Genomic DNA, 144,179 nt, shown 5'->3' with positions numbered 1-144,179 from the left:
GATCTGCCTCATCTCCCAGTGCCAATTAGGCTGTCATCAATGCTGTGTCACCACCCTTGTGACAAAGCTGAGGGTAAAACTGGTAAAACCCCTTTTTTATCCTTTCATGAAAATAATTTGTTTTATTGTATGAGCATGAGCTTTTACTGCTGTGGCTTCTGTATATAACTTCTGTGAGGGCAAAAGGGCTATTCAGCTGCTTGCTTGTTGTTTGCTACCAAACATATAGCAATGTAACTGAGACAGCACAAGTCACTCATTGGATTTAAGACCTAAACTGCAACATATTTTAATAATCCTTTCTACAAGCATTACTGTAGGTGAAATGTAGAACTATCAGACAATAAGAATAAAGTAATTACAGTATAAAGCAGCAAAGACACCTGCATGAAAACTCTGTTAAAAGTAAAAAGCCATAAAAGCGGGTGTGTATTTCTCATGCCCATTATATTTTTAGAGCTGCAGTTTGAATTTGAAACTTTTCATATTCACAACCATTTACATAAATTAACCAGTTAATTCTTGAAACAATGCTTTAGGAGGTGTTATTTCAAGCTGGGCATGAAAGGCTGGTGAGAAGAATTTTATATAGTGGAAAGGGGAACCAGACTTGTGTAACATTGTAGAAGAGAGCTGCAAACCCGTTCTAAACCAAACAGTTCCTCATTAACCTAGATTACATCTAGCAGCCTACTGACCTATGGCATAGGTTGTAGAGGATTGATTGGTTTCTATCAGATACAAATTCCCAAAGGTGCTAAAATTGCAGCAAAGTATTCACTTATCTTCAGCAGTTTCCAGAAAGCAAGTATAGCTTGTAGTGGGGGGTACAGGAGCAGGAAATGTCTTATAGAGATTAAATATACCATAGCTGTGGATCTGTGTCATAGGTTGGAAATTTTTTTTAAATATGCATGATTGTATCATTTTAGTTTAAAGATGTGTTAAATTTTTCAATAAAAATTGCTTGTGAATATATAAAATTAAGTTGCAAAGCAGCACCATTCAAGATCACTTGATATATATTGTATATGTATATGTATGTTTATTGTTCAAGTGAGCTGAGGGCCTAGATTAACGCAGAGAGGAAATAGTTTTTCTTTTAGAACATATACAGCTTAATAAAAAAATAATCACAATTTCAGGCTCAGAGCATCTTCATATGTGAATGGAGTGATTTTGCTCACAGCATGGGTCGTATATTATGCATTACCTTGAAAATGAAAAACTATTTTTAAAGCAATTTTTAGCAGTCTGCATACATGGCAGGTAGTTGTGAAGCAGCAGAATTGATCTTCCATCACACTATCGAAAATTTATGTTCCTGAAGAAAGAGAACATTAAGGCTTAAATAAAGATACAGAAGTATAATTATAAACTCAACATCCTAAATTACCTTTATAGTTACTACTTGTATATATGACACAAGATTTTCCTTACTGTGTCAAAATCAATATATCACATAGACAGAAAAAATAACTAGAATATCTGATTATTGTTGATAAAAAGATAAACACAGAAAATGAAAATTTGGCGCACAAAAAAAAATGAACTAGGTGTTTAAACATTAAAAACACTATGAAAAAGGTGAGACTGGGAAGCTGCAGCAACAAATGTTAAGTGCAGCTTTGAAGAAGAAAAGTCAGAAACTATTTGAAGGAGCAAAGAAAGTGAGAATGACTTTCAACAGTGAGAATAGGGTTCTGAACTTGGTAGTGAATATGAGAAGAAATAAATACAGGCATTCAGAGACATATAAAAAAAATCTCATAGACCCAAAATCAAAAAGACACAGTGCAAAAGTAAAATTTCTCTAGGTTGAGGCTGTAGAAGATGCAAGAAGCAGGAAAAATGTGAAAGCATATTAAATAATTAATTTAATATCCAGTTTTTTGCCTTGTGTGCAGAATCAGAACACATGGTGTGGCCAGTGCCAAGGTTTACAGAAGTGCGGTTAGAGTAAAACATACAGCAGGAAAGTGTCACTATACAATCAAGTGTGTGAGAAATTTGTGAGACAGCGTTCAAACAGGTGAAAAGCAATGGTTGAAAGACAAATGCATCAGATGAGATATTTATTCTTACCCCCTTCTACAGCATTTTCAGGGTGACCCCAAATTCTTCCAGCTTGTAAGGGGCATTTCAAATTTCCATGCTGAAATTAAACTAAATCATTTCAGGCTAAAATTTTAAATATATAGTTAAGAAGAGACAGGAAGTATAAAACTTAAACACAGCAAAACAACAGTAACTGATTTCAATAGCATAAGCAGATACACCTGAAGAAAACTGTGAAATAGAAAACTGGTTAATTTGTTTATTTAAGAACATGCCAGAGAGACTTGAGTATTTCATAATCACAAAGAACACATAATTGTTCAAAAGACAGCAACCTACTTAGTTCCAAGCTGTGTTTTCCAAAAGTCAAAACAGTGCAAATACAACCCAAGATGTATGAGTGTGTGACAGCTGCCGTGGTCATATATGCTTGACTTCCAAGAAGTTAGCTGGAAATCCCGGCATATTGATGTTACTGTACAATTACAGTAACAAGGTAGAGTTTTCCTCTGGCAGTGTATTATCTGATGGATGCAACCTTTTTCTTTTCAGTTTTATTATTTGTTCTTGGATTGTGTTTTTAATGAATGCATGCATTATTTGGACTTCTATGAGCAGTTTGTTAAAAAATGTTTCAAACAGTGAGCAGAGTATGAACTATCCCCTTTGACAAGTTTGTTATTCATTAGCCATTGTGTATAAATGGCCAGCTAAGTCACATGATATTTTTTTCCTGTCCTTATCAAGGTTTTGAAAATGTTTTAAGCAAGAGAATAGCACACAGTGAACAGCAAATGCCTCTCTCAACCCCCTATTTTTTAAAAAAAACCAGAAATATACCATAACTGGGGAAAAGTATGAGGAACAGAGTTCCCTTCCTGCAAGAAATGTGGGATACAGGGAAAAGCAGAGCGTGAAAGACAAATGAAGAAAACACATGAGCCACTTAGGGAGACTGTGGAGTGAGGTGTAATGATAAGCCTGAATGATCAGTAATTCAGCATCTATTGTGGCAAACTGAAGGAAACTTGAAGAATGTGAAAGACCCAAAGATGGGAGTTAAGCAAGAGGGCAAAAGGGGAAGGCCATAGAATAAGGCAGATAACTGCTGATCAATAGGAGGAATAAGAAAACAACAAATAAATCTGTAGAAACACAGCAGTAAACAACATTGCAGATAGTACTACAACAAGTAATATGGCAGCTGTCAATGTGGAATTTTAAAGGCAGATTTGCAGACAGACAAAAATTGAGCAATCAATATGGGAGCTCCGAGAAATTATTATAATGAATAATAAGACAGAAATCAACAAGAAAAATAAGGTGTGTAATCTGGTGGTTGATAAAGCACTAGACAACATGACAAATTAAAGCCATTGAAAGCTGTTCTTTTTGATCTTAATGGGATTTTGTCCCTTGCCTCATTTGCACCTGGCAAAACCTAATCCTGAATGCAGCTCTCTGCCTTCATGGTAACTAGGTCAAAGAGGTAGAAATGAAGCTGTTCTGTGAATTGCTAAGGTAAGAATTATATCAGAAGAACCACAAAAAACATTAGGCATCTTTAAAGATCAACACTTTATTGAGACAGCTTCTTTTTTAAGACGTATGATCAACTACAGAGTTAGTCAATAACAGTAATAAAGGTAGTAATCAAAAGATCCAAGGTACCGGATGTGACAAGGTGAAAGCAGAGACACATTAAAGAAAAGTAGATAATATTCATATAAAAATATCTGGCATTTAATTTCAGGATTTTCCATATAAGTTAATATTTTTTGTCTCTTATTATTAGAATTTCAATGGCTTGGAAAACTTTCTATTTTGCTTGGAAAAAAGAACAATCCCAAATGTTAGAATTCTCAGTTGTGCTCCGTGTTGATCACTTCTCACATATGTGCATACAGTTTTTGTTAAAGTCCAGGTTCGTAGGAAGCATGCTGATACTTGGCAGTAAATCAGTTAATTAGTGAGAAGTAGTTAGCTAATTCTTATTAGAGAAAAAAGAGAAAAGGTATATCTTGTGGGTGTGTATATGTGTGTGCGTGATTTCTTCGGGAGCTGCTTCTCATTGAAGTGTTTACCAAGACAAATCCTGCCTCCTGCTAAGCGAAGATTTACTGTCATGCAATCACAAATGTGGGCACAGGTGGATAGCAGCACGTTGTATCCACTTTATCATGCTCCATTTTGTATCACTTAAATAATCTCAAAATAATGTTCTGAGTTCCCTATAGACATGGCCTTATTGCCTTCCTGCATGTTTGAGCAGTGCTTAGAAACACGTTACATGCCTGTAGAATCTACTGTGTCAGAAACAATTAACATTAATGACTATAATGACTATACTTCTGGCTAAAAAAACCCTCAAAACAAACCACCAAACACAAAATCTCTACAAAAACCCCCAACAAACAAATCAGCCGCACAAAAAATCCTCAAGAAAATTGAGGCCTTTTTTCTGTCTGAATGAAGTGGATATTTTTTGTGGACAGAAAGCACTAGAACTCATAGGAGGGATATTCAAAAACAAAGAGCTTACAAAATAGGATTTTTTTGGGGGAGAAAAAAATCTTGTTAAATACAATGTTTTGTTTAATTTCTTTTTACAGTTATATTTTTATAGAAGTTTCTGCATGCTTTGGTGTTATTTTTGTTTTTATATGAAGTTAGGGATCTCATAATAAAGCGTAAATGCTGGGCTCATGCTGAAATGCTAGTTCCAGCTATGCTTATGCTGTACTTCCAGGTATTTGGTAGGTAAACATGAGAGAAAGCAAAATATAAAATATGCTGTCAATAAATCTCCTGTATCATCTTCCTTCATTCTGTTATAGAAGGGATCCTGTTATTCTCACATTTGACACCTACATAGACAGGAAAATACAATGCACTTTCTTACAAAAGGCACAAGAAAAACAGATTCAATCTTCTCACACATCTCTGACCTCTTTAATTCTCATGTCCAGTGGCTTGAATGGCTCATTGGCTTCTTCTTGCAAATGCTATTGCTTTCACATGTTTCACAGGTCAAAAGCGCAGGACTGCTAAGTCTCCTTATTCCATACTTCTTTTATCTAAATCTTTTCCATCTAACTGCATCTGCCATAACTGTGTTTGTGATGAATTTTGCTCAGGTGAAAACCTGCCCTGCGGTTGCCGAAGAAATACTTTAGATAGACTACTATTGGGCATTCTTAAATGGTGTCTCTGAGGTGCTATCTCTTCCTCACAGCTAGGGCTGCTTGAGCATAATCTTTATTCTATGATTTATTTTTCTTTGAGCATATAACCGAAAACATATAACAGAAAAATTTCAGTGAAACTTGAGCAGCTGAATATTTGAACTTATTCTTTTTCCAGGTCTCAGAGATACCTTATGAAGCCTTAAGTGCTGTTCCTAAGCATAGTTTTTGTTGTTGCTAATCTTATTGAACTGCCACACTGAAATAGAATTATAGAAATATAATATTTCTCTTAACTCTTGTAGTCCTTACATGATTTACTATAGTATTAATGGCCCTCTCTGGATGAACCAATTTTTGCCAACTATTTTCAAAGTTCCACTGTTCAAATAAATTGTGTTAACATCTCTAATGGTATTTTCATAACTTCTCTTTGATTTATTAATAATAAGAACTCTGTGCTGGAAAGAATTAATATAACCATCTGTTTTTCATCTGATTTATTTATGTAGCAACCACCATTTGCAAAAGCTGCATTTCCTTCAAGCATAACACCCTTGATAACATCTTCAGGAACATCTCTTGCATATTAAGTGCTTCTAGTTAGCTGAATAGATAGCATTCTGTTTCTTTCACTGATTTATTTGTTTTAGGAAGAAGAACTGATAATGGACAGGTACTAATTTGATGCTATCCTGTTTATTACAAAAGCTGTACACAGAGTCCTGTTTCCCTACATTCAGGCAAAATTATTTATAAAGGACAGCTTCCAATGTAAAAATCAAAATCTCTTTCTCCAGAGATAACTTTGTTCAAAGATAGCTGTTTCCTTGCATCATCCCAGGAGTACGGCTTGTTTGGCTTTTCTTGTGACTCTTACAGGCATACACAGCTGCAACACATCCATACTCTATCACCCTTTCTCCCCTCTCCCCCTTTCGCTCCTCCTCATATTATCAAGAATCAGTTACCAGGGAAACCCTTTTCCTCATATGGCTCAGCTACTCATCAGCTGTATCAGGTAGTCCATCCCTGTGACAATAGCCTTCACTTCTCAGCTATTAATGCACTAAGGTAGACTTAAATATTCCTTCTACTTAACCTGAAAGAACGATGCTTATATACCTTTTCACTTTAATCATGTCTATGACTGGCAGCAGGTAGTCTCCTAACAGCAGAACAATAACATCAGGACAGTGAATGCATGGTATCAATGACTTGAATGTGTTTTATACAGGTTCAGCTCCAAATATGGAGTATTTTGTGTGAAGGTAACTAGAAAAACAGCCTGGTCCATATAAGTCTGCAAATAGCATAAAATGTAAGATAATAATGACAGTGCTCTTGTGGTTCATAGAACCAAAAGAGGCGCAAAGAAAATGAATTTATTGCTCACAACAAACTAATTCTGCTTAGACTACTAAAAAGCAAAATTTAATTTATTCATATACTGAAGAGATCTATTTGTCTGTCACAAATCATTGTTAGATCTTTTATGCCTGTACATGTAGACTAGAAAAATATTTTTTCACTTGTAGCATGTTTAACAATTGTCCACATAGTAAACAAACATATCAACTTTCTGTATATTGACATAATACGACCAATTCTCACCTTACATTAAAAATATTAAGAGATAGAAATAAAAAATCAGGTTATTAATCTAATTTATTAACGTGATAGCTCCAAGTTGTATAACAGTGGACTCACTCAAGTGATTACTAATCTCTGTTCAGTGAATGAGGAGGAATAAGTAAGGCATAGTGAGCCTTTTTCAAGTTTTTAAGCACACGCAATACATTGTCTTTTCTTCTTGCAGTCAGTTATTTATAAGAAAATGAAAATAAAGTGTGTTCTAGTTAGAAGTTTGTCAAGTGTGAAAATAATAATTCTACAATTAACAACTGTTTGTATTCAGTTAAGTTCACTTTCACATTAGATTTCTAATACACATTTTCTATATTGGCCTACTAAATGTAAATGTAATGATTAATAAAGAAATATCCTTGCCATGCTGTTATTTCTTTCATTTCTTCCCCAGCATATGATCCAAAAGACCCAAAAGTGTGTTTTTCTTTTCCTGTTGTTTTGTTGGAATTTGTTTGCTTTTGTTTGTTTCCTTGTTTGTTTTCTAAATGGGAGGATGGGGGAAATCAAGCATTTTATTTATTCACTCGTGTTCTAAAGAGGCAGTTGATTTACAGTTCTTTAATGCCTTAAGCATACAGGTGACATGCTCATTCCAAGGGGTTTCTGAACAATCTGTATTCTACTGTACTTTCCTAATGAAGCAGTTAGTGAACCCTAATTTTAAAAGTCCTGGCAACTCTGCCTGTTGTAGAAAGAAAACCTCAGTCCACTGGTCATTCTGAATTTGCGTTCCTTCAACAGACCCCTTCCACAAGAATGTCTCCTTTGTTTTCTTTTTAATTTGATATTCAAAAACCTCAGAAATTTAAAGCAGATTTCTACTTTTTTGGTAAAACATGCATTCTTAAAGCAATTATAGCCTTATTTATTAGTATCATAATCACCTGAACTTGACATTTTAATGCCAAATAATTTATAATTTTACTCATGAACTTTCAGCTCCTTCTCTTTGTCCTAGATACTTTTTCCTACAGTACATGGACAGTTTGACCAAATGTACATAAAAAAAAAGTATACAGATCAAAAGTATATGAAAATTTTTTCAACAGTTCTTCTCAATTCTCAATTGAGTTTCCCTATACTGTTGTGGTTTGTTTCATAAATATTTGTCCTTTTCGTTATTTTTCTTCATTTAACCTGGACAAAGTGACAGATGCATTCTGTTTTTAAATCATTTGAGCAGCTTACTAAAATAAATATTTTTTTTTTCCAATTGTGATAAATCAGTTTAATATTGAGATTCAACTATTTGCTGAATTACTGACTAGATTTATTATATGTTTCAGTCTCTTTATCTCTTCTTGCTTAAGCAGAGACAGAATCAGAATGATAGGCCAGCAAGAAGTTTGAGTCAAAGAGTTTCAAAAGTAGTTTAAGATTAGTTTCAGCACGTTCTACTTTTATGCTTGTCAGACAGTTGTCTCGTCTATGGTTAATTCACAAATGTGTTCAAAAGAGGAATGGAATTTGTACTTTATCTGCAAGGCATTTTTGAATTTAATTGAGGATTATTTGCAGGTTTACAATCTTTTTTCCTAAGTATCAATCTATTCAGACTACTTAATCATTATTCAGGTTTAAGAAATTCTTCACAGGAGGTTTTTTTCTTAAAACTTAGAGTTAAAGTAAACAAACTAGGTCAGGAAACTTGATGGATTGCTATTTTAGAAACTTGTTTCAGATTTTATGAGTACACTGTATACAGGAAATCTTTTATGGTAGTTTTTAGATGTAGACTTGAAATTTTACATAAATTAATCAGCATTTTTAGATATTGAATACTGAAGTTTAACTTTCAAGTACTTTCTTTAATTCTTTGTTAATAGATTAAGTCCTTAAGATGGAATGGGATGATCAAGGAATTAGGCACAAGGAGTACAGTTTTGAAGTTCATATATGTCTGGCTTTGCTTTCAGGCAAAACAAATGAGTTTAAATTACTCATTTCTCCTTGGTTTTGCGCAGCTCCACAGATGATAATTTTTCTTTAGCAATAAATCAATAAGACTTCACCTTGTAATATGTTTGGGCATCTCTTAACTGGGAGTACACATTACACTAAATTTTTATTTTTTATCTGAGAAGGGACTGATATTTGAAGATTTGTGAATGTTAATTACTTTATGGGAGAAGAAAGTTATAATTTAATTGATTTAATATAAAACAAATGAAATAAAAATTAAACGATACTTCTATTTGTTTTCATACCTTATGGTACTTGCTTCTGTTAAGTCTGAAGCTGAGAATATCATTGGTAGTTTGCAGTAATACGTCACCTTTATAGCACACATTATTACCCTGGTACAGGTCTGGTGTCCGTTTTCTTTCAAAATCCACTGTCAGGAGGTGTTTTTGATTTCTGCTTTCACTTTGGAAAATCTAGGACAACCGCTAACTAATAAGAGTTCATTTGAGGAACTGTCATATTATGTTATTAGTGGAAGATTCAGATATAATATTTTCCACAAAATAGAACTTTTTTTTTTTTTTTTTTTTTTTTTAAACAGTCCTGTGCCTCTTTTGGCTGGGCAGTTAGAATAGAATGCAATAAAACAGAATAAAATAGAAAATTTCAGTTAGAAGGAACCTACAACTTGCTCTTTCATCTATTTTTTTTTAATAAAAGAAAAGAAATATGCTTTTATTATTGTGGTGAAAGTTTTGTCTAGATGCTTAACATGGCAATAGGACAAGATAAAACAAGAAGATGCAGCAACAAAGCAGCTTTTTTTTTTTTTTTTTTTTTTAATTCATGGAGGATTTATATGTTTGTTTGTGTGTTTTCCAACTGCAAGGACTTTCAGTTCCCAGATCTCTAGAATTCATAGACCAATAGAGAGAAAAAAATGTTAGATAAAATAAGAATACAAATGTTTCTTGGAGCCTAGTGAAAATAATTTGCTTCCTATCTTTGATTAAATTAGACATAAATATTTGCATACTATGATATTGTCAAAATGCAAACAGACTTTCAAATTCGAAAAATTTCAGTCTCCAACTGCATTACTTCTTTAGGCCACGAAACCACTCTGACACAGATAATATGATAATAGATTATCATCTTCACTGTTTTCTTTACTGGCAAAATAGAAACACTGATAATTAAATAACACTTCTTAAAGAACAAGGAAGAGTATAAATATGTTTGGAAACAGAAAACTGGTCATTTTGCTAGGTTATTATATACTCCTTTCTTTTACTTTTTTGAGTCATAACTGCACAAGCTCCAGCAAAGAGGTGGGACATCCAAATTGGAATATTTTGCTTGCCAAAGTGAAGTGAAAGGTAGGCTGTCAGCGTTGTTTCAGCAGACAAGTACACACATCTCAGACTCAGAATTGATTCTCCCTCTTTGGTGAGTGGTCAACAGAATGAAAAAAGATTATACGATATTTGTGAGTGAACTCTCTCTCTGTGACTATGTGGTGTATTCTGGATGCCATAACAGAATTTCTCCATGAACTTTACTTTAATGTAGCTTGCACTGCATGATTTTCAAAGAAACTGGACAAGAAAAAGACACAATTGATCTGAACATTTAGTTTTTTGGAGATGCCAACAAATATTTTAATTTCTAACATCCTTCCTCATCTCAAAGAGTAACAGAAAAAATCCTGATATTAGCTGAAACATATGAGACTTAGTAGCATCAGGAGAAATCATTATCAACATTATGAGACCAGGAAGACTCACTGCTGTTCTGCAAAATGCTCCTAAATTTGGGAGAACCGGCAGGATTTCTCATTCCAGAATACCTTCACACCAGTAGAGAGGTGCTAACTGATCTTGGAAAACCGGCTTACTGTTACAATACCTCTGGGTTTTGTTTGGTTTTTTGTTTTTTTTTTTTTCTTTCACACATCAATAAGAAGACCAAAAATAGTTTTGCAGTATTAAAGTGTCCTCTGTCAGTAGGCTTGATGAGTTTTGAGCTAAGCAAGTGAAAAATGCAGTATGTTAAGTGCATGAGAGACGTGTGAGAGGTCTTTAAAGAGCATCCTGTGTTTAAATAACTTCCTATTAAATGGAAAAGGTACAGGTTAATTGATTTAGGAAGGATTCCACTGAAGCTTAAGTCTCTTTCTGGTTGTTTGAAATAGGTTTATTATTTGGTTTTGAGAGGTGAAATATGAAATAGGATTTTGCACAAAATATTATGAAGATACTTTAAAGGAAAATTTTAATGTAAACAAATTAGCAAAGGATTTCATATTTGCAAATTGAGATGTTTCAGTGAAGTTTGCTGGACAAACACGAGCTATTTATGCCTATCATTTGGATATCAACTTACATTCCCCTGAGTTTCTGCAGTGCCTCATTGTAGTCGAAACTAGGAGGTAGGTAACTAAAAGAGAATGATGGTACATGTGTTAAATCTATCATAATACTGCAGGGATATTCAGCAGTATTGATATTCAATTGATTTGCCTTGAAATTAGATAACAAATTCAGTCTGCCTAATGGTTATTCACCTGAATATCATACAGAGGGGAATATACAGCCTCTGTGTGTCATAGCTCCAAGTAAGATAATTCATAAAGAAAATACCTTGTTCTGGGTTATCTACCTGTTCTGTAATGTTAAAAAGATTTCAACACTTCAGTTACAGGGATATCCATAAAAACAAAACTGAAAATCTGAATGTAGATTGGCATAGAAATTATATAAAGTAGTTTCTGTCTTCTGCTTATTTTGTATGTCACAAAAATTACTAGTAATATCTTACCTACAATTTTCTTTCAGATAGTAACCAAGTTTGATCAACATAGAAATGCTAAGTACCATTATTTTGCATAGAATTATTTCAGTGCAGAATTAAACATAAAGGGGATTGATATGCCTATGAACTTGTTAATGAAACCACATCCTGTCTTTGTGACAGTATAGATTTCAGGTAGCATCAATCACTTGACATTTTCCTGTAGTGTACTGCTCTTTCCAGTTAGCTCAGAAAAGAACATCTACACAGTATGTGAAATCTGCTGGGGGTCAGGAATGAAGAAGGGGACAAAGAAGTTCAGGGAATCAGGTATACCTGCATTAAGAATTGGTGGCAAAATTAAAGTTAAAAAATGATAGCTCTGGTTGTGGAGGTGAGGAGGTTTTCATCATTACTTTTTATGCTGTGGCTGCTCTGAGTAGTTAGATTTCAGTTTCTAAAAAACATCAGTTCACTCCCTGTTGTTTTAAATGGGAAAGTGATTGTGTGGTTATAGAAAATTACTTTTAGAGTTTTTCTCAGACTTCGGACACGGTAGATGACTTAAGAAAGAAAAAGACATGTAAGCAGTGCCTTTGGAAGTACATCTGAAGACTACTTATAATGTGGGCTTAAAATCACAAAGAAAGGATTTAAAAATTATTCTAACATGGTGTTAAATCTTTGAAATGCAATATGGGGACAGAACTTCTATATAGGATGAAGATGGATGCCTCCTGAGAATTTTTCAAAAGTTTATCTGTAAATAAGTTTCAGATATCAGGTGCTGCTGAAAACCCAGTAAAGTAACAATACAAATCTTTAAGCCCTCAAATTACTTTAAAGATCTGCGCTCCATGTGCATATCCTTCTAAAATCACTAAAAATGAGTCAAATGAGCAAAGACTGTTCCCTGAACAAATTGTTCAGTTACACTATTTCAATTCCTCAAGCCCATTACTCATGTGAGTAGCTCCCCTGAGTGCAGTAGGACAGTGTTTTGTACAGAGCAAGAGGCGTGTTGCAGGGGTAATGATGGCCAAAATGTTGCTTGGATGGAAAAGTGGCCAGGACCCCACAGTATACAGATGTACAAAAGTATAATATTTTTACAGATCTTATCGTAAGAAATGAAAAGGGGAAAAATGACATCAGCGGATTTGTGTCGTTCCAGAGACAACTTCCTTGCTATGCTGGTAATTCTCCATGATGCTTCATTACAGATTGCACATAGAATAACATGATGAAGTTGCTGTCTCTCCATTGCTGTTAGCACAGCTCAGAAAAGGTTAAATGGGCAACTGCCAGGCTATATGGTTCTGTCTCCCAAGAGAAAACTTTGGACATGGGAGCATGGAAAGTAGTTAATCTCCCTTTCTCCTTTTCTCTTTCTCTTCATACGCAGACTTCACATCTGTTCCAAAACATGCATGACAGCTGTATAGATATACTGTTCCCTAGCAATAATCTTCCACTTTCTCAGGACAAGCTCAAACATTTCATGTCACTCTGTAAACAGTGTTAAAAAAAATGTGAAAGCAACTACTGTTCTTTTAGCCTTCTTATCCACTTAAGTCCATCTCCTCCTCCCCCAACAAATCCTAACCTAAATCATATTGTACACAGCAAAGTGCAAGTTTTGCATAGACAATAATTAAAGAAAATCTGAACTAGTATATTTGAACTAGCATATTTTTGTACATTTGAAAACAAATGTGGGTAGCCTAAGATATTTTCTTTCATGCTTTATACAAAATGAAGACAAAATTAGAAACTACAGTAGAACTGAAAGCTCCTTCTAAGAGGTAGCATTAAGCATATGATAATACTGGTTATTTAAAGTTTGGATATCTCTTGTACAGCAATACAAAAAATACATAACAGTAGTACACCTGTACTCTTTAAGAGTAGTAGTAGTAAATAATAGACGCATTTACAAGCATTATTGCTTCTTGCATTAAAGGTCAATAGAGAAGCTCCCATGTGTTAGCTGCTGCATAAAGGAAATGATCTTGGTTTCCTAAGTAAACAAAGCTGATTCAAACCTTTTTCTTGTTTATCCTCAAAGAAATTCTCATCTCATAGGCCATTTTAAACTAAGATGAGAAAGTAAAGATAGCAAATCCTTGAAAATTTCATAAAGTGGTGAAGGGAAAATGAGAAGGAACTGGAGTGCAGCTTTTGATCCATAAGTGCTTGTACAGGTTTTTTGTTCAAAGAAAGCACAGCTGGTATACTATCTCATTCAGATAATGGTGTATGTATACACATACACATATGTGTATGGAAAACATACAGTCATAAAAACAAGGTAGTATTAGGCTCACTAAACCCAAGTAGTGAACTGTGGAATGTAGAGAGCAGGCCAATAACTGCACAAATCACTATAATCAAAGCTGAAATAGTGTTATTTGCAGGATATGGTGCTTTTGCTGTTCTTTTTGTCTGTACTGCAGAAGCTTTTTCTAGAAAAAAAACATCCTAAGAGTAAATAATAAGTAGAAACTGTGGCACAAGAAAGTAATAGTGCAATTCTTCAAGATACACTTAGGTGTTAGATGTCAGCTCTAAATGCTCCTTACATGACTGCAGGTCATCAGCAGTGCTTTAAACACTTTCTAAAAGACATATTTTTTTCATATTGCTACAAGTGCAACCTGGTAAACACTTCAGCAGCAAATCTGCAGTTGTTCATCATTTGTGGGGATGAAAGTTATAGGATTTGGCAGCAGCAGAGATAATAACATCACCCATTATGGCAATATCTTTCTTTCATCCTGATTGTAAAATCAAGTTTTTAATAAAAATAAAGGTTAAATGGGTTAACTTTTTTTTTTCGCAAGTTCTACCTGAAAAGCAAAGGCTAAATAATTCTTTTTCTTGTAAATTAAAAATATAAATAAAATATTGTCTCGCCAATAACTGTTGGCTGATGCTTAAAGCACTGTCAGATATTTTATCTTTGCTTTTTTCATTATTTCTTGATGACTAAATTCTGACCCATGAACCAAAGGACTTGCAGTATTCAGAGTTTCTGAATGCTAATCAAAGACTGATGGGGAATGAAAGTGTTACCATAAAAATAAAAATAAAATGTTCTCACATTCTCTCACTTTGGCAGAGCACGCTTTGACACATAGGATCAGTCCGGTTGAAAGAGATCTGTACATGAGAAGCTGGGAACAGAATGTTCAAGCAACTTTGGCCCAGTATGTAGAGAGGTATAAATAAGCTGAGTATCCCTTCTTTTAATTTCCTTCACCTTTGTCATATTCCTTTGCTAGTCCCTCTCCTTTCATTCTGCGTTTTGTGTTTATTTTTTCATAGTACTTATTCATGCAGTGCCATTTCAGAAATGTCAGTTTTAGACCTTGTTACATGTGACCTTAATTCTGATTCTGTCACTGAAAAGTACAGTGAATCTTCAGTTACAGTCTTAGAGTATTGCTTATATATTGTGATATTTTGTTGAAGTGCTAAATGGGTAAAGGTAGGCACATGTTTGCATCAAGAAGTCTGTTTAAAATGACCAAAAATGAAAGACACAAGTGAAAACTTTTGTGAGTTTTCTTTGTATAAGCAGCTACCAACTTTACCTCTATGACTATTTGGGCTTGAGTGAGATACAATAGGTCATTGTCCAAAACTAAAGATTGAGTAGAGATGGAGATAGGAAAGGCCAGCTGTTTTCCTGACTTTGTTGTGGGGATGGACAGGCTGTATTAGCCTTAGAGGGACAATATCTGAAAGTCACTCTAACAGTGTTGGACTTTCAGTGAGGAGAAACAGTATCACATGCAAAGAAAGAGAAAATTTTTCCTCTGTCATTGCATAAGGTAGTTACCCACTCAAACCCAACAGACTAGACATGTTGTCAGCTTGTGGAAAATCTCTTTACCATGTAGGAGAAATGGAAGATCAGAAACAGTCTTGCATTTCCTTAAGAAAGGTGATACAAGGAAGCTTCAAATACATGGAGAAGACATTTGAGGAAAGATAACACCCCGGGCTAAACCAAACCTTTTGGTAACTGGAACAAATGCCTTTATCCTGAGTTAGGTCTCACAGCATCATTGACCTTATATTTCATTAAGGCTCCTGAGCAGCAGAAGACATTGGACTGGAATATGAGTCTGTGCTACTGGAACATGGTGTTGGATCAGAAATTCTTAATGAGAACAGACAAGTGTGGTCTTTTGGTGATATGTACGTATTTGTGGATTTTTACATTTTTTCCCTGGGGGTCCAGGACCTAAAGGCTCAAGCATTGCTCTTTTGGCAAATGTGGTGTCTTAGCTTAAGTACAGAGTTCCTTAGATAGGGAACTGCTGTGACATGCAATATAATTCCCAGCATCACATAACTACAAGAAGTGATATATATTAAGAAAAAAAAAAAAAAAAGCCACCCCCGAAACTGAAAGAATGAGACATGTTAAGAGAGGTACATTTTTTTTCTGTACAGCTTGAATCCTTGGTGTTGAAACTCTTTTCTGCTTGAACATTACTTTCCTGTACCATTGCCATGTTAAGTTATTATAAGAGTTGCATTGCCAAACCACCTGAATATTCTAAATTGCATGGTATTGTAAGTAGAATTAATTTCCTTATTAGAGGACAACAAAAAAGCAGATATTTAACCAGACAGACTGAATTTTCACTTTAAGAAACTCTTGCTTTCAGTGTATTGTTGTGATAAACAGGTGGTAAAGAGGTTCTTCTCAACTACCTGCTTTCTGACGTCATTATATAACTCAGAATGCTTAAAAGTTTTTTTCTGTGCTGCATTATATTTTTCAGTCAATATATCAAATATGTTGGTTCACAAACAGTCCCTTAAAATACTTCTAAAAGTCTGATTTTATTTTTCATTTTTCTTTCTTTCATCATATCCTTTCTCCACACTAGAAAAATGCTGGGAATAAAGGTAAACTAGCATAAAAGTAAAATAAAAATGCTTTCTTGTGATTTTAATGATTTTCTAACAGAAAAGGTAAAATAAAAATATCAAAGTATTAAAATATATCTAATATCAAATTCTAGACTTTTTTTTTTCTCCAAAAGAAAGCATAAAAAATGAGCTTTTGCACATGGGGACCTAAAATGAGACCTAGCCACACTGGTTTTTTTTTTTATGTGGAACAACAAATAGCTGATACACTGAGTGTCCTTTTTTAAATTTTTTATTTTTTTTTTAAGTTTCAGTCTAGACTTCTCCATGGGTTTTTGCACCAAACATATTTTGAAACTGAATTTTCTCTGCTATAAACTTGGTTTGCCTCTTTCAAGCTAGGTTAGGCCAGCTACAGTTTTAGCTCAAATTTGATGTAATAAAAAACATTAAAAACTATTTCATCCTACTCTTTTTCTGAGACAAAAGGAGTACAAATGGCTCCTATGCAAAGTTTGCTCCAGTTTGGATCATTACATTCAGGCAAATGCCAATTCAGAATTGATCCCTTTCTAGTGATTTTAATGAGCTATGTAATATAATACTTTACTTGTTCTTTAGAATATCAAGCATAAAACAGAATTTTAAAAGAACATTAACAAAGCAGTTAACTGTTTTCTGTGAAAAGTAATCTAGTGAAGAGACTTTTTTCTTTATGGCTTGTGTTTATTTGTGTTAGTAAGTAGATTCAGATGCCTGTATACGCTCTAGTGATATTCCTTTCCCATGTGAAATGAAAAAAATCAGGTCATGACTTTGCTACTGTGCCTACACCTACATGGAAATTCCTTTGCTTTTGTTTGAATTAAAATATTACATTGCAGTTCACAGCCGAAAACTGTGCTTCTCATTGAAATTTATTTTTCTTACTGATATTTTTTCTTACTTTCTATTTTTCTTTTCAAAATGTCAAAAAAAACCCCTTAAGAATGTATTAAAAAATTTCATTTTATTTACTTATCAGAATAATGTATAATGTTTTTCAGACAAACAATGTAATAATCTTCACAAAGGCTGGAAAAGCAGCTTAACATGATTTCAGCATAACTTTTAGAAAAAACTGTTAGGATACTATAGATGCTTCCATAGCTTAAAGTACACAAGAAAAATAACTGTGTCTCTGGGAGAAAATGTTGAGGGCCAGTGGAATATCCAGCCAAATTCATGCTATTTTATTCATATAAAACCCAAAAGGAACTGCAAACTACAAGAATGGGAGGGGGGGACAGAAGTCTGTTGATCACACCAAAATACATCCAAATTAATATTAGGATCTGTAAATTCAAACTTCAGGCTTCATTTAAAAAGAAAATTAACTCATTTTTGTTACTTGAAATAAAAAAAACAATTTTATTTTTAAAGGTAAGGGTTTAATTTTTACCTCACTGCAGATAAAGGATACTACTGTTTCTATGCAACATTTCTTAACACACATAAATGGTAATGGGCAGGCTCACCTTGCAAGCACTATGCAGTCAATAGGAGCAGAGATTAAATTGAAGATAGACAAGACAGACTTAATAAGAAATTAGTATTGTCTTAGAAAGTGCAAATACCATTCCTGGTAGGGGAACAGGCTGGAAGAAAGTCAGGAAATATGTTTATGAGAGGACAAAACAAAGGAAGCAGGAGGACAAGCAGAGGTGACTTTTTCATTTTTTCCCATTGGTTTCCCTGGGAGAAGCATCTGGACTGAGCCCCCCCACGTAACTCTGTTTTTGTGTGGGTGATGATGGGTTTTTGTGCTTCCTGCAGATGCAGTCCAAGGAGGGTATGAAGCATCCTACTGCTCCAGGGCAACATCTGGGAAGCAGGAGAGACTGGGGTACGTGAAATAACATGCAGCTGGCCAGTAAATTTGGCTACAAAAGCCCTTCCACTTTCCCAGAAGAAACTTTTCTGCTTTGTAGGGTGAACCTCCAGCACCCTTACTGCTACTTGGATTGTAAAGGCACCCTCTTCCCATGCTCCTGACAGTCCACCAGGCTTATGGAAAAATGGCTTGCTTGTTAATCATACTCCTATCTCTGTTTTTTGTTCATTAGGGGCTCCAACTCAATAACAATGTAGAATAAACAGCATGATCTTTTTTACAACATTTACAAAAGCATATGATATGCCTATGCAAAGAAGGACATAAACTTGAATATTGAGAAGTATGTTATACATTGACAATAAAGGTAGGTTAGTAAAAATAAATTCTGCTTTCTATATTGTCAACCATCTTACCATCGTATCCAGACTCCAGAAGTAGGTGATTTCATATTTACTATAGTAATGCTTATATGAATTCATATTCTTATTAATTTCAGAGTTGAGGAGAGTCTTAAACTACCCTCTTAGCATTACAAAGCCATCCATTTTTGCAAATGCTTTTGAATTATGTGCAGAGGTAACATATGCTTCAAAAGGTTATTTGTCATATAAAGAATTACACCTGTAGGTTTCAAAACTACAGATTTTCTTGAGCCAATAACGATGAGATATATTGCCAGTAGCACAGTGCTGTTAGTACTTCTGAATGTTCTTGCACCAGTGCTGTCCAGGGTTGTTATGGGTTTTGAGATGATCTGATGTTTCTAAAGAGCACAAAGCAACCTTATTTCCTCAATTTCTGGTGTAAAAAGCTGTAGATGACAAGAACATATAACATAAAGCATAAGTTTCAAAGTGAAGGCAGATGGGAGGTGGTAGAAACAGGTGAAAAAAATTAAGGGCTGGAATATAATACTGAAGGCTGGTGTGGAGGAAATCAATTCAAGAGAATAAAAGAAACAGAAGGATTTGTGATACCAGTTGTGCATTGTGAGGGTGGTTGTAGGTAAAGAAGAAATCTATTGCTAGCCCTGTAATTCAGATTAACCCCTGTCTAGGCTGTAGGTGTCTGTGAATTACCCTGGTAATTTTTTCCCAGATACTCCTATAAAGTAAGGCTTTATATACTTCTCCAGTAACTCAAAGACAACACATCAGTGCTTTTAATGTTATAATTAATGTGTCAATAGTTCAGTTCTCAGCATGAACACCTATGCACAGCCAAACCACTATAGAAGGAAAATAATTGCTATGGGAATAGAGTCCAGGTTGTCTCCTTCTCTCTCCCTCTCTCTCCTTCTCTCTCTCTTTAAAAATCAGTATTATAAAAAAAAAATAATAAATCTATGAGCAGATAAATAACATAATGAAGAATACTTTTATGAGACCATTTTAATGATAGTGGAGCAATGAGACTCCTTTATGAGAGTGGCTTTAAAAGAAAACCAGTGATGTCAGGGTGACTTTGTATAAATATAGGAATGACCAAAATATTTAAGCTATTGTCTGTTTGGCTTCATGGGAATTAGCTTGTCATGTTCATCTGAAAGTGTTTTATATCACCTATTAACAAATCTTCTTCACAACTCAACTGTCTGATCAGTCTGTTATGCAGTGGAAAACAATTGTTTAAACAAACCTTTATGTTGACAATTCAAGAGAAAAAATATTTGGATAGTTTCCCTTACGCAAACTTGCTTTGGCCCAGTGTTTTTAAATCCACCTTCAAAGCAAACTATTTTTAATTCACATTTTTGGCAAGCCTGTTGCTGTTAATTAAAGACTAATTCTTCAAATATGCAAGTGTAAAGCTGTTAACTGTGTTGCCATGAATATTTCTTATTGCAGCAGAGAGTTGAGAGACTAAGGGAAAATGAAGAAAATTAAAAAAAAAAAAAAGTTACGAAAATCCAGAGTGAGTTCCGTGGAAATTTAAAAGGTTTCTGGGCTACTTATGTGCAAATGAAGGCATTTAATTGTAAGGTGTGTTCAGTGATAAATGGTAACAAAAATATGCTTGAATAAATTCCTCATTATAAAATGAGAAATTATGTCATGACTTTGCCTTTTTCATTGCTCCTTGAGAAAGGTGAACCTTTCTAAAAAATTTATACCACCAAAGCTTCAGGTCTTTTGCTAATGAACTGAGCAACTGAGAAAACAGCACCTCTGCAATTAATATAAATGCAAAAGCTTGGCTTTCTGGCCAAAAAAAAAAAAAGAGAGAACAATGAAGAAAACTTTCTAAGTAAGTTATTAATGCAATACCTAAATAAACTTCCTAAAAAAAAAAATAAATCCATATTATAAGTAATTCATTCCTGCAAAGAAGCAGTCATCACTACTATAAAGTATACCAAAAAAAAGAATGCAACTTTTTTCTCAGTAGATAGAAGACACGAAGCAGACACTTATAGTACATCTTACCATACATATGTGAGTACATTCAGTGTATGGCCTTCTTTAGTTCAGAGAAAAAAAAGAAAACCAACAGAAATACCCAGTCCCAGCTTGAAAAGGCAACCTATGACAAGTTTAGGATTTGTAAGCTCGAAGTACAAAAAGGTACAAGCTATGAGGTGCTACTAAGTGATGGCAAGGCAGCATGTTGCCAGTCTTATCTCTGCGCAATTACTGAAATGTTTGCCAGATGAAAATGCTCACATTCTTCTGCTAAGGTTATGCTTGCAACGGTGATGGTCTCTGAATACAAGAACAGCTGGGGCAAAGTTGGATGTTTCATTAGCCCACATGACACAATTGAAGAAGTTCTAGGTTCCTAGCTCTTTTCACATATTTGTAAAGATGATATCGTGGAAACAGAGCCATGCCCTAAACAGCAGGAAATAAAAGAACAAAAAAGCACAACAGTCTCTCACGGTCTGTTCAAGAGCAAGTCCTTGTTGTTTTCACACTAAGCAAGCCACCTAAGAATGCAGACTGTATCTCTGTGGCCAAAAGGTCTCTCTTGACATTTCTACCTCTAGCATCACAAGGCAATAATCTTGAAAAATTATTAGTTTAGAGAGCAAGTCCTTTGTATCATTTGCAACAACTTTCAACTTCTGTGAGTTTTCACTCAGTGGTGCAACTCACTCATGTGGTAAACAGCAGTCGGCCCAGATAAAAGAATATTTATCTGAAAATGTTGTAGTTGCACTGACTGCTTAAATGGAAGTGTAAAGAAAACGTCAGCCAACATTCCGTTGTTCAGAAAAATTACCATTAGTATTTATCTACCTATTGTGATGCTGGGAAATGGGAAACTAAGTACTGAGAATGCTGCCTGTTTATCCTTATTCCCATATGTTCTAATTTGCATTAATGTACATAGAAAGGTCACTGGAAAGATCATTTTTATTAGTAAGACTGGATTCAAGTGAAGATGTTTCCAGAAAAAGAGAAGTTTGATTCGGTACTATTTTCTGCAGTGTATGTGGAGTAGAATCTCAAATCTTAAAGTAATGTTTTATCAATGATTTACCCATTGTAAATTTTTTGCCTCCCTCAGTATATAAAATGCCACAATGGTCTCTCTAACCTGAGGATATTAAACTATAAGCTGCATCTACAGAAATAGTTTACAGAACTCATTGTATGACTGCAGCAGTTTTATTCCAAGAATATGTATTGCAGATAATCTTTAAATTTGCTGAAAGTGCTTGACTATGAAATATAATAAAATCAATTGTAAAAAAAGTAATCAACTGCAGTGTTGCATAAAAATTCTTGCTTTGGAAAGCCAAGATTTTATTGTCTTGCTGTAGGCAAGGAATAATGTTGGCAATGGTAAGTTCTGGGTTGCAGTAAGTTATATTCTTCTTTATAAACAGATCCAAAGAATGATGTCTCTGACTAGATGATATTAGTTTAGGTAAATCACAAAAAAACTCTTATAAAAAAGAGATTTGAATAGGTCATGCAAAATTAATATTAAATTTCCTGTCATCTACCTCATTACCTTGTTATATGACTTGTATTAAAAGCAGTGAAGCAAAGAATCAGTAACCTGGGCCTTCGCCATTTCTGCAGTGCTGCAGATACACATATCACACAATTTATACAGAAATTATGTATGTTGAGTATTCTTTCCTGGAGTATAAGAGCATCGGACTAGAAATTATGACTTTATGATGATACCTCAAGGTTCTGCTTTTTTAAATTAGCCCTGAAAACCAATGTTATTAAGATGCAGGGCTGGAGGATATCACAAAAAGTATTATTGTTTGTGCGTTATCATTAGATAAGACTGTATATCTACATTTATACTATATAGCCACATAAACTTGTGAATACATAAAGTGCTAGTTGCAAAGATATGGAAACTGTACATGATTGTATGTCAATAAATAGAAATATTAAAAATATTAAAAACTAGTCCACTAGAGTTTGCCCAGTTTAAAAAACCCAAAACATTATAAGGTAAGGTATTTTGATTACTGGGATTCTTAAAAAATATATTAATGGAACATGTAGTCTTTTGCTGAGATTATAATTCAAGTCCAGCTCTGGCAACAGATAGCCTTTCTGAGCAACCCCATTAGAATTAATGGAATAACTGGAAAAAGAAAGACTTGTACATCAGAGGAGGCACTAGTTTCAGTGGTGAAGCTGCTTTAATAATCCCAGGAACTACTCGAACTGTATCTGTGCAATCAACCCCATATGTATTTCTACTCAATTATTTGTGGGGCTACATCACAAAATATGTCGGTAGAAATAAAAAAGGCAAGAAAAGATAATCTAAGTAAGTGTTGGATTGTTCAACTTGCTTTGGCTGAGCTGTTTTTGTTGTTTCAGTCCCTCTGAGAACTATATTGCTATGGCAAAGAAAGGTATAAGACGGAGTCATGGAGGACCAGAAACTTCTGTATCTACCCTAAAGCCTCCAGACTCTTACAAATCAATATCCTGACAACAGAACATATACCTCTACTAAATTTGACTTTGAAGCTGGTATTTGCATTGTTATTCACACTCCCTCTTTTTCCAAAAGTGGAGAGAATTTCATAAAAACTTAAAACATAGTTGTCACAATATCACAGTTTGGAGGATGGGGAGAATTACTTCACTCTTCAAAAGCAAAAGAAAACCCCAAAATTACCTACAGGTTTGTTTGTTTCATTTTAGCAGAAAAAATGCATACTCTAGTGTGCAAGACCAGCAATTACAGATACAAAATATTCTTACTGTTGAGAAAAGCCCCTAAATAGCCAAGAGATTTTTAATGAGAATGAAAAGAAATTTCATGCTTTTCATATTGCTGTAGGTAATAAAGAAGACATGGGGAGAAGTTTCTTATTTCTGCTGGATAATTATTTTCACAGGGTATTTTCTTACTACAATTATCAATATACCTTATGAAAACCATGTACATATTTACTTAATCAACAGCATCTTCTGAGCTTATCTGCTCTAGTTATATATGCGTAATAGGGTAACAGTTTCTGAAGATTTGCACAAATACCTTGGCTGGTGACTGAAATTACTCAGAAGTGCCACTATTTGCTATCATTTAGTAGTTCCAGTTATCAGTTTTCCTGTTTCTAGAACCAGAAATCACATCACCCCTGCTAAACAATGCCACATGACAACTTCAAGAAAAGGTGCAAGAAGTGCCACTATTTGCTATCATTTAGTAGTTCCAGTTATCAGTTTTCCTGTTTCTAGAACCAGAAATCACATCACCCCTGCTAAACAATGCCACATGACAACTTCAAGAAAAGGTGCAAATACAGTGCACTCTATGTGATTTGTTGTTCATAAGAAAGTACATTTATTCATAAATATTGTCTTACTGTATTATTCGTCTTTATAAGTGAGCATGTGCAAAAGTAAAAACTAGTCTCAGGATACACTGAAAGTTTAATTGTGCTTTTAATCCCTCAGCTATTCAGTTGTGATATTTTGATGAATTTTCTTTTCCTTTTTTCACCACCTTGCTGCCTTCACCTTTTCCTTCCTTCATCTCTCCCTATTTGTCTTTTTTTTTTTTTTTGGGGGGGGGGGGGGGTGGGAGGTCAACTGAGTTTGTTCTTTGGAAATAAAAATGAAACACATTTTCTCATTTGCATTTTGAAAGCTGTGAAGTTTATGTTTAATCTCTTCTCTTATATCAAGTTCTCAGTTTACAAATATTTGTAAATAGACCAGGCACAGGTTAATTTGAAAAGAAAGGGAATATTACCTGACTCACACTGAAGATGGACAAGCAGTATGCTCCTGCAGCAAAGAGGAACTAACAGCCTCCTGGTCTGTATTGGGAAAGCACAGCCAGCAGGTCAAGAGAGGTGATCATTCCCCTTTACTCAGATGTCCCTTTCAAGTCCATGTTTTTGACATTTTAATATAAAAGAAAGAATTTAAAATCACATGCCAGTTTATGACTGACATTGAAAGCCAAGCACAGTTCCTTAGAAGTATTTGGCTACTCCCCTGGATATGTGCTTAAATTATACTATTTTTATGAAACGTTCTTAAAAAAAAATCTTTATTCCTAATGGAAACATCTCTTTTCAAAAGTCTTTGCCACATCAGACTTCCTGTTTTTCCCCTACATCTACCTGAAAAGAGGGTGGAGAGGGAAGGTAGCTCATCTGTTTTCACAAGTATCAAGTGACAGGACAAGACATAACGGCCTCGAGCTGCACCGGGGAGGTGTAGACTGGTAAATTCACCATGTTTTGACTGGATTTTGTTGTTTTGTTTTTTTTTTTTTTTCTCAAATATTAATTAATGTGACTGTCTTTTCCCATGATTTTGCAACATGATGATGGCTTTTGTAAAAAGACACGAAGTTTCTAATGGGACCTGACTAATACCTGCCTATTAACTTGACAATGTTCTGAGTTCTAGTGAGCAAAGGTATGAACAAAAACACTTCTCCTTTGGTGTAGTAAAATTATACCAGCACAACCCATAAGAATTCACTTTTAATGTTTTTATAAGGGAAACAGAGTTATATTTGAACATGTGCTTTAGAGTTCCAGCAGTTCCATTCAAGCCCTGTTTTGACAATGGGGCAACTTTAGTTTCCTTTTTAAATGAAGGGGAAAGTTACAGTTGATAAAATAAGTAAATATTATTCTAACTCAGTTTTAGTAAAATCTCTGTGCTTTCAGGAAGAAATCCTCAGTATGACTAATGAATATAATTTTCAGTGGTTTCCTCTTTTGTTTTTAGTGATAAATTGTCAAGACAGCCAATATATTGAAAGCTGGAGATTACATTGTTTCTGAGAACCCTGATATCCAGGATTTAATATCTTATCCTTTACAAATTGTATTATTCTATAATATAAGAGATTGAGGTGGAAAAGTCCTATTACAATTGACACTATCAAAGTCTTGACAGAAAATGTATGAAGTACTAAACTGTTACTGAACATGAGCTAAGTCAAGAAGGCAAAAAGTATTTCAAACAGGATTTGTTAGCAAAGGAGAAAATTGTGGCACATAAAATACGTTGAATGAAAATTTCACCTCTTGGAGCCAACAGCTAAAGTTTAAGAATTTGGTGAATGACACAAAGAATTTGGTTCTGCGTCAGGTTTTTTTTCCTGTTGTGTGCTGTGTGTGAGCTATTATTTCAGACATGCTCTTAAGGCAGGTGTTTTGTTTGACACATTTCCTCACTGCTTGATATCTTGTGCATTTATGGTATCACTTAACCAGGGAAATAATGTGATTATATATTTCAGTCATTTCTCAAGGGAGATTTACTCTCCATATTTTTTTAGGCAATATGTAAAAATTATTTGTAATAATAGCAAAAAAAGGTGTGCTAATTCCATCCTTTAAGTAATACAAAATACAGTTGCATGGCAATAATTCTGAGTCTGAAAAATTATCAAAGTGCAAAAATGTTATATGTTCAATACTTATGCTATGTTTTTCCTATCAGTATTTATTATTTGTGTAGTGGAGAGCTGCTCTGACTGGAAGTTCATTGCCCAGCAGTACCTTTGCTGACATTTTTATTCTAAAGTCCTACTCCAGAGTTTTCAGAAAGTTCAGAAGCTGATTGATGCCTCAGCTATCATTGCACTCCTCCTGTCTTTCTGCAGTGACTTGTAAGGAAATCATCTGAAGTCTGCTGAAGGCTTATCACTACAAGGACAATAAAAAGAGAGAATAAAAGAAGGATTAGGACCAACTCTTCACTTTCTGTCATTAAGTCTTGCATTTAAATTTTTAATGTGACTTGAAATGCCACAGGGAATAAAAAAAAATATATTTGGGAGCTATAAAGAAAAGGCATAATAAATGGACTAAATGGATTGCAGGCAGGATAGTTGTATCAAATCCGCGAATATGTGTTGGTCTTCTATTCATCAGAATGAGAAGTTAAGGTTTAGGTTGGATAAACCTAATCCTGCCTTTGATGTGGTTGTGCTGCAATATTTAGGGATATTAGCTAAGCCAACAGACAAAAGGAGTATATAGGTCAATGTTGTACTGAAATCAGTAAAAAAACCCCAAGCATATTTTGAAAAAGTGACCTTTTTGTTCAGAAGAAACATATCATTATATCAGCAGTAGCTAATAAATACATTACAAACAAGGAGTTAGAGAGTGTTTTCAACTTGACTGCAACATATATGAATGTTTTTATACAGTTCCTTTATGCAGGCTTTGCTGTTGACATTTTCATTCTCCGTTACTATTGCAGAATGGTTCTGGAACAAAGACAAGTCTATTGCCTATAAGATAAATAACAAATTAAACCCACAAAAATAAGCAGTTTCATGTAGAACATAATTCACGTGTGTGTCTGTAATAAAGAACTGTATGTAACTGGCAGAGAGACTGAAGTTTTTTGACGTGTCTAATGACAAAGCATGGTGTTTGTGGCAAAAAAAGCGGAAAAATGTTACCCCTATTCTGCTTTGAGGCTGAGGTGTTTCCTCCAATTCATTGGATTGCCTGCAACTTAGGGGAATCTGTTGGAGTTTTTGCATTGTTTGGTGTTACCTGTATATGCGATAGTTGTTTTCATCCAAATTAAAATAGTGCTTATTAACCTTATTCTTCATTGTTTCTAAGGCGCTGCCATAATTTCTTACTGACTTGTATAAGAAGTGACTATGCAAGGTTATGGTAAGATGCCTTTGTTGTATTAATTTCATCAGGAAAGGTTTACAGGGCTGATTTCAGGTTAGAAAGTGCTAAATTCTAATTCTAATTTGGCTCATGATAAATTTTAAAGCCTGCATTCGGTATTGAACATAGGAATATAACGCTTTTGCTACAATGAGACTTTATTTCATAGGCTGCTGTTCACCCACTTTGATGACATTACATATGGTATCATAAACTATAATCTAGTAGTTTATTGGATTCACATTTTTCTTCAGGCACATTCAATCCATTGCTGAATACATGAAATTCAATCCCTTTGGATGTTCAATAACAAACACTGACACAGATCATTTAATTTGTCTGACTTTATATAAAAGCTGATGCTAATCAAGGGAAGTAGGAAAAAGAACATTAGAAGACTCTTCCCTCTGCCTCTGGCAATTGAAAATTTCAGGGCTTATATTTGGATGTCGCACAAAATGTCATTTTGGCAGTCTTTTGTAACTGTATTCTGCATTATTCATAAGAACTTGTTAAAAGTGATACTCCTATAAGGTATAAATTTTAGTTTTTCACATAGAAGTGAACACCAATTTAGCTCATATGAGCAGTTATAGAATTGTCAAAACAATTAGGTTGGAAAAGACCTTTAAGATCATCAAGTCCAGCCTTTAACCCAGGACTGCCAAGGCCACCACTAAACTAAGTCACTGAGGGCCTCATCTACATGTTTTCTGAACACTTCCAGGGACAATGACACCACCACATCCCTGGGCAGCCTGTTCCAATGCCTGAGCATCCTCTCTGTGAAGAAATGCTTCCTAATATCCAATCTAAACCTCCACTCTTACAGCTTGAGGCTATTAACTCTTGTCCTATCGCTTGTTACTCGGGAAAAGAGATCAGCCACCTCCTCACTCCATCTTCCTTTCAGGTAGTTGTAGAGAGCAATAAGGCCACTCCTGAGCCTTCTCTTCTGCAGACTAAACACCCCCAGTTCCCTCAGCCATTCCTCATCAGACTTGTGCTCCAGGACGTTCACCAGATTTGTTGCCCTTCTCTGGACCCTCTGCAGCACCTCATTGTCTTTCTTGCAGTGAGGGGCCCAGAACTGAACACAGGACTCTAGGTGTAGCCTCACCAGTGCTGACACAGGGGGATGATCACTGCCCTGGCCCTGCACACCACGCTATTGCTGATACAGGCCAGGATGCTATTTGTCCATCTTGGCTGTCTGTACACAAGCTGGCTCATGGTCGTCTCAACAATCAGCGCCTCTGAGTCCTTTTCCACTGAGCAGCCTTCCAGCCACTCTTCCCCAAGCCTGTAGTGTTGCAAGGGTTTGTTGTGGCCCAAGGGCAGGACCTGGCACTCTGCCTTGTTGAACCTCGTACAATTGGCCAAGCCCATCAACCCAGCTTGTCTAGATCCCTCTGCAGAACCTTCCTATCCTCCAGCAGATCAACACTCTCACCCAGGTTGGTGGTGTCTGCAAATTTAATGAGGGTTCTACAAATCCCCCTATCCAGATGGTCAATAAAGATATTAAACACCACTGGCCTTAATACCGAGCCGTGAGGGACAACACTAGTGACTGAATGCCAACTAGGTATGATGCCATTTACCACCACTCTTTGGGCTCAGCCATCCAGCCAGTTTCCAGGCCAGAGAAGAATCCTCCTATCCAGGTCATGAGCAGAAAGTTTCCCCAGGAGAATGCTGTGGGAGACAGTGTCAAATGCTTTACTAAATTCCAAATAGTCCAATGCCCACAACCTCTCCCTCATCAACCAGGTGGGTCACATTGTCATAAACGGACATCAGACTGGTCAAGCAGGAACTGCACTTCATAAGCCCATGCTGTCTGTGCCTGATCCCTCTGTTTTCCCTCACATGCTGTATGAGCACACTCAGGATGACCTGCTCCACAGCCTTTCCCAGCACTGAGGTCAGGCTGACAGGCCTGTAGTTTCTGGGGTCCTCCTTCCTGTAAAAAGGGTGTCATGTTGGCCGTCCTCCATTTGTCTGGGACCTGTACACTGTACCAAGACTGCTGATAGATGATGGAGAGTGCCTTAGAGAGCTCCTTTGCCTGCTCCTTCAGCACTCCTGGGTGTAACCCATCAGGCCCCATAGACCTGTGTAAGTCTAAGTGGAGCAGGATGTCACTAGCCACTTCTTCTGGATTGTGGGGACTTCAATCAGCTCCCCATCTCTCCATCTAACATGGGGAACTGAGTACTCTGAGGATGGCTAGTGTGACTACTAAAGACTGAGGCAAAGGCAACATTGATATGTCAGCCTTTTCCTCATCCTCGGTCACTAAGTTTCCTCTAGTATCCAGTAGAGGATGGAGGTTTTCCTTGGTCTTCCTGTTATTGGTAATATATTTGTAAGAATATTTTTTATTATCTTTATAGCAGTGGCCATATTTAGTTCCAGCTGTGCGTTTGCCTTTCTAATTTACTCCTTGCATAACCTAACAACATCCTTGTACTCCTGATAGGGCAACAGTCCCTTCTTCCACTTCCAGGTCATAGATTTTCTCTCTTTTTTTTTTTTTCCTGAGTTCCAGTAATATCTCCCTTTAAAAATTCTTTTAAATTATTAGATTTTAATTAGAATCATAAGATCGTAAAATCACAGAATAGTTAGGGTTGGAAAGGACCTTAAGTTCATCAAGTTCCAACCCCCTTGCCATGGGCAGGGACACTTCACACTAAACCGTGTCACCCAAGACTACATACAACTTGCCCTTGAACACCACCAGTGATGGGGCATTCATAACTTCCTTGGGCAACCAGTACCTAAATTGGGCCTATAAGAAATCTGGAGAGGGACTTTTTACAAGGACATGTAGTGATAGGACAAGAGTCCTATCTTAAAGACTTAACAGCTTTAAGTTGAAAGATGATAGATTTTGATAAGATATAAGGAAGAAATTGTTCACTATAAGGGTGGTGAGACACTGACCCATCCGTGGCAGTGTTCAAGGCCAGGTTGGACAGAGTTTTGAGCAACCTGGTCTAGTGGAAGGTGTCCACCATGGGAGGGGGTTTGAAACTAGATGATCTTTAAAGTCCCTTCCAATCCAAAGCATTCTATGGTTTTATGATTCTATAAAACTCTTATATTAAGAGTTTAATGTTCTCCCTCTCTTTCTGTGCCTATTATCAGTAAAGGTCATGCATTTGTACACCAATGTATTGCTCTGTGTTCTTCTGTTCGTGATGATACTGTATCTTACGAGTAAGAAGGAGCTCACTTCTCTGTCAGGATGACCCTTTCCAATGCCTTTGCTTAAAGGAGTTTCTTGCTCAGCCACACCCTAGAAGAAAATGGAAAAAAAAAAATAAATCACTGTTTCTCTTTAATGTCCTTTTCCAGTATCTCAGCTATTGAGCAATTTCCATTTATTGTTTCAGTTAGTGACTTTCTGAGTTCAAGTCCATTTCCACTGGGACTGGCATGGGCTTTCTGCTTCCACCAGTGCTATCAACTCTTTGTCTAGGAAGGCAGACATTAAAAATTCACCTGTTTAGTAGTTAATTCAATGCCTAATTATTTAAAATGATGTATGAAACAGGTATTTCTCCAGAGTAAGTCAGGCAATAACTACAGTATGCAAATCTACCAGGGCAGATGGGAAGACAGAATACATTTTATCCTTGTCTTCAGTAAAAATGTCTAGTGCTTTAAGTATAGTAGTGACATAATTACATTATTACTTATTTGAGTTATAGGAGATAGAATCATAGAATCATAGAATAGTTAGGGTTGGAAAGGACCTTAAGATCATCAAGTTCCAACCCTACTGCCATGGGCAGGGACACCTCCAAAAACACCTTCAAAAAGGGCAAGAAGGAGGACCCGGGTAACTATAGACCGGTCAGCCTCACCTCCATCCCTGGGAAAGTGATGGAACACCTTATCCTTGGTGCCATCTTAAGGCATGTCAAGGATAAGAGGGTTATGAGGGGCAGTCAACATGGCTTTACCAAGGGAAAGTCATGCTTGACCAACCTCATAGCCTTTTATGAGGAAATAACACGGTGGATGGATGATGGCAGAGCGGTGGATGTGGTCTACCTTGACTTCAGCAAAGCATTTGACACAGTCTCCCACAGCATCCTCATAGCTAAATTGAGGAAGTGTGGTCTGAATGATCAGGTAGTGAGATGGACTGCGAACTGGCTGAAGGACAGAAGCCAGAGAGTTGTGGTCTATGGGGCGGAGTCTAGTTGGAGGCCTGTACCTAGTGGAGTGCCTCAAGGGTCAGTACTGGGACCAGTATTATTTAATATATTCATCAATGATTTAGATGAGGGAACTGAGTGTACTATCAGCAAGTTTGCTGATGACACTAAGCTGGGAGGAGTGGCTGACACGCCAGAAGGCTGTGCTGCCATCCAGCGAGACCTGGACAGGCTGGAGAGTTGGGCAGGGAGAAACTTGATGAAATATAACAAGGGAAAGTGTAGAGTCCTGCATCTGGGCAGGAACAACCCCAGGTTCCAATATAGGTTGGGGAACGACCTGTTAGAGAGTAGTGTAGGGGAGAGGGACCTGGGGGTCCTAGTGGACGGCAGGATGACCATGAGCCAACACTGTGCCCTTGTGGCCAAGAAGGCCAATGGCATCCTGGGGTGTATTAGAAGGGGGGTGGTCAGTAGGTCGAGAGAGGTCCTCCTTCCCCTCTACTCTGCCCTGGTGAGACCGCATCTGGAATATTGTGTCCAGTTCTGGGCCCCTCAGTTCAAGAAGGGCAGGGACCTGCTGGAGAGAGTCCAGCGCAGGGCAACTAAGATGATTAAGGGAGTGGAGCATCTCCCTTATGAGGAAAGGCTGAGGGAGCTGGGTCTCTATAGTTTGGAGAAGAGGAGACTGAGGGGTGACCTTATTAGTGTCTATAAATATATAAAGGGGGAGTGTCACGAGGATGGAACCAGGCTCTTCTCAATGGCTAACAATGATAAGACAAGGGGTAGTGGGCTCAAACTGGAACACAAGAGGTTCCACTTAAACTTGAGAAGAAGCTTCTTCTCAGTGAGGGTGACAGAACATTGGAACAGGCTGCCCAGGGAGGTTGTGGAGTCTCCTTCTCTGGAGACATTCAAAACCCGCCTGGACACATTCCTGTGTAACCTTATCTAGGTGTTCCTGCTCTGGCAGGGGGATTGGACTAGATGATCTTTTGAGGTCCCTTCCGATCTCTAACATACTGTGATACTGTGATACTGTGATACCTCCCACTAAGCCATGTCACCCAAGGGTCTGTCCAACCTGGCCTTGAACACCGCCAGATATAGAGCATTCACGTCTTCCTTCATTCATTCATTCATTCCAATGCCTCACCACCCTTACAATAAAGAACTTCCTCATTATATCCAATCTAAACTTCTCCTGTTTAAGTTTTAACCCATTACGCGATGTCCTGTCACTACAGTCCCTAATGAAGAGTCCCTCCCAAGCATCCTTATAGGTCCCTTTCAGATACTGGAAGGCTGCTATGAGGTCTCCATGCAGCCTTCTCTTATCCAGGCTGAACAGCCCCAACTTTCTTAGCCTATCTTCATACGGGAGGTACTCCAGTCCCCTGATCATCCTTTTGGCCCTCCCCTGGACTTGTTGCAACAGCTCCATGTCCTTTTAATGTTGAGGACACCAGAACACCAGATGACTTATATTCAGCATCATGCCAAGGCCCTGGACTTAGCTTTCATCCGCTTTATACTACCAATCAATCAATGACAATCAGTCTAAAATTCGCTCCCAGTAAACATTGATCAACCAGCCACAATTAGACGTAGTCAGTAAACTGACTTCTTACTGCCATATTAAACATAAAAAATTACCAAATGCATATGGGCAACAAGCGGCAAAGGTGCATTTAAGGACGTCTGCAATAGGGGAAGGGTTTGCTGTCTGCTCTTTGCTTTGTCCAGTCCTTCCACTGACAACCCAGATCACGATTTATTGAAATGACCTACAGGTCCCTCTTAGATCCTTGACAGCATGCAAATGTTACCTTCAAAAGGGAAACAGATGCAACAGGACCTGAACCTGATAACGGTGTATACCGAGGGCAGGCTTTCCAGCTGTCCCACAAGTGACTAACAGATTGGTAAAAGAAACAAGGAAATTCTGAATGATTGCCCTAGTTTCAGCAGTCATTTTTCTGCTTTTTGGTGGCTAGTTAAGTGCTGTGTTTTTGACTTTCAGCCTGGGAACCGCGCTGATAACTCCAATGTTTTTAGTTATTGCTAAGTAATGTTTACTCTGACCAAGGACTTTCTCAGTCTCATGCTCTGCTAGGGAGGACGGGAAGCCAGAAGGAAGCAGAGACAGGACACCTGACCCAAACTAGCCAAAGAGGTATTCCATACCACAGCACATCATGCTCAGTATATTAACTGGGGGCAGTCACCCAGAAGGGCTAGATAACTGCTCGGGTCGAGCTGGGCATTGGTCGGAGGGTGGTGAGCGATTGTGTTCTCTTCCCTTGTTATTTCCCTTATCATTATTACTATTGGTGGTAGCAGTAGTAGTTTTGTCTTATACCTTAGTTACTGGACTGTTCTTATCTCAACCTGTGGGATTCTTTCAATTCTCCTTCCCATCCCTCCGGGAGTAGGGGGAGGAAGGGGTGAGTGAGTGAATCGCTGCGTGGTTCTGGGTTGCTAGCTGGGCTTAAACCATGACAACGATGTAAAACACAAAGAAATTTAACAGTCTAGGCCAATGTCTTCTGACACACTGTATCAATTACCTGGAAGAAATGAGCTTTGCCTCTGGGCTTCATTCAGCTATTAAAACAAAGCCATTTAATTTCTTGGTGAAACTTAATGCTAACATTGATTTCAAATGACAGGCAAAGGCTCCTGCTAACTTCTTTTCTTTTCTTACTTTGCATTTCAATACTTCTGGCACTTCTGGCAACCCTAAAGAGCTGCCATTTATAGGACATGATAAATTATCTAATAACTTTTGAAGTCTTTTCTTTGTATCTAAATTTACAAGGGATTTAATTTTTAAAGCATTTACTTGGAAAAGGATGAAATACATTTTACAGTAAAATCATAATGAGTGAAAAATACATCTACTTATTATGACTGCTTACATTTCTACTCATTGTCCTGAAATAACATATGCAGATTTGGGAAAAGTATGAGAAAGATTTATTAGCCAATGCATTGAAAGCTGTATTATCAAGATGTCAGAGCTCATTTCCAGTTAGGTCACGTGGACAGAAGCTATGTATTGAGTCAACTGATGACCACAGCTCATATTAAGGTAAAAACTTCATGCAAGGCGGTAACCTCAGACATTCCACCCAATGAACTGAGACCAGAAATGCAGCACATGCTATGGAAGCAGTCTGATCCACAGTATAGACTTAGCACCTGCAGTTTTACCAAACTTTTGCCATCTCTACCCTATCAACATCTTCACATAGCTTTTCACTGTTTCTAGCTGCCTCATGTGTAAAATGGGGTACACGACATATAGGTCATGCACTAGTGTATTTCTTTTTATTTGTTGTGTACATAACATATTTGTCAGTGCTGAGCAAATAATAATATAAAATTATTTACTGTAAGTATTTATTAGGCATTGCAATATAATTTTTAGAGGCCTAGAAAGAAGTACAGGAAAGGAAAATCTTGATTCCCTTGTTAACTAGATTACAAAGATTTTCCCACATCTTCTGCACATATTGTGTGTTAGTGTCTTTTCCAAAGCAGCAGTCTCGCTCTCATTTTCTTGGCTGGGTTTTGTTCCTGAGGGTAGTTGGGGGTCAATTTTTGGACTTGTTTGAACAATTCAGTTGGTTTTGAACTCAAGGGGAAATTTGCCATTTTTTTAGTATTTATTTTTTCATTCCATTTAATGGACATTTTTCTCTTTCCCATTACAATGATTTTGCTGAAATTCCCTTGTTATTCTCTTCCATAAGGGGTAGGATATGAGGGGTCTTTCTGAAATAAGTCTTAGCTGACAAGACTTCCAGAAAGGGTCAGGAGGTGAACAGCAGTACTAGTGGAAAAGCAAAAGTAAAGAGTATTCCTATTTTATATATATATGTTCAAAGACATTGTAGTTGCGAGACTATGTTCCTTTTGGGATTGTGGAAATACAGTAGGATGGCTCCCATGACTGGAGTGTTGCAAAGGCGTGATACAGACACTTTAAGAAGGACAGGAAAGTGGCTAGAGCGCATGGAACTCTGCCTAGCAATGGATGAGGAGCCAATAGAGTGTTTGTGGGTTAGAATTAAGGAAAGGGCAGGCAAAGGCAACATTATAGTGTGTTTATGCTATAGGCCACCCGACCAAGAATAACAAGCAGATCAGACCCTTCACAAATAGATCAGAATAGCCACCGGTTTGAGGTCCTGGTTCTGGTCCTCATTTATGTCTTCAACTACTGCAATAACTACTAGAGGGACAACACAATGTGACATGAACAATCTGAGAGGTGTCTGGAGTGTATTGATGATAATTTCCTGTCCAAATGACAAAGAAGCCAACAAGGACATGTACCGTGCTAGACCTCATACACAACAACATTGAGTATGTAAAACCAAAAGCAGCCTTTGCCGCAGTGACAATGAAATGGTGCATCTCAGGAACCTGAGGGCAGGAAGTAGGGTGACAAACAAGTCATAAGTTTGCATTTCTTTGACCTTTTCAAATATCTGTTTGGAAGAGCCTTTTGGAATAAGGCCTTCGAGGGAAGGAAGTCCCAGGAAAGTTGTTTAGTATTTGAGGATAGTTTCCTCGAAACTCTAGTGCAGTCCACCCCAATGATCAGGAACACAGGCAAAACCAATAGGAGGCCTGTGTAGATGAGCAAAGTACCATCCAAACTCAGTGTCCAACCATCTGGAATGATGTTAAGAAAGCTTACTCAAATGGAATTGAATTTGGCCAGCAATGTTAAAGGCAAAAAGAAGGGCTTTTATAAGTACCAAAGTGACAAAAAGAAGACTATAGAAAAGGTGGACCCATGGCTCAGTGAGATGGGCGCCCTGGTTACAGAAAATATGGGGAAAGCTGAGATAATGAATGCCTTCTTTGCCTCAGTCTTCACTAGCGAGATGAGCCTGCAGGAATCCCATGTGCCAGAGACCAGAGGCAAAAGCAGGAGTAAGGAAGATATATTCCTGGTGGAAAAGGATCAGATCAGGAAGTACTTAAGCAAACTGAATATGCATAGGCTTATGGACCCTGGTGGTATGCAACCATGAGATCTGATGAAGCTGGAAGATGTTATTGCAAGGCTAATCTTGATAATCATTGATCATGGTGAATCCTGTCTTCAAGAAGGGCAAGGAAGATGACTCAAGGAACTACAGGCCACTCAGCCCCACCTCTACCACTGGAAAGCTGATGAAGCACCTAATCCTGGAAACCATTTCCAGGCATGTGAAGGACAAAGAAATCATTAGTAGTCAGCATGGCTTCAGCAAAGGGAAGTCATGCTTGACCAACTCGATAAACTGCTACCATGAAACTAGTGGTGTATCCAAAGGGTCAGTTGTGGTTCCAGTCCTGTTTAACATTTTCATTAATGATCTGTGTGATGGGGAAGAGGGTGGTCTCAGCAAGTTTGCAGATGACACGAAACTGGGAAGAGTGGATAATTTACCAATTGTTCATGCTGCCATCCAGAGGGACCTTAACAGGCTGAACAACTGTTTTTCGTCTGGATTCTGACAGTGATAATAAAGGCGTGTTCAAGATGCTTGTTGGAAAAGAGATTCAATTTGACAGATGGGAATTTACAATTTACCATATTGGAAGAACTATGGTGTCTCTAAGATGTTTATGCATGGATATAAGCTATCAAGAAATGACTGGAAAGAAACATGAGGGGGTTTTATATTTTATTTTGTCAACACACTTTTCTCTGAACTTCTTAAGAATACCACAACTATTCTTGTATTAGCATGATAAATCTTTTACATATATTTAAGCTAATATGTTATAGAGATAACTCCTTACCCAATCAGTTTGCTCTGTATAATTACCAGTGTTTACAAGCCTCATCAGAGAAAATATACTGAAGAATGATGTGTAATGGTTATGTACAGTCCATCATAAAACAAAGCCAATCTGAAAGCTGGATCAGAAAAAAGCTGATAAATGCAGACTTAATGATGATAGTGGTAACTATCCATTTTGGGTAGTTGCTGCGAGCAAATAATTTGTTGAAGCTTTGGTGATGAGTTTACACTGCATACCATAAAAGTGCGAACAATTGTTAATTTGGTTAATTTTTACAGCTGCAGTACTTTTAGATGAACAGGGAGAGAAATAAAGCCAATGTGGAAAAAAAAAAAAAGCATTTAAGAAAGTTTGTAAAGAAGCTACCTAACAACAGAGTTGGGGCTAACAGAAAGAGGTATCACACAGTATCACAGTATGTTAGAGATTGGAAGGGACCTCAAAAGATCATCTAGTCCAATCCCCCTGCCAGAGCAGGAACACCTAGATAAGGTTACACAGGAATGTGTCCAGGCGGGTTTTGAATGTCTCCAGAGAAGGAGACTCCACAACCTCCCTGGGCAGCCTGTTCCAGTGTTCTGTCACCCTCACTGAGAAGAAGTTTCTTCTCAAGTTTAAGTGGAACCTCTTGTGTTCCAGTTTGAACCCACTACCCCTTGTTCTACCATTGTTTGCCACTGAGAAGAGCCTGGTTCCATCCTCGTGACACTCCCCCTTTATATATTTATAGACACTAATAAGGTCACCCCTCAGTCTCCTCTTCTCCAAACTATAGAGACCCAGCTCCCTCAGCCTTTCCTCATAAGGGAGATGCTCCACTCCCTTAATCATCTTAGTTGCCCTGCGCTGGACTCTCTCCAGCAGGTCCCTGCCCTTCTTGAACTGAGGGGCCCAGAACTGGACACAATATTCCAGATGCGGTCTCACCAGGGCAGAGTAGAGGGGAAGGAGGACCTCTCTCGACCTACTGACCACCCCCCTTCTAATACACCCCAGGATGCCATTGGCCTTCTTGGCCACAAGGGCACAGTGTTGGCTCATGGTCATCCTGCCGTCCACTAGGACCCCCAGGTCCCTCTCCCCTACACTGCTCTCTAACAGGTCGTTCCCCAACCTATATTGGAACCTGGGGTTGTTCCTGCCCAGATGCAGGACTCTACACTTTCCCTTGTTATATTTCATCAAGTTACTCCCTGCCCAACTCTCCAGCCTGTCCAGGTCTCGCTGGATGGCAGCACAGCCTTCTGGCGTGTCAGCCACTCCTCCCAGCTTAGTGTCATCAGCAAACTTGCTGATAGTACACTCAATTCCCTCATCTAAATCATTGATGAATATATTAAATAATACTGGTCCCAATACTGACCCTTGAGGCACTCCACTAGATACAGGCCTCCAACTAGACTCCGCCCCATAGACTACAACTCTCTGGCTTCTGTCCTTCAGCCAGTTCGCGGTCCACCTCACCACCTGATCATTCAGACCACACTTCCTCAGTTTAGCTATGAGGATGCTGTGGGAGACTGTGTCAAATGCTTTGCTGAAGTCAAGGTAGACCACATCCACCGCTCTGCCATCATCCATCCACCGTGTTATTTCCTCATAAAAGGCTATGAGGTTGGTCAAGCATGACTTTCCCTTGGTAAAGCCATGTTGACTGCCCCTCATAACCCTCTTATCCTTGACATGCCTTAAGATGGCACCAAGGATAAGGTGTTCCATCACTTTCCCAGGGATGGAGGTGAGGCTGACCGGTCTATAGTTACCCGGGTCCTCCTTCTTGCCCTTTTTGAAGATTGGGGCAACCTTTGCTTTCCTCCAGTCCTCAGGCACCTCTCCCATTTCCCAAGACTTGGTAAAGATGATGGAGAGTGGTCCAGCAATGACTTCCGCCAGTTCCCTCAGCACCTGCAGGTGCATCCCATCTGGACCCATGGATTTATGGATGTCCAGATTGCTCAACTGGTCTCTAACCCATTCCTCATCGACTAAGGCAAACCGCTCCAGTGACACTCCCAGTGACTCTGCCTCCAGCAGAGTAGACAGAGACAAAGAAGGCATTCAATAACTCTGCCATCTCTGTATCTTCTGTCACCAGGGCACCCACCCCATTCACCAGTGAGCCTACCTTGCCTCTGGTGTTAGTTTTATCAGCTATGTATTTGAAAAAGCTCTTTCTGCTGTCCTTGACCCCTCTCGCCAGATTTAATTCTAAGGAGGCCTTAGCCATCCTAGCTGCCTTCCTACATCCTCTAGCAGCAGCCTTATATTCCTCCCAAGTGGCCAGCCCCTCCTTCCATGACCTGTAATCTCTCCTCTTCCACTTGCGCATACCCAGCAGTTCCTTATTTAGCCACGCAGGTCTCTTGGCCCTCTTCCTGGACTTCCTACATGTTGGGATGCTCTGATCTTGAGCTCGGAATAAGCAATTCTTGAATGTCAACCAACTATCTTGGGCCCCTTTACCTTCAAGCAGCCTTGCCCATGGGATTTCCTCTAACAATTGCTTGAAAAGGCGAAAGTTTGCCCTGCTGAAGTCCAGGGTTGCAATTCTACTTGCTATTGTACTGGCCCTACCACACAAGATCCTGAATTCCACCATCTTGTGGTCGCTGCAACCAAGGCAGCCCTCAACCTTTACTGCTTCTACCAGCCCCTCCTTGTTAGTGAGGATGAGATCCAGCAGGGCTCCTCTCCTGGTTGGCTCTTCCACCATTTGGATGAGGAAGTTATCATCCATACACTGGAGGAACCTCCTAGACTGTGGCTGGGTTGCTGAGTAGTCCTTCCAGCAAACATCAGGGAAGTTAAAATCCCCCACGACGACCACGTCCTGTGACTGTGAGGCCTCTCTCAGCTGCCCATAGAAGGCCTCGTCAACTTCCTCACCCTGATCTGGTGGCCTGTAACAGACACCCACAACAGTATCGCCCCTGACAGCCTGCCCCTTAATTCTCACCCACAGACTCTCAACTCGCTCGTCCTCTGTCCCTGGACAGAACTCAGTACATTGCAGCTGCTCTCAAAAATATAATAGCAGAAAATCTCGATAAACTAATTGATGGAAGCTCAAAGCTGAAGCTCCAGTAAAAATGTTTCTTCAGTCTTTCCATTTGTTCAAGTTGATCATTTCTGTATGCAACCTTTTGGCTCAGCTTTTGTGCCCCATAATGTTGAAAGTGGAGCACCAGCCTTCTGTGAAAGTTACGAGAAGATCCTTCTATTCTTCTTTCTGTTTCTCAGTAAGAAATAATGAATAGCTGAAGTAGATGCCATTACTAGGTTATCTACTGCTTAACATTGCTAATCCCCTTCTATCGATCTCACAGGAGATGTTTAAGACACAACTTACACAACATTCTTCAGATATCTTTCTTCCATTCACCATAAACGCAGGCTTAGACTGTGTGCCAGTAGATGGGAAATCAGTGATATGGATTTTTCCTATACCAGTCTTCATATGGCCAAAGTGCTATTGCTATTTCATAAGCCTTCTCCCCTTTCCAACAAACTGATGAAATATAAAGGTCATTTTCAGGCTATTTCAATTGTGATAAATTAACATCAAGCTAGTAAACCTTATTTGGTTGCCTTGCAATAAATATTAGGAGTTGAATATTGACAGCCTGCAATGGAGCCATGATGGATTCGCATATTTTCTGCATAATTTTTGTGTCTCTCTGCCAAGTCCTACTACAGGAATATTGAATTCTAAGGAGATTCTTTCCCACACCCCCAACCCAGTTAACCATGTCAAAAATAATTTGTTGAAATTCTAGATTCTTCATTTGACTGTTGATCAATACTGGAGATCTGAAGGACCTAAAATTGTTCATTATCTGGCAATTGCATTTCATACATTACAGAATTTTCTTTCAGGATTCTTCTTACTCTGAGTTTCTTTGGGAATGATAATGTGACAGAAGTTCACTGCTTATTGAAATGGTGGCCAGGGAGGTCACGGCAGCCTATGATTCCCTGCCTCTGCCTTTAGTTTTATTCTGTGATATTTTTGTGTTCCAAATATATCGTCTTTTTGATAATTTCCTGCTTTTGGAACTCTAACAGTAAAATATTGAAAGGATGATGTCACTGAGGTCTTAGCTTATGCACTAAGTTTTCTGCTTCATACCCAAGTCTAAATCTAAAGACTGTCAGGTGACATACATCTTCCAGGTTTTTTAATATAGTTATAAGACTTGCAAAACTATGCTTAACAGCCTGTAAGGACTAACAATGACAACTCTTTCTTCCCACTGTTCGTAATATTCCTTTGTGATTTGGTTCTTAACTGGATTTTAAACAGTAACCAGTACAAACAGAAATGTAACTGCTTTCTCACCATAAAAGTCTATATTTCTAAATTTCCCCTGTCTGTTTCAAGATATGTAAGTACATACAGATACAGATTCTCTCTGCTGAGCATTTTATTAAACCAAATGCTCCACATGACATGATCCTTAAATTTTCAGACTTTTTTTCCTTGTTATTCATGTTAAGAGTTTGGATTTTATTCATGTTTGTGCATCTTCCACATCTCAGTCAGACTTCATTAACTGTGTCAAAAGATGCTGTGACAAATCTGTAAATCACAAACTTGGAGCAAGCCTGGATGTGTGTCTGTATTCATTGCCAAATTCTTATGCTGTAAAACTCTCATGGTCAAGTACTACTGCATTTTTTGTGTAATCTTGATGTGGAGGAGATACTATAAGCCAACTGCTGTTTACCTTTGAACCCACTAAAAACCCTTGCCTTCTTAAATATAAGCTATGATTTATACAGTCTTGCATTTTATTTGACAATTTCTGTTCACTAATTGCATATCTTATTTTTTAAAATGAAATAGTATGTATCAATCTACTGATTACATGTGCACCAAAAAATAGTTTTTACTATAAAAAATCAAATTGACTGTCCTGGTTTAGCAGTAGCAGTCATTTTTTCTCCTTCTTAGTAGCTGGTGGAGCACTGTGTTTTTGATTTTTGGCCTGGGGATAGTGCTAATAAAACCGATGTTTTCAGTTGCTGGTCAGAATGTTTAGTCTAATCAAGGACTTTGTGAGCCTCATGCTCTGCCAGGGAGGAGGGGAAGCCGGGAGGAAGCAGAGACAGGACACCTGACCCAAACTAGCCAAAGAGGTATTCCATACCACAGCACATCATGCCCAGGATGGAACTGAGAGTTACCCGGAAGGGCATGCTCTGCTCGTTCGGGCTCTTTTTCCAACTGGTGGCATCATATTCTCTTCCTTTCATATTTCTCTTATCATTATTATTATTGGTGGCAGCAGTAGTGATTTGTGTTATACTTTAGTTACTGGACTGTTCTTATCTCAACCTCTGAGAGTTACATTCTCTCAATTCTCTTCCCCATCCCTCCAGGAGGAGGCAGGGAGGGGAGTAGAAGCTGTGTGGCTGACTTGATGAAAGGCTTAAACCACCTGGAAGGCATGCTAAGGCACATGAAAAACAAGGAGGTGGTTGGTGACAGCCAGCATGGCTTCACTAAGGGGAAATCCTGCCTGACCAATTTGGTGGCCTTCTATGATGGGGCTACAGAACTGATAGACAGGGGCAGAGCAGTTGACATCATCTACCTGGATTTGTGCAAAATGTTTGACACTGTCCCACATGACATCCTTGTCTCTAAATTGGAGAGACATCAATTTGATGGGTAGACCAGTCGATGGATAATGAACTGGCTGGATGGCCACACACAAAGAGTTGTGGTCAATGGCTTGATGTCCGGCTGGAGACCGGTAATGAGTGGTGTGACTCAGGGGTCAGTGTTGGGACTTGCCTAGCTCAACATCTTTATCGGTGACATGGACAGTGGGATTGAGTGCACTTTCAGCAAGTTTGCTGATGACACCAAGCTGTGTGGTTCGGTTGATACAACGGAGGGAAGGGATGCCATCCAGAGGGACCTTGACAAGCTTGTGAGGTGGGCTGATGCCAACCTTATGAAGTTTAACCATGCCAAGTGCAAGGTCCTACACCTGGGTTGGAGCAATCTGAGGCACAGCTACAGGTTGGGCAAAGAAGAGATTCAGAGCAGCTCTGCGAAGAAGGACTTGGGGGTGTTGGTCGATGAGAAAATGAACATGAACTGGCTTCAGTGTGCGCTCGCAGCCCAGAAAGCCAACAGTATCCTGGGCTGCATCAAGAGGGTCGTGACCAGCAGGTTGAAGGAGATGATCCTACCCCTCTACTCTGCTCTCGTGAGACCTCACTTGGAGTATTGTGTGCAGTTCTGGTGTCCTCAACATAAAAAGGACATGGAACTGTTGGAATAAGTCCAGAGGAGGCCCACGAGGGTGATAGGGGACTGGAGCACCTCCCGTATGAAGATAGGCTAAGAAAGTTGGGGCTGTTCAGCCTGGAGAAGAGAAGGCTGCGTGGAGACCTCATAGCAGCCTTCCAGTATCTGAAGGGGGACCTACAAGGATGCTGGGGATGGACTTTTCATTAGGGACTGTAGTGATAGGACAAGGGGTAACGGGTTCAAACTTAAACAAGGGAAGTTTAGATTGGGTATAAGGAAGAAATTCTTTACTGTGAGGGTGGTGAGGCACTGGAATGGGTTGCCCAGGGAGGTTGTGAATGCTCCATCCTTGGCGGTGTTCAAGGCCAGGTTGGATGAGGCCTTGGGTGGCATGGTTTGATGTGAGGTGTTCCTGCCCATGGCAGGGGGTTGGAACTAGATGATCTTGAGGTCCTTTCTAACCCTAACTATTCTATGATTCTATGATTCTAAGTGTGCCAAAAAAAAAATTATTACTATAAAAAATCAAATTGACACAAAGGACTTACATTATTTATTTGTTTATTTATATTCACATTTAATAGTCCTTTGATGAGTCACCGAAAATACGCCCTATAGCCTACCATACACACTTATATCTTGTTTGACAGTAAAAGGCATATTTATGAAAAATAATGCAAAAATGACACTATAGCACTCATAAGGATTTTTTTCTGTTCTCAAAATTCTTTCATTGTCCATGTTACTATAGTATTTAGGTATCTTTGAATAAAGGTAAATAATGTATTTACTTCTACATGTAGATACTACTAAATAACTGCTGTACTACAGAAGACAAGATCAGTAACCTGTGTCTCTTCTAGAGATATTCTATTTTTAAAGAGGTGTGGTTTTGATAGTGATGTGATGATATCTTGTTTCCATAATTTGAGCCTGGCTTCTGGGAAAGCTCTGTTTGACTGTTGCATGTACTTGCCATAGTTTTTCACTTACCTTAATTGGTAGTAATTGTGTCATTCCTACACTACATAGGCAATTGATGACTGTTTTATTCTACTCTAATCAAGTGTTTATTTACTAGAAATTAAGATCTTGCCTACAGCAAAACAGAGGATTTTGTTCTGCAAGCATCATTTTGAGCTGCCATAAGTACTCTGGGTTCATCTTTTTATTCTTTGGCTATACTTCAGCGAAGTAGGAGGACATTTATACCTCACTGACCATCAGTGTTTTAATGTGGATATGTGCTAAGAAAAGCAACGTTCTTCTCCACTTTTGAACAGATACAGTCTTTTATATGTATACATATATATATATAGAGAGAAATTAACTAACAAGGTAGCTCGTGTTGTGCTTAGCTTTGTTCTGCCAGATGAAGATTTAGAGAACTATTTTTTTAACGGATTCTATTATACATCCCAAATGATTATTTGCAAAAGTTGTTTGTAGAATTCATATTGAATACTGAGAGACTGGAAAAATACTTGTAATACAGCAAACTAGACATCTTTTTGAAGGGCTTATAGTATGCATTTAATTGCCAATACAGTTCTTTAGCAATTCTATCTGCTAAATAGCAATATTCAGGATTTTTGAGTTTTAAGCACATCATTTTCTGAACAGCTGGAAATGTTTTCTAGCTTATGGTGTATTTATATGTTTTTAAGCTGATTGCTGTGCAAAGTCAAATTCCTTTTAAACCTTTAGAGTGAAATAAGACACAAAATACAAGATCAGGAGTTTTAACCTACAGTCAGCTGAAAATTACATTTTAATAGAAAGAGAAGTTATTATGCATTTTTTCTGTTTTTTGGTGCCTGCATATTTTTAATGTCAGTGTTTTTTGCTGAAGATAGGAACTGCTAAGTTGTGCTTTCCATGTAGCTGAAAGTTTTCACTTGTGATTAGATTCTCTTCTGTTGTGCTGCATTCTCAAACTGCCAGTCCTCAGTGAGGATGGGCTCCATACCTTTATGGGTAATGCAACGTGGCTGAGAATCATAGTTCTCAGTCCCTAGACAATATTTCAAAAGAGGACACCAGAATTTCAGGTTTTGAGAAGCTTTGCTTTTCGTCATTGCCTGTTCACTGCACATGTGTGGTTCTGTGTCCAGGTAGCCAAGGAACAAATTTGCCAGGCTTGCTGGTCTTTTAACCCTCATAAATACATTTCATTATTTCACTTCCTGTAGGGAGAATTGTGTTCATTGTGTGTGCATTAATAGGAAACTGCAGAGAGATCAGTTTGACATTAGAAAAAATCAGTCAGATCACTCTCTACTTTCTGAGAAGCACTAAATGTCACCTAGCTAGCAAACACAAATTCTTGTACCACTGTTTCTTTCTTGCTGTTTTTCATTTATTCATAAAGGATCACAGACATCATTGAATCATTCTTTATGTATGAAGAATCTTTTCAGAATGTAACTTACAGTGTAAGATGTCAGCTTGTCTTCTGCAGTGCCCACTCATGGTTCTCTTACTTTCCCCAGGGATACCAAGTAAGGTTTAGTAGTGCCTGAGATCACAGGAACCTCTTAGAATTTTTGGTCCCTTTCCAGGACCCGAGCCTGTCAAAAGCAAATTGTGCCTAACAACTCATTAACAGATGCACACAATGAAAAGAAGATGAGACACATCCTTACTGGAAGGTACAACTGAGTTTCAGCCATCTTGTCAAAGTCAGTAATCCTTCGTCTGCATTTCTACTAATGTTTATTTCGTTGTTTCAAAAGTTGTTTCATGTTGTTTCAAAGTGGTTCCATGGTATGTCAAAGAGAAAACTTTTTCCACAGCATTTCGTGAGAAACATGGTCCTAATATACCATCACAGATATTGGTAGTCAAGGATATTTCGTTTAATTTTTTTTATCAATTATATATGTATAAAAATTTTAAAAAAGGAAGAAAAAAAATAAAACAAGAATAAAAGAAAAAATATGTTTATTATGAAATGCTGTGAGCAATGAAAGTAATTGAGCTAACACTGGAGAGTTTTAATCAAGGTTTGTGTTGACATCAAGCAGTTTTGTAACAAGGTAGACAGATTATAAAGTCAACAGAAGACATGAAGAAAGTTAAAAAAAAAAAAAATCTATCTCTACTATTTCAGTTTTCTTTGCTTTTTAGAGGCTGACCAGATGTTATAAATTGGTGATAAACAATTAGCATGCAACATCTTGTCTGAGAAATCTGTGCATGAACTGACTTTTGAGAGAACCACATAAGGCTCTACTTCCGTTGCCAGACTTGGCATTACTAGTATTGTATCTGAAGTTGAATGGAGAGAAATAACGTTTCCACCTTCTGTGAAAGATTTTTACTTTTATGTCTTTGAAACTATTTGTTATAAGGCTCCCAAGGTTAAAGCTAATTCAGAGTCTATACAGCCTTCATTGTAAAAATGTACTGAGATTCCAAAATAAAAGGATTTTTAACCCTACACAGACATATGGTTGTGTACACCTATATGTATTTATGCATATAAATATCAAATATGCTGTGAAAAGATTTAACAAATACATGTCTATAATGCAGATACCAGTTTTAGCATGTATTTAACATGTGTATTTCAGAATCATACTTGTCAAATACTTTCAGTGTTGAAATGTTTTTCTGGATGTACATAGTTAATAATTAATAATACATTACAGAACAGTGATAAATTTATTTTCCTATTTTATTATATCTTTTATTGTACAATAGAGGCTTTAACATTACAGACACTGTAAAGAATATGGATTTAATTATTAGATTTTTGTCTGATAGTAAGATCTGCAAATGTACTAACATCAAAGGGGGAAAAAAACTTGTTTAAGGCTTTGTTTGACACCCTTCTGCTTTGGTATGATATAAACCACAAATAAATACTCAAGTAAAGACTAAGCTTCTGTTGGCTGCAGAACCTGCCTTAACTTTATTAGTGTATAACTTAGATAAATGACTAATAAAATTTACATTCTTATAAAATATATGTTCCATGAATTATTTGCAAAATGTTTTAAAATATACAGAAAAATATGGAGGTATGCAAGAATACCTTTATAATAAAAATTCTGTTTTGCTTATAATGGGATCAATGTATGTTGCTTTTTTTTTTTTTTTTTTCCTGAAATCTTATCTGGAAGATAAGATTATATAAGATTAGCAGGTTGCTATCTTTTGAATTTTTAAACAGCTATTCTTTCAAGGTGCAGGGCTGAACATCCATTTGCCTGCTATCTACCATGATTTTTCCTCATTTGCATGGTCTGTGTGGAATGAGCTGTGTCAAAAACTGTCAGCTACAGTGTCATCTTTTCATGTGCTGTTTTATGCCAGTATTTTGGGCTAGGTATTTTATTCATCTTGTGATTTGTGAATGGCTAAGAACTAATATGAATATTGCATAACTTCATCCATGGAATCAGGGACGCTTGCTTTTGCTCCGAACATGAAGAAAGCGTTGGTCAAGTTCTTTATTAATATTACTAGAGAACTAATTCAACTTGATCCTGCCTTGTCTATATTACAACTGTCAGAGTTCCAATATAAATAACTGATGACTGGACTAAGCAACTTCACCTCTCATTGACCCCTATTTGTATAGGGAGAAAACTTTTCAGAAGATAAATATGGTACAGTGTGACAAGAGCCTATGTTATTTCCGTGGAGATAACCACATGGAAACCGTATGTCACTTTAATATATACAACCTGATTTTAAACATGGTGGATGGATCCCAGATAAGAACAACTTAAGAGTTTGTCATTTGGGTTTTGTTGTTTGGTGTTGTTTTTTTTTTTTATGGATTAATCTTTATGTTAAAAATGTTTTTCTAGGCAAGAAACATCATTAGAAAATCACGAACTGCAGAAATATTGCTTTGATTTTTATTAGTGTTTAATGATATTTTGTATTACAAAATTTCCTTTGCTGAAGTTTTTTCTTAGGGAGATGAGAAAAATCTTTATTCAGATGATGTTCTATTGGTATTCAGACATTCTTATACCTTGAGTCTGTATTTTGCATTCATAGAGCTTGTTATTCCTTAGGGTTAAACATATTGCACTTATTTGAGCTTGGATGGTGATGGGAAACGTATCTTTTTTAAACATGTGAAATCCTATAAATTTAAAGGAAAAAAAAAACCCTATATAGCCTGGATGTTGGAATCTATTCCAAGGAAGACATATTTTAAACTGTGGAAGGTTCTTCTGATAAAAACCCAAAAGGCCTATAAGCACAGAAAGTGAGTGGTTAGAAAACCACAGTATGAATGCAAACAACACTAACCATGTTTTTTTGGTCATAGCCTTCTGTTCATCTGTCACTGTCTTAACACTGAAAACATTTGCATGTGAAACAGTGATGTGATTAGGTTTTCAAAAAGAAAAAAATAATTTGCTAATAATCCTAAGAAAATTTGTTCTTATGACATGCATGAGGTAGAAAATGAGAACATATTGTCAATGCATTTCAATATGTGTGTTTAAGATGGCTTTCTTTATACCTTAAGAAATTAATAAAGTGTCCTGGGTTCAGCTGTAGCAGTAGTTTTTCTCCTTCTTAGTAGCTGCTGCAGTGCCATGTTTTTGACTTTATTCTAGGAACAGTGCTGATAACACTGACGTGTTTAGTTGTTGCTAAGTAATGTCTACTCCAGTCAAGGACTTTTTCAGTCTCGTGCTCGACCACTGAGGAGGGGCATGGGAAGCCGGGAGGAAACAGAAATGGGACACCTGACCCAAACTAGCCAAAGAGGTATTCCATACCACTGAACCTCATGCCTAGTATATAAACTGGGGAGAGCTACCCAGAAGGCCCAGATCACTGGTCGGGTCAGGCAGGATATTGGTTGGCAGGTGGGGAGCAATTGTATTGCGTAGCACTCGTGTTTATTGTTTTCTTTTCCTTTTCCCATTTCATATAGCTTAAACTACAACGTAAAGAAAAATAAAATTATTTTCTTTTTAAAGTTGCATAAATGAAATTGATTCCTGTAGCTCAACTGTTTTAAATGAACAGAAACAATATTATTGCGAAGTTGGCTGACTTCTTGCTTTTCTATTTCTGCTTCTGTGACCATGGTCTTTGCTCAGGAGCCATATTATTCCAGTCCTGCAAAATGCTTTCTTTTCCTGACAGGGATGGGAGAAGACATAATGGATCAGAAACATGCCTATGTTTTGCTCTATTGCACATGTAAACATAAATGAAGTGCATGCACTGATTTCTAATTATACTGTGGGAACAGGAGAGTCATTATCTGCCTAAATGTAAGCTTCACTCAAGACCACAAATACCTATTTCAATTCAGTAAATTTGGCAGAGAAATGCATGCAGGGAAACTGAAATGTTTACCTATATCTTGAACACTAGTAGTGCTATTTGAGTACTTATCACTTAAACCAGAGTAAATTTTCATGGCATCTTCTCTTCCTCCTTCCATTAAGGTCAAAGGTATAGTTTTCATGGAACAGTGAGAAGAGGGACCACCAAAATCATAGACGAAGATCTCCACAGAGAAACTCCTTGTGACTTCCTAAGTCTGTTGTTTTTTGTGGGTTTTTTTTGGTTGTTTATTTTGGGTTGGATTGAGGTTTTTTTGTGTCACCAGCTCTTGCTTTAGTCTAGCGTCAGAATTTCAGCAGCTCTTGCAACATATGTCTGCTACTAATTGTTGCCTGGGGATTACCGTGACTTATCACACCCTGGCTGTCTTTTTTCCAACTTTAATGTGATTTCTCCAAAAAGAGCTTTTCTAGGCTGGGAGTCCACCATGAATTGCAGACTACAATTGATAGGAGAGAATTTTTTCCTTTCACCGGAAAAAGCAGTTTCTCTGGTTTATTTGAGAAAGCAGTTGCCCATCTCAAAGAATAAAGATCGGTCAGAAAAAGAAGACAACAGTTTCTTCTGAGACTGAGATAGTATAGATGTAAAAAAACATACAAAGCATGTGCCAGTAAACAACCACCTGAAAAATAATCTTGCATCAATTAGCTTCTGAATATACCAGATTAATGGGGAGCTATAATTCACAGAAGCTTTGTACACTTTGTAAATGTGGCTTACACAGTGTATGAAAGTTTGTGTTTTCTTGAAAGAAAACCAGCCCAAATAAAAAATATTGTCAGAAATTTTTGAGTCTTGCCAGGTGCATTCTGCTGCAACTTTGGTGTTCCACCTCATTTTGGGTACATTTTTCTCTATCTATCTTACATGTTATCTAGGTTATTTGTGTTATATTTTTCAGCGGTTAGGAGGCCAAACTGAAAGAGTAAACCTACCATTTTAAGAAGCAGGAGGAAAGCAATCATAGGTGTAAATGCTGACTATGATAATAATAAAAAAAGAAAGATTAATTCAATTAAATCCTTCCTTTACAACCTTCAAAGTAGTGAAACTGCTTTAATAGCATGAAATAAGAGGACAATTTTGATGGAAGAATTTTGATCTGGTTCCCATGTATTTTTTTCTTATTGCTCAAGATCCTGTAAAAAAAACCCTTATTTGTATCTGTTTGACCAAAGCTAGTTTTGTCACTCAGATTTAAAAGCTTAGGCTGAAAAACAGAATCTGGCAGGGAAATAATGATTAATGACAAATGATGCATTGCACTGCTATGAGGAAGTTTGATTTGACTGAATTATTTAATTAAAAATCTACATTTTAAGTGGATACATGAGAATTTTCCTCCTGAGTTTTTAAGAAGTGTATAGCTGCATGATTAAATAGAAAAAAAACCTTGACGGTCTAAACTCTTTAAATATAAAGTAAGTACATGGAAAAACGCATAGGGTAAGCTGTTGAATTAATTAGTAGCATGGCTAAGAATATGCTATAAAATAATAAAGCATTGTGCTACAATTAGACTACCATTACAATATGAAAGCAGTAATTCCTGTAGTCTTTAAATACTAAATTTCTTTTTCTTTCTGGCTTTTGAAATGGTATCCTTACTGACATTTTTGACATCCTTGGGCTACTAAGACTCATTGTGAGAGGACTCACCTAGACAGAAAGGCATTTGTTAGCTTCCTATAGCTGAAATCATGGCTGATTTTCTTCTGAATACTCCTTGTTCTCACCAGGAGTGGTTAACATTCCTGCAAACACACCAAGTAATGTTCATTATTTCTGCCAAGCACAAGCGCTGAAACTGTGCCTTTCTTCTATTTGCTCCTTTTTGCATAATGCAGAGGCTTAAAACAAGTTGGCGTACACAAACCTAAGCATTTTTTGAAAACTTGGCAAAATTATGTGATCATAAGAACCCGGATTGTGAAAAGCAAGTGTTTGTCAACGTTAAGTTTTGTTTCTGCCATGACTGGGAGTCTCAGAAGCAACATTAAGAATATCTACACAGGAACTCCATTCTAAGTCTTCAAAGAACTTTTTTCTGCCACATGAAACTTCCCAAGGTCATCTTGTCACTTGCTAACAATGACATGACAGTCTTTAAAGAAAGGCAGTATTCTCAGTACAGTAAAACTAGCTGGAAAGTCTTTGAACTTGAAATGTGCTATAAGAACAGGGAGTCCTCAGTGATATGAAGTCTTTCGAGCAGTAGGTAGAAAATGACATCTAAAAAAAAAATTGAAGTCTCTACAAGATAAATAATAACACGAAAATTGTTCAAGGACAAAGATTTGGACCTAGGTTTTCCCTGAGAGAAAAGTCAGTTTGACCTGCTTCCAATATCACAAAAATTATAGGTTCAGAGCTCTAACTCAACAATGATTAAAGTATTTAGGAGATAGAACCATACCCTTTTAAGATTAGACCTTGCAGTACTCCTGCTTGATATGGTAAGAGCAGTGGGGGACCAAAGATATGCCCATATTTGTCCACCCATATACTGAGTGTCTAAAATTGAAGCTTGATTTTCTATGAAGAGTGAGGAAGAGGAAAATCTGCCGACATAAACGGACAAGAAACACAGAGTCAAGAAATTTTTGAGCCATGTTTTCCCTGATGCATTTTCTGGAGTGATGTTCTTAAACAGCTTATCTGTCTGATTCTAAAAGTCACAGTCTGGTCCCCTTAAATATGTTTGATTTATATCAAAACAGAACAGATAATCTTTCCTGTTCAAGCCTACAGGGTATATGCCAATGCTTTATCCTACCAGAGCTTTGTAGAATTGTCTATGTTCATGTTGTTTTGTATTTCTTTTTCTTTCCTTGTTTGTCTTGCTCCATAGCCTCAAGGCTAGGAGGCTTTGTACTAGGAATATATCCACTCTATATTATTATGTAGATTATAGCCCATATTGTGCAACATCTTTTCTGGATTTAAAATGTTATGTGCTAAGTATTTAAGAATTGCAGAGCATAAATGGTTCAGTCTAGTACAGCAAATACTATTTCAGATTCTTCTGCTTTTTAGTGCAAAAAGAAAAGTTTTATCTCAGAAAAAGCATGCATTCAAAATTTTTTATCCTTCACTTTTTCTTTTTTTTTTTTTTTTAACTAAATAAAATGCTGTACCTCACAGTGATAATGGAAAATTTACATTCCTACTCAGTCTAGATTTTTTTTCATATTCATTGCAGGTGAAATTTGCTTTTGTGCAGAGAACTGGCACAAAATCGAAGTACTCCTTAAATGCTTCCTGAAAGCATGAGTGCTCTTGCATGGTTATGGCCTACTAGAATCTACTGTGCCTTTAGCTCATCACAGAAAACAATAGTGATCCTAATGCCTTTCTTGTCCCAGGGTTCATATCAGATCAGGACTGGAGGTAGAGGAGCCCATGCAGCTGCTGTGCAGTGTAATGCTTCAGTCAAAATCAGCGCTCAGCTGCTTCAGGCGCCCTGCAGATTTCAGCAGCTGTGGCAAAGGGATCAGCATCCCTCAAGGGCTCTTAAGACCTACTGTAGTGAAATATTTCAGGAGCATGTTGTCTTTTGGTATGTTGGATAAAAAATAAAGGGGAAAGGCAGGTGGGAAGGCTTTTCCAGAAAAAGTAGGTGTTGGAGAGCTACAAGGCGGCATGAGACAGACTGGCTAGAAGGAACAAGTGGTGACACTGTATGGAACAGGGGCACATCACATTTTCTTTGCCTTTCACAATACCATCTTTGAAAACAATGAATCCACCTGCTCAAGTCACTGACACAACAGAAACTCTCTAAGCTCATCTGTAATCTCTGGTTCACAGTAAAAACATAAATTGCTTTTGAACATCCCAAGGCATTATTGTTTTAAATAGTTGTTTGAACATACTTTGCTGGTTTTGTGCAATCCTCAGTTCTCATTTAAGCCTCAGATATACTAAGATTTTGTATTGATTTTGAAGGGCATTATGCAGCAAAAAAGAAATATGGTCGAAAACATGACTATACAGAATACCGACTTTATAAGAATTTTATTCTAAATAACGAAATGTGACATATTAACACCAACTAAATCAGGAAATCATGCAAAACTAAGGGTCTTCCTGAAAATCAGTGGGCAGATATCTATAATATCAGTCTTTCCGAGGCTCAATGACTTGGGTATAACGGTTCTTTCTTTAAAAGTATTCAGGATTTCAGGACAATGTTGCTTGTGTGATTATAAAGAGCTTAAACTCTTTAAAATAAACAGAAACAATGTTTCTGGAGACAGTAGGATCTAAAACATCAATCTATTCTGACTTTCTCTTCTCCATCCCATCACCTTTTTTTCTTTCTTAGCTATTTAATTTCATGAATGGCCCATCAGCTTTTCCCGAGGTTCAGCTAGTGCTATTGTTTTCTGTGAAAAAGTGGATGGCTCAGTGTTTTTCTGGGTACTCAGGAGAGCTTTAGCTACTAGCTTTCTCTTTTCTCCAATCGTTTTCCAGCCAACTGGAAAGAACAGTGAATCCATAATTGCTCTAAATACTTGTCTTAAAGGGACATGTGCTCCATTGATTTTAGATGGACAATATATTTGTGTACACTACAGATGCACAGACTGAAACATATGAAAAACCACCTTTCTGCAAATTCATATATGAAGTCAGTACACAATCTCCCCAAATTAAATATGCAAACCATGTTATAGTATTTGAGTAGTGAATTTATCACGTCTGCTGTTCTGGATGCATATTATCTTCCAGATGTTATGTTAGAATAAAGAGTCTCTATTCACCATATGTATTTTACTGAAAGAAGTTACTTCAGCTGTGGAACAGAAGGAACTCTTCTCGCACCAATGCTTCAGCTCCATCTGAAAGGCACTCTAAGTGTTCACCATGATAAGTGCCTGACACAGGAACAGGTAACCATTACATGTACCCTCTTTTCTCCTGTATAATATGTTCCACAACCATGTTTTACTTGCAAAGTATACATAGATAAAAGTTCTTTCAAAACCAGCTAATTTTGGCTGTTAGCAAAGTAATGCTGCATTTAACCCTGGGTTAAATTCAGTTTCAGGCGTGATTATTTTCTCCTTTTTCCATCCTGACCTCATTATCTTTTATTGTGGGAAGTCCTGCTTTAAACTTGGCTACCAGGACCAAGTAGTTTTAGCCTGATATGATATTAGTTGGTCAAATACTTAATTGTTATGCCTGCTTTTGTTTCCTAACCCTTCCTTGACCTTGTCTTACCTAAATGTTTTACTCCACTGGTGGCCTCAGAAAGCTACATGTCTGGAATTTCCTTTTCCCAGTCTGAGCAACACAGCTTGACTTAATATAAAAAAACTGTTGCACAGCAGTGCTCTTATCCAGTGGTTTATTCAGCTGCATGTCCACTGTGTCACCTGTAGACTTGTATCATTTCTTCCAGAATTATGCTGATTCCTGCTTCAGTTGGTGCAGACCAAAGAAAACCACACCATCGAAACAAAATATACTGGTCTCATGGAGGTTTTCACATTGGTTTTTGTTTTTTTAGATTAAACTTTGCAATTTACTCATAAAAAAAGGTTTTACTTGCAAACATTTAATTTCTTGGGTTTAGCAATGTAATTTTCTTGTATTACTCCTTAACGATACCAATTTCACTTTTGACTGGAACACAGTGTTGTTCTTACTGAATTTATCTTAGCAAGGATTATTAAACAAAAGATAAATTAGGAATTAATTTATTTCCCTTCTTTCTCCCAGCACCTCTTTCAGTATTTTTTTCCCTGCATATATCTCTCTTCTGGCAGCCAAAGAAATGTAGGATGATAAACCAGCACTCTGACCTGCTTAAGCCACTCTGTCCCTTTTGTTCTCCTTGTTTTGTGGTGTCCCACTTTTGCAGAAAAATTTCTGGAGCACATAAACCAAAACTGCCAAGCTGATTGTTATCTTTTTTGTCTGGCTGTTATGGGTGGCACTCAAAATCTTTATACATCATTCATAGTCACTGGAGAATATTGAAGTAGAGCTGTCTGGCTTTTCTGGCAGATTATTAAATTCCCTCACAGTAATTAAAAAATTAGAAGTGAAGGTTACTCTTGCAACTACAGCTTTAAGTACAAGTGTCAGGTTGTTAAATTTTTTTTCTGTCAAACACTCCTTTGTATTGCGTGAAACCATAACATCTACCTGAAATTTATAAGACTAACACACTGAAGTACACTCTGATTTTAAAATATAAATTATTAGACAAATATTTCTGCCTTTGTTCAGTCTTGCCCTGCCCTGACTTGTGTTTCTTTGCATTAAGGGTTCTTGACAAGAAGAAATAGGCTTTAATGGAAATTAGAACTGACTAGTGCTTTTTATTCTATTTCGTTGCCATAAGTGTACCTTCTGTTCTTTCTTTTGAAAACTTTCTGCCTACATAGCAAATTATTTAGTTTGTAAACAAAGAACTATATCATTATAATTAAATCATAATGTAATATTAGAGCTTAATGATCATATGCAAATCTCTAATACAAATAGCAATACCTTGCATTAAAAGCTACATAATTGATCTAAGAAACATGTTTTATTCTGCTTGCAAAGCCATATTAAAAAAAGATTACTTAATCCAAACAATGAGTTGTATTGAAATAGAAAAAATACATGAGGCAGGACTGCCAAATTATTTATCTTTCATTAAGGAAGAAAATAACACATAATTATCTATGTTGTATGAGCACATTTGCTGCAAGTTGGCATGGAATTGAGCAGTGATAATCATAAAATACGCAACTCACAACTAAGCTGAATCTAACTTGCTATTATTAAGTAAATGCTAGAAAAAGCAATACTGAACAAGCAGAATATTCACTAAATAGTACTACATTCTCCATAGCCAGAAAGGACTACTCATCATTTTGAAGCATAGAAACAAAATTATATGCTTGGAACTTAATCAGTGAGTGGTTATAATGTTTGTCTTTGTAGCTTTCCATAAACAAATAACAATTGAGCTTCTTTTTAAATTAGGGTTTGATGCTTTGAAATTAAGCAGGGGCTGTGATATTTTGTGTTTTTTATCCAGACATTTTGGAAAGGTTAAATAGTAAGTATAGAATGAAAATACGAGATCTGAATTTACATTTCAAAATCCCTTTGTTTTTTGTTCAGTAGCTGATATGTCTGAGCAGCACAGGGTGACATCCAGTATCAGTTCTGAGTTTACAAATCTGTAATCAAGAAAATAGCCATCTTATCCATTACCTATGACTGGTATAAGAGTTTCGTTTTCTTCAACGTTACCTTTTCATTGGCAGCTATAAATGCATATATAATGCTTGATGTGCTTTGGACTCTTTCAGTAAAAGAGCAATTAAAGGATTTTATACCATTTCAGTAAAAGCATACGTTGTAGCATATAATAATAGGATAAAAACCTCAGTATGGACACTTCACAGATCAGAATACTCGTACTATTAGATTAATATTTTAATATGTCTCTGTGTTTCAAAGGGAGATTGCATAAATTATTTAAATCTGTTGAGATATCAAGTAATAACTCGAAAAGCATTCACTATTATAATCCTAATAAAAATTATAGTAAGTGCTTCAGGGGCTCTGAACCAGAATACCAGAAATTTAGAACCAGTTAGTTAAATGATTCATTTAGATCAAAACCAAAGAAACTTTAAGATCTTAGAAGTTTGAGAAAGCTGTAAAATGTGTTAGTGGAATAAAATTTTTTGTACAGTTCAATGTTGCCTCTTTCTTACAATCAAACAGGGTTTTATATAGGTATCCTAGGGTGGAATTTTCTTGGCCTAATATTCTGTTTTTATTTTCTTCATTGAGCAGATCCTTACTGAGGTAATGCATTTTACCTGTGGCTTCTTTGATGATGATGAACACCTAAGATGAGCATGAAAGAAAATTCTGTATTTTTATTTGCTTGTTCTTCTTCTTGTTCTACTGTCATTTTATTAAATGTGTTTAATTTTATATTAGAGTTCATTGGGTCTTGCATGCATAAAAATCAGTTTGCTTGAACCAAATCCTTTCTTCAAGCAAAACCTGGCAAAAATGTTTTAAATATATTGTATTAACATTTATAATGCCATGCTAATACAGTAAATTTTAATTATAAACCAAAACCTACTTCATATTTTTGAAAGTTCTTTGTAATATGAAAAAATCCTCTCAATGTACTCTGCATAATACTGTCCATATAATTAATCACTTCTGAAAAACAGCCTGTATCTGTGATCAAGCCCAAAAGAATAATGACTGGGCTATCTCAAATGTATTTTTTGGTGTCAGTAGTCTTTTTAGAAGTGATGTTTCTTATGTTCTAGTTACTTCATATATGTATATTAGCACAGAATGGAATAAATAAGAAATGAATTTTTTAAAAATATTTTCGAAGTATATGAGTCATACTGCAAAATCTGGAAGCTTTCAAGAGCATGAACCACTCCTAACAATTTTACACAGCTGCAAGTATTCGTGTCAACACTCCTGCAGGCAGAAAGGATTAAAAAAGATGGTTTGTAGAGAGGAGACAACCCCTGGGGAAAACAAAGAAAAAGGTGATTTTACACTGCTTTATTATGACTCAGATGATTATATGATTCACCGTTATATTCCTTTGACAAACACAGCATGTACAATGAGGGTATGAGTAGCTTGTGGCACAGCAGCTATGGTCTGAGATGACTTTTCAAGGGGCTATGTGCAGGGTTGTTGGTGGTGCCTTATTGGTACAGTTCGTGTTTTGGATTCCCCTAAGTCTTTGTGTCCTGGATCTGGATTATTCTGCAAATGAAATTTGCAGACCAAACCCACATATCACTGATTATGCTGGTGATCAGTGCATACGCATGAAATATGTGAATCCATGTAATAATTTGCAGCCTAGCTTCACAGTGATTTCTCTGAAGTTAGCTGGCGAGGGTGCAATTAATAGTGAAATCGTATTCTTCACAGCAGAATTGTTTCTGCAGTGCTGCCAACTTTTGCTTGTATTAGGGAACACTTGAATTTGTCTAACACTGAATCATGCATATAGCTGAAGAATACCAACTTTGTTTTTATTTACTTTGAAATATTACTGAATTTCTATTGAATGCATAGAACAACACAAGTCTTTATTAGAAAATAAAAAGAAAATCTGTTAATCTTGACCTCTGGCTATAAATAGGGAACTTCAAAGGCAATTTTTTACTGGCAGTCTATAGTAAGAGCCGTGAGTAGCCTTAAATATTTTACTCCATCTGTCTTCCACGGGCCAGATTTAAGGCACATTTTCCTTACTCAGTTGCACTTACATGCAGCTTCTACAAGTTCTGCTGCTTTTTTTCTAACAGCTTTATTTAGCTTGCAGTATGAATGATCTTGTGTCTTGATCAGAAGACAAGCTGTATTAGTTTAGCTGTGTTGCTGTGAAAGGAAAGACAATCTACATACTGTTTATGAGGTGCTTTGCACAGCAGGTTTCTTAGAGAATGCATACCTGCAGATTTTAAAATCTTTTACAGGTATATCTACATGTGAATTAAGGGCACGGTATGGGAAAAAAAGGGGAAGAAGTTGAGAGACAAACAGAAATGTCACATTTACAAGGTAAGTCTCATATATATGTCCTCCTACAGAACACAGCAAAGTGAGATTGCTTTTAAAGTTACCGCTATTGAGGCTCAGTCCTAGTTCTCTTATTCTCATTTGAGGATTGTTTACTTCTGAGGATACAGTGGAGGACCTCTGATACAAAACAGAGAAACAGATTCTTTCATGTCAGTGCCTGACTCCAAACCCACCACTAAAACTTTCGTCCAGTACTTGCAGTAAACATATTAACTTGGGCTTGCACAAATAAACACAAAAAGTTCAAGGAAGTTCAGGTGGTTAATATGAACCATTTGGTGAAGTTCTTATCAAAACAAAGCTGAATAGTATCTTTCCAGCAAATGCTGACTAAAGTAGAATTTTATCTTTTTGTAAAGATAGGTGATGGGATGGATTGCTGACAGTCAGACATTAATCTGAAGCTCTATTTTTCGGATCAGAATTTTATGCCTATTATACCACAGCCAGGTTTTAACATGGTTTGTGTTATTTAATTTATGTAATTATATATATATATGCATATATACTTTCAACAACTTAATTAAGCTAAAGAATACTAAAAAAATAATGGTTATTATGGTTTTAAAGTCTGTCCTGGGAATTAGCCGCAGAATGGTGTTTTATTCCCCACATTAAACATAAACCATGGAGCCCTTTTCTGATTCAGCATATAGGCTGTTATAGATATGACCAACCAATCCAAATAGGGCCGTTTGCATTCTTTCAAGGAAAGATGCAGTGATGTGTGTGGCACTGGTAATTATTACACGATATAATTTCAATAGAGTGTCTGACCTTGAATTTGGAGTATCCCTTCTTCATGCAGCACATACTGGAGGAACAGACAAATTCTTCTGGCTTTAATTAGTTAAGTAGTCAACTTGTTTTGAATACGTCATTGAAATGAATGGAACAATTTAATCTTCCCCCACTACCACCTTCCATCTGCAACATCGCTTTACTCAAAAACACATTCTAGAAAGAGTAAATCCCACTGTATTTTTACTTCCTTTTCCTGTGATGAACAAAGTTGTGAAGCAGGACTACTTTCTTACTCTCACATGTCCTAAGTTCTAAACACTGTGCTAGACCCTTGAGGTACCATATTACTTATTTTTTATTATGAAAATGGAACATATACAGAAAATTATTACTACAACAGTAATGAGAATTAATAACTTTAAAAATATGTATTTTGAAAAATAAAAAAATGCATAAGCATAGTAAAGTAAAAAATAACACAATATCACTAGTTATTTCAGGAAATAATGACAGTACCTTTGCATTACTGCTAGAAAGGATCCTCTAGCAACACTGTAAACATGAGACTTCAGCAATATTGATTTCTTGCAATAAGGAAGAGTCACGCTCACACTCTTCCAGACTACTCTTTCACTGGAGTTGACGAAGAGCAAGCTGATGATGAAAAAATTGCTGATGATAGTTTCTAACAGTGTTTGGAAGATTGAGGATGCATACAGTAGACAAGGTGAGTACAGTATAGTACAAAGTAAGTTAAGTACACAACAGAATAAAACGTGAAAAATTAGGTTTGCTGATGTTATCTTTCTGTCTTTAACATGCAGTTTAAACAGTAGGACCTACTTGCCTGCCACAAATCTTTGCAAAGACCCACCTGGTTTTTCTGACTCAGAAGAGGGTAAATTAACCATTTACTAAGGTTTTGTCAGGATTGAGATACCACATTTCAACTTAACATTTTTCAAATGGAAATAAGTTCTGAAGACAAAGGTGTTTAGGGCAAGAATACAAATTCAATTTTATATACATGTCACTAAAGAAAAGTGTATCTACCAGAGGTGCAATATTCTTATAATTTTTTACAAGATCTGGCTAAGGCAGAAGAATGATTAAAAGCTGTACATTGTCCCTATTTGTGCTCACTGTGTGTCCCTGTGTCACAGCTTATTTGTTTACTGCAAGGGGAAAAGAAAATCTCTCCACAGACCAAGAGAACAAGATCCATTCTTCTTAGTGAATACCAAAGTAAAGACTTGCATTTTCAGTCAACCAAAATATACTATAATCTTGGAAATAGTTGTGCTAAAGTAATCAAGTCTGCACTCAAATATTTCATAGCATAAAATATATAGATGTAGACTATTTAAGTAATTTCTCTTCAATACTAATTTTGCTGAGAACTATATTAAATGACGGTATACTTAGCCAGTCAATGCTATCCTTATGTTTGCACTGCCTATATCTCCCTTCCTCAAACATACAAGTCCCACCTCGCTTTTATCACAAAATTATAATGTAATGCACTGTTAAAAATAAAACTTAATTCTCCCAAGTCACTGCAGAGTGAAAGTTCTCCATCCTTTTTCTGACACACTTCTGGGAAACATGTCTACTGAAGGAAGCACTCAAATATTTTAAAGGTTAACTCCCTGTTTAAATGTTATTGAAGATTTATGAACACTAACAATGTAACTAGACATATGCATGAATATTAATGTTGGAAGGAAACACCTTCTTTGTCTACAATCACAGTGACCAAAGTCAGGATGCTGATTCAGCAGACATGAGCTGAGATTTTGAAGCAACCTGTAAGTTAAGAATTGGAGGACTCTGTGGTCCATTAAGCAAGCGCTTCCTGAGTTTAAGATTACACATGTAAATCAACCTTTTGGGCCCCAAAATGTTGTGGATATGATAAGGAAGCTCTCCCCATGGGATATCCTAGGAACCATGGTGGATTCACTTTGCAGGGAAGTTATCTACAATTTTTTCCTTTACTTCTTTATGTTCTCCAGTCAGCTTCCCTCAGCCGGTGCTGAAGCCTCAGTCTGTTTTTTAATATGTTTGAGAACAACAAAATCTTACCAAAAGACCAGTTTAAAAGATGCTTTATAGTGAGTCTGACATCAAAAGCTTTCTAGGCTTAATGAAATACAAACATGAACTTTATGACATAGCTCTTGTAGATTTACACTCAAGTCATTACAAAATTGAAGAGGGGAATTTCTATAATTTCTCAGTAATATTTAGACTTTTCTTCTGTCACAAGACCATCACTGAACTAGGAAGGTGTCCTGTTGACACTAATATAGTCTGTCACTACTCTGGCTTTACAAAGACGTAGTTTGAGTCTGTTGTGATGCTGTTCATTTCCATTAAACTGAGATGAAAATTGGAAATGCACAAGGCTAACTAAGGATATCTATAAATGCTCATAATACTAACTTTTTCCACTTATATATTTTAACTTCTTCAGATGGCAACATTTCAAAATGCCAAGGAGGAAAATTTCCAAGCTTAATGATCTTTTGTTTCTTTAGCCTTGAGCGTGCAAGAATTCTAAAATTATACTCTTTTGTAGGTTTTCCTTTTTTTAAATGAAAAAGCCCAACCTTTTCAAAACCTCTCCCAATCATTTCCCTTCAAAATAAATAAAAGAACCACCACACACTTCTACTGTGACATGCCAGATTTCAATTTAATGTCATTCAAATGGATATAAGTGCTAAAGACAGAAGTGTTTAGAACAAGAATACAATTCAGCTTTCCTAAATACATTCCACTTCTGTCTATAAAACCTGGAACATGTCACTTATTACAGCCCTTGATTATTCAGAATTAAGTGCCACCTTCACGAGAAAGAGATTTCACTTCACCGAGAATAAACATTTAGGAAATTAGAGACTAATTTAGATCTTGGCCTACCATCCTGTTTATACATTTATTTAAACTGACATTACAGTAGAAGCACTCTTATTCTTAATCAAGCAGGGGTTTACTGTGACATTATTTCTGGCATTTGCTAATACTTCAGCCTTTGATGGAGTGCTAAAGATTTTTAACAGAAAAAAAACCCCACACAGAACATTTGGTACAGAATTTCCTAACAAAAGTGTTAACACAGCTTAGTTTGACAACTTCAAAACAATCGTAATATGCTCAGGAAGACCAAAAACTTTCACGGCTTCAATGCTTTCCTTGAAAGTTTATGCGTTATAGCTGATAGGCCAGAGACCTTCTCTGAATGTCCTTCAGGGTTTTTGTAGAAAAGTGCTGAATGCAGACCTAATGCCTAGTTTCTTTCCATTTGGGCAATGAAAACTGTGTATGAAGAAGTTTTGTTTGGTCTGACCTACATGATTTTCTTCAGTTGTAGCTAATTATCAAACTCCTAGGTTTGTTGGAAAGAAACATGGTTGGAAATTTGCTAGACTCTATAATAACTGGCATCTTGTTTCCTCCCTTTTCTGTGATCAGTTTTGCTTATGATTCATAATAAAGGAGAACTACAAAATTCCAGGAGGTATTTGAACTCAAAGCTTTAGGTAGCTCTTCTTCCTGAAATGTACTGCAGGTTAACATAATGTAGTGTTACTTAGTATTACACTGTGCAGACACAGCCCTGGTTTTCCTTACTCATAGTCTGATTTAGGCATAGACTAGTACATGTGCACGTGTGTGTAAGAGAATAGTCTGTGAAAAACTCCGCCAGAATTTCAAGTTGGTGTTATGATACTAACATAAGTGTAAGGCTTTCTAGAAACAGACTTTTACCACAAATGGACATTTTAACTGTTATTTTAACTCTCAGCTCAGATCTGTTTCTTTGCAGAGCCTAAGAATGATTGATAGAATATGATTCAGATTTCTCATGTCAGTTTAACTGTAAGTGTAGGATTATCATTGGCAAACGATTGGTGTCTCAGAAAAAAAAGTAGTGTGTATCCAGAGATCACTGAAGCCAATGAGAGTTGGGTTTTTTTTTCCTTTACAGAATGAACTTTCCTACTTTGTTCCAGGTTTACAGCACAAAAATAAGTTAACTTAGGTCAAAACCACATTGGTATTCTGATTTAACAGATACAAGTGAGCTCCTGAATGCTAGCATCTGACTGAAACGCTGGGTTGGCACAACTGTTTAAACACTGCATCTCCTTATAGAGTCTGAAATGACTAAGTGAACCAGGATTTTGGAGGACACCTATGTGAAAAATAAAGTGTACAGAAAAATTTGGAAAAATACACTGCTACTTGATGTTTCCTGTGATTCACATTTGTTAAATATCCTCCATCAGCGTTTCATCTTTAAAGCATCTTCATCTGAGTCATCACAGAGAAAAGTCTTTTCTTTTTGACTCTTTTGCATTCTGCAAGGCATTAAACTATTTTTTTTTTTTTGGGGGGGGGAAGATGAAGTTGAGTTATTAAGATATCTTTGAGCATTTCAAGGAACAGTGCTGAAAGCTGCAATGGCAGCTCAGTCAAACCTCTGATATTTGCTGTTATCTCCATGCATGTTTACAGCAGCTGACATATGAAAAAGCTTGGAAATAATTTGAGTTTCCAGGCTATGAAACAAGCCTATTTCGGATCTAAATCTGGCTGTCAAGTCACTTCATTGGGTTAATCCGGCACAAAATGAAAGCACACAAATGACAGAAACTTTTGGCAAGCCCCAAAAGATGGGCAGACATCTGCAAGGCGAGTGATTAGCTCAGTGGTGTCCTTTCAAAAAATCACCCAGGAACCCCTATCCCCACCCATACAGAAACGAGTCCTTTTTGTTCTTCAAACATTTATTTATAGGATTATAATGGGGAAATGAAGGAGAGAGGGCTTGGGACTTTGATGATAGCGAAAGTCTGTACAGTCCAAAGGTGGTAAAGGAGATAAGCATTATAGGATTAGAAGGGTATGACATATTTGTGTTTCAATTGAGGACACAATTTCAGCCTGAGATTTCCCTTTGGTTGTCAAAGTAGATTTAACTAATATATTCTACAAATAAACAAAACAAAACAAAACAAAACAAAACACAAAGGTGGGAGGTTTTTCACTGACATGTGATTGATTGCTTTTGGAAAACAAGAGGGAATCCTGTGGTACAGATTAATACCACTCCTCTGCAAATGCCTCATGGTCTCATGCCTTACACTGTTACTTTTACACAGTACATCTCATGCAAGGGTGCACAGAATACATACCAAGGAGATAAAAATATATTTGAAGTTTTGGCACTAGGATCTGTACAAAACTGCTTGCTATCAGCAAAATGTACTTTCCCTTCAATATCTTGTTTACTGTTCAAACAGAGTAGAGAAAGGAGAAGAGGAAGAGAAATGACGGATGAAAACATATGATAGGGTATAAAGAAGACCAGGAAGTTAAAAACATGAGGGCTGAAAAGTTCATCATAGTAACATTGCTTATTCTGAAAGATTAGTCTTTTATTTCATGGTGACTATGAATGGCTACATGAGTAGTCAATGGTCTGTGTTTCTTTAGAAGCAAAACAACATCCTACTGCTTCATGCTACACCTATTGCAGCAAGAAGTTGCTGAGCTAGAGCAGAGTTTGTGAAGAAAACTTGTCACTGTTTGACAAGGTTAATTATTGCACATAAGCTGTGAACAGGTTTGAAAGAAACGGGGCACACAAGAAATAACCTGTATTCTATGTCCTCTATTTTCAATGCCTGCTAGGAATGTAGGCACATATCATGGGCTGGAGCAATTGTTAATGGGTTCAGTGGACAGTATACACCGAGTGGGGCCTTATCTCACCCACCTTACTGCTGACTTAAGCTTGGCTAGTTGACCTTCAGTATGACAAACAGAGACAGCTCGAATCATAGAATCACAGAATGGTTTGGGTTGGAAGGAACCTTAGAGATCATCTAGATCCAACCCTGCTATGGGAAGGGATATCTTCCACTAGACCAGGCTGCTCAAAACCCCATACTACCTGGCCTTGAGCACTGCCAGGGGTGGGACAGCCATAGTTTTTCTGAGCAGCTTGTGCCAGGGCCTCACCACCCTCATAGTGAAGATTTTTTTTCCTAATATCTAATATAAATCTATGCTTTTCATCTTAAAGCTGTTCTTCCTTGTTCTATCACTAAATGCCAAGCTCTGGTTTTACGGCAGGTGCAAGTGTTTTTTGCTGCTTACATGATTTATGCTGTTAGCCACAAGAAAAAGGGAAACTGATTATTGGAAAGGGCTTAAAAAAAATAAAAAACCACCTTGTTTGTTTTACTCAGAATAATGGCAAGCCAATGTACAAATTATGGTTACTTAAAAATGAAAAGTAGAAGCAAACCCTTGTGTCTTACTCTGAGATAAAAAATTATGTTTTGTTCCACGCTGAACAGAATTTTTCACATTAATATTAAATTCTACAATTTTATTTTTTTTTTTTAGACTTTCAGTTTATGGGGATAGTGGGAAAAGAAATAGGCTTAGTAGATTTTCTTGATAAGTCACCAATCCTACCTAAAAAAATAGGTTCATTTTTACTTGTACAGATGTAGTCATCAAGGTGCATTATCTCAGTACACTGCTACAGAATTGGTTGCAGAACTTCCTTCATTCTCTGGTTTATGTGGCACACCATTTTCTTGCAAGGACGTAATGCAGCTTCAGATTCACTTGAAGATGGATTTCTAGCCATTGGATATACTACAGCTGAAACTATGATCAGTAAAAGAAAATAACAATGTGTCCATTGTTGGAGTGGTTACAGCACAAAACCATACTCAAAACATTAAATACAAATGAATATACCTCCTTGAGCACACTAGATAGAAATAATTGGACAAAAGTTATTTCAGGAAAGGTATGTTATTTTTTTATCAGCCCTTCCTTCAGATGTTTTTCCACTTGCTTTTCTTTGTTCTCTGTACAGTGTATCTCGCTCTTTCTGCCTCCTGTTATATTTCACTTGCTTTTACTGGGTGAAATCGAGTTGAGAAAGATAGGAGGATAAAATTAGTAATTTCACTTTTCATAAACATTGCTTTGTATCTTAGCAGGGGAGTCTCACTATTTTTTGAAGAATTTTTAAGCTCTGTTTAATATTTTCCTTTAGAGAAGAAATTGTGTGCACGAACTATTATGAACAAAGAGGAAAAATGCGTTTTGAATCACTATGTCCTGATTGTGAATTTCACTTTGCCTAGGAGTTTTCTGTATGCAGCCTTCATAAGCAGATTTAATAGTGGTTGTTTCAGATTTCTGTGCTTTTGTAGAGTGAAATAAAATATCTGGAATGGGAGCACTAATACATGGCTGACATTTTCTAAAATTTCTATGCTTATGTGTCAATCAAGATTACTAAAGTTTTTGAGAGTTTTATTATTAACATAGAGGCTGTCAGAATAAATATCAGGCAGGGCTATGAACATATAACTGAAAGTGAAATGGAGACAAGTAATGGCTGGATAAGTCTATAACAAAAAGTGAGCTGGCCGCATGTAAGACTGCAAAAGAAAAACTGAATTTCCATTTTAGAGTTTTAAAATAGAACATGCTTTACACTACATTTTTAATAGAAAGATTGATATTCTGTGTTATGGTCAGTGATGATATGAAAATCTATGTATTTGAAATTCTGCTTTCTATGACATTTCTTTGAAAACTTGTTAGCTAGTTTTGCAAATATTTCATATAATTACCTATGCAGTTCATGAACTTTAAACACCATAGAGTCAGCTTGCTTTTTTTGTCAAAACAACTGTTTGAGGGTGTGCTCTGAAACTCCTTTTTGCAAGAAATGGGGTTTAATAAATGCTAAGCTGATTACTTTTGGAACAGAAATGTACAAGTTACCCAGGCACTATTCTGTACTTAGCAAGAGAGTTACTCAGAGACCCTCATCTGTAAGCCAAGTTGACATGGGTAGCTCCATGTCAAAATTCAGTAACTAACTGACTATAGTGTGCTTTCAGTTCTCAACCTGAGACAGCATCAAGAAGCTGTGTGCAGCTTTGCATGTGAATAGGATAAATAAATTAGTGCACTAAGGCATACTTGTCATCTCTTGAAAGCTGTACTGTAAACAGAAGCATTTGTCAAGAAAGAACACATTTTTAAATGCTCTTAGAAGCTGCTGGACTGGAAAGGACTCACAGAGTAAGAGAATGGGAGCCTTGAAGGGTTATAGCACAAACAGGTGTCACTTTCTTATGTCTTCAAATTCACACTTCAGTAACCTTGTTTATTTGATAAGCTTGTGACCCAGATTCTGCCAGCAGCATTTTGCCCTGGTGCAAAGGATTCTTGTAAGGTCTCTGTTCTCTGGGAAGTCTTTCCTGGATACTTGCAGATGCAAAACTTTACCTGCTCCTGGATGCCAGAGCAAAATGCAGCAGTAAAATAACGGAGCCTAGAGAAATGAGTATGGTCTTAGGGTTTAAAAGGACTGAGTGCAATGTGCAATTTGTGCAGGGCCCTGCATCTGCTACTACATTTCAAAGTCTTATACCAGCTATATCAGGACTGAAGGAAAAGCAGTAATACATGCTATAGGGTACATTTAGAAAGTCCAGAGAATGCAGATTTATGCTTTGGATACCCTCTAATCCACTGGCATAGAGTCAAAGCACTAAGGATTTCTATCTACAAGGGTAAGAGGAGGGAAAAAAATTACTTAATTACTTCAGATTCACAGTGTAGTCATTTTATTAAATGTCTCTTCTGATAAGGAATATATAAGCAAGGCTGAAATCAGAGCATTCGTACTATGAGAGAAAAGACAGTTTAGATTTCATGATCCCTGCAGAGACGGAACAGTCAAAAGCCAGTTACTGTTGTTTCAATGCTATTGTTCTCTTCCCAGACCTCCACTAGATGAACTAAAGCCTGTTAGAGCACTTAAATTTACACTTACTGTCTCTGCTGCTTCAGGGCTGAATCCCTCTTCTGATACACTTTTGTCTTCTTTTACCAAGAGAAACTTGGTAAAGTTTCAGCTAGCAAAGATGTGACACATGTTTGCAAGACATAGAACAGGTGACAAAATGTTTTAAATTTTAATAATATTTTTCATTCTGCAAGCAAAAGTTTCTAAGTGAAACTAATAAGTTAATGGCAAGCTTTGTTTTTTTTTTTTTTTTTTATGGGGCAGAGAAAGAATTCCAATATATAAGTACAGAACATATGCAAAGATTTTTCTATTGATTTTAACTTACCTGTTCATGTGAAATATGATGTAATACCCTTAAACAGCAAACATGAAATGACTAATGTAAGAAATCTGGTTTAAAGAGGGCAAAACATAACATTTCAGATTTTCTTCTTACTGTATATCTGATTTGTATTGAAGTTATTCTGAAATAATATTTGCTGATGCCAGACAAGTGAACATCATTTTATAAAAATCTAATACTACGTAATGTCGGTTAATAAGATAGGAACATTGCACTGTGTTAGATTTTCTCCCAGGGAAAGTCACATCACATCTTATTAATGTCTAAGTGGATGCTGCAGAACTATTCAGCTGCACACTCTCTTCTATGCCTGGGCCTCACTTTTCCTCTCTTCTAAGCCTTGGCCTCACTTTTCCTCCCACAAATACTTTCCTTCAGACCAACCTGCTTGCATAATGTGTGCTATTTAGCACCAATTCAACCACCACAGCAAGAAATTAGAAGTTCATGTAATTCTCTGAATGCAGACTCCAAATAAAAGGGTCAGCCAGATTACACAATAGGGAACTGAGGCAACTACTTCAGAGGAAATCTGTCCTGGGCAGCAGGAAATCTTTACCTACCATCAATTTTGTGTTCTCTGTACATTATTAAGACTTCTTTATTATACTTAATGTCAATTAAACACCGTCCTTTTCCATCAAGACTATCTCATAGGAGACATTGAGGCCTGGATAGTACTCCCTGACAGAGCAAAGTGTTTGGTATTGACTAGCTATGTTCATTGCAGATAGATAGAAAAACCATTAAAAGTGTAAAAGGCAGTGTTTGCAAAGCTAACATCCGCATTCTATGTTATGGTAAAAGCCAGAGACCTCTTTTTACTTAGGAAGTTTCTAAACGTATGTACACAAACACAAAATATAGCAAGATCTTCTAAATTTCCTATTCAGGGGAAGACTAATTTTCAAGCTGGAATTTTGGATTAGTAGATTGATAGATTTCCTTGTGGATTTTACTTGATGTGGCAAAAGCATGAGCTGGCTATCTGATCTTTGCATTATCCAGTTGAGGGATGTGCTGGAAAAATACTGACATCTGTCCTGTGATCCTGGGTCTGGAGACACCATGGAGGAGGAAGCGAGTAGGGTGGTGTAGGTCATATCTGAACTCAGAAATCTAGACACAGTGCTGCATGTAAATGTGGGATACTGTATTAGCGGCTGCATTTTTTGTCATGTTCCTGTCCAGTGTTCTTTTTCTCTTTCCTCTCTATTCTGGCTGTGATGTCCATTATTTAAAGTTTTCTCTTTTTGCACACATACATGTATGAACAGGAAGGAGGTTTTCAACCCCAATGCATTTTCTATAGCACAGTGAATTTTGGAGTTGTCAGCATGGAAATGTTGTGCATACATGGTGACAATTCCCATGTCTAGGTTATTCGGAAAGATCTGCTTCATTTATTGCAAGTTTAGGATTTTAATCTTTTTAACATTAAAAAAGAAAAATCTGCTTTGACTGACTCCTTTTCTGTAAGAAGAAAGTCCTTCCCAGAGGAAATCTTGAATGCAGACTTTTCTGGAGAAATTTGTATCTCATAATGGCAAGATTCTCAAAATAAAGCCTTGTAACAGTGAGTCTGACAGGCCTTTAACTATAGCACAGCAGTGCTGCCAAAAGCAACTAAGACACGTTGCTGCTTTCCTGCGGCAGTAAAATTGATGCTTTAAATAAGTCTTACAACAGGATTTCTCTGCTAATTGCAGAAATAGATAACATGTGCCTTGAGCAGCCATTATTCATTTGACAGTAATTTTTCTTAAATAGTAAATGGCATTCTGTTTCAATAGCTCTCAAGTGCCTGATATTCCCATAAGAAATGTTAAATTCTTCCATTAAGGAAATCACTGGCTTGTGGATTGTGGCTTTTAGAACTGAAATTACCTGAGGTGGTCTGTGTTTGGCTTCTTTTAATCAGCGGGTTTCATGCACAGAGGCAAATAACAGAACTTGCTTTCAGAGCTTTTCTCACTCTTTTCAGAGAGTTTCATATCCTATTAGCCTGGACAAAGTGTTCCAAATATAGTAAGTAAAATCATCTGTGTTAATTTTTAAAAATGTGAAATTTGTCTAAGAAAGAAAGATGATACCTTGGTGAAAAATGAACATAAATGCTACTCTGCAGATGGGATGTCTTTTATTGAGTTGTTGGATCCAAAAAGTAGCAAGGCCAGCTACCTTAGTTTCCCAAAGCTTCTTTAGTGGTAGAACCCTGTGTGGTGTGGGGTGGTTCCTAAGCCCTCAAGAAGTTCGGGTTTTCTACTGTTGATTCCCAGGCCTTTGAGTTCTCATTGCCTGGGAGAGACCTGCCAGACTAAAGTGATACAGATAACATTTTACTTCCCCCATCCTTGCAACTCCTTTTGCGCCATCATTTGTGTGACTTGAGTTATTACTTCATATATGTTACGAATATGAATATTCTTAGAATTGAATAGAATATTGCGTTCACTGTAGATTGCTTGCTCAGCTCATGAGAGCTTGAGTTTCTAAGCAATTAAGTGAGCAGATACAACATTAAAAGGTTTAATGAGCATTAAAATTCAGCTAAGAGAGAAGCTCTTTAGATTTTGTCTCCCCAGTAAGAAAGAATACTTAATTTAAGAGATGCATAGAGCTGAGTACAAACTGTCACTGATTTTGTGAAATACTGAACTTCTATCAAGAGCATGAGATCCATGTAATAAAATTAATTAAGGATTAATCATAAATGACAGTTCAGCATATTAGGAAAGCGAAAACTAGCATAAGAAAGCAGTACAAGGGAATTTAAAGTTACATAAAAGAAAATGAATTTGAGACAGTAGCCACTGTCTCTTCATGAAAAAATGCTTTATTGGTTGATCTGTTGGCCAATTTAAAATATATGCTTATATTAACTCTTGAAGCATTGCTTAAGATGTCAAAGTGAAAACCTCTTACTTACAATAATTAATATCATTAACATGAAGAATGATCAAATTGTCTTCAATGCAGCTCTACAGAGAAATTTAAACAATTTAGAGTTGTGAGTAGTGAATACTGAAATGCTGCATTTCAGGACTTCTGGAGAAAATGTTATTAATTGGAAATGTAACCATAAGATTTCATGTGGCAGCATTCCTTGTCTCAAATCAAGACTAATTAAATTATGATTACTTACAAAAACAACAGGTGATTAAAAATAGATTAAACTTTTTTTGCTACATCAAATCAAATCAAAGCTTCATGTTGGACTGGCTCTAGCAATGTCAGTTAATCTTTAGCATTAGAAGTTTGAAAAACAAACCTGGTATGAAATCTCTGAAGCAGGCTTTATCCTAAAAGGAGAAAACTAGCTCTCTAAAGTGAATAACAATTTCTTTGCCGGGTCAAAGTTGTCAAGATAAAATGCTGCAAACTAATGAATATGGGAAGAAAGAAATATTTATACTTTAGATTTAGAAGAGTACAAGTTGCTAAACTCATTTTTATAGATCCATGCAAAGAAAATGAAGAGAAAGATTGTCGTGGTTTAAGCCCAGGCCGTAAATCAGAAGCACGAAGTCCACTTCCCCCCCCCCACCTTTCTTCCCTCCGCTTCTGGAGGGACGGGGAGGAGAATCAAAAGAATGCAGCTCCCACGGGTTGAGATAAGAACAGTTTAATAACTAAGGTATAACACAAATCACTACTGCTACCACTAATAGTAATAATGATAAAGGAAATAACAAGGAAGAGAATACAACCGCTCACCAACTGGTACCTCGCCCCCACCCCGCCGTGTTCCAGCCCTTCCGGGCCACTCTCAGTTCTACCTCCTGGGCATGACGTGCTGTGGTATGGAATACCTCTTTGGCTAGTTTGGGTCAGGTGTCCTGTCCCTGCTTCCTCCCGGCTTCTCCTCCTCCCTGGCAGAGCATGAGACTCACAAAGTCCTTGGTCAGGGTAAACATTCTGACCCACAACTGAAAACATCAGCTTTATCATATTATTCTCAGGTCGAAAGTCAAAACACAGCACTGCACCAGTAGAAAAAATGACTGCTACTGCTAAACCAGGACAAAGATAAAGGCAGGAAAACCTGAAGAAAAAAGACTACTATCGTATGCTCTAAAGCCTAAGCTTTCGTCTATCTGATGAAAAATTTAGAATATGTATCTCAGAAATCTTGACACAAGTAAGAAATTATGGTAAATTGTGTTTTAAAGCCTGACTTGGCAGATGGGTGCCTAGATGTGTCCTGCATCTGTTTAATCTGCTTTTTACAGCGACATGTGGCAACTGAACATACAATCCTCTTGCAAGGTGTCATACAACATAAGCAGAAGGATGGTCCTTGTCCTAGAAAGCTCATAACTGGAGCATAAAAGGCGAGATGCTCCAGGTTAAACATTCAAGTGTACTGTGCTGGACTGACAAAAAGATTAGTGCTGATTTGGTGTGAAGTTTTACAGTGTTGGCCACCACAATGTCTGTTGGAATCAAGTAATGAAAAACAAGAATAGTTAGTATGGAAAAGGTTAAAAACCTAGAGTTAGGTCTCTTTGGCAATACATCAAGGAAATATTTAAAATTAGCACAGCATATGCTGAATGGAAATAAACAACTTTAAATTCATCCTCTTATGGAAGTCATGATCCTTCCTCTGCTTAACTTTTTGGAGACAAAATCCCCTTCTGCACTGTTCTTTGCCTCCAAGAGGAAAAGAAAAAGCCAACAGAAAAAGGCAAAGACAGGGAACATTCTCCCTTTAGAAGTGTTGTGGTTTAAGCCCAGCCAGTAGCTCAGAACCATACAGCCACTCACTCACTTCCTGCCTTTCTTCCTCTCTCCACTCCCGGAGGGATGCAGAGGAGAATCGAAAGAATGCAACATCCACTGGTTGAGATAAGAACAGTCCAGTAACTAAGGTATAACACAAACCACTACTGCTACCACCAATAATAATAATGATAAGAGAAATAACAAGGGAAGAGAATAAAACTGCTCACCACTAGCTGCCCTATATACACCCTGACCTTAGCAGCAATCTGGGCCTTCTGAGTAACTCCCCCTAGTTTGTATACTGGGCATGACGTGCTGTGATATGGAATACCCCTTTGGCTAGCTTGGGTCAGGTGTCCTGTCTCTGCTTCCTCCTGCCTTCCCATGCCCCTCCTCTCTGGCAGAGCATAAGACTCAGAAAGTCCTTGGTCAGAGTAAACATTAGTTAGCAACAACTAAAAACATCAGTGTTATCAGCGTTGTTCCCAGGCTGAAAGTCAAAAACACAGCACTGCACCAGCTACTAAGAAGGAGAAATGACTGCTACTGCTGAACCCAGGACAAGAAGAAATTCTGCAGAAATCTCTGAGAGAAATGTAAGTACTTGAAAAGAACTATGAGCAACATATTTTCCTATTTCAGAAAGAAGTTATGTCTTTATCTAGGACTTGAAACAATGCATTCTACCATCTCTGGGGCTCTGAAATTTATGGCGTTGGAAATGCTCTTCATTGAAGAATCCATGTCCTTAGAAAACAGACTTCCTGTAAGCTTTCAAAACCTAGCTATATCTCAGTGTTTTATCAATTGCTTGCTCCTGGCATGAAATGTAAGAGTACTCTAGAAAATAATGTATATGAGGACAGGGTAATATTGTTCTAAGATTGTACTGATGTGATTTGCTCATGTGTGGTATCTGAAGGATATTGTGTCCATCACATATTTGTAGTTTGACTCTGGTGCTCAGGTGGGAGTAGTCTTGGTGGAGAAAATACGCAGTTTATCACATGGTGAATGAATGCTGTTATAAATGATGAAATATTGAGTAAAAGCATGTTACCATCTAGTTATGTTTTGCAGGCCTCCTAGGCTTTCCTGGGACTACTTGGCTATTTTGAGGGAAGTGGGCAAAGCAGCATATAATTTACATAGTTCCATAATATTTAATAGTAGTATAGCCATTTAGCTGCTAAGCCTTGTCAAGCCTGATGATTTTCTAGATGGGCTAAGAAAAAAAATGCCTAATCCAAGTTGTATAACAGTAGAATAGAGATCCCATGTTGATCTTGCTTGTCATTGCAAACACTGTGCGTGACTCACCTACTATATCTAAACTTTTGTTCTGCATTTGAGAGGGATTAGTAAGGATAGATACACTGAAAAGTCATGCTCAGATTTTGTGACAGTCTTACAACATGCTGTCTAAATAGAAAATCGGAATATTCAAGACAAATCTAAATTTACTGTAGTGTGCATATGATTTTCAAAATGCGTATTTACAAATGCTAAATACTATATAGTTCCGTAAAAATGTTGATTCATTATCAAAACCACTTTGAGATCAAAACCAAATGAAAGGCTGGAAATGGTTTGAAAAGAATGAAGCAAAACAGAGGACTTAATTTGGCCAGCTGTATCTTCAACAGAATGCCTAATTCTGATAGCATCTTAAAAACAAACAAACAATAGAAGGTATAGTTTAAGTGGGGAAATTTCAGAAAAGGGCAACAAGGAAGATCAAAGGTACCAAGCAGCTTCTGTGTTGGGTCTGGCTGAGTAAACTAAGACTCTCCAACTGGGATTAGAAGGATTTCAGGAGGCAGGTGCACAAATCATTATGTCATGGATGAAATGAATTGATTTTCTCACTATCTCCAGGACATGCTAGTAGGAGGCAAGTTCAAACCAACCAGTGAAGGTGGCTCCTAATCAAACAAATAGCAAGCTGTGCTCTCTGCCAAAGTTTCTTGTGGGGGCCTAAAGTTCATGTAAAGGAATGAAAAGTCAGAATGAAGAAGTTCTTAGAGGAGAAATCCATTTAGGAATTTGGGATCTACATATAGCTATGAAGCATATGTTCTCCTAATGAGTCAGGAAGTCCCCTGTGCTGAATATTGTTGGAATTCAAAGCGAGTGGCATTAAAAAGAAGAATCATACAGTTTGCCCTTTCTTTTAAGTCATTTGCTCACAGATACAGCTGGAGGCAGGAAAGTGGGCACTATGCACTGTTAGCCTGACATAGTAGAGTTGTTGTGTTGTAAAACTACAGCCAAAATTACTATAGATTAAATAGCAATTGCATCATATGACTGAAAAAAAAAAGGTAGTACCACTTTACATATGTGAAATTGAAAAATTCAGTGCCTCTCTTTAGTACTATTGATTCCTTCTTAGACTTGTATTTCACTAATTCAGAAAAGCAAATAAATCACCATAGCCGTCAATTACTTCCATAGGACCCCAGGCCAAATGGCAGCATTAAGAAAATTTGTATATGACACCACGGAGGTGTTCAAATTACTGTTGTATACAACTGGGCTTTTTAATTTTCCATTATTTTATATGTAAACAGGTGAACAATTATAAAATTAAACATATTACTAAAGTTTTCCTTCCTTATGATAAACGTACAGCAACCTGAAAAATCAAGTGGATGCTCATAAAATGTTGGATTCTTTAATTTTGATTGACAAATGGAACTCTCCAATCAGTGTACTCCCCCTTAGTGGAACCTAAGGATACACACAATTTTTTTCACTCAGCTCCATAATGGCATTTGCCATAACTAATGCAGCAGTGATTTTTTACTCACTTCTATTTTTTGTTCATGAGTTCATACTTTCAATTTTTTATTTTTTTAAGAAACTATATGGCATCATTAAATATTGTAGGATTGGCATGTACACTGCATTTCCAGCTATATTCTTCTTGCATTTTTACTGTAGTATTCTGATAGACTGCCTTTTTGGCAAATGAAGCACGAGGTTAACATGTTTTGGTTGGTGTGTATTCAATGGATAACTCAAACATATAAAACTTTTCTTATGCCTGACATCCTGTGTCTTTTTTCTCCCTCAAGTGAAACAGAAATAGCTTGAACTTTGAAGCCTCATCTTTGAGATGTCCTGTGTGCTAAAAGCATATGCTGACATAAATTTTTATTAAATATGACTTCTGAACCTTCATCCTTTTATTATTCTTAGCAAGGTGTCTCCCACCTGCACTTTCTCAGAAAGGCATCAGCATGTACACATTAAAGTTTTACAGTGCTTTAGTTCTCTTCCACACAGGGAGCCACTTTCCAAGGGGAGGCTAGGAATCTGTTTATGTATAACATTGAATTCATCCTTCTGATTTATCCCCTTGGCCCCTAAAGTGAGAGAACATTCATTTTTAATGCAAGAAACCAGAGAATGAAGCATGGTAAGGTGTTTTGTGGTTTCTTTATGCTAACTTTTTGAGTAAAAAAAAATGAACAAATAAACCTTTATTATTCTGCCTTCAGATTTGTATGCCTTCCACTTGGAATCACTTAAATTTGAAGAAGATTAATATTTACAATTCTGTCTTAGCTCTAAACCAGTGAAATTTACCTGTTCTGCAATATTTTTCTAGCAATTCAGTTTATATATATTGATTTATACCAGTAGAACAATAATGACATTTCTTAGATACCAGACTCCTGGATATTTTTCCCCTTCATCACACAGATTGCAGGCTACATCCAGACACCATAAATGAATTCTGCATCAAGATAAACTGAACACCTCACATGCATCTTTCTGCTACATGGTATGGAAAATAGCATGATGTGCTAGAAAAGCATTAAACTTCTGGATAAGGAAATGCAGAGGCATTTATGCATGTTGTTTCCAGGAGACCTCTCTGCCCTGTCTGAGGCTCATGTGACTGAAGCATGACTGGAATATGGAAGACAATCTCAGAAAGGAAAAGAAGCCCTTATTTCTTGTATGCTAAGGAAAATTACTTGGAAGTCACTGCCATCCACCTCTATTAATTTTTAATTCCCTTTGAAATACAATAAACCCAAAGTCAAAACTTTATATATAGTATAGATCACAACAGAACAGCCAGGGGTCAGAGGGAGATAAAAACTTCATGAGTAACAAGAATATCACTCTGCCCTCTATATGGAGAGCCTGTTTATCCACTCCTCCCAGAACACTTCCCTTGTTTTCTTGCAGCATGAAATTTACTCAGTCTCAGTAATCTTTGCAATACTGAGATTTTATTACTGAATTCATGTTTTGTACTCTGTCAAAATGAGGCTGAAGATCTCATTTCCATTTCATAGACTATTTTAAAGCACAAAAATTACTTTCATGCCTAATAGGACAACTACCCCGAATTTTTGTTAATTATAATTTAAATGTAATTTACAAAAAACCCCATTTTGATGTTATAAATCATGAGTGACAACTTATTTGGAATAATTTAATGTAAAAGCATTAAGATGATTGCAGAAAGTGAAAAAAACCAAAGTATTTCACTCTATTCAGGCTGAAAAAAGTTGATCTCACTGAATTGCTTTGTTTCTTTTATTTTTTTTTTTCATTCATTCTGTAATATATTCCTTTATCTGAATAATAACAGGCTGTAGAAAGTTTTGCTTCTAATAGAATGGTATCATTTGATGGGAAAATAGCAAAAATTTTCAGCCAACTCTAATAACTATCATAAATATATATAAACGCATTAAGCGTTGTCCTGGGGTCAGTTGAACCCAGGACAATGTAACATACAATGAAAATGATCTGACATTGACGTTTTCTCATATAGCTATATATTATAAGTTATATAATACATAAATCCCAGGGGAAGTTCATACTGTGTAGAGTATTGGACATTGCCAGATGTTCAACAATTCTACTTCAAAGATTTAGATCAAAACCTATCTGTGTTTGGGATGTCACTTTCTAATTTTTGTTAAATATCTTATCCCTTCATTTCAAGATAGGTGGGAAATATGGTTTCACTCCACACTAAGTGCAGGCAGAAATCATAATTTAATCAAGCTACAGCACAGAAGTCAGAGTAATCAGAATATGCTTTTTTTTAATTAAAATTATGGGGTTTGACCATGTACTTTGCTCAGCCTAGCATGCAGGAATTAGTTTGTAAGACCAATTGTGCATGTTGAATCTCATCCTATTTTTGTCATTAATGTATTTAATTTAAGATTAATAATAAAAACTTAGCATGCCCACTAAATCAAGCACAATTTGCATGGTGTAATAGCATATGACATTAAAATGCCTCATGAAAGTTGTTTTGTTATATCATCTTTCTCTGGATTAATCTTTTCTCACCTAATTGAGGTGAGATGTCCCATTGTCTTCTACTCAGTTGCTATTTGTATTAATGGAAATACGGTTTGATTTAATGATAAAACAGAAATGCCAGCAATTAAAATTAAACAATTTCAGAACAATTAGTGCCACATCGTGAAACTCAAAATCTAAGAAATTATATGATTAGATGTACTGACTCAAAGCAGTCAACGAGCAGGATAAGTTTATGCTTAGACTAAAATTATTATTACGTGCTGATGAAAAATTTATCATACTAGAAGGACTAGAAGGACTTCTATGGTATTTTATCTGAGTACATTAAGATCATAAGCTTTCTTATGTAAGTTAGGTGAGATTAAAAATAGAGTTTCTGTCACTGTCCTCCAAACACCTGTTATTTAATGAGGCACATAGCATCAAGATGTAATTTATATTCTTAAAGGATAAAGAGATTCTTCAATTAGCAAGTTATCAAAATGCAAAGTATTATCTTTACAAGCAATTTGTGTTGCAGTGAGCAGATGTAACACAGATGTGGGTTTTCTGTGAACCACTTTAGGAATGATCAACTTAATGGTTTATAAGTCTTTTCATAACATTGTTGGAAAACTATTATTATCTTTCTCTTCCATCTATCTATCATTATGTTTCTCCATAGTGAATCTTATTTAAATCTCGCTGAGCTGGGACCTGTTTTCAGAGCTGATTTATGATTGTACTCAAACATACCAACAAGCAACTCACAGGTCAATGCTTATCAGGGCTTGCACTGAAAGATCAGGAGAGCCATCCTTGCTAGTGAACAAAAAAAGTAAACTGTAGGGACAACCCCGTAATGTTTCAAGTTAGAGAAATTGTCCTTATGTAAGAACTGTAATTAAAACTTACGTTATGCTCTGGAAGTCATTCTGAAAGAATGACTTTCAGAATTTCCTGAGAATAAAAGCTCTCAGGAAACATGCTTGGATTGTCATCTCATGGCATCACCAGAAAGTGAAATTATGGTGTAATGCAGACTCAGAATTTAAATCCTCTAGCTTTGTGGAGGAGGAGGTGAAAAATGACAAATATCAAACCAGTGTTCTTGTTCTTTTGCTAAGCTCCGCTAAAATCACAAGTTACTTTGTTTTGTGTAGGTGGCAGACATCCTTCTGTAGATCTTTCAGGCAGGTTTCTCTGCCCATTTTTACTCTGAACTTATTAATAAAGGAATTTTACCAATGAATGTATGTGTATGTACTCTTTTCTTAAATCTAAAGAATTTTTCTTGCTTTTTTCAAGTGTCCTCTGGGTCAAGGTCTTATTGTCTTTTTTGTTAGCCATTTTTCCATTGGGATGGAAAGGAGAACTGGAAAAAGGTAAAACTTGCAGGTTGAGGTAAGAATAGTTTAATAATTGAAATTAAGTAAATTATAATACTAACACTGATTAAAAGATAAATACAAAAAAGAAATCAAGGAAAAAAAAAAAAACCAGAGCAAAAAACCCCAGCCAAACAAGTAATGCTCTCCACCCACTGATCAATGCCCAGCCCATGTTTGAGCAGCAAGCAACTGCTGGCTCCTGGGCTCCTGGCTAACTACCTCAGTTTTTGTGCTATGACATTCTATGATACAGGGTATCCCTTTGGCTAGTTCGAGTGAGCTGTCCTTGTTTTGCTTCCTCCCCGCATCTTGTGCCTCTCCTTGCTGGCAGAGCATGAGAGGCTGAAAAGCCCTTGATTAGGGTAAGTGTACTGAGAAACAGCTAAAGCATCAGTGTGCTGTCAACATTGTTCTCATACTAAATCCCAAAAGCAGCACTATATCAACTAATAGGAAAAAAATTGACTCTATCCCAGTTGAAGCTAGGACAAAGTATTAAAAGAAAGAAGGAATTCAAAGAATTCCAAGTGATAGTTAGCTTTCAAGTACGCAAATGCTCGTTTTTGTCAATCTGAAAATCAGTTTGGAGTGGAAAACTGCATAGTTGTGAGAGGGTTTTAATAACAAGTGTTCAGATGAATTTTAACTTATGTAATCCTGTTACTTTGCAATTGTGCCCTCAATTGTACTTGAGAAATCTCAGGTTTTAAATCATTTTGGAACTTTGCAATGTTAACATTTTTGCATCTAACACTCAGTATTTTGGTGATAATAAGAAAAAGAAATAAATTTATTAGTTGACTGATATAAAACCCTCAAAATGCAAAGGAACCAGTGGTATCCTATATATAATTTTTCATGGACTAGTTACATGAATAAAACCAGAATTTTATTACTTGGCTAGTACACAAAGATGTGAAAAATTTGTTTGATGTTAACAGCAATGATAGGGCTCTGGGCTAGGACTAGATTCCCACAGATGTCTTATGGATCCCACTGATTACAGGTGCAATGCATGGAACATTTCTCAGTCATGTTTATCATCTTTGTCACTAAGATACAATGCTACATTGTCAGAGAAAAATGTCCCATTACTGTACAGACTCCAGCTGGGATGTGCCATACTGGTGTTGCATATGCAGATGAGAGTCAATAAAAAGTGCAGGGGATGTACGAACTCTGAATTCATGCAAAGCATGGAGGTGCAATGTGGTGAAGTCTGCAGAATTAACTCTAGAAGCCCTTTGAGCATGGAAGGCAATGTGCCCAAAGAAATGGAAGTAGAAATAGCATCAAGTTCTACAATATCACTGGAAAATTATTTCATCCACCTAGTTTATGAGATGTATAGATGACTAGTGTCAGCCTCATGAATATCTGAATACTTGGGTGAAAAGAATTGGACAAATACTCTTTCGGTTTTACTAGTCTTAAACATTGCAACTGAAGGGAAAAAGAACTTAAAAAAATTCCTTTTAAGAAGATTTTCTTCCCTTATAGGCATACAGTCAAATCACTTTAAAAATCCTGTTTGTTACCTTTGACCAAAGCTCTTTGTAATTGGAGTTCTAAGAAATGCCTTCCCTCTCACTTTCAGATCACAGCTGAAGTAACGAAGTCTCTTCTGTTTCAGGATTAAAATGTATAAAATGGGATAGGGTTTTTAAGTCTGCTTGAGTTGTTGTGGGACATAAGGACAAAGCAGAGCAAAAATACCAAGAGGAATAGGTATGCTTGCCACATTATGCCAGACAAATTTGCTTATTGTTTCTTTTCTTTCAGTGAAATATTGAAAATATTGGAGTAGCTGGAAAAGTATGGCCATGAATTCTCATTTCTGGATGTGTACAGTGGATGCTGAGAGGGGTACAACCTGGAACTGCTCAGTTTCTGAGCCAGGTGGGTAACCCAGTAATAAAGCCTTAGAAGACTCTGGCAGTCTGGTAGCTTGCTACACTGCTTCTGAAAATCCACATAGCAGGTGTAAGAATTCAGCCTATTTTCACTCTCTTGTTATCAAGATAATGCTGCACTTAAAGTGCCTATGTTGTGAGCTTTTTTGTGTATGCTACAAACACATTCTCTGCAATGTAGCTGTGGAAATGCCGTTGCTTGCTGAATGTAATGTGATTTTCATATAAAAAGAGAACAAGAATGAGATGGAGAAAAATGAGTGAGAAACAGGAAACAGTTTATTTTCAGTGTGTAAGCCAGTATGATTTTAAGCAATCACAGTCTTCCTTAAGCAAATACCAAAGTCTTCCTGAAGGTGACTTTCTAATTGTATGCATATGTTGCAGAAAAGTTAATAAAGCTTTTTCATCACAGATATAGACTCTAAAATATTCACCTGCATTTGACTTGCAAATATAAATTCATTTTCCTTTGTCAGAATTTTAAAATGGGTAAGAAGGTGCAATTCTGTTTGTTAAAGATGAGTAGAGAAAATCTGGTATAATGACAGCAGCACTGTAGTAGGAACCCAGCTGTTTCTCTGTGGTGTGCTCATTTGGTTTTGTCTCTTTCTGCTCTGGCTTGGATTAAATCACCTGGCAATGAACCTAAGTTCAGGACCTTAACGTACCTTTTACTCTCATTATGAAAAAAAGAGTTTATTTTGAAAGTGTGCATCTCTAAGTGGTGCTAGTAAATTTTACCTCTCAAAACAGTAAATTACATAGAGAAAAAAATGTAACATTAGGTACCTAACTTTGTGCTACACTGTATGGTGTGTTTATTAGTAAACCTTCCTAAAGTAGCTCAGTATTTTATGTAATGATACATACTTATTTGCCTTGCAAATGTACAGTCAAAGGTCAGTGGCATAATGCTTGTGAAACACAGAAGGTATTAAATATTTAATGTTTTTATTTCTCACTAAATTTAAGAAAAACAAAAAGCCACAAAGTTCCTATAACTGGTCCTTTTTTTTTAATTTTTAGTTATATAGTCACTCTGAATCATTCAAGGACAAGACATGTAGTTAAAGCTGCAGTGTCAGCTTAAGTAAGTAATTTGTTTGTGTGCTTAACTTCAGTAACTGAGACCACTTAATGGATTCAATGTTAGGCACTCTCTCATCATGGTGGATCATCCCTGCTCACAAAAAACTTAGGTCAAAATAGCACTAGCTCAAGATCTGGGGTGCACAAGGAGATCAGAATCTGCATTACACAAGATAAATTGTGTGTATTTTGTGATTTCAGAATCTATTCTCATGGGCACGATAAAGTCAAGTCTGTCTTTCTGCCTTTGATGCTGAAGGCAAAACTCCTGTCATAACTGCCTTAATGAATTAAAAGTATTGTAGGAGAAAATAATTATGACATTTGTACCACTAGCAATAAGTGTGGCTATCTAACTAGTGTATCTGGCCTTGAAAAAGCCTTGCTCCATACATAATGTACAAAAAGGCTGAAAGCATCAGAAATTGGGTAACAGGGTGCAGAACAGCAAGTCAGCAAAAGCCTGTTGCACAAGGGACCTACCTATTGTGTGAAGGACAGTAAAGACTGCTCTTTTGAAGACACTAATGCATATGTTTCTGCACACTGCGATAGAAGAGGAAAAATGGTTTATTTTGTGGAGCATGAAAACAGATTGAAATTCAGAGGCTCTGGAAAAGATATTTCAGGGTTTGTCCCTACTTCATGTCTTTGGAAGTGGTAATGTAAATCAAAATAAATATTTTTCTGAGGATTACATTAATGAGAAGCAAATTATAGTAAGTCAGATATGTCATCTTTTAATATCCATCTATCTTTGTATTTTGAAGAACTCCAGCCCAATTTTTTCCTGTATTCTGTGTACATAACAGTGGTTTGTCTTTTCTTTACCTAGGTAGGTAATGACTATGAATCATCAGCATTATGCTTTTGATTGCTTGTTTGTTTGTTTTGGGATTTTGGTTTTTTATTTTTAGCATAGGTTTGAAGCAGCTAGTTAAATTACTTACCTTGTTCACTATCTCTTGCTAGTTTGTTGGTTTTTGCTATAACATATTGGAAATAAAAATTATGCACAACAGTTCAGTTGAAGTCTTTCGATTTCACGTTGTTGCTGTGAATTGCTCAAACTGAATGCCATTTTAAAAAATTATTTATTGTTCTTTATGTTATAGCTTTAATAGGTTTTCGTATTCATGATGTTTGAGGGTGGAGTTGTCTGGCAACCTGAAAGATACAAAGCTAAAATGAATCTGGTTTTGCTAAAAAGAGTGACTGGATTACCAAAAGGTGAGCAATGCCTAAAAGGTTTCATAGCTTCTTCAAATCCTTCACTCTTGAAGCCATATAAAGGTTGAAGTCAACCTGTAATTTTGAAAGAAGGTATGTCTTTGTTAATCATGAATATATGTCATGAAAACAAGACCTCATTTGACTAACTGAAATTGCTGTCCCTAGGTCCTTCCTCAGCAGAAAATTACAGGTGAACACCTGCAAGTTGTCTCTGAGGTAATGATCTCAGTGATGACTCACATAACAGTGGAAACACATCAAACCTTCTCTTTTGTTGATGTACTTGGCAAACTGGGATTTTCTGTTTCAATATTTATCCTAGCATTTGGAGGTGTACCAGGCAAGACAATGTCTGAAAAAAAATGATATCTAGAAGTATGTGAAAGGTCATGTCCAAATTATGTTGCCTGATGCAAACATTATGTAACTTATTGGTGATATTTCACCATGGCTTCAAATGGGATTTAGATGACTTCCCAAAAGAGTGGTCACTGACAAAGACACAACCATCTGTATCTGAGGAACAGCCAAGGGCTCCGGGCTTGTCTGATGTGGAGAAAAGGAGGCTTATGGGCAACCTCATTGCTCTCTACAGTTTTCTGAGGAGAAAAGTGCAGAAGGAGGTGCTGAGCTCTTCTTCCTGGGATCCAGTGTTATGGCATGCGGGAATGGTGCAAAGCTGTGTCGGCGAGGTTCAAACTTGGCATTAGGAAGCATTTCTTTCCCAAAAAGGTGTTAAAAAACTGGAAAAGGCTTTTTAGGCAGGTGGTTGATGCCCCAAACCTCCCAGTGTTTTAAAGGCCTTAATAACAGGCTATAAATAGGTTAACCTTGAATTGGTCAGCCAACTGGATAGATGACTGTTGTAGGTATCCTATCCTATCCTATCCTATCCTATCCTATCCTATCCTATCCTATCCTATCCTATCCTATCCTATCCTATCCTGTCCTGTCCTGTCCTGTCCTGTCCTATCCTACCCTATCCTATCCTACCCTGTCCTGTCCTGTCCTATCCTGTCCTATCCTATCCTATCCTAGACATGAAGGCATCTAATTCTGGGTAGTCAAAAGAGAGAAAGAATCTAATCTGTGTATACCATCTTTCTTTTCCATCAGAATTATTTGTTTCCCCTTTTCCACTCCCTGTTCCCCTCCTTCCTTTTTTTTTTTCCTGCCTAAGAAGGATGCAAATTCAGTGGACTACAAGGCTGGTATTACCTTTAATCTTAGGCTATTAAAAAAATTTTAATTAAGCAAAGGTAGCTCTGTATACCTTAGATTTCAGTTCACAATGTATCTCAATAATAACCATAGGATGATATCACATGGCTGTCCCATGGGAGAAAATTTGTTTGTAGCACATTTCTCGAGTGTTTGATCTCCACAGGATACTGTCACCTGTAGCGAGTCCAATTGCTTCATTCTACATGCTGAATATTTTCCTTTTTTTTTTTTTTTTTGGCTTGGTTATTTTTCAAATATTTTTTTCTCTCACATGTAATCACAATTGGAGAATGATAAACAGTAATGGAGAGCTGAGACACTGCATCCATCCGCGGATCCTGAAGGAGCTGGCGAATGAAGTTGCTAAGCCACTGGCCATTATATTTGAAAAATCATGGCAGTCAGGTGAAGTTCCCAACGACTGGAAAAAGGGAAAAATAACCCCCATTTTTAAGAAAGGAAAAATGGATGACCCGGGGAATTACAGACCAGTGAGTCTCACCTCTGTGCCTGGCAAAATCTTGGAACAGATTCTCCTGGAAGGCATGCTAAGGCACATGAAAAACAAGGAGGTGGTTGGTAACAGCCAGCATGGCTTCACTGAGGGGAAATCCTGCCTGACCAATTTAGTGGCCTTCTATGATGGGGCTATGGAATTGATGGACAGGGACAGAGCAGTTGACATCATCTACCTGGACTTCTGCAAAGCATTCGACACTGTCCCACATGACATCCTTGTCTCTAAATTGGAGAGACATCAGTTTGATAGGTGGACCACTCAGTGGATAATGAACTGGCTGGATGGCCACACGCAAAAGAGTTGTGGTCAATGGCTCGATGTCTGGCTGGAGACCGGTAATGAGCGATGTCCCTCAGGGATCGGTGTTGGGACCAGTCTTGTTCAACATCTTTGTCGGTGACATGGACAGTGGGATTGAGTGCACCCTCAGCAAGTTTGCTGATGACACCAAGCTGTGTGGTTCGGTTGATACAACGGAGGGAAGGGATGCCATCCAGAGGGACCTCAACATGCTTGTGAGGTGGGCTGATACCAACCTTATGAAGTTTAACCATGCCAAGTGCAAGGTCCTACACCTGGGTCGAAGCAATCCCAGGCACAGGTACAGGTTGGGCAGAGAAGAGATTCAGAGCAGCCCTGCAGACAAGGACTTGGGGGTGTTGGTCGACGAAAAAATGAACATGAGCCAGCTTCAGTGTGCGCTCGCAGCCCAGAAAGCCAACCGTATCCTGGGCTGCATCAAGAGGGTCGTGACCAGCAGGTTGAAGGAGGTGATCCTGCCCTTCTACTCTGCTCTCGTGAGACCTCACTTGGAGTATTGTGTGCAGTTCTGGTGTCCTCAACATCAAAAGGACATGGAACTGTTGGAATAAGTCCAGAGGAGGCCCACGAGGATGATCAGGGGACTGGAGCACCTCCCGTATGAAGATAGGCTGAGAAAGTTGGGGCTGTTCAGCCCGGAAAAGAGAAGGCTGCATGGAGACCTCATAGCAGCCTTCCAGTATTTGAAGGGGGCCTACAAGGATGCTGGGGATGGACTATTCATCAGGGACTGTAGTGACAGGACAAGGGGCAACGGGTTCAAACTTAAACAAGGGAAGTTTAGATTGGGTATAAGGAAGAAATTCTTTACTGTGAGGGTGGTGGGGCAGTGGAATGGGTTGCCCAGGGAGGTTGTGAGTGCTCCATCCTTGGCGGTGTTCAAGGCCAGGTTGGATGAGGCCTTCGGTGGCATGGTTTAGTGTAAGGTGTCCCTGCCCATGGCAGGGGGGTTGGAACTAGATGATCTTGAGGTCCTTTCCAACCCTAACTATTCTATGATTCTATGATTCTATCTTGTCCCTACAGACCAGCACATCCATTCTTACATCCACTTCTAGAAAAATAAAACATGGATGCTACACCATCCCAAGCTTGATTATTTTGACATTTTTCACGCTTATAACACTTTGTGTGCACCTTGTCTTTGTAAAAGAAGATAAAAGTAGAGTCAGGTCCTGATCTAAAAGCGCCACTCAACTAAGCCAGATAAGAGAAGGCATATTTTGACATCCTTTTTTGAATCTTTGACTAGAGAGGAATATTGTCTTTCTAATAAAGAGAACCAAGAAGACATGGCTATACAGCTTTGGGCATGCATTTTCAGGGTTAGCAACAAGTTTAAGGCTCCTGTGCCGTTAAGACCATTCCTGTTAAAGCATTACTGAAGTAACTCTTTTGCTATCATCTATCTTTACATTTGAAGCTTCTATTTCAGTCTTCTTTGATGCTCTGTGCTGCCTTGGTCTGATCATTGCAGAGTACAAACCTGGTAGCTCCTGAGCCAGCGTGTCCTGCTAAGAGTTGAAGGATTTTGGCACGAGCACAGTGCTATGCTGACATGTTCTGATTACTCCAGGCCAGAGCTGACTAACACCTAGAAGAGAGAATGAACAGGGAAAATGCATCTCTTCCTGCAACCTTCCATGTAGATGTAACCTTATTAGCAGTCTTCTCCTTACCATATTTCTCTTTTAAAATAGAATGCTTTGAGTTGCTGCACATAAATTGTATTTAGAAGGTTATTCTAGTAATATTTATTTTAGACTCTAACAACTTCAGGGGGGGAATGTCATTTGCTATCAGTTTAAATAGTGCTTAGCAGAGCAGGGCTCTGACCTATTGTGCTCCTTACAGCTGCCATATATAGATAAATGAGCATCTCCGATTTAACAAATGACTGTAAACCAGCATTTTCAAGCACAACAAGAATTAAAAAAAAAAAGCATAAATATGATTTTTCAACAAAATTAACTCTACAGTCATATTTCCCCCCCTTTAAATGTCCTACTGGATTTTAGGGAAAAAGGTAATGCATCTGTCCTTGCCTCTGCCAAAAGGATTCACTCTTTCTCTGAGGACATTACTTTCCTTGGTCTTCCCTAGTTATAATTCATGATGGAACATAAATAACTCAGATAGATTATTCAGTTTTAGGCAGAAAAGGGAATCTTTTTCTTTCCGCAGTGATATGCCTGTGTATCACAAGGCAGAATGTTAACACTGTGCTCTGCCTGGGTTAGTAAACTCTACATCTTAGTAGGACTAGCTAACCAGAAAGCGAGGAGCGAAAGGCAGTACCTGCAGAAAACTTCAGTCAGGGTAGTGTCCCAGCATCTTGGAAACATTTCCATAAATTTTTTGTATGGGTCCAGCTGTTTGCCATGCAGCCTGAGGGGAAGTCCTTATTTATGAGGAGAACTCTGCACCACCATCGATTGTAATCATGTGCAAAATAGTCTTTTCATCCCATGATCATGAATACATCTTTGTTAGACTAAACGAGAGCTGCTGACTCAACATCTGCCTGCATGCAACGCACCTTTTAATCTCACTGTCCATTTGGATAGCTAAAAGGAGAATGTGCTTCTAGGGTACATTTTCACTGATTATTAGGACGATTTTTTGTTCTTTTTCTAAAACAGGAAGACAACTTTTGACAAAAATATTTCCCTTTGATATTTATATAAGTCACATCACTTAATATATTCTTTCATAGAATTACACTTTCCGTAACTTATTAGGGGCTTTGTGTTATGGAAGGCAATGAAGGGTGAGAAAACATCCAAAACTGTAGAGAAAACAATAATTTATTATATCCTGTGGGACTCAACAGCTTGTCATAAATTCATTTTCCATGTAAATGGGCTTAAAAAAAGATTAAAGTTGGTGCAGTGCTGTAATTGTTACTCACATGAACTTCAAAAGAGTTTCATTCTTTGACTACCCTTTAATGCTAATGTCCAGAAAAATCAATTTTCGTTTTTCATTCTTGCATTTGAAACAAATCTAAGCTTACTGCAGGTAAGGGATTTGGACTATTGGCATGTCTGACAAAGCATATTTTGTACACAAAGATTTAAAGAATTGGCCTCCATTTAGAGTTTCAGGACTCAGTAATCTGCTAATGCAGCTGAGTAGTTCAGGTGATTCAGATCACATGAAAAGCAATCGATGCATTGAACACATTTCTCCATCAGTGATCTAGAAAGCTTTTAGACAAGCCCTTCAGTGCTCTGATCTCACTCTACGGTCACATTGCTGATCAAATTGTGTCCAGTGATCCAGGGTGTGAGTCTGGGTGTGAAAGTGATACTGGGCTAAATGATCAGAGGAGCAGATGGAGGATGACCCAAGCATAGAACCCACCTTACCTCCTACTTGTGTGCTGGAAAATAGCTTGATGATAGCACTGGAAGCAATACAAACCTCTGTGTGTTGGATTTGCCCTCTTTGGCATGCTTCAGTTCCATCTTTTTCTTGATGAGCAGTCTGTGTGAGGTACAGGAAGAAAATGGCAGTCAGCATTCTCTCTGCTGTGCGACTGTGAAGCAAAACCAGGGTATTTGCTTAAAGGGACAGGAAATGAATGCATAACCTTCACATTTAGAAACTCCTGTGTGCTTTAAGGAACTGATAGTTATGCCGGATAAAGATAGATTATCTCAGTTAAAAGCAATTTTCCAAAGCTGCTATTTCCAACACCTTAGTGAATTTAGAAAATCATCTTGGTTGCCAGCAGAGGTGATAATACATTGACTTGGATTATTTAGGTGAGACAACAACAGCAATGGCATTGAGATTTAGGAAGTCAGATTTAGAAGTGAAGAAACATTGCAATCAGTGTACAGGCTTGCTCATCAGCAGGAAATTTTAAGTGTTTTCACCACCCTGTAAACCACTTTTATATCATAAAAGAAAAAGAACACTGAAAAAGACTGGAACCTGTTTTTTCATGATACTGTCATGGTTTGAAGATACTGGTCTGGCTTTTCTTAAGGGCATGTTAAAATTCCAGAATTGTTTTCATCTAGAAAAAGTGTGATTAGAAAAGAAGCGTTGGTCTCACCTGAAGATTCTCAAAGCCTTGCATGTGTCCCCTCAAAGAGAAACTTCTCATAGTTTCTTTCCCTTTAAAACAGAACACTCAACAGACTGTGAGTTTTAGTTAATAGTTTCCTTTAGTTCATTTGTTCTTGGATAATATATTTATGTTCACTTGTGTGCTTCCTAGTCCTAATGAGGCATATTAGAGGTCATGCAAAGCTGGCTGAGATTATTCATCTTTATGCCTTGATCTGTGCAGTTGCGTCAAAAACCATGGGTGTTCAGTTACCATGATGCTAGGCTACAAATTATCAGCTGTATGTTCTCAGTTCCCAGATTTTGAAATGGACAGTCCAATTCAAACTACTGACATGCAACAATAAGAAGGCTAATCACATGCACAAAATAAAGGTTTTCCAGGTGTTAGAGCTGAAGCTATTAATGATTAAGCTCTGCATCTCCACAAACACTTCTAAGAGTACTTCACAAAGGAATTTAGCAAAGTAATGTAGGATATACCCAGCTGGTTAAGGTCACTGATGCTGTCCTTATTTGTTTCACTGGCAAAACCATCTTGACTTTTTGAATAATAAAATATAAGTTATATACTGAAGATAATTGGCAACGGTTGTCTGCTGTTGGCAATCTGTACCAGGATAAACTCCACCATCTAATGTTTAAATTGTTTTGAGTGAAGATAATTCTAAAAAAGGTATTGAGTCTTACAGGTGCTTACTCCATATTTATATGCTACTGATAAGACAGTTTTGTTACAGAGCAGTATGTTCTCAAGACCCTGTAGTTCTTGTCCATTAGAGAAGGGAATGACTTAACAATGAATCTTCTCTGCCTTTCTACACAAAAAACCTTAAAGGTTCAGATTTAAAGTCACCCTCATTCTTTAGAGACAGAGTACCACATCTTTTACATGTGATAGTAATCTTTCATAGGACTTAAACAGCAATGTTAACAGGATTAAGTCTCATGATATTACTAAATTAAAGCCTCTCAGGTTAGGTTAAAGGTCCTCCCAGCTGTCAAAGTTTTCTAAAGAATACTTGGCAGAGTTTTACAGTCATTACAAGGAAAATACCAAAGGCATAGTCCGAATGGGTTCAAAAGTCCCTGAGCATCACAAATTTATGGAAGTCCCTTTGCACTTCAGTTAGCTCCGAGAGGAGGTCTTTGACCAAATGCTTTGTGTATGTCTGCAGACCATCGCAGTTTCTGTATCTTAACCAGTATTCTTGTTCTAAGTGAATACACTTGAATGACTTTTATTTTTTTTTTCCCTGGAAATAGGGTTTTATTATATACATGGTCAGATTCAATGTAATGCTGCTCTTCCCGCTGTGCTTCATCTAGGCTCCTGTATCATGGAGTAACCTGCTGAAAATAGCTGTGTAAGCACAGAACCAGCTGAACCATTGAATCAGGATTCAAGGATATAAGCAAGAGCAAGAATTCATCTGATTAGGTCACGAGTGATGAGAGTCAAGGTTAAGTGCTTTCACATTTCTTTGCTTCATCATTAGATTACTATTGCTATATTGCTAACATATATTAAAATGGTATGAAACATTTATTTCAGTAATAAATACAGCCCTTTTGACCTGGTCTTTCCATAGCAAGGTGGTCTTTTGCTCTTGGCTTTACATAGACATGTATTTGATTTAAGCAAAAGAAAACGAGCTTTCCTCTTTTTAGGTATCTTTACAAGATACCTTTTTACAAAACCCTTTGCAAGGGTTTCATAGATAGTCACACTACTTAATGAACATGTTAACCGTTAGGTCCCCAGCTTCTGTATGCAGGAATGAGAGAAATTTCTTTCTGTAAGATGGGAGGGAATACTGCTGTTAAGCTGATCCCTGCAAAATGAGTCAGGTTCTGCTAAAATTACATCAAGACTGAAAATAAAAAAAGGCACAATAGTGATCAAATTTATGTGAATGGAAAGTTAGAAAAATGCTTTCAAGTGTTGTTTAATGACTCTGTAATGTAATGACTCTCTGTAGGGGCTTACAATGGATCTTACCTTACAATAATAATTTTCTCTCAGACCTGACACCCCCCCCACCCCAAAAAAAAAAAAAAGAAAAAAAAAAAGAAAAAAAAATTAGGGCATTTTTTAGGATTTTTTAAGAGGCTTTTCCCTCCCAAAGATGCTGACCAATTCCAGCCATCGTGGTAAAAATGAGTCACAGGGAATGACTTGGTAAGTTTGTAACACTGCCTTCTGAGATTCACATACTATGAAGTTCATTGTTGCTTAGGCTTTTTATAACCTATACTAATACAGTCCAACTGGAAAATATTGTTCTAGAAGGAACTATGCAAGGACTATGCAAATTGAATCATACAGTTTCCTGGTAACTTCACATCTCTAGTTCGGAAAAGAGGAGACTGAGGGGTGACCTCATTAACGTTTATAAATATATAAAGGGTGAGTGTCACGAGGATGGAGCCAGGCTCTTCTCAGTGACAACCAATGGTAAGACAAGGGGTAGGGGGCTCAAACTGGAACACAAGAGGTTCCACTTAAACTTGAGAAGAAACTTCTTCTCAGTGAGGGTGACGGAACACTGGAACAGGCTGCCCAGGGAGGTTGTGGAGTCTCCTTCTCTGGAGACATTCAAAACTCGCCTGGACGCCTTCCTGTGTAACCTCATCTAGGTGTTCCTGCTCTGGCAGGGGGATTGGACTAGATGATCTTTTGAGGTCCCTTCCAATTCCTAATATTCTGTGTGATTCTGTGTGATTCTGTGTTTTAAAACCATATTTTTTAAAAAAGCGAGATGCTGTATGTGGTAAATGATTCCTCTCTGAACTGTGTGTTTTAATAATAAGAAATAAAACCACGCAAAATTCAGCCGCACAAACTGAAATCTTCCATCACTGTAAAAATTATGTTAACTATTTCTGGCTTAGAGAGTTCTCATCTCATATCCAGCTCTATTTGTTATAAAGGGAGCAGAAATGGGTGAGTTGATTAAGGTATGGTGAACTAATGCTAAAAAGATGAGCAGGCATGTTGTTTGTCCCAACACAATACTCTGTGGTTAACTTTTAATTAATATGTAGGCATCTTCACATGACCTCAGCTAAAAGGCAAAATTCAATTATAGCAAAAAAAATGGTTTTTCAGAGTTTGACTTGCCTTATTTTGCCCACTACCTGTTTCATCCTGCGGTATACAAGGAATTCTCACTGATCTGTTGAAAAATCACAAGTCAAAACCATTGAAAGTCTGTTCTATAGACCTACAAGACTCAGAGAATTCTAGAGTGCTTAATAAGCTTGCTTTTTGTTTTAGTATTATTTGTTTTATTCATTTTCGGTTAATAATAGTTATTAACTGAAGTTCTTTTTCATAGTTCTTTCTCTAAGCAAAAAAGAGTAATACCATTTTCTTAATTCAGAATTTAATACAATGAGTGATTGTAAAATCTTTAAGCAAGCCGCTGATCAAAGCATCTTTTCTGTTTTTTTTTACTGTAAGGTAAGAAGACTGTATTTTTGAACTGTATTCACTGAAATTTCAGGTTGATTTTTATCTTGAGAAGCCCTCAGTGTTTCATCTTGCCTATATTTAGTGGTGTCTGTCACTTCTCAGATTCAATTAACTTCATTCAATTCAGTTCTGGAAAATGAAATCGCATTATAAGAAAAATTTGTCCTTGTAAACCTATTTTATATAAGCCATATTATTAAAGAACTGTTTCAGCAGTGGTAGAACACTCTTGACACAAATCTATGACACAGAAGATCTTTATTTTGTGAACAATGACTTGCTAGCTTCTTACGCTTTTTTTTCCCCTCTTCTTCTTGTGATATAAAATTACTATAAAAGCTAAAGACCTGTAACAGACAGGAACCCTACAGATTGTTCTTCTCAGTTAATTCACATTCCCCAGCATCATGACAAGTGTTTAGGAAAAGATGCCAAGTTATAATTAAATATATTGGACCGATTCTTATTCTTATTTATATCTGTTCAACCCAATCAGTCCTGTGGAGTTTGTCTGGGCATAAATAAGAAGCAAGCATAGCTGAATATGATTAATTTAAACTTGCCTTCTTTATTAAAATGGAAAATCATGGATTGAATTTTGCTGCTTTATATGACTGCTAAATTTCATTGATCTTTTGGGTCATGCAATTAAAAATAAGGAATTATTATATGAGTACGAATTAAAAGATAATTGAAAATAACGTTTCTTGAAACATTCTTAAAAATTTTGGGTTGACTATTAGAAACAGCCTTTTAAAAAATCTTAAACCCCTCAATTTTCATCAAAGCATTAAAATAACTCTCTGAAAGTCTGAAGCAAAAGCTGAAATCTTATATGTAAGTCTAAACAAAAGCAAATGGGGCTGGGATTTTGCTACCTGCTTTTCTATTTTCCACTTAAGAAAATAGATATGTTTTGCTCTAAACCAGAAAAGATATTTTTTTGCTCTTGGATACCCAAGTTAGGAAGCAGAGCAAAGCACCTTTTTGCCACATTCCTAATTTTCTGTAAATGTGTTTTCTTTGAGCAGAAGATGAGGTCAGATTGATGGAGACATAGGAAAGGATAACAGAAGAAGGTACATAGAAGAGTGTTATCAGATGTGGTAAAAGAACAAAAGAGGTCAGACAAAATGCTGCAATTGGAGTGGAAGCTTGTACTCCATTAACATGACAGGGCAAGAGCAAATGTTAACAAGTCAGAAAAAAAATTGAAACAAATATTGCTGTTGCAGTAAACACAAGTAAGAACAGGCATTGCCATCATGATAAGGGTGAAAGCAACAAAAGAGGCAGGGGGAAAACATGAATCTTGCTGAAAGTCTTAGCAGTGAAAACAGCATCTTCTTTATTGCATCTGTCAGGCCTTTTACTAGCAACAGAACCACAACTCAAAGGATGTATATCATCTAATTGCTAACTATAAGAAGGTGTGTTATCACAGCAAACCAGCTACACTTAATGCAAAAAGCCATTCCAGCGCATTCATTTTTGTAACCATTATCCAAAATCTTCTGAAATCAAACAGAATCCTTTTGCGTATTGATTAGATTTTGAAAAAGGAAATATCCAACCATAACAAAATCCTCTAAGTCCAGTGCTGCAATAAGCTTTTCCTATTGTAACCTTAGGTTACACATAGCTAACTCTTTCATCCAGAAACTGCTGGAAAACTCCAACACTGAAGATGTTCGAGGAACAAAAAGTAATTTTGAGCCTACACTGGATCTGCCTTTGGCTGTTTTAAGCAGGATGTAACAGCTGGAAAAGAGGCAAGGTCTAATGCTTGCCTTGGACCCTGGGAACTCAGGGCAGATGAAGGATTGGGAAGAGATGCCTATTCTGATGATTTATTTTGATCATGTTTGTGTGAGCTGGGAAGATATAAGATCAAAGTTGCAAGGAATGTCCTTAACTCCAGATATGGGGAACAATCTGAGCTCCATCTAGACCTCAGGTATAGTAGTCCAATACAGGCTGATTGAGTCCTTTAACACTGGGGATTATCCAGCTGAGGTTCTGAGATGCAAACACAACCCTAAAGAAACAATTCAGTAACTATTCTGTAGCATCCGTTCTTTTCATGAGAAGGTTCTCTAGAATGGTTAGTCTGCTAAAGTGCCAATTTATTGTTGAAAAGATGCACTATTTGAGATTATCTATATAGTAGAGTTGCAATTCTGCTGTGCATTGGGAGTCTTTATTGGGCTTTCTGGTTAAAAGAGTAACTGTATGAAACATAAACTTTAATATTTGAGCTATAAAAATTGTGAAATGTCCTTTCCCTCTCCTTGAGTTCATTAAGTCTCCAGAGAAATATTCAAGCTGATTAGTTATTTCAGCTTGGGTTTCTCATCTCAATCTCAAACAGCAAAAAATTAGATTTAATGACATTAGAGGTTATGACTTCTTTGCCACAAACAGTGTCTTGATTTGGTGACCTACTTCATTATGACTAGAACTTCATAACTTGTTAATTCCTCAAATATTAAGACTTAAAACATTTGTATTTCCTACTTTCTATATATAGGATTTTTTACTGAACTTTATGAAATGAATGCATAAGCTATTTTAGTAGTTTGCTAAAGTTCACGTTATTAAAGGCATGTTCTACTGTGGGTTCCAGTTTACAGTTTAGAGCTGTCTTTGTTTCACAATCAAAACTATACTCATTTTGCTCACAGGCGTTTTTTTGGGAAAAGTGCATCAAGTAAATACAAATCTAGCAACCAAGTACCTGCATTGGAAAAGAAAGAAACCATAGCAAAATGTTTTCAAGTACTTACAATAAAAAAATAAAAAAATCAACCAATCACTTTCTAAAAACTCATTAATGAGGAAGGTCTACCTAATAGTAGCCTTTTGTCAGAGATCAGTGCAGATACATTACATAATTCACCCTTCCTCTTTTTATTTAGGTGTTGGTAAAGTGCACATTAGCAAAAGATTGATGTTCAAAAGTGGATATAGTATTAACAAAACAAAGTTATTTTATCTGTTTGCAGCTGTTTTAGAGAGAGCTATTTTTGAGGGTCTCCCATGTCTCACAGAAGCTCTACTTTAACCCCATAGCTAGTGAGAGCAAGTAAATCCGAATGTACTCTTTTGACTATCCAGAGTTTTATGTATTTTGGATTCCCCCATGTGCCCTCACCCCATACTTTGATGTAGCATCTCTAGGGTGAATTTTACCTACCTACAGTTATCAGTCTCTTTGGATCCTAAACACCAGGAGCAAGTCTTTGCTCACATTTCATGGTTAGAGTACTGGGTTGCAACATATGTCATGTACACCTTTCACAATTGACTCAATCAGAACACAGAACAATTCAGGTTGAAAGGGCCTTCTGGAGGTCAGATAATCTGTCTCAAAAGGAAGGTTAACATTACAGTTGCAACAGGCTGCTCAGAGCTGTTCTTCATCAGGTTTTGGAGGTCTCCACAGTTAGAGATGCTACAGCCCCTTAAGACAACCTGCACCTGTGCTTAACTTTCATTGTGCATGGATTTTCCTTAAACACAGACATATATATGCTATATATGTCTGTAAACCATATCTTTTGCCTCTGGTCCTTTTGCTGTGCAGCTCTAAGCATTTGGCTTCATCTTCTCTATAAGCCCTACTTTCCTCAACTGCTTCTGGGGCCATATTTTTTTCCTATATTTCTGGGCCAAACAAGCCCACTTCCCTTACCCTGTTGTCAAATGTCATTTGCCCCAGACTCCTTCCCAACTCTGTGACCCTTTACTGGCCTCACTCCAATTTGTCTGCACTGGGAACAGAGGGAAATAATCAGTTCCCCAACCTGTACCAGTGCATGGGGTTGCTCCGTCATAGGTCTGTAATTCCATTATGAACATTCATTTTACATGGTTCCTGTTTTCCCATTCTTCCAATTTATTGTGGTTGTACAAGTAAATCACTTTTATGTTCAGTGTTATCAGTGCTTTTCCCCTCCCACAATTTGGCATCAGCTTGATGAGATCACGTCTCTGTAAGAATCACTGAAGAATATGTTCAACAGTTTGAAACCTTATGAAACATCTGCTAGATATACTACTCTCTAGGTTCAAATGCTCAGCCCTATCTTTGCTTACCTAGAATACTGTATCTTTGAAATGAGTGCAATAATTCTGTATTGAAACTCTTGGTCAAGGTAAATGATTTCTTTGCTCTTCCCTTTTTCATAAAGCTGTAGCCAAATTATCTTTAAACCAAGCTGTTCAATCACTATATATCTTTGGTAAATGCAGTCTAGCTGTTCCGAATTGCCTTCTTGTCCTTTGGTGTTTGGAGATGGCTCATATGATGACTTCCTGTTTTCCCTAAACTGAGACTGACTGGCCTGTCTTTTTGCAGATCTCAACATTTGACTTTTTTTCACATATTTAGGATTTCTACTGATCAAACAGATGATACAGAGTAGCCTTATAGTGAATTGGGTGAGTCCTGCAGATGTACGTGTTTATAAACACAAGCCTAAAAAGTAAGAAAATTGCATTATGTTCATTGTCCTGCAAAGGCAAAAATGTGAGTGTCATTAATGTCAAAGTTTACCAAACTTAGCTATAGACAAGGAAGACTGCATCTTCTAGTACAGCTTTCCCTTTTAGCATCTGTCCATGCAGGATAAACAAGTCAGATACTTCCTTCTTCACTGCCAGCCATTGATTTATTTCCATAATTCTGCATGCATTCAACAGGACAGATGCTGAAAAAATTGCAGGCTCAGAATTTCTTTATTACTCTAGTAATCATTAAAGTTTCAACTACTTGTTATTACACCCTTTAATCCAAATACTGTCTTGCAAATGACTGGGATATTTGATCATGTCAAAGTTGGGCAAATAACTTGGAAAAAAACCCAACCTTACTAGCCTCAAAATTTTAAAGTTGTTACCTGGAGCAATGGGCTTATCTCTTTTGATACACTGACATGATAACTTAAAAAATACAATCATCTGACCCATTTTAATGCTAATCTTTTCCCCTGAAACATTTGCAATATGAAAAATAATATTTATTCTTTTGAGACTCTGCTGAAATGGGATAAAATTCTGTATTAAAAAATATTGAAAATATTATTTAAACATTATTTTAAAATATTATTTATTTAAAAACCCCTATTTTTGTTCTGCATATAAAAAAGATATCCTGATCCTTTTTACTTTATCAATGATGAGGACTTTTTTTGCTGCTTTGCCCTGAAGACCATAACAAATGTTCTGGTTGCATGAACATGGGTATCAATAAGCTTTTCAAATGTAGACTATAAGTAAGGGCATGCTGTTCCCCAATGTAATAAGGTTAAAAATCCTATGAAAGTAACACTGAGAAAAATCACAAAGTATATATAATATCCACAAAATCAGCTGTTATTAGATTCTAATTCTCCACTTAAGACATATTCCTGAAGAATATCCATATATACACATGCATGTATTTCAGGAATGCAAAGTCCTTTTAAGAAGCTATCACTACTTCTCTCTTCCTTACTTTTCTGCCTTATGTTTTTTTTGCTTTGACAGTTTAATGATAGCCAAAGTGATTGTGCTTGGCTGTCAAGTGTTTGGCCCCATGACCACTGTCAATACAATTGCAAACATTACAGAGCCTTTGGTCCTCTCAGTGTGAGTCCCTTCCCCTTGGCTGCTCTCTCCAATATGGTTTCCATGATTTCTACCAAATCTCATGACACTCAGAGATGTGCAGCCTTGGCAAGTACTCTGCAGAGGCACCGGCAAGGTTGTAGACTTTTCTTCTGTTAGAGTAAGGTCTGTAGTGCAGTGGAAATGGGTCTGATGTTGTCCTGTTTGATCCGGGATCACACTTAGTCAGAGAAAAGCTCCTTAAATTCATTTACCCAGAAAGTTTAAAATCTCAATTTTTAACTAACTTGCAAGTCCTCACATAGAATCATAGAATCATAGAACAGTTGGGGTTGGAAAGGACCTTAAAATCATCTAGTTCCAACTCCCCTGACATGGCCAGAGACAACTCACACTAAATCATGTCACCTGAGGCTCTGTCCAACCTAGCCTTGAACACCACCAGGGATGGAGCATTCACAACTTCCTTGGACAACCCATTCCAGTGCCTCACCAACCTTACAGTAAAGAATTTCTTCCTTATATCCAATCTAAACTTCCCCTGTTTAAGTTCGAGCCCCTTACAACTTGTCCTATCACTACAGTCCCTAATGAAGAGTCCCTTCCCAACATCCCTATAAACCCCCTTCAGATACTGGAAGGCTGCTATGAGGTCTCCACACAGCCTTCTCTTCTCAAGGCTGAACGACCCCAACTTTCTCAGCCTATCTTCATATGGGAGGTGCTCCAGTCCCTGATCATTCTCATGGCCCTCCTCTGGACCTGTTCCAACAGTTCCATGTCCCCTTTTATGTTGAGGACACATACCATATATCAACCTAAATGAAATTTAATGGCTGTTATAATCCCCAGTCAAACAGGACTGATAAGACTGTGTTAGAATCTCTTTTTACCTTAAATGCAAGCTTTCTTCACTAACAGATAGTGGGGTTTTATTTTACTCTTAATATCCATTTCAGCTTCTTGTTGGTTGATATTTAAACTAGAGACAGCTCTAAAAAATTGTTCTTATTTTGCTGCATATCTTTTTCTTGGGAATAAAACACAAATGTAAGTAATACTGGAATATTTAAGATTTGGTTCATTCAGGCATTAAATGCTCTAAGAAGTGAGTGACCTTCAAAGCTTTTCATGTAGGAAAATTACTCTTTGCTTTTATGCACACACATCAAGAGAAAATGAGTTGCTAATCTGGACCTCCTAGTATTATCATCCACATCAATCATCTGGTTATGTTTTTTGGGTGATAGCTCTTCTAGTTCCATTATTCAATGGCCAAATAATGTGACTTGTACTGAAAGAGAAAAAAGTACTGTCTCCTTAGCTGATGGAAATCGGTTTGGATGCAGTAAAATAAATGCTCATGCACTCACATACACCAATCAGAATGGGTTCCTAATACTACCAGAGGAAAGAGAGAATAATATGATTTCATATATCCACTTACTGAATCATATTTTGGAATGGCTGTTAGGCTAGCATCAATATCTATTTTACTGGTATGACAGAAATTGAATAAGACATTTTGAGAAGACAGAATTTTCTTCTAGGAAGTTGTGAGCAAGGTACACCTCATTACCTAGAAAACAATGAAAAAAAAATCAGCCAAACTTTTTCCTTATCTATCAATATTCACACATATTGTCATTGGTTTTCTTGCCTTTTGGAAATGTTTATGCTGTGCAAATATTTTCCTTTCAAAGAACAACATTATTTTTCATAATATTTGTATGTTGTACAGATGATGATGGAGTTAGCTAAGATTTTTTTACATTCTGTACATGTACATGAATCCAAACTGATTGTATCTATGTCTGTGGTGGAATTAGGATTAATTTAATCATATTAGTGGCTGTTAGCAATGCTTCATATTTTTTGTAGATGCAGATATAGAAAATGTAAATGATGGCAGTGCCTACAGCGCCTTTCTCTTTCTCTTCTTCTCCCTGCTTCCCTGTCATGGGTAGTACACTTCTCTGCAAAACCATAGTGAAAGAAAGCATTGTGGGGCTGCTAGAAAGTCTGCTTACTGTTCAGAGTACCCAGATGTTTCTTGCAAGCATAGCAAGACAATAGAAGCTGTGTAACCAAAGCACTGAGGGATTTCTTGTCCTCTTTATTTGTTCACACACTGTAATTACCTGATAATGTGTGGTTTTCATGACAGTGTCCATAAGGTGATGACAGGTTAGCTATATAAAGCAAAATTTTTACCCTTTTTCACTACCTGCTAAAAGACTCTCAGAAAAGCATAAAGAGAACGGTCTTTCAACTTTACCGGGTCAGTCAAGAACTGCAAACCATATTTGCATTGCTATTTAATTTATTTCTTAGTGAAATCATGCTTCCAAACTGCATTATATCCATACATATTTTGATGTAGATAAGAAGAAACAGTTTATAAATTGAAATATTAACATCTTATTGCATAGAACAAGTAACTGTGATGAAGTAAATGTTTCTAATTATATTTCAGTCTATTTAGAATTTTTGCTGAGGTAGTTCAAACTACTTCAGGCATATTTTACAATACAAATGCATATTTAAAAAAAAATCAAAACTAAGATAAGCCAAATGTCAACTGTATTCATTTCTGCCTCAGGTACCAGTGGCAAATATGTGTCTTACTGTGGGCCTAACTGTAAATAACATGGGTTCATCATAACCTCACTCTAAGGTGAAGGTGACCATCACCAAAATTATCCACATAGTAACTTTTGTTGAAAATCTGATGGAATTTTAATTTAAACTGACTCAAGATTTTAAAATATACTAGATGTGCTGCTAAAGCAAGGTTTTCTTCAGCTGTTCTCTCCCTATTCTCTGTGGCTATAGAGATGTTGAGTTTCTTCAGAAATATTCTTCCTTTGATTAATTTTGATCACATGCGCTGTTTTTTATTTTGCTGGTTAAAAATGGAATGGAATACAATAAATAGAAAATAATTTTCCTCTCGTGTTTTCAGCAAACAAAAATCAGAGGTCAAGTAAAAACTTCGTAAGCACTACAAGTTTATTTGAAAATCGAAGGGGAGATCGTAAGATACCAGCTCCACAGGGTCCCATGCTAAAGCTTGGGCAAAATGAAGGCTTGAATGCCATGCAAAACTGGGAATAATGGTTGTATACTTATAGACAGCTTGTTGGGGCAGAAAAACCTTATTGTGTCTTGGTTGATCCACAGGAATTGTCTATGTACCTACTTTAATTTTTCAATGAAGCCTAGATAATTATGACTGGATTAACCCTAAAAGACAAGCTAGGTGTTTTTTCTAAATCTGTAGCTAATCATGCTGGCCTTTGGGGTTCTGCTGGATAAGCTTTGAAAAATCGCTTGCATTAAAATCAGAAAGCTGCCTGTTTCTTTAAAATAACGTCAAAGCAGAGACAAGTTGGCAAATCATGGTACATTTTAGTGGAATAGGGCAGCAATTGTTACAGACATCTGTTTTTGTTCCATAGCGTATTTCAAACAGGTATCAAAGGCAGAAATGTTTGAGACATGACCTTTCAGTAAATTTTGCAGAGGGGAAAAGCTGCAGCAGAAGTGGATGAGAAAATATCTGAGATGTTCTTTAAACTCAGTAAATATACTTTTTGGCAGACAGGGACACCGTTATATTGTCTTTCACTAAGACATCGTATGTGAATGGCATCAGTTGCCTATTGCTCTCATGATCCAGGAGAGGCTTTAGTCAGATTATTGGATCTTTTTATGACACTTCCTTTAGGGTGTTTCCATGCAATTTTTGATGACTGCACACAACACAGACATAGAGGAGGCCTGTATACTGGGTCATAAATCACAGATTAGATTCAAATTAGTTATGAAGTCTGCTTAACTGCCCAAGTTCACATGAAATAAGTGTTTGCAAAGCAGGCTGCAAATAGGCTGTTGAGCAGACTCCTGGCCAGCCTTCTGACTGCCAGAGCCTGCCCTGGTGGGAACTAATGGCAAATTCTTACACTGCAATACACCTGCGGCATACACAGTGAGGTATCTGATCTTTTTTCACACCATTTATTCCTTTTTCTGCCTGTCCTTCCATAAGAGACTGATCTGAAACCAGACTCCACTGTCCATTGGCTCAGATTGATCTGAGAAGCTGGGATGGAAATCCATCTGTCTTTTGTCTCAGAGATGGGTGAGTTGAGGTAAGACTCCAATATCCATTGCCTGGGAGAAGGGTGTGAGGAGCTGAATTGGGACTCCACCATCCGTTGCCTGAGGGATGGGTGGGAAAGAGCTGATAAGACTCTTCCTTCCATTGCCTCGAGGATTGGTGTGAGGAATTGCTACCCATTACCCCCAAAATTGCTGCAGACACCTGTGTATGTGTGTGTGCAGACATGTGCAGTTGAAGAGCTGGCTGCAAGACCACGAAAACTGGTCCACCAGCAATGTGTAATACGTAACATGAAGAACAGAGGTACTCCCTGCACCTTGTTATAAAAGGGGGAAATGGTAATCATCAAGAGACACATCACCAAGAGGCACACCACCAGGGGGCCATTGCCATGAGGATGACTCCAGAGGACACCTCTGTGGGACACTCTCCATTGATGGGTACTACGGACCCTGAGGGACACCCTCCATGGGGCATCGCCATGAAGGCAGCTCCATCAGGTCATCTCCATGAGGTACCTTCAAAGAGATGACTCTAGAAGGACACCTCCACGAGGACACCACCTCTGATGACTAGTATGGACTCTTGGGGAATGCTCTGCTCCTATATCGACTACAAACCCTGAAGGACTCCCACCACTAATGATGATGACAACGGATTCCCAGGACATTGCTAGATCCATGATAGTGACTATCTCTCCCTCCCTCTGCACCCCAAATCCTTGCTTCATTTTCTACCTTTTTTCTAATCTGTCCTATAGCTATACCTTTTATTACAATTATTTCCCTTTTTTATAAAAACAATTTTTTGTAATAAGCTTACTACTCAATTACGGTACTTGACCTCATTTGCATCTTAATTTCACTCTTGCGATCATGAACTGAAATAGGGTCTGGCACCTCTAGGTGCCAGAAACTGAAACAGGACCCAGACACCTTCATGGACATTTAAATCACTGCTTTCTCTTTGTCAGGTGTTAAATATGAAAAAAATAAAAAATTCTCCCTGGGCCAAATGGGAGGAAGTAGCATCTGAAAGCTACTGTGTTGATGACTGGAGCTGGGATGCAGCAAAAAAACTCACAAGAGACTTCACTTTTCATCCTTTAGCAAGATTTAGACTTGGGCAAGTGTAATTAGTCCTCAGGGCTATGTTCTCATTTGCTATTCAATTTAGAGTAGTAAAGTGGGTTTGAAACAAATTTCCCAATGTTTCAACCAAACATGTATTATTTTAACCCACAGACATGAGACTCTTTCCACAGGAGATTTTTTAGAAAGGGTTTAGCATCACTATAATTTTTCTGTCTAAACAATGATTCTAAGTCCTCTCTAAAAAATTAAGAACTATTACTTTTTGTCTTCTGTTTATCAAATGAGTGCCAAACTGAAGAAAGTTGCAGTGGACACAGCAGCTTCTATTCACAACCTGGAGGTAATTAACAAAATAGTTAATATTAGACTTTAAAGGCTGCGCAGAACCACATCCAGCCTGACCTTGAATGTCTCTGGGAATGGCGTATCCAACACCACTCTGGGCAACCTCTGCCAGTGTTTTACTGCCCTTATTGTAAAGATTTTTTCCTCACATCCAGCTGAATCTCCCTTCATTTAGTTAAAACTAACAGGCCCTGCTAAAAAGTCTTTCCCCATCTTTCTCATAGGCTCCTTTTCAATACTGAAAGGCCACAGCAAGGTCTCACCAGAGCTTTCTCTTCTCCAGACTGAACAAATCCAAATCTTTCAGCCGTTTCTCATAGGAGAAATGTTCCGTCCCTCCAATCATTTTTGACTGGCCCTCCTCTGGACTCTCTTCAACAGGTTCATATCCTTCCTGTACTGAGGACTCCAAAGCTGAATGCAGTACTCCATGTGAGGTCTCACCAGAGTAAGGTAGAGGGGCAGAATCATCTCCCTCCTTGCTGACCACACTCCTTTTGACTGGCCTTCTAGGCTGAAAGCACACATTGCCATATCATACCCAATCTTTCCTCCACTAGTACCCCAAGTCCTTCTCTTCAGAGGTACTGCCAGTCGCTTCATCTCCCAGCTGGTATTGATACTGGGGGTTTTCCTGATCCAGGCGTAGGACCTTTCACTTGGTCTTGTTGAACCTCATGAGTTTTGCATGGGCCCACTTCTCGAGCTTGTCCAAGGATCCTTGTCAAGGATGGCACCCCATCCCTCAGGCTTGTCAGCTGCACCACTCAGCTTGGTGTCACCTGCAAACTTGCTGATGGCACATTCAATCCCACTGTCTGTGTCCTCAATGAAGATATTAAACAGTACTGATCCCAGTATGGACCCTTGAGTGATGACACTTGTCACTGGTGCTCATCCAGACATTGTGCCATTGACCCCTACACTCCGCATGTGACCATCCAGCCAAGTCCTCATCCACTGAACAGTCCACGCGTCAAATCCAGCTCTCCAATTTAGAAAGAAGAATGTTATGGGGGCCTGTGTCAAAGGCTTTACAAATAGATGACATCCGCAGTCCTTCCTTTGTCCGCCATTGTAGTTACTCCATCACAGAAAGCTTCTGGATTGGTTAGGCAGCACTCTTCCTTTGTGCAGCTGAGCATGTCTGTGACAGGAGAATGCAACCATAATTACTCATATGGTGTGATTTTCATACTTTTTACTTCATCTGGGATGTTTCTAAATTGTATTTACTGATACTATCTACTGAATGTTAGCCCACTAAAAGAAGAGACTGACCTTGTTTGACTTATCAGAGAAGGCCCGTGGTGTGAAAATATTGAACATTTAAAGGTTTTATTTCCTTTCCAAATAGCAAATGAGTAGGTCAACATAGTGGTTATTTAAAAAGGAATCTCTTACATAATTCTTCTTGCCATAATAACATTGCTTCACTGTAGAAAAGATGTCTAGGATATAGTCTATCAAGTGTAAAAGTGTTTTTACATATACCATAATGACAGTGCATACTAGCTTAATAATTGCTTCAGGGCTTTTCAGGACTGCTAGGGAAAATAATACTTCACTGAATTAATATTTCAGTGAAAATCTCCATTCCACTAAAGTAGGCCCACTGGTACAAAACCAATACAGATATTCTGCAGATGTATGTAGGTAGTATGCAGGAATATTAGCACTAGTGCACTTTCAGTTTCTATCAGCATCTTGTCAGCTGCTTGGAATAAAACAGACACCCTGCGACACGTTGATCTCCTTTCCATTTTCAACTCACAAAATTATAGACTCATAGATCTTTTTTTGTTGTTAAAGCATAAGCTGTATGAGTGAGATATAAGATAAATTAGCTGAAAAGAGCTTGCAGGCAATATGTGAGAAGGTAATTCATAACTGGTTACTGCATCAATCAAAAAGTACTAAATTTTCCTTATTTAGTTCAAAATATACTAAGTTTTTCCAGATATAGGACTTATTTTTTAATTGGGAATGAATCCCAAGAACCTGGGCCAATGACAGGGCGATTGCCTGGCTTTGAATGAGAACTCCACTGAAACACATTTAAAATGTACTCATCTATTGCTCATGACAAAGAGTTCTTTTAGGTGCAATATGAAGACATGGAGAGTACAGGGGAGCTAGTAGATTGGTTTCACAATAAACTGCTTGATGTACTCTTGGTTTTAAAGAAGAAAACATCTTGTAATACACATACAACTACTTCCCAGGTTTATCACTTTATGTATGGTTTTTTGAGGATTTGCATACTCATATAAATCACTCAAAGCAGCATTACCATTTTTATAGAGAAAAATCAAATATTAATAACGCAGCTGATGAGATACTCATGGTCCCCTAGGAGTCTCACAGGATCAAGTGAAGACTTGCAGGATTCAAATGAGTCATGATCTATAAAGGTTCCCTACTGCAAAGCTATTTAAATAATTATGAAATTTAACAAAAGCAAAGCAAAATAACAACCATTCCTCAAATAATGGAAACATTGAGGTCTTCAGGGTGCACAGGTCTGCTTAGCCCATGGCCCAGATCCTCACAATATGTTTGTGGTAATTAGAATATCTTATTAAAACTAATTCTTCTCTAGATCTCCCACAGAAATCCTCCAAGCAATAACTGTAGTCTTGCCAAAGCAAAATACTAAATTATAACACTCTCTGTTAGACAAGCCCCTACAGATATTATTTGAACAGTGTTGAAGATTCTTACAAACGAAACGGAAATGTGTTAACACTTTAAAGCTCCATTGGGTTCAGAAAACTGTCATTTCAGTTTCTCAGACACCCCCTTCATACTGTGGCATGCTTTCTCAATGTCACTTACCTGACATGATGTGCTGAGTTTTACAGATTTTCTCTCTTTATTGCGAGCTTTTCAGTATTTATTTTAGTATTCTTTCTTGTACATAGACCTATCATTTTGGCTCATTTCACTTTCATATAATGGACATTTTTCTGCTCCTCCATCTGCCTGTTGTATGAGATACCTGTGTACAGTGATAAAGAGCTTGAATGGCTGCGTACCATTTTCAGGTCAGTCAGGAGGGGAGTTCTGGGAGGCTGCTGATTGGGTGCCCATCCTGCAGACCTCTCCGCTGGCCTGGGGAGAGGACACACTGTGGTTCATGGATGCTGTGGCATGAATTGCCTCTCAATAGCCCCAGTATCAGTTGATTGAACAGGAACACAGTATTACCTCAGGACTTGCCCAGATGCTTTCCCTGCAGTCCCTGTTATAATGCTTTCTAAGCCGAAATAACATAAGCCACATAAATGAACTATGCAAATACAACCTGGAATAACAATTCCTGTACTGCTTGTGTAACAGAATGTCCCAGCAGAACTCATCTGAGGACCAGCCCATGCACAGAAGATCTCTTCCAATCCTTGCTAAGTGTTCTTCATTCCCTGCTCTTCCTAAAAGTGCAGTCATACAAGGATGTTGTGGTTTAAGCCCAGACGCAACTCAAAACCATGCAGCCACTCACTCACTTCCCACCTTCTTCCCCTCCCCTGCTACTGGAGGGATGGGGAGGAGAATCGAAAGAATGTATCTCCCACGGGTTGAGATAAGAACAGTCCAATAACTAAGGTATAACACAAAACCACTACTGCTACCACCAATAATAATAATGATAAGGGAAATAACAAGGAGAGAGAACACAACTGCTCACCACCCGCAGACCTATATACACCCTGACCCAAGCAGCAATCTGGGTTTTCCTGATAACTCCCCCCAGCCCATATACTGGGCATGACATGCTGTGATATGGAATACTTTTTGGTTGGTTTGGATCAGGTGTCCTGTCTCTGCTTCCTCCTGCCTTCCCATGCCCCTCCTCTCTGGCAAAGCATGAGACTCAGAAAGTGCTTGGTCAGAGTAAACACTACAGAGCAACAACTAAAAACACTGGTGTGTTATCAACGCTGTTCTCAGACTCAAGTCAAAAACACAGCACTACACCAACTACTAAGAAGGAGAAGAATAACTGCTACTGCTGAACCCAGGACAAAAAGGAAAGAGGAGAGAAGAGAGTTTTTAAGTCTTCAATGAATATTTTCTTCCCCTCTCCCTCTTCTTCTGATTCTCTAATGTACTCAAATTTTTCTAAAGTATATTTAGTTCACTTCCACTTAGCTTCACATGTCTGTTTCCCAGTGCAACATCTTTCCCAACAGCGCCAATGACCATCACCAACAACACACCGGGTTGTGTCCAGCTTAAAATTAATAAATGCCCCATCTGTTTTCAGGCTTCTGTCTCATTTCCTTTGGTTGTAGTTTTGTCTATTTTCTTCGGTCGGAATCTTGTCCATTGGTTTGTGCAGAACTCATCACACTGGCTGCTGCCCATCATGACCATCAGTGTTTTGATAGCTTCAGCAGATGCTTGCAAAATGCTCTAATTCCTCAATTCTTGTTTTGGTTTTTTGCTGGGGTTTTTTCTGGTTTCTTGTTGTTTTCTTTTTTTTTTTTTTTTTTCTCTCAAGGAGATGGAAATTATTTTGGATTTTACTGCTTCATATCTTTTTTCCCCATCTAAAACTCAACCTCAAACTCTTCCTATTTTCATCCAGATAGCTTCCTTTCTTGAAGAATTTTGGGATGCCTTCTTAGTCAATGTCACAATACAGTCAGTGTTTGATACCTTATTGGTTCATTTTTAAGACTGCTACTATTGTGAAAACAAACAAACAAACAAGACCCAGCTCAGATTGAAGTGTTTTACTCTCCTGCCTCTTCCCACCTCCTCTGCACCCTCCAGCTTGCTGATTCCTTGCTTAAGAAATCAATCCCTAGCTTTAATTATTTAAACCAGTGATCAAACATACCATAGTCATGGCAGTGGATATCCCTCCGTGTCCACCAAGGCACTGTGACTGTTTCGGTTAGATGTTTTAGGAAAGGATAGTCAACGCTTTTATGGCTGTAAAGCACACAGGTCACAACAACCAACTCCAAGAATGACTGAGGTAGCAAAACCACTAGCTACAATTCTATTCACACTCAGAAAAATATAAGCCAAGTATAACTTCAGTTGTTCACTGGAGTTTCCAGGGAACAAACTGGAAAAGAATCTTTGTAACACAACTTCTAACTGTACTTGCAATAGGATGATGAGAATCCTTTTTGTGTGTTTTTATTTGGAAGCCACAGAAGATCAATAACAATACTATAATAGCAAATATAACCTTGCACACTGTGTTGATATGAATACCATTTGACTGGATTAAATTTTTTGGCCTAAAGTTTATTCAGTTTTTGTATAATGTTTTGAGGCAGAGAATGGAAATTATGTTCATGGGATGGAATCTTGTCTTGGCTAGATAGTTAGAACAATGAAAATAAATTGTGCCCCAAATGACTCTCATGATCATATAAGACAGTATGTAGAGACTGATGAAAAGCACTGGTCTAGTTGAGCAGGCAATTGCTTCAGTGCAGTAAGCATGTATCAACAGAAGCAAACTGTCTGCACTTTGAAACCCAGAAAACTGGGCTGAGAGGTTTCATACGGTGAATTTTGTTCATTAAGTGTGATTTTTCTGGCAGTTGAAGTAGAATGTAAAGAAGACAGGCTCTCTTATTGCGCTTTAACACTTTTAGTTTCATACCTTCAAAAGCAAAAAATGTAAAATAAAAAAAACATTGAAAGTCACTGGCTAGCATGAGGTTTAGGGATAAAATTCCTACTAGGACCAAGATGGCTTCCTATTCCTAACATCTGGTGCATAATGTTACAGTTTTCTACAATGCCTATCTGTTCATCTTTTTTTTCACCTTATGATTCTGACTGCAGCTTCCTGTTGATGGATTTTATATAAACAGAAAAAGTAAAGTCACAGTGGGGAAAGGGAAAGCCAGCATCACCTGTATACTTCTCACCTCTTGCCTTTTTCAGGAATATAACTGAAATCTTTGACTGCCTTATTTGGCTGCAGTAAGACAGCATGCAGCTCTTAGCAAAGTCCCTTAACAGATTAGACCATTAGAGTGCAGAACTCAGTGCATTCAGGCATACATTTCTCATACTAATTGTGTCCAATCAAATAACAAGATCACTACAAACTCTAAATCATTTACACTTGTTAAAATGCCATTGCTAAAGTTCTTTGTGCCATTTTCAGGGTGTAGATGATTCATGCTGTGATATGCTCCAGAAATAAAGCTATAAGGAGGAGGAAAAATATAAAATTTCCTTTGTAGATAAATTTAATTTTTTGTTTCATCAGCGGTTTGTTAGATTTCAACCCTATCATATGCCAAAGTACAATGTTGGTCAACAATTTTGGTTTTGTTTGTTTGTTCTTTCTGTTGTTCTATTCAGAGAGCTGCAGCACTAACTGGGAAGGGAGATGGCTACATACACATGAAGAACACAGTACTCTCTTCTGCATATGTTGTGCAGATTTGGACATCTGACCTGTTCTCCTCTTCTAAACCACGTCAGCTTCCTGTAAAGATCAGAAAGTTTATACTCACATATGACAACAGTGGTTCAATATATTTAAATCCTTTTATGATTAAACTCAAGCGTATGATATTATATTCACAACTTAGTTTTTCAGCAATGCGTACTCCCCCAGTGAATTACTACTTCTCACTCTCGTCTTCTACAGCCATGTGCCTGCACCTCAGAAATGGTAGGTCATGTCAGGAAGCACAAGTGCTGAGCAGTGACCTTGAGCAGGAGAAAGTCCATTACTTTCCCAGCAGGCTTCCTGTGATTACTGCAGTCTTGGGTTCGAGTGCATTAGCAGAGAATAGAGGAAAGCTCACAGCCGAATGGTAAAATACTTCTAACACTTTTCCCCCTTTTTCTTCCTAATTCAAAAAGTGGAAGTGGCAAACACAGTTATACTTCCATTAAAGAAGCTGAAGTTGATTAATATGTTGCATATGCTGGGTATTATCCACTAGGTTACTTTAGAAAGTACTACCTACATAACCTTTGTGAATTACTTCTAATGTCTTATGAAACATAATCATTGTCAGATAATAACCAGGAATTAAACTACTTAAGAGGTCAAAATGTGAATTTCAATTTCTTAAAATAGCAAAGTTGGTTTACTTCTATGATTCTTTCTTTTTAGCCAAAGTGATAAAGTCACTCTGCTGGTAGTAAAACATTAAACTCTACCTTTTGTAAATCTGTATTAATAATAATGCCATAGAAAACAGAAGTCAAGGGGAAAACTATACCTCTGCTGTTTGGAAAATATTTTTCTTAAATCCTGTGCTTGATGTTCAATATTTCTGCAATGTATTCTTAGTGTAGGAGTAGGAAGAATATCAGTGGTACAGCTCTAACTAAGGTCTTCTCTTATGTGAAATGCAAGTAAAATTCTGCTGGTATAATAGAATATATACCTAGTTCTATCCATAATGAGAACTTATGTAAATGGTTATGTGTTCTTTTTTAAAATATCATATTTTTGTGGGTAATTTTAGCATAAGTAGCATGAAAAAAGTTAAATTCCCCAGACACAGAAGTGCTCATAAAAGTTGAACCTGTCCATCTAGCAAGTGGGTGAATTGAAAATCAGTTTAGAAATGAACTTTAAATTCAACCCTCTCAGGCACTATTAGCAGGGTGAGGCTGACTCTCAATCAAAAGGAGAAGTTGTTTCACTCTTGTGTACAAGCTGTGAATCAAGCAGTGGTCTTTATTGTGACCATGCTTGGCTCTCTGCAAAGTTGCAATTGTACCAGGTACCCTCCTGCCAGCTCAGTGCTGGTGAGGAGGCCATTTGCAGTAAACGTTGGATTGTGTGAAACACAGGTGTGGGGGTGGGAACAAAAAAGTACAGTTTTCCAAAGGACAAGAAGTATCACTGCCCCAAACAGACAGTGTAGGAAGGATATTAATGCATTTAAGACAAGGCAAAGCCACCAATACATTATCTGCCTGGGAACCCAGCTAAGGGCTCCTCCAGACTGTTAGATGCTCTCTTGAATGAACACTGAATATGTCTTTGTACCCCTGCATTTGTGTTGTGGCTTCTTGCCTCCACTCCTTACCTCTTTTATCACAGTCAGACTTTCTCCCTTTTTGTTAAACTACAAGCAGAGCACAGATCTGGCTCCTCTGAGTAGGTAAAGGCACTGAATTCTTCAATTAATGCAAATAATGTATAATAACCACAAACTGGATTATAGTTCTTAGCTTAATAAACATAACCTGTGAAGAATCTTTCTCCAGTTGTTTTCTGTATGGCCTTCTCGCTGCAAAGTCCAGCTATCGCAGCTGCAGACCCTCAAGTCAGAGGGAGCTGACAGCACCCTCTTTGAAACCCAGCAGCACCAATGCTGACAGAAAGTGCAGCCACAGCTGTCAAGGATGGCTAGAGGTAGACAGCCTCTTTGGGCAATGTGGTTGCTTCATCTCTTCCTTGTTAAGGTATCAAGTGAGCCTGCCTTGAAAATCCTGTCATAGCAAAGGTGATTTACTTTTTGGGGTACAGATGTACAGAAAAAACACATCTTCCTCAAAATAACTAAACAACTCCCCTGTGACTTCATGGTATCATCCAAGTTTTATTTGGCACAGGCCATTTATAGTAACATTACAGTTATGATTTACACTTCATCTAAGGTTCCAAAATTATTTAATGTACATCAAATAAATCTTACATTGCTGTGCATATCATGCTTTTACAACTGGGTAAGCTAAGACATAGGTAAAACAGTATTCTTTTCAAATTCAGAAATTTTCAGAGCAGAAAGAATCTTTAGGCCGTCTGTCTGCTCGTCTGTTACATTTCATCTGATTCCCACTCAGCTGAAGCCATTAAAGTTTTGTGTAACTAAGAGTATGTTCACATTGTTACAAATGTTTGAGCTACCTCATTTGAAAATGCCATCATCCCCCTAATTAAAATGGGTCTATGATCCTAGTTCATTGCAACACTTTACGCTAGCCATTTCATAGAACATTTGCAACAAATTGTTCTGAATACAGGATTAGGTTTTGTGTCAGTACACCTCTCAGCCAAACGCTCATAATTTCTTTAAATGTCCTACATCTCACACTTGCAATCATTTGCATAAACCCAACACCACATTTTCCAGAAACAAATTGCTCCTCACTCAAATATAGAGAATCTATCACTTTTATTGGTGTATTATTTTACTGGATAATCAGCATCATTTAAAAATGTGCTGCATTAGTCATTTGAATGTGACTGGCTTTAACTTGCAGCAATTCACTCTTGTTATGCAGTTCACAGGTAGTTTAAAGAGCTCTTAATTTCAGGTATTTTGTCCCCCTGAAGCACTTACACACCATAATCAAGCTGTCTCTTCACTGATATGATGTAGTACATGGATTAAGTTCTGTATGGTCCTTCCCAAAAAACAACTTCCCTAGCTCTGTAGTGTGTCTTCTCTAATTTTCCACCTATTTTTAAAGCTATGGAGAAAAGCTGTATGTACTATTCATGGACAGTACTGTCCTGTGCCATACAGAGGTTTATGTGACTTCTTATTTCTCCTAATTTTTTATTTCCCAGCTTATACATCTAAATATCATCTCAGACTTTAAGGCACGGAAGTTCATGCAACGCTATATATCCCTTATGGTCTTTAAATCCTTCCAGACGACTGCTTTTAAGAATATAGATGCCCATTCTATATGACAGAGTGGTGGGGGTTTCTCCTTTAAATTTGTGTCATTTCCTGGATTTTGTTAAAATTGGTTTTGTTCTAATATCCATCACTGTTAAATAATGTATGGTTATAGATCAAAGTTTACAGATAAGTTCTGCTGTATATCAGTGTTGATATAGCGTATTTAATGAGAATTTCATACAGTTTTAAGCCTAACTCTTGATGTCTAAGACTATTAACTCTACAGAATTACATTTGTCATCCAAGCTTTTTAAATGATATCAAATGAGCATGATTCAGTGGCTGAATCAGGAATCACAGGAAAACATTGGTGGCAAGGGAGCTTGGGAAGTGGATGGTGCAAGGAGCCGCTTACAGCAGAGCCAGACATGGGGGCTTTTCAGCTCTTCTGTAGCCACCCATTGTCCAAGTTCAAGCAATCCTGATCCTCCAGCCTCTTCTCACAGGGTGAGTGCTCCAGCCGTGATAACCTCAGTGGCCCTCTGCTGCTCTCACTTGGCTTTATTGATGTCTTTTTTGTTCTGGGGGTCACAAACTCTGTGCAGTATCTCAGTGTAGCCTAATGAATGCCAAACTGATAGGGACAATCCTGTCCCTTAATTTACTAGGTAGTTCATACAGACCAGGATGAAGCTGGCCTTCACAGTTGCTGGAGCACACTGCAGGCTTCTGTTAGCCTACCTGCTGATAAGGATCCCCAAGTCTTTCCTCTAGAGCTATGCCTAGCCAATCAGTCTGCGTCCTGTATTGCTGAAAGCATTATTGCTCTGATACAGAGGACTTCCATGTGTCCTTGTTGAATTTCAGAAGATTTCCATTGTCCTGTTCCTTCCTTCTGTTCAGGTCCCTCTGGATGGTAGCCCTGCTCTCAAGAACAGCCACGAGCCCCACCAATTTGGCATCAACTGCAAGCTTGAAATGAGTGAAGTCTCTCTGCTCCTTCAGGTCACATAATCATAATCCAGACACATCTGAGTACATATGCCTGCAGTAATGCCCTTGATACTGGCATTAACCACTACACTCTGAGTCCAATCATCAGGACAGTGTTTCACCTCTCTAGTTGTGCACTCATGCAGACCATAACAGACTTCCTTGGATTCAAGACTGTTGTGTAAGACATAGTCAGAAGCTTTGTTAAAACTGAGGAAAAAGGCATCCACTGTTCTTCCCTCAACCGCAAATCCTGTCATGCTAAAATACATGCAATTATGTTTGGTTGACCCCTGGGAAAACCATGCCACTGCTCTCAGACAATCTTTATCTTCGTGGTTAGATTTTTTTTTTAATTAATATTAAACTAATTACAACATCTTCCTTAATGACCTCATTTCAATATATTCATTAAGGGGCAATGGGGCTGACTGGACCCTCAACAAATTTGCAGACAAAGAACCGCAGGGAGTGGCTTAAACATGAGAGAGCTGTGCTGCCACTCAGATAGACTTGAACAGGTTGAAGAATTGAGACGACAGAAACTTCATGAAATTCAACAGGAAGATTTGAAAAGTTCTGCATCTGGGAAAGAATAATCTGGGCACCAGTAATTGCAGGGAGCTGATGGGCCAGAAGGCAGCTCAGCAGGAAAAGACCTGGGGTTCTAACAGACAAGAGGCTGATCATGAGACAAAAAATGCTCCCTCATGGTAAAGAAAGCCAACAGCCCCCAGAGCTCCATTAGGCAAAGCGTTGCCAGCAGGCTCAGAAAGGACACCTGTCTTCCTCTACCCAGCATCTAAAGTGCTGCTATCCACAATTCTGGGCTCCTCAGTACAAGAAAGACATGGACTTACTGAATCAAGCCCCTGCAAAGAGACGCAAAGAGAGCTTGAACTCTCCATCCTGAAGAAGAGAAGTCTCAGCAGGATCTCATACAGTATATAAATACCTGATGGGAGGAGAAAAAAAAAAGGGTGGACTAGACACTTATCAGCAGTGTCCATTGACAGGGCAGTAGGAACTTTTAAAACATGTGAAAATCCATCTGAGCACAGGAAAACACTTTTTGACTATATCGGTGGTCATATAGTGTCTGCCTATGTCTTTTTAACTGAATATACCCAAACGTGAGAGTGTATTCATAGGAGTTCCTTCAAGTTCAGAAGCATATTGTTGTTACTTAGGTGTTAAGAAGCTCTGGGTAAACACCTTCAGCCTTTGAAGACTGGATATGCGTTTGCAGCCTTTCCTAGGTTATGATCTCTTTTGCATAATACTAATGTCCTATGCATGGCTAACCTTATGGTTTTTTACCCAAATAGATTTGTATTATTGTGTGATGGTCCTAAAACACACAGCAATCTATCCTCACTTTATTACTGGGGGGGGACTTTTGTTTGTCTATGTGTGTGGTTTTTTTAATGTGGTTTTGGAGCCAGGATTAATTTTTCAGGAATAAAGTTATTTTGCAGTTTTTATTAGATATAGTCATGACTACCTTAAAACGTTATTGCTCCACAGGGGAAACACTAGCAGACACAAGGCACCCTGACAGAAATACGTATTCTTCTTACGGGGCAGTAGCACTCACAAGTGATCATGACTATGCAGTTGTATTTATTTAGTTAGATTTTTTTCAGCTCCCCAGTGTATCCTGTAAACCCATTCTTGAAAGATAAAAGGAAGACTAGAAACATTAAAGTTGAAGCTCCCAAAGTCAGTGAGTCACTGTATATACTGGATTAAAAAAGAATGAGTGTCCATGATTTCTAAGAAAATCTATGGATGCATCTACTGTCAATGTACCTCCAGGCCTGACATGACTCTTTTCTTTCAGCCTCAACCTAATCTCTGTGAACATGAGGGCAAAAGTTGACCCGAAGACTGATTCGGAGAATCTACCAGACCTTGTCCATAAGTGCTTGTTCTAACAAACATTTTGTTTTTAGATCCATTTGATAACCCAAGGTAATACAATATGTGTAACCCCAAGTGAAGCCAACTGACCTCATCTTCTTTTCTTTCCATATTGGAGCAAGGCAGTGCCTGTGATTTACAGCACTGCATTCTTTCTTGCTGTTGAGCTCACCTTGTGTCCTCCCCCTCCTCTTCTGTTCTCCAATCCTAGCACCAGGATCCCCCACCACTCAGCCCCCCAACTGGGAAGTCCTCCACACATTTAATTGACTCCGTGGCTCTCTTTATTTCCCATCAGAACTATCTATTCTCCTTGTCTTATAACCCCTAACCTTTTATGTAATAAAACAATCAGATCCTACTTCCCACTTTCTAAGTGCTCAATCAGTCTCCCTTGCCCTTTGCCACCCTCTTCACCCTTGCCCCCCAGTTTGCAGATGTCAGTCCTGTTATATATCGTAACGAATGCCTGTGAATGCTCGTGAAATTTATATAAGAGGTAGTAGCTAAGGACTGATTTTCTGCCTACTGTAAAGGGAAGAATCTGACAAATCTGTTTTGTTCACCTTCAGGATAAAAGAATGATTAAAAAAATTGATAAAAAAGACTTTAGTATTGCACATCTATTATTGTATGCATCTTTCCATCTATATCTGCTTTTTCTGTTTACACCCTGTATTGATGGGCACAAAGTTTATCCAAGCTAAGAAAAGCCCCAGGAAACACTGGTGCTTCTGAAAGTATTAATTGTATATTTGTTTTTCTATGATGCAACTGCAGTACAGAAACCTTTTGTTTGGTGCAGATTATTACTGTCTTTGCATGCGGCCTAATGCACTCTTTTGCATCCTAAACCACATACTCTTTACAGCAGAAATTATGTTGTGTCATGCTTATATTTGAAATAGGACCTATAGGCTTAGTAGGGGGATTAACGTGGTTTTTTTCACCATGTACAACTCCTGAGAAAAGCAAAACACTACCCATCTCGGTGAGTGGAGCAGAGTGTTTAAGGGGCACTTCTACCTTTTAGTTTTGTGGGCAAATTTTGTGGGACCATTTATAAATTTGCCCACAAAAATTAAAAAGTAGAAGTGCCCTTTAAACACTCTCTGCTCCATTCACTGAGATGTTCATTTTCCAACTTTCCCTTTTATCTGTCTCAAAACGGCTTGCTTTTAACAGACTGAAAAGCTTTGCAGACCATTGGTGGTTTGTTGACCACAGACCGAGAGTCAGACTCGTTAGCAAGACTGATACCAGACTTCTTGTCTATAAACATACATGCATATTTAATACCTTTTCTTCTTTAATTTCATCTTTTTTAATTTTATCTGCAAATGTTACAACAATTTGGATTTATTTATAACTTCAATGGCTTTTTTAAAGGTCAAATATTTTAATATTTCCTAAAAGGAATATAAAATTATCTTTTTGGTTACATCATATACTGTTCTTATTGCTCCATTTGCTTACAGCAGTCAAGGAGTAGAAAGAGTCCCAAACAATAAGTAGTACACATGTGCAATGCCAATTTTAATGAAGAAATTCACTAATAAAGTTTGAATGATGCAGTGAAGGATATTTATGCCTAATTCCTTGAAGTGACATTATTGACCAAGGTGATGTGTCCAGATTTCCTGTGGAGTTCATGTAGCCAGTGGACTCCAGCATGGAGGTGATTACTGCCTGCCTTCTGGTGTTCTTCAGCAGAAGGTGCAAAGCATCCTTCTCTGGATGCAAGGAACTTTTATCTGTCCCAGATCTAGGTGTCTGTCCTTTCTTGAAGGAGGCAATCATTCATCTAGAGAGCTCCACACTGCCAAAATTTTCTCCAAAAGAAAGCCACCAGTAGTATACTGCTGCAGTGAATAACATGATTTTCTGTCACATATAGGCTGTGTTCAAAGTGAGTTAGCAATACTTGTATCTCTGCTCTTCACAAAGCAATAAAGCCAACAGACTTTTGATTAAATAATAAATGGCATCTGATTGTAACAGCATGCAAAAGCATAAAACTAGTGGTGTTGCAAGAATGTATCTCATATCCTTGTCTTTTAAATAGAACATCAGCTGAGCTGCTTTAGCACATTTATGAATAAAAGACATTTAAAAAAATTGAATAAAAGTACTATCAGTGTTCTTAAAATAGAAAGTAGAATTTGACTTCTAGGACTTCCATTTACAGCTCAGAAGATATTTTCCTTTCTCTGATGCAATATTTCTGAAAACCGTCATCTAAAAATGGTTCTTCATACATTCTTCATTCATTTACTTAGTTGCCTATAAAGTAACCCCCTTTCTTTAGGTATCTGAATTAACAAAAACAAGCAAACAAAAAAGAAACTTTTTTTTTTTTTTTTTTTTTAATTTTCTCTGGAGTATAGTGAATAGCAGTGAATTTTTTTTTTTTTTATTTTTCTGTTTTAGTTCACATTGATTGCTGGAAATCTACTAGTATAGAAATGTTTGCTACACAGCACCACGATAATCTGTAAAGCTAGATTCATTTCTGCTAAGTGACAGAGGGAAGAAATTAATAAACAAATCACTTGGAGAATGTATAAGCAAAAATATGTTCCCAGGGGCCCTTTATTACACAGACTTTTAAAAAAGCCCTGTAATATCACAATTAGAAGGGAAGAGATGTTCACTATGCAGGCTGTAGCTGGTCAAACAGATGGAAGATTCCACTGAGTCCTTTACCAGACACCTGCCAGTTTCTAAATGACAGCAGAAAATCTGGACTGTCCGTTAATTGGAGATGTGTGTCTCTGAATTTATAACTGCCACACTGCAAGATCATACACATCGGAATACTCCGAGTTGCTGCCTGGACACATAGCTGATCATCATTACAGTATTATCCACATGTGCCAGAGTGTTAAAAAGAAATGATTAAATGACATTATGTACCCACCACTAACTGCTCATAGCAGGATGGGGGATTTTTGAGTGGCTGGCAGAATATGATTGTAGTCTAAGTGAAACAGATTTGGTAGAATAGTTTCAATTATGTACCTAAAGAAAGGTTCTGGACTGAATACAGCCTTATCAAATGCAGTTCACTGAGTCTGAAAGCAGCTGTAAATTCAGTGGAACTAGGAACTGCAAAGCATGTAATTTGAAAATGTTCATCATCCAGTACACCCTGCAAATTATAGACAAGGCCATTTTAGTTAAAAATGTAACTCAGAAGTGCCTCAAAATGATGGCTAATCACAAAGGGACAAAACAATTGTCACTTTTACCTATTGCTTTAAAAGCCCCTCACTTTAGTGCAAACACTTGCAGTGATGTGAGCCTGAAAGTTGAACAGTTCTCATTGTATTTACTCCTAGGCCACATAAATTTTTGCTATTGTAAGTGGTACAAAGACAGAAATAGACATGATGAAATACAAAAATGTGCAAAACCTGCCAAACTATCTCCCTTGCTCACAGCCCTTCTTGGCTTATTCTGAAATATACGCAACCGTAAAACTGTTAAAAGCCCCTTAGGATCCCTGAGTCCGGTAAATTAACAGCTTGCACCACCCCCTGAATATAGGAAAATATAAGACAGTAGTGCAAGAAACCTTGAAGGAGTGAGCAGTGGGAGTGTGGGAGGTAAGGGGGAGGGTAGAAGGAGATGAAATCTCCTCCTGAGGTTTCCCAATGGGAAGGTTTCTACTAAAAGCATTATATTCATCTGGTAGAAAAAAAGGCCTTAGTGATCTTATACAGACATATCCTAAATGCTGCCTTTGTTTTAATTCCAGAGGGAAGCTAATTTGCCAGTGATGCTTAGGACACAGGTGAACTAAGCTTTTCTGGCTCTGTAAATGGAGGCATGCCTCAACAGTACTTTCTTTGAGACTTAAATGAGAACTGAAAGGCTTGAAAACTACCGGTTCAGCTGAAATGCTGGGGAACACATATGTGTTGCATTTGGGAATATAATCAACTGATTCAGCTTTTCACCTTCAGTTATGCTCGAAAGACTGTAAATTAATTTATAATGTGTCGTGGTTTAAGCCGAGGCAGTAAATTAGAACCACGCAGTCTACTCCCCCCCCCCCCCCCCCCCCCCGCTTTCTTCCCCTTGCTCCTGGAGGGACGGGGAGGAGAATCGAAAGAATGCAACTCCCACGGGTTGAGATAAGAACAGTCCAGTAACTAAGGTATAACACAAACCACTACTGCTACCACCAATAATAATAATGATAAGGGAAATAACAAGGGAAGAGAATACAACACCTCACCACTCGCAGACCGATACCAATATCTTCCCCCCCACCCAGCAGTGATCTAGCCCTTCTGGGAACTCTCAGTTCTACATCCTCAGCATGATGTGCTGTGGTATGGAATACCTCTTTGGCTAGTTTGGGTCAGGTGTCCTGTCTCTGCTTCCTCCTGGCTTCCTCTCCTCCCTGGCAGAGCATGAGACTCACAAAGTCCTTGGTCATGCCAAACATTTGAGCAGTAACTAAAAACGTCGGTGTTTTCAGCTCTGTTCCCAGGCTGAAAGTCAAAAACACAGTGCTGCACCAGCTACTAAGAAGGAGAAAAACTGACTGCTACTGCTGAACCCAGGACAAATGACAAAGAAGTGGTGTCTTCATAGACGTACTTTCATGTTTGTTAAGTATTCCAAAGAAATGTTATGATTGCAAACATGGAAACTCCACAAAGAACTTACATGTTGCACAGTTTTGCATCTCATTGCAAATGAGAAGACAGCCTGATTTGTAGGTTAAAGAAGAGAGAGTCATAGAGAATTCTCTTTAAACTTTACTCTTGAAATTACAGACTTGAAGTCTCAATGTTTTTCCAGGTGTTACAGGTCCTTGTGTAGGATCAACGCACAATATCCTCCTTCCTTTCCCACATGTATTTTCCCATCTTATTCTCTGATTTTAATGATCTGCAGGAAGCTGTGTTAAGAGTATGAGTAAAAAACACTGGAACATCAACAACCTACAGCCAATTACCCTGACATGCATTACTTGATTGTATTTAACAGATGCATGTATTTTTTTTTTTTATATTAGACCATACTTAGTATAATAGCAATACTTATACTAGTTTTAATTCTTCTTCCAAGATTTGTAATTCTTCTTAACTTGATATGTTCACTGCAAATTACAAAGTATAATAAAATTGCTTTGTCCTCATTGCATGTAATAAAATGGAAGGTTTAAAGACCATTTGAATCATTTCTCTGCCACGGCTTTATACTTGTGTTCATTGCTGCTTCAAAAGTCTTTACTTCCAGCTGTGGCAGTCCCGAAGGTAGTTCCTTTGGGAATGGAAATACTGAGAAGGCAGGATAGGTTGCTTGGCTCTGCACTGAATTCATCCACAGTTGGTGCTATTAAGAAATCAAAACAAGTAACTCCTGCTTATAGCATTCAGTGTAATCATAGGTAATTAGAGGTAATCAGCTGTCCATAAAATAAAAATCTTTCTTCTCTCGTCATGCAAATACTGTAAATCATCTAAAGAATTCATGGACCAGATATATGTTAATGACTGCCTGTTATTTTTCTTCCTTTAAGGAAGTGCAAATCAGAGTTGTTAAAAAGAATTGAAAATATGTTTTATTCTCATTATAGCACCTCCTGCTGGAATATTCCATGGATTGGTTTGTGAGTTAGTTGAAAGGCAGACTTGCACAAGTTTACACTACATATAAGATTGTGTTTAAAAGTGAGATAATTAAGTTTTGAAACATTTTACATGTGTCTTTATAAGACTGGTCCACAAAAAGATGTGAAATGTCTAAGGGTCAAAACAATTCCAGGGCTGCCTGAAGAGTCTGGTAATGCCTATTCCTGATCACTCTTTGCTTTGTAAGTTTAGGTGTAGCTTCGGAGTCAGGACTCAAAAAGATCTTCTGAGGAGATTTCTCAGAGCTGGTGTGAAATGTTTCAGCAACTGAAGTGTGAAACTTCATGGTGAAGAAAGCTTGATGGTCCTGACACAGAGAAGACCAAGAGTATTGTAAGAACTAATTTTAGGGTTTGTGCATGTTATCCTCCAAATAGTGAATGCCATTATAGCTCACTGTGTAGGGCACTAAATGAGGCACTAGGTCCTCCGGTTTTAATTTCTGTCTTCTGTCAAATGAATGTTCTTACACCAAGCTCTAGATTACTTAGTAAGTGGAGATAAACATTGGTGAAACAATAAGGCTGTAAGGAAAGAAAATAAAAAAATCAGAATACCTGTATAGCAGAAGTAACAATGTGGTACATTATTTGCATCTAAAATGAAAACAGTTGGGGAACATAAGGCCTCTTGAGAACATCACTCAGAAGTTTCAGTCTGCCATTTAAGTAGTTTCATATTATAACCAGCATATCTGACCTTGATGAATTTTCCATTGCTTGAAATCTTACATCAGGCTTGGAACGCAACAATTACCAGCCTTCAAGAAAACAGATAATAGAGGGAATGGTAGAATGGCAGTTAGTGAAATTAAGATAATGGAGAAAGATAGAGAAAAGTTAATTTCGCTGGCTAGTTAAGTGCATTGTTAAGCTCAGGAGAAGAATTTATAAATTCTGATACTAGGAGATCAAATAATTAGAAAATACCTAAAATGCAGGATGTTTTTGGTTCAGACAATACAGCTGCAGAACTCATAGTTCCTCACTTAATTCTTTGCATGACGCGTGTGTTCAGGTCAGGACTGTTATATCCTGGTCACTTCAATCCACCAAAAGCTTTCAACAGTCACCATTATACAAAACTCGCCTTACATAAGTCATAGTAGCTTAAATTAATATGCACAGTGGCCAAGATACATTTCTACAGAAGAATAGTGGTATTAAAGACAAATAAATGGACTTGATGATGGTTCAGTCTAAGTAACAGTGTGTTTTTTCATGACATGGACCGTGAAAATATTCCATGTATCATCTCACTTGTAGTATTGCACACTAAGTCAGTGAATGTGATGCCAGTGTGATAAATCTACTCCTTATAAATGTGAGATAGCTCAATGAATCTTCTAGACCTGAAATGATATGGCATCCACTCTTATTTCTCCAAGTAGAATAGTTTCCTATATCAGTTCATCTTACCTGATAAAAACTCATTAATGTTTCAAATCCTAGTTGAATATGGAAGTTAAGTAAAGGAATTGTGAGAAAAAGCTCTGATGTAGCAAAATTTGGATAAGAATACTAGTTTACCACTAAGCCACCAGACATTTTGTCTAAAATTATGGAGATTTGCACATTAGCCAAATTCAAGACAGAATTTTGGAGCAGCAGCAACTCTGCCTTGGGGTTTGAAATGTTGGAAAATGGTACCACTGGCCTTGGTGCAGATGCGGACCTATTCTGCAAATAAATAATTTAACTGAGGAAAATACCTACTGTTATGCAAACAGGAAGATTTTGCTATATGTCACGACTTGATTATGTATTTGAGCATTTCATAAGGTTTGCCTTTGGATAGCATGTATCTGGAGCAATTTATTTTCCTGGCCAGGGAACCTTCAAGGGCATAATAATTTTTCTTCTTTTTGTTTTTTAGTGGTGCTTAGTTGCCACTCAGGGTTCACCCTACTGCATAGGTAGAACTACGTTCTTTCTTTGGATGAAGGTTGTAAGTTCCAGGAAAAAGAAACAACTGTGTGAACTTACGTATATTTGAATTTTGATATAAATATTATTAATTATATAAAACTAATTATATTGAATTTTAGTAGGCATTATATTGTTTATGTCTATCTTCTGTGAAAAAGAGCAGTAATGAATCAGCATTGTCGCAAGGTTTCTCTGTGATAAAGTTGACAGAATATAAACTTTATGTTTTACATCTGAATAATCAGGAATGTTTTGCGCTTCTAGACTGCAATGAAAGTAGATTAAAATGTCTTTCTGTACAAGCCTTGCCTGAGTTTGAGAAGATCCAGGGCTGGAAATATGTGTTGTTAATTCTCAGAGATACAATAGGGAATTTAAACTGTCATTTGGAAAGAGGAACTGTTAAACTACTTCACAACACAATCCTAAAAAGTACTCTAGAGAGTTAGATAATTGCCAAGGAGACCCCATTGATTACACAATGATTATATCAGTCACAAGATACACAGAGGTGTGACAGCCTGAACAGTAGGAAGATACAGTTTGAATGATAAACAGTAAGTAAATGATAGCACTTAGGTGAATACATGTGGCTGGTTAAAATATTTTATTTCCTCTTTAGCTAGAATCACAATTTATTTTCTAGTAAAAAAAATAAATAAATTCAGTTACTCCCCAACAAGCTTCAAAAAGGGAAAATGGATACTGGCAGAGAAAGATAAATTATTTTGTTTACATTGAAATACTGTGATGTCCTAAAGCTATACAGATAAATGTAAACACTGCCTGCACTTCCATAATTTCATGTTACCACAAGTAGTACATTCCCAATAGAAGCAATGTGTTGATTGTATATTTCAGAGATCTAAGGTTAGGATATAATATGGTCTTGATAGCTTGTAAAACCTGATACCTCTCCTGAATACTGCCTGCCTCCTGAGAGCCTTCACAGAAGACTGCTCTTTTTACCCAGACAAGCTGGCCACACTGTCACCCTTCTTTTTTTATGTGCATGTCTGGAATGTTTGCCAAATCATTGTCCGGCGTTCTCCTGCCATTGCAAAGAAGGCCATGGTTAAAGCATCCCCACAGAGTCTGTTAGGCAGCACGTAAAAAGCACATATGCTAGTAGTAAAGGTTTACATAAAGGTTTATACTAAGCATATGCCACTTTTATTAGCCTCAACCTGTCTATGCCGAATGCATAATGTCTGGTATTACCATTAGCACATGCCATGTGCAACCTTGAAGTATAATAAAGGTAAAAACCCTACCCTGAACATCCTCTTACAGAAGCTTCTAATAACTGTAGAAGTAATAAAATATTAATGTGTGATTAGGTTATTTACAGCTATTTTAATCTTTACAAAGAAGCTGAGGGAAAACAGAGAACTTGTGCCTTCTGTATACACTATTTGATATACAGATGATTACAGAAATAAGTAAAAGGTTGGTGGGTATTTGTCTATGAGATATCCACTCTGTTCTGACAAATTAATACAGATGAAGTAATACATATGCAGTTTATTTTCAAACGAGAGATTTAATATTTCATTTCCAAAAAAAGCTGGAAACACTGCTGGAAAGGTCTTTGGATTAGTATACATTCAGAAGATACTGTCAGGGTTCTGACAGGATTTTTTCAAGTGGGTCACCTGAGCAACTTCTTACGGTTAATTACACAAGCAGATGAGCTCAGTATAAGCACAAACCTTGACTGTGTTAGTAGTTTTTTTTCTATTTCCAACCTTAAACTTTCCTCATTGAAGGAAGGGTGACTCACCTCATAGACACCGGTGCAATGCACAACTGTGTTTCGACTATTCCTGTCTTAAACTTTTATAGTGAATCTCAGTTCTTTTTGCTAGTGTAGAAAATCTGGTTATGTAGAGTAGAATTAACATGAAAGAGTGCTAGTTAAAGTTTTAGAATCTAAAGTATTCTGGTCTCAGTAGGAGAACAATAACTTGCCGAAATGATCTGGTAGCTACTGCTGAAATGAAAATATAACCCAGACTGATAGGTGTCGTTTTAACTGAATACTGAAACAGCGGTCAACCTTGAATGTATTTAGGTCCACTGCATTAGATTTCAGTGAAAACAAATTTCCTCTTTTCTTTCTCTCTTGAATCTCTCATGTAAAGGTTTATAGTTAGATGAAAAATGTCATTCAGAGTGCATGGTATAGTTATTTTATTGTTGGTATTTTCATAAATGATCTGTGTCCTAAATAGTTTTTTGTCTGTTTTTTTCCTGTCATAATGCAAAGGTTTATGCTTTGAACATAGGCACTTTCATGACTATTCTGGCAAGCAAAGTCCACAGACAGAATTGCGCTGTGCTCCTGGAGGAAGTTATACTCCAAACACTGTTGAGTTGAAAAGAAAAAAAAAAAAAAAAGACAAGACCGTTACTTAATCCAGTTTGGGCTTATTGTATTTGCTTATAACACCACAGACACATAAGAATGTATTTACAGCTATAAGTGCCTTTAAAATATAACATAAGATAATTTGGGACAGAAACCTAACAAATAACTTGAGCTTTTAATTCTTCTCTGTTATTAGATAATCACATAATTAAAAAAATCTTAAAGTAGATAAAGGAAGTTAAGTTCTACTGACCAAAACTTACAACTACTTTACAGTTACTTCTGTTATTACACTGATGTGTTGTAAACATTCTCAGAATTATAAAGGTTTAACAGTGAGACTTGAGATGTACAACAGACATCTGCATACAGTAGGATAACTACAGGTATGTGCTTAAATTCACGGATGGCTTGAGCTATTTCTGCATTTCTCTTACTTTCATTCTTTAGAAGTTACTTGTAAAAATGCCATTTGAAGAGAAAAAATAATTTTAGCTAAATAATAAGAAATAGTAGCTTTTTTATCCTTCCTTCCCACCTACCATCATAGTTTCAATTATTCACTTGGATGTTTCATATTAAACGTATTGTAGACTTCTGCTTCCACCTGTAATGTAGGAGCTGTTATTTTGCTCAAAAACAAGTGTAAAGACCCTTCACTGTGCAAAAATCAAAAGCACTATATATAGAACATATTATTACATTTTTCCTTGATAATGTATGCCTAGGTATAGTGCTCTTTGTACTGAGTTACTTCATCAATAACTTTAATGGCCTAGTCTTTCCTGCATTCACTTATAGATGATGTAATTTTCTATTATCAGTACTAGTATGTAGGGTTTTATTGAAGAAATAAGTACCAATTTTGAATGATACTTTCAAAATTAAGTGACCTGATGCCCCGGGTTCAGCAGCAGCAGTCAGTTTTTCTCCTTCTTAGTAGCTGGTGCAGTGCTGTGGTTTTGACTTTCGGCCTGGGATTAATACTGATAAAACCGATGTTTTCAGTTGCTGGTCAGAATGTTTACCCTGACCAAGGACTTTGTGAGTCTCATGCTCTGCCAGGGAGGAGGAGAAGCCGGGAGGAAGCAGGGACAGGACACCTGACCCAAACTAGCCAAAGAGGTATTCCATACCACAGCACGTCAGCATACCCAGAAGGGCACGTCCTCTTTTCAGTCGGGCTCTTTTCCGGCGGGCGGTATCGTATTCTCTTCCCTTGTTATTTCCTTTATCATTATTATTATTATTGGTGGCAGCAGTAGTGATTTGTGTTATACCTTAGTTACTGGACTGCTTTTATCTCAGCCCGTGGGAGTTACATTCTTTCGATTCTCCTCCGCATCCCTCTGCGGGGGGCGGGGCGGGGAGTAGAAACTGCGTGGTTCTAATTTACAGCCTGGGCTTAAACCACAACACCTGATATCCAGAATGATGGAAGTTCCACAGTCTCTTTGGGGAAACAAAGCCAGATCTCAGGATAATAGTGAAGAATATTTACCTAGTCCGTTCTCTAATGTTGTCTTCATTTGGGGCATTAAGTTTCACATAATATGCCTTGTGTCTTTTCCCTTCTGTTATAACTGGTGCTTTCCTACACTTGCGTAATGAAGGCCAAGACTATATAGGGAAAGGGAAGTTAAGTGAAACCCTTTTGGCAGTCCCTAGACTGTCTCTGAATAAGACTGGGCTGCATGCAGTCAGGATTTGCACAGGCAGCTGAGCCCCAATACCTATGTCTGCGTCAGGCAGCTGCTGAGGAGAATGGCTTCCTTTGCTCAGCAGTTCAATAATAAGTTTTAGAACTAGGCCTCAAGCAAACCCCACTGTCAAATGAAGACTTGGGTTATTGAACTAATGTTCAAGGAGGCAAGAAGAAGGTTCAGTTTTGAGAATGTTTTCTGAAGGAAAACATTCCTTGATATTTAAATCAGCTGAATGGTAGCAAAAGTGCTCCAGGGGATTTCAATTACGGCTTATATGTAGGGAAAGAAAAGGTATTACTTGGACACAAAGCATAAAACAACATTTTGTTTTTGTTCTATGAGAGTTTGGAACAGGGATGGAGCATTATGGGAGTACGGCTGATCAAAGACGGTTATCTGCTTAGGAATAACAAGTGTACATCAGTTTGGTAAGGTGAAACATTGTGTTGTTGTTTGGATGCTGCAATGGTGGTTTAGCATAAGCCCAACTGCATGAGAACACTAGAAGCAGTAAACACAAATCTTGGTTATGAAATCTGGTATGGTTCAAGGCTATACTACGTCAGAAAAGCCACTCACGAAATACTTTGTCCTATTCTGATATATTCAGTTCAGCAGTGCTACTTCAAAAATTAAATGTCACATGATTAGAGCTGTACATGTGATCTTGAAAGCAGACTTATGGTTAAAAGAGTTTCAATCCAAAGAGGTTTAAAAATAAATTATGCCCCCTTATGTCCATGTCTTCTAAGAGTAGCCAGCTCTTCAATCTGGCAGAAATTGTCATGAGGCACACAAGCTAGAAAAAAAGCTAGAAAGTAAAGCTAGACTTGGTCACAATTTTTTTAAAGCATGCATAATTAAGGTGATCTTTTCATCACCTGCAGTCTCTAAGTGAAGGCAGATTTCTTAAGAAAATGTATCTTATAGTTATAGTTTTGATGAAGAAATTACTTTGTGACTTCTACAGTCCATGCTGTGAGCCTCTCTGATCATACTGGTCCCCTTCAGCCTTAAAATCCATCACACCATTCTTGATTAACTAACTCTGTGAAATGCCCCAAATGGATGCAGGAAGATTTACAGACCCCAAATCACTTGTGTGTTCCATATGGCAGTTTTGCAGATAACTTGGCAAAGCTTTACAATCACAGAATCACAGATTTACGAAATGGCTGAGATTGGAAGACACCTCCAGAGGTCATCTAGTCCAAATCCTTTACAGAAGCAGGACCATCTAGAAACAGGATCATGTCCAGAGGCATTTTGAATATCTCCAATGATGGAGACTCCACACCTCTCTGGGAAACCTGTGCCAGTTCTTGGTCACCCTCACACTGAAGAAGTTTTCCTGATGTTCAAAGAGAACCTCTTGTGTTTCGGTTTGTGTCCATTGCCTCTGGTCCTGTTAATGGACACCACCAAAAACAGCCTGGCTCCATCTTCTTTGCACCCTTCCTTGAGTCATATATATACATTAATAAGATTTCTCCTGAAACATCTTTTTTCCAGGCAAAACAATCACAGGTCACTCAGCCTTTCTTCATAGCAGAGATGCTCCTGTCATTTCAGCATCTTTGGGGCCTTTTGTTGGACTCTCTCCAGTATGTCCATGTCTTTCTTGTATTGAGGAGACCACAAGTGGACACAGTTCTCCAGGTGTGGCCTCACCAGTGCTAAAATGAGAGGAAGGATCACCTTCCTTGAGCTGCTGTCAATACTTTGTCTAATGCATCCCTGGATACCATTTGTCTTCTTTGCAGTAAGGGCAGATTCCTGGGTCATGCTAAATTTGCTGTCCACTAGGACCATCAGGTACTTTCCTGCTAAGCTTCTTTTCAGCTGGGTGGCCCCAATCATATACTGGTGTCTGGGCTTATTCATTCCCAGATGCAGGACTTTTCACTTCCCATCGTGGAACTTCATGAGGTTCCTGTCAGCCGATTTCTCCCGCCTGTCAAAGTTCCTCTGGATGGCATCATAACCCTCTGGTGTATCAGCCACTCCTCCCAGTTCTGTGTCATCTGCAAACTTGTTCAGGGCACCTTCTTCCTCATCATCCAGATCATTAGTGAAAATGTTGAACAGGACTGGACATAATGTTGACCTAATTCTCTTTCAACAAGGATGCATCTGCCTTGCTCCAGCTTTTTCCTCTGGTCTCTGGCATGTAGGATTCCCGCAGGCTGGTCTTGCTAGTGAAGACTGAGGCAAAGAAGGCATTCAGTATCTCAGCCTTTTCTATGTCTTACATATATATATACACACACACACATATGTCTTACGTAACCCATCTCACTGAGCAATGGGTCTACATTTTCCTAATCTTCTTTTTGTCACCTAGGTACTTAGAGAAGCCCTTCTTGTTGTCTTTGACATTGCTGTCCAGATTCAATTCCATTTGGTTTCCATTTCATAAGGACACCCCCGGATGATATTGAGCTTGTGTAAGAGTTCTTTGTCCATCTACGCAGGCCTCCTGTTGCTTTTGCCTGAGTTCCTGCTCATGGGGATGGACTGCGCTTGAGCTTGGAAGAGAGGATCTCTGAATACAACCAACTTGCCTGGGCTCCCTTTGTCCTGCTATGCTGTATGTCTAGGAGATAACAGTTGAAGATACCCATGAGGACCAAGGCCTGCAAAATTGAAGCTACTGTTATCTGTCTGTAGAGGGTCTGTTTCATTTTTCCTTCTTGTCAGGTGGCTTACAGCAGATGCCCATTACTATATCACCTTAGATATTTAGGTATATGAACAACTACCTTTTGGGTGATGCAATGATAACTGTGCATTCCAATGCAGCACAACATCCTGAACATCTTTACGGTGACAGCATACTTAGCTATTCAGATAAATATTAATATCTTTTTAGTGTGATGCTACTTCAGAATGTTGAGATGTTTTTATTGTATTAAGATGCCTAGTATTTCACAACACTCTTAGTTTCAAACAAAGCTGAATCTTTGGTTATTTATTTATTTGAAATCTATCATTCTGGTACATCTGGCAGGTATGTAGGCACTGACCTGTTGCATATACACAACAGTAACACATATTAAAATGTATCAAATGAACTGTATATCAAATTAAGCAGTGTTTTTAAGTATTTCTTTCCAAGTCAGAATACAGATGACCTCAAAGATCTTAGTAAGTTTTAGAGTGTTTTACGATGTTGTGATTTACCTTGGATTTGAAAATATGCTTTCAAGGAAGTAATTTTGTTTCACTTTGTAATTGAACTATTTCCATCAGTTAAGAAATTAAGGCATTCTGAGATAGGAAATAAACACTGAGAACTTATCTGAAAATGCCTCAGGCAACTGATTGTCTTTCACTTAATAGGTACAGACTGATTTTTTTGATGCACGTGAAAGGCAAAACACAATCTTGGAATAAGGAGGCTAATTGGGGTCTATCAGAGCAGCAAGCTAAGATGGAAAAGGTCATACCTGAGAGGAAATAATAGGCCATGTGTCAACAGCAGTGTACTTTTCCCTGTATGCTGGGGCAGTGTTAGGGGTAGCGTTCCTCCAGCATAGCCCAGGGAGCTGCATCTCACACTTTGTGCCAGCCCCAAGCAGCCACTCCACAGACAAGGGCACCTGACCATGCTAAAGGCTACCACGGCCCCTGGATTTCCTAACATTTCTAGTTTGTTTTTCTGACCTAGTCAGTGTTTGCAAGCAAATAAAAAAATAAATAGGGTTTTTTTAATGGCGTTTTAATTTGCTGATGTGGTTCCACTTTTCTTTCTAGTCCCGTCTTCAGCAGAATTACACTTTTGAGTGAATTAAAGTACCTGTTGTAAATGTGCTGTATTTTGCATGCTGTTAAAAACATATTTCTATCCTCCAATAGGAAAAATATTTGCACCCCGCTATATGGTTTTGCAGTCTCCTGTCAGAAACAAATGATTCCTGCTCCAAGACTGTCATAAGGCAGCTGCCACACTTCTAAGCCCATTGTAGCTGCTGGTTATCTAAAGCACAAATGAAGTGGCTATAGAAGACTCAGACAAGAGTTTCTTTGATATTACAAAGCGAAGTAAGACAAAATAACCCCAGACATTACTTCTGTTCCTTCCTCTTTTTAATCCCTTTAGGGTTTTTGTGCTGCCTTTTTTTTTTTTAATTCTTAACACAATCAGACTACAGTCTGAATTTTTGTGAAAAATGATCATAGCTGAATTAAATAAGAGAGGGGTGTCATTAATGGTGGGGTTTTTTTTTTTGTCTTTTTTTTTTTTTCCCAGTATTTCCTCTTCTCCTTTCTTATTTTTATACACACTATTTTCTACTGGAATTTGATTAAATTGTACAGTGGCTTATCAATTCTCATAACTTTTATCTTCCAGTTCACCAGTAGGAGAAAAAGAGGATCTTATGATCTCTGCTGGCTGAAAATGTATTTATTTAAACAGAAAACTTATTTTGCAAAAGATTTTCATGAATAGCCTTTAACCAGTGGCTCCCAAAGCATATATAATGCTGCTCAATAATGTTTCTCAATTCTGAATTTCTTATCTTACATTTCTTCCTGCTGTCTTAGTTTCCATCTGTTTTCTCATGGCACCACTAGTTCCCATTAATAAGTTTTAAGTATTTTTGAGGTAATTTTTCTATCTTTTAATATAAAATTCTTCCTTATTTTCTTTTCTCTTTAAAGGTCTCTCAATATTGGATGCCTCCAAAATGTTTGCAAGTCCACTTATAAAGTCATGGCCACCTGTGAGCAGCAAATAGCATGAGGGAAGGTCTTAATAAGAAGTTTTATTTGGCAAAGTCACTTTTTTTTTTTTTTTAATAATTCTAATGACAAGGCATTATTCCTGATAGCACTTATGATTTTGGGAAGACAGTTATGCTTGGTGGCTAAAGAACTACTGGATCATCTGCTTCTGGTATTATAAGGGTGAGCACTCTCTGTGTCATAAATATGGTTATGAGAAAAAATAACCTAAGGATAGACCCACACAACACACCAATTTCAACTGAACTAACCTCTTCCTGAATTCTTAAAATTAAATTTCCTTGGAGACCATTTAGAAAAAAAGGTCATACTTCAACTATTTGAGTTCATTACTGGACAGTGTCAAATTTGTCAGGCATAGAGAAGATAGAACAAATTTTGCCAATGTTAATTTATAGATGAAATTGTATCTAGGACATACTAACATAATACCTTTTTAATATTTCTTGAGATTTAAAATTGCAGAATAATTCAGATGGGAAAGGACCTCAGGGGGGTCTCTTGTCCAACCTGCTGCTCACAGAAATGCCAGTATTGAATTTAGACCACATTATCTGGGGCAGCTGTCCAAAGGTATAAACTAGACAGGCTTTCTCAGCAACCTGTTCCAATGTGCAACTATCATCACAGCAAAATATGTTTTTATTACTTACAGAATTCTAACTCATATGATGTTTTCTATATTCTGATCACACATATCCTGGAAAGGCTTCAGCTGTAAAGTAGGAATTTGCAGCACTAAAATGTTTTGTGAACTGATTCTTGTCACACGGATTCCCTTTAATAGTGTAGATCAGGATTATTTACAGGTTTAGGCAAGGTACAATACCAAATTAAAGAATCCAGGTTTTTGTTTTGTTTTGGTTTGTTTTGTTTTTTAACAGATAGCATGTAGATAGTACTCTGTGATTCTGTTAATTGTAATTTAACATCATGAAAATAACATCATAAGATACTATATTCCATAAGGAGGTTCTTAGGAACTTGTCAGATAAAAATATGACATGAAAAACAATGATTCTTAGGATTTTTAATGATTTTTTTACATCAACAAATTATGACACTATGCTTTGGAATAAAAAATTATAATTGGGTTTATTTCCCAGAACTTTCCTGTTTTGACATTTTACTATAGCAGAACACCTCTGATTGAAACAGAGTGTTCATTGACACAAGAAGTGGCACATTGGTAGTGTACAAAGAACAGTCTGGAGCAAAAAAGTTCAAAAGTAAAGAAAATATCAGATTAATAATATGATTTGACTGACTTAAAAACTCTCTTTAACTTTTAATCTCTGAATATTTATCAAATTTACATAATTTTTTTTAACAAGAGAAGATAACATTGAAAGCCATTCATATATTATTTCTTGTTCACTTTAAAGCTAATCAATCAACAAGTAAGATTTAATGGAACCTGTCTACCCACCTTTCTGTGTCTTCCATTCAATTTCTTTCTACTGAGACTTCCTCTGTTAGCAGATAAAATAGTACAGACAACAGCGCTGAAAGGACATGTATAAAGAACAGCATAGACGGAGCAGTACTTCTTACATGTTAACGGACAGGCATAGCTGAATGCTAACACACTACAGAACAGTTGTTGAACTGATGGCACAGAGTATCTGGTCAAGTCTGCATGCTGCATGCTTACCATTCTCTATTGCACACATACTGTAAGAAACTGTATTATCCACTGTTTTGGAAAATAAGTAACAAAGTTGTAGAGAGATTACAAAACCTGTGATATTAAAAATATAAAATCAGATGGATGCAAATATTGCTTCTAAGAAAAATGGAAAGAGGTTGGATTCTATGTTTATAGAATAACAGTTCTGAAAATTAGTTTATTGCAAAAAGCAAAAAAATTAATAGCCAAGCCAAATGAGCTGACTTTGCTCTGGAATGATCATGTTACAGATATGAGTTTCACAAACATAACTTGAGAAGTTTATTTTGTTTCTTTAGATTGCTTCAACATGCTAAATCTGTTCTGCTCATCTGGTCAGTTTCCAGGAAGTGTCTTTCCTTTTTGATTTGAAGCCCATGTTCACACTCAGGAATAAGGACAAAAGAGAGATGGGACGACTAGAAATGATGATGGAAGCCCACATTGTATGTCTGAAGCATTAGGAGTGTGATGTGGATTACATCCATGTGGGCCTAAACCACTTTGGAAAATCAGGCTGGAAATATCATTTTGGCTTGGTTAATGGACACATGGATAATTCTTTCTATAAACAAACTCCTTGCAGTCACTTTCAGGTGAAGCTCAGAAGTACAAAAGAGATGAAAGTACAAATGAGCAGAGTATATTCTTTGAAAATTTCCAGAGAAGAGGTAAAAATGACCCAATGTTCTGTTGTCATCTTTATTTATTTTACATTTATGCATGGTCTAAAGGAAAGATCTGACCTCACAATAATGTAAAATTTCTAAAAATATTTACTGCATACAAAGCAAAACTTCATGAAAGTAAATGCATAGTGGTTTCCTTCAGATAATGAGAAAAGAATCCTGGTAAATGCTGGACTTTCTTCAGATTTTGTATTGATAAAATACTTGTGATTTTAGGTCACTGAGTCCATGTTTCTGAGCAACCATAAATTACTGTGTGCTTGATGCTTTTCTGCACAGGCAGACATACAGTATATGTATGATAAGCACTGATTCAAAGAATGGATAGAGGTTTTCTTTGGGTTAGAAAAAGCAAGCAATGCAAAGTTTCAGCACTAGCAAAATGTACAGACCTCCAAAAAGACAGAAAAAATGAATTACAGTTTATGTACACAAAAAAAAAAAAAAAAAAAAAAAAAGAACCAATAAGAAAAGGAAGGATCTGGTCAGTACTCAGTACTGAAACATCGTAAGAAGCATCATTATCCAAAAAAAAACCCTGCTATGAAATTATCTGTACACTAATCAAGCAATCTAAAATTTAGCTGGATAATACACAGAACAGATTAATCACTCCTTTTTAGATGAAGCTTAAAATCTGGCTTACTGTCATGTAATAGATCTTAAATCAATATACATTCAAATCCACAAATGGATGGCTAGCCCACACTGCAGTACTTTGACAAGACCACTAAAAGACTTGTAGTTTTATAGTCATTGCTTTGATGATGTACCAAGAGGATGTTGTAAGAAAGAACTTAACCATTTCTGAGGTACTTGTTTCCTGAATGATCCCTGTCCTGCGGATTAATGCAGTCTAGCTGTGCTATGCCACAAGCATGCCATAAACCTGACTGCGATAAGGCACTTATGTGTATTCACGACCACACTCTTAAACTCCAGCCTTTCCTGTACTCTCTCCAAAATACTTTCACTGATTTTTCCTATAGGCACAAGCAAATCAATACTTTTTGCATCCTCAAGGGGTGGTGAGGCAGGGGGAAGTGCGAGGGGGACTGCTTCTACCAGCTCAGCCACACCTCCCCTCTTCCAGGTTCATATGAATGCTTCAGATCCCAAAGCCCTGCCAAGGATAGCAAAGCAAAACAATTGGAGGAGTGCCAAAAAGTTAGCTGATGGTTTGAAGCTTCACACTGTCCTTTCCTGCTATTTATAACATCACGAAGAACATTTTCTCATTCTCTGTTACTTTTTCCACACACATAAAGTTTGGAGTTGGATTTACTGCAAGGCTTAGTCTTCACTGGTCCAATGCTCACTAAGTCTGTTGGCAATATATCAGCTGCTACAGCCTATGCCAGTCTGTAACTCACCCTGGTTATTTCCCTGTTTCCTATTATAAATTCATCTAAATGGAAAAAATACATAGATATGCCTACTTGAGAAAAACTCAAATGAGAATGCATAGATGATGCTTTTTTTTTTTTTCAGAGGGACCTTGACATGCTTGTGAGGTGGGCTGATGCCAACCTTATGAAGTTTAACCATGCCAAGTGCAAGGTTCTACACCTGGGTTAGAGCAACCCCAGGCACAGCTACAGGATGGGCAGAGAAGAGATTCAGAGCAGCCCTGCAGACAAGGACTTGGGGGTGTTGGTCGATGAAAAAATGAACATGAGCTGGCTTCAGTGTGCGCTCGCAGCCCAGAAAGTCAACCATATCCTGGGCTGCATCAAAAGGAGCGTGACCAGCAGGTCGAAGGAGGTGATCCTACCCCTCTGCTTTGCTCTCGTGAGACTTCACTTGGAGTATTGTGTGCAGTTCTGGTGTCCTCAACATCAAAAGGACATGGAACTGTTGGAAGAAGTCCAGAGGAGGGCTATGAGGATGATCAGGGGACTGGAGCACCTCCCGTATGAAGATAGGCTGAGAAAGTTGGGCTGTTCAACCTGGAAAAGAGAAAATTGCGTGGAGACCTCATAGCAGCCTTCCAGTATCTGAAGGGGGCCTACAAGGATGCTGGGAATGGACTCTTCATTAGAGACTGTAGTGACAGGACAAGGGGTAACGGGTTAAAACTTGAATAGGGGAAGTTTAGATTGGGTATAAGGAAGAAATTCTTTACTGTGAGGGTGGTGAGGCACTGGAATGGGTTGCCCAGGGAAGTTGTGAATGCTCCATCCCTGGCAGTGTTCAAGGCCAGGGTGGATGAAGCCTTAGGTGGCATGGTTTAGTGTGAGGTGTCCCTGCCCATGGCAGTGGGGTTGGAACTACATGATCTTAAGGTCCTTTCCAACCCTAACTATTCTATGATTCTACGATTCTATAATGCTGAAATTTCAGAAAAAAATACTGTTTAGCATTTTGGTTTTTTTCTTTTTCTTTTTTGCTTTTTTTTTTTTTTCCTATTTGAGGATGATTTCTCTACATTTCATCCTTGACAGCACAGCTAAATTTTGGTTGAACTTATTTAGTGTAAATGAGGTTAAGGTTTAGCACACTAGTACATATATGAATACTCTGTAGTTGCAAACCCAGAGACAGTATATTGCACTAATTTATGTTGGAGGAAACAATACATTTTGAAATCTATACCGAAAAAGAAAAGCAGTCTTCTTCACAAATAACAGTTTGAAAGGAAAGGTGTTTTAATTTTCTTACTCCAGTGATTGTGGGTAGAAAACAGAACAAGTCTTGGGGTGCAAAGTCTCCTTTTCAGGTCTGAAACAGGAAGGAGTAATACATCGTGCTATCATTCAAGACATAAGGCTCAGAATGTTGCCCTGTTTATCTAACAGATGGACTTAGCTCTGTCTATGAATCTTTTCTGCTCATATCAGCCCTAACTGGATTGCTGCTGTCTCTTAACACAGGCAGATTAAAATCCAACCCAAACCAAACAAGCAAAAACTATCCCTCAGATGTAATGGTGATAGGATCATTTAGAAATGCAATAGGAAGGTGATATCTGGTAGCTCTAAATACCTGCCTAAAGAAATACCTTGATACTTTGGTATCATCATCCCTCAACACCTAAAGTCCCTCCTGCCTTTTCTTACAAAATTTCCATAAAACCTGTTGTTCTAAAAATGTTATAAAAAGTGTTTCTTTTGCACTGCAAACATTTCAGAACTCTTCTTTCTTTTAGAGAACATGATAATTCAAAATGTTAGGCCAAGCTGGATGCTCTACTTTTTTTCTCTACATTTTCTGCTTTGTTGTTGCATTAAAAATTAATCATACTTCACATAATCATCTTGAATTTAGATTTGGATTTTAAAAGCACATGCCATATGTGAGTACAAGTATCTGTGAAGTAGCTAGAATAACCACTTATAGGCTGTTAGTGATTTAGAGAATGATTCTTCTAGCTATAATGCCAGTGCTTGAAGGCTTGTTTTCAGCATTTAACTTTGTCTTAACCTAGCCAAAATAATCTCCTTGCCACTAGCTAAATATCAGCAAAAAGATAAAATGTGTCCGTGAAACAGCCAGATTACTAAAACAATAAGGAATGTTAAAGCTTCTTATTAAAAGCATATTTCAAAATGAAACCATGAAAAAATATAAAGTGTTCTTTAAAAATGTAAGAAATAATTCCTCTTGACTGTTTGATAATCATTTTCTTTTTCATTAGACTTTCAGATGATCTGACAAATATGTCAAAAATTTCCTGTTCTGCTTTGATCTCCTGCAAAGGTTTTAGAAGGACGGATTAATATGAACCTTGAGCATATGGTTCTTCATTTCTGTCTGATCTTAAAGAACAGAAATTAAGTGCAAAAATGCATATAAACACAACATACAGAAAGACACAGTTCCTTCATAGTTGTCTGTAAAAAGTGGCAGAAAGGACATAGAAAAAATACATATCAGTCATCTAATTCTGTTCCTTTGGCCTTGCGACTGACAAACTGCCTCAGGCTGACAGAGAATATTAGAAAAGCTTTCAGCCTTGCCTCTCACTTTTTTGACATATGTTACATATGCTATAAGAATGATTTTAAATGGTTCTCAGGTTATTCTCCCTTTCTGCATCGCTTTTATACATCAAGAGAGCAGTAATTACTTTTATACATCAAGACAGCAGTAATTACTTTTAGGGGGCATGGCATAGGAAGTAAAAACCCTTTCGTAGAAAAATCACACTTTCAGAATAAATCCTCTAATCTGATGCCTCATGAACATGTTATTTAGAAAACTATATACTGATGGAATACAGTTATTCGGATGGAAAAGGACATGTAGTTGCACTCCCCATTTTTTGATATAGCTGTACGTGACCTAAAGACACCTCCTACAAATTGATCCATTTACAGGAAAGATATCAAGTTTCATTGAATTAGAAAAGAATCTTTTTATTGTTGTTCCCTAGCTTGGCCTATTTATAAAAGACTTTAGTAATGTGTAAAACGAAAGGGCAAAAGGATCATGAGATAGCAGCATCAAGGAGGGAAGCTGAAACAAGTTTTGAAACCTACCCCAGAAAGTGTAGTATCTTGATTAAAGGCTGATCTTGTTAGAGGCTGGCTTTGTTATGTTTTTCAAGGTTGTTTTGGCATGCATCAACTCAGTGCTTCTGCTGCCTCCCATATTCAAAGTCCTCTGTTATGTTACCACCTGCTCGCTCCCTTGGCACAGCTAGAAGTGAAAGGAGCAAGATTAAGGTTTTGCTGCTCCATATGGGTCTTGCAAGTATTCTGTACCAGCTCAGAGTTTAGATTTGTTTTCTGAGGGCTAGTTGTATTTATTTCCACACCTACTATCCCTGTGAAGAACCTGATGGTAACATACAGGGACACCCCTCATTGTGCACCGCACCAGTGAAGGGAGACTCCCATACTAAAGGACTCCAAAAGACGAAAAATGGAATGAAGCAGTGGCAGTCCTCACTCAGGCAGCATTCCACTGCTGGGGGTAACAGGACAGCACCTGAGGACAGCTGGAAACTAGTAAATGCAGTTAGAGAAATAGAAGGTTCAGGAGCTAGCGAGTTCAATTTACCTATATAATTTTAATAAAATGTTAGATATTTGGAAGAAACACCTCTTTTTTTCTGCTTTTGAACTTGCGAATTTTGGAATAGGCTTCCAAACAACTGCAACATACTGAAAAGCTACACAGCAGCAAATGTAAATTAGTTTGTTTATGTGTACTGTGTATAGGCTGCAGAACTGACCTTTGTGGGAGGAGGTCAGGGGCTAACCTGTGCTAGGCATAACCATTCTAGCTGGCTCTTAACAGACCCACCAAAGGACATAGTTGAGTCCATCAGCAAATCTAGTGACATCTTTGTTTAAGAAAGATCAGAAAACACCAGACAGGCAGAGGAGGGAAAAAGAAGAATTAAAAAAGAGAGAGAGAGAATAGGAAAAGTAGAATGAACAGCAAGGTCAGACAAGTAGTTGGAGATGCTCCAAGGTAAAGCAGATATCCACTCTGAAGCCCGTGGAGCACCCCCATGCTGAAGCAATTGAGTACCTGAAGGAACTGCAGCCTGTGAAGACCCCACACTGGAGCAGGGGAAAAGTGTAAAAAAAAAGGAGGTGATACTGAGAGATGGTCATGTATTAACCATAATCCTCCACCCCCATTCTTTCTGGGCCTTTAGAAGTGAGTGGAGGAGTTGGGAGTACAGATTGAAGTTGAACCTGGGAAAAGAGAGGAGACAAGGAATTTTTTAATTGTCTGTCTTTTTGTTTTCAGTTACATGAATCTATTTTAATTGGAAATATATTGAGTCAAATTTTCACTGATTTGCAAAATACAGCAACTGGTAAGTGATTTCCCTGTCTTCATCTCAACCCACAAGCTTTGTCACCCTGTTTTCTCTTGCTGTCCTGCTGAAGAACAGGAGCGTGTGTGCAGCCAAGTGGGCATTTGGCTGTTGGGTAAAGTTAACACAGCACAGTATGTTATGCGCACACACATCTCATGAATACTTATTTACTGATATATACTAATCACTGGAAGAGAAATGTGTGTGGTTTTTTTTCAATGGCAAGAAGGAAATTAATTTCACTCTAGCTATTAAACTCCTCCATGTTCATGTTTTCTTGGCATGCAAGGATTTTTTCACCATGTGCAAATGTCATAAGCACTGAGTTCCATTAATTTGTCAAATGAATCACATCAAGATGTAGTTTTGCTTTTACTATACTTGTTGTTAGATTAATGTGACAGTAGAAGTCTATCACTTTTACTGTGTTGAATAGCTGAATTACGTTTTTAAAGGCTAAAAATAGGAAGCTACATGGCGCTTAGGTAAGAAGTACCTTAGAGATAGGCTAATATTTAATATTGTTTTGAAGGTAATGCTTTGATTCTAATTATAGTTTGAATCGCTAAAACCAGGTTCAGCCAATGTACAACCTTTCTCATTATTCAAGCTGGTGAGAAAGTGATTGAAAAGGTCTTTATTTTAAGTACATTTTACCCTGTAACTGAAGAACGCTATACAGGAGTGGTCATAATTTTGGCTGTTATGTTTCTATGCTAGTTGGAAATTAAGAGCTGGTTAATTAAGGCAGTGTTGTAAACCTGGATGTTCACAGTGGCTGTCCAAAAGAAGTATCTTGTTTCAGGTGAGCATGCTGTGTACAGAAAAGGTAGTCTTGGTCATCTCAGTAATTTTAAATTTCTGTCTTATTTGGCAGAGCTTAGGGCTGGAATTGCAAAAGTAATGTCACCTTTTTTAATCAGAGGTGAAGCAGTCATAATATTCTAAGAATCTGCCCTCCCTGACCTTTTGGATGAGAATATAATGTTCCTACTGATGTCCTAGTGAGAGATGAAGTTATTAATAACAGATGAAGCAGAAGCACCAAAACAGAATTATTCCACCATTCAACTCCTGATACAACTCCTGATACCTT

This window comes from Psittacula echo, assembly GCF_963264785.1.
Source record: "Psittacula echo genome assembly, chromosome: Z".
Taxonomy (NCBI): Eukaryota; Metazoa; Chordata; class Aves; order Psittaciformes; family Psittacidae; genus Psittacula; species Psittacula echo.
This window is presented reverse-complemented; position numbering follows the sequence as displayed.